The 144,179-nt window shown below is 34.4% G+C and overlaps 7 protein-coding genes across 12 annotated transcripts; 3 read left to right on the top strand and 4 right to left on the bottom strand.

The window, feature by feature from the left end:
- Positions 1-41,772: 41,772 nt before the first annotated feature.
- Positions 41,773-42,495, bottom strand: LOC110803191 (uncharacterized). Its single transcript, XM_022008681.1, has one exon. The coding sequence runs from the start codon at positions 42,493-42,495 to the stop codon at positions 41,773-41,775; it is 723 nt and encodes a 240-aa protein (XP_021864373.1).
- Positions 42,496-47,122: 4,627 nt separating this feature from the next.
- On the top strand, positions 47,123-62,058 carry LOC110803178 (uncharacterized). 3 transcript variants are annotated; one of them, XM_022008662.2, is made up of 8 exons: positions 47,123-47,321; positions 48,185-48,303; positions 50,925-51,007; positions 52,151-52,272; positions 53,396-53,563; positions 53,790-53,883; positions 57,185-57,386; positions 61,936-62,058. In XM_022008662.2, exons 1-7 carry the CDS (start codon positions 47,153-47,155, stop codon positions 57,384-57,386), a joined length of 957 nt encoding a protein of 318 aa, XP_021864354.1. In that variant the 5' UTR covers positions 47,123-47,152; the 3' UTR covers positions 61,936-62,058. The 3 variants fall into 3 exon arrangements, with proteins under 3 accessions (XP_021864354.1, XP_021864353.1, XP_056692399.1); XM_022008661.2 differs by lacking the exon at positions 61,936-62,058 and adding an exon at positions 57,497-57,857; XM_056836421.1 differs by lacking the exon at positions 61,936-62,058 and having other exon boundaries at positions 57,185-57,857.
- Positions 59,881-67,092, top strand: LOC110803177 (rab escort protein 1). The gene is made up of 9 exons (XM_022008659.2): positions 59,881-60,656; positions 61,936-62,058; positions 62,188-62,287; positions 63,088-63,126; positions 63,222-63,468; positions 63,545-63,620; positions 64,222-64,441; positions 66,168-66,248; positions 66,807-67,092. Exons 1-9 carry the CDS (start codon positions 59,947-59,949, stop codon positions 66,891-66,893), a joined length of 1,683 nt encoding a protein of 560 aa, XP_021864351.1. The 5' UTR covers positions 59,881-59,946; the 3' UTR covers positions 66,894-67,092.
- Positions 67,093-67,681: 589 nt separating this feature from the next.
- On the bottom strand, positions 67,682-71,596 carry LOC110803174 (NAC domain-containing protein 17). 2 transcript variants are annotated; one of them, XM_022008656.2, is made up of 4 exons: positions 71,152-71,596; positions 69,446-70,029; positions 68,672-69,065; positions 67,682-68,146 (listed from the first exon to the last, which is right to left on the bottom strand). In XM_022008656.2, the coding sequence occupies exons 1-4, from the start codon at positions 71,336-71,338 to the stop codon at positions 67,782-67,784; spliced, it is 1,530 nt and encodes a 509-aa protein (XP_021864348.1). In that variant the 5' UTR covers positions 71,339-71,596; the 3' UTR covers positions 67,682-67,781. The 2 variants fall into 2 exon arrangements, with proteins under 2 accessions (XP_021864348.1, XP_021864349.1); XM_022008657.2 differs by having other exon boundaries at positions 69,593-70,029; positions 71,152-71,442.
- A 10,624-nt stretch (positions 71,597-82,220) lies between these two features.
- Positions 82,221-86,310, top strand: LOC110803181 (uncharacterized). Its single transcript, XM_022008668.2, has 5 exons — positions 82,221-82,401; positions 83,635-83,706; positions 84,399-84,565; positions 84,989-85,100; positions 85,810-86,310. The coding sequence occupies exons 1-5, from the start codon at positions 82,363-82,365 to the stop codon at positions 86,026-86,028; spliced, it is 609 nt and encodes a 202-aa protein (XP_021864360.1). The 5' UTR covers positions 82,221-82,362; the 3' UTR covers positions 86,029-86,310.
- Positions 86,311-86,932: 622 nt separating this feature from the next.
- LOC110803170 (CRM-domain containing factor CFM3, chloroplastic/mitochondrial) lies at positions 86,933-93,681 on the bottom strand. The gene is made up of 9 exons (XM_022008652.2): positions 92,453-93,681; positions 91,239-91,659; positions 90,306-90,436; positions 89,342-89,689; positions 88,907-89,063; positions 88,165-88,457; positions 88,019-88,078; positions 87,832-87,924; positions 86,933-87,219 (listed from the first exon to the last, which is right to left on the bottom strand). The coding sequence occupies exons 1-9, from the start codon at positions 93,620-93,622 to the stop codon at positions 87,130-87,132; spliced, it is 2,763 nt and encodes a 920-aa protein (XP_021864344.1). The 5' UTR covers positions 93,623-93,681; the 3' UTR covers positions 86,933-87,129.
- Positions 93,682-96,898: 3,217 nt separating this feature from the next.
- On the bottom strand, positions 96,899-132,857 carry LOC110803187 (tubulin-folding cofactor B). Of its 3 annotated transcripts, none has more exons than XM_022008674.2 (10): positions 132,680-132,857; positions 106,774-106,821; positions 105,314-105,445; positions 105,060-105,211; positions 104,687-104,805; positions 103,903-103,964; positions 103,690-103,731; positions 99,581-99,714; positions 99,257-99,326; positions 96,899-97,285 (listed from the first exon to the last, which is right to left on the bottom strand). In XM_022008674.2, the coding sequence occupies exons 3-10, from the start codon at positions 105,413-105,415 to the stop codon at positions 97,238-97,240; spliced, it is 729 nt and encodes a 242-aa protein (XP_021864366.1). In that variant the 5' UTR covers positions 105,416-105,445; positions 106,774-106,821; positions 132,680-132,857; the 3' UTR covers positions 96,899-97,237. The 3 variants fall into 3 exon arrangements, with proteins under 3 accessions (XP_021864366.1, XP_021864367.1, XP_021864368.1); XM_022008675.2 differs by having other exon boundaries at positions 106,774-106,818; XM_022008676.2 differs by lacking the exon at positions 106,774-106,821.
- Positions 132,858-144,179: the final 11,322 nt, after the last annotated feature.

The raw sequence follows: 144,179 nt of genomic DNA, 5'->3' as shown, positions 1-144,179 counted from the left end.
TGTTGTTATGCATTAAAATTCATGAATTAAAATAATTTGAAATTTGTTTAATTTTTATTTTTATTTTCAGGATTCGTGAGAAAAGTATACTTACGTTACGTGTGTGGGAGCGACTTCAAGAAGTATGGTGATATGGGGTTTTCGAGAATGGCGTTCTTCTGAGAATGATTTTTCAGTGCGGTAGGGTTTTTTTCGAGAATGGCGTTCTTCTGGAGAATTTTTCAGGCTTTTTGGTTTACTGGAGAATTTTAAAGAATTTTTTGTGTACTTGTGATTTTGTTTCCTGATTTGTAATAATTTTCAATTGTAATAATGTGTAGTATTTTCCTTAATTTTCTTTTTCTTTCCCGTTTTAACTCCTAATCAACCAAAATTGGGGTAATTGACATATAAAAGATTTTATTTGGGTACAGCAGTGATTGTACATTAAATGGGCCATTAATCACTTTTTGGGCGTTAGTAATTGGAATCAAATTGATCACTTCTGCCATACACTGTTAAACAACGAAGGGTATTTCTGTAAATTGCCTGGGGGACACGAAAAGTTAATTTACTTAAAAGCCCTCAGGAGCTGGCTTATATAATAGAGATTGAAACTCGTGCGATGCACGGGTTTGTCAATTTTCGTACATATTTGTCTCATTATATCATTGTATACAAATAGGTGTTTTATAAATTATACGTATAATAGAAAGTTAAAATAGGTCTCGTTTCAAGTTGGAGTATAAATGTGTTATTTATATTTAAAATGTTTATGCATAAGACCCTCATAGAAAACCGAGTTATGAAATGGTTAGTTCAATAACAGTAAAACTCGAGTTAGTTATTCAAGCCCGTGCGATGCACAAGTTTGTCAATTTTCGTACATATTGGTCTTATTATATCATCGTATACAAATAGGTATTTTATAAATTATACGTATAATAATAGAAAGTTAGAATAGGTCCCTTTTCAAGTTGGAGTTTAAATGTGTTCTTAATATTTGAAATATTTATGCATATCTTATTTTTTTTAAAGGGGATAATTGTATATATGTTTTTCTCATATTATCTTTAACTTAGTACTTATTTATCTTTTTATTCCCAGCAAATTGTATCTCTTATTATCCTTTATCGGGTAAAAATTTGAATAATATTGGTTAAATATTTATAGTAATGAGGATTCATCAGACCCAAAAAAAAATTGACGAAAAGAAAACACTATAGTATAGTTGGGGTGTTAGCATGATTGATTGTTGATTAAAATATTAATTATGCACTCTATTATAATTAGATTTATTATATATAAATTAAGATCGTTCTTAGTTTTTCGATTCCGTATTGAAATAATAGGAATTTCCCATGTATTGTTATCTTATTCAACCCCCACTATAGTGTTCTTTTTAAAAAAAATACTTCGTACTTTAGAAAGATCTGCCTCTCACGTAACTCTTTTTGTTTACAATTCTATCTTATTTTTTATAAAGGGGTTAATTGTATCTTTTTCTCTGATTATCTTTTACGTAGTACTTATTTATCTTTTTTATTCATATCAAAATTTATCCCTTATTATCTTTTATCGGGTAAAAATCTGAATAATATTAGTTAAATATTTATAGTAATAGTTTTGTAGCTTAGTAGAAATTTTGGAAATCTACAACTTTTAATTAAAAATTTCATGTTTAGGGGTTTAAAATTAAAATTACACTTCTATATTTTTTGGGCGGGTATTTACTTCGGACACATTTGCTTATCGGAGCTTTGGCTTAACACTAAATATTACTCGTAGTATATATATATATATATATATATATATATATGGATTTTTTGCCAAAAAGGACCTTTTATAAGCATTTTTTTGCGAGAAAGGACCTTTTATGTCAAAATTGGTGAAATATGACCTAAAATACAATATTTTTTGTTAAGTGGGACCTTTGCCCGGATTCTTGGAGTCAACCCAAGTTTCTGGCGTTGACTTCGACACGTGGCAGCCGGAAACTGCCACGTGTCAATATCCTTATTTTAAAAAAAAAAATTTATTTTTTTTCCCAAAAATCATCGTTTTACTGAAACAGTTTTACCCAAAAAAAAAAATCGATTCTCGATTCTCTTCTCTCTCCTCTGCTCCTTCAACTCGACGCCATTGTTGAAGATTCAAGGTTGAAGGAAAGTGCTTCTTCACTCAAATTGCTTGCCACGAATTGTTACTCAGGCCTCCACGAATCAGGTATGCTATTTCCCCCCCTCAAAATCCTCTTCAATTGTTGTAATTTTGGGTCGAAAAAATTAGGGTTCTTCCCAAATTTGGGGATTTTGTAATTCGTTGTGTATTTGTGTTTTAGATTGATAATGTCCCATCAAAAAGCGAAAATTTGGGGACTAATTCAGTTTTACTTAGTGGTTGGTGTAGAATGAAGAATCTAATGGAAGCTGGTGAAATCTGGAACGAGATGATTGATCAAGGTTTGAACCCAGATGTTATTACTCATAACATAATGTTAGATGGGTTGTTGAAGGTTAATAAGAAATCTGATGCAATCAAGCTTTTCGAGGTGATGAAAGTTAAGGGTCCACCCCCAAATGTTCGGACCTATACTATATTGATTAGGGATTTGTGCAAGCATTCAAAGTTGAATGAAGCTGTTGCTTACTTTGATGGGATGACTTCTTCAGGTTGTAACCCAGATGCTGCTGTATATACTTGTTTGATTACTAGATTTGGGAACCTTAAAAAGATGGATATGGTGTTTGGTTTGTTAAAAGAGCTGAAGGAAAAGGGTTACCCACCTGATGGGCAACTGTATAATGCTTTGATTAAGTTGATGACGAATAGAAGAATGCCGGATGATGCAGTTCGTGTTTAAAAGAAGATGATTCAGAGTGGAATTGAGCCAACAATTCATACATATATTATGATGATGATGAAATCTTACTTTGATTTTTTTTTTTTTTTGTGGGTAAAAATGTTTCAGTAAATGATGTTGGTTTTGGAGGGAATTTTTGGGAATTTTTTTATTTATTTATTTTTTTTTTTTTTTAAATAAGGATATTGACACGTGGCAGTTTCCGGCTGCCACGTGTCGAAGTCAACGCCAGAAACTTGGGTTGACTCCAAGAATCCGGGCAAAGGTCCCACTTAACAAAAAATATTGTATTTTAGGTCCCATTTCACCAATTTTGACATAAAAGGTCCTTTCTAGCAAAAAAATGCTTATAAAAGGTCCTTTTTGGCAAAAAATCCTATATATATATATATATATATATATATATATATATAGGAAAATTTGTAATTATTAATCCAACCTTTGCCCAGTTTTCTTTAACTACCTATGCGATATTTCTAAATAATCCAACCTTTATGACCCAACTACTATTATTAAGCCTAGATGACCGGTTACCTGCTACAAAGTCAACGTTAAAAACGTTGACAACCAAAAGTTGTTTTCCCTCCTAAAATATTGGACACGTCATCATCACTTGTCACCTGAACAAGGATTTCATTTTTTTTTCCAAAAAACCCTTAACCCTTCTCTGTACCGTGTTTCAATTCCTCTATCCTCCATTACTGCTGCTTCAACCACAACTGTACTGGTTCTTGACATCATCAACGATTTTCTTGTGGAAATAGGTGACTTCATCCACGCACATTCAAATTTCGTCTCCAAAATCGTACAATTGAAGGTGAACTTACGAACCTTAGCGTTTTGTTCCTTTTTTGGTAAATTTTGAATTTTGGGCTTCCTTGATGGTCAGTTCGTAAAAACCCGAGTTGTTGCAATAATATAGTTTTTTTTTATGTTGTGGGATGTTGGTTATTGTGGTCTTGTTGAAAATTTAGAAAGAAAAAAAAACCTTGAATTTGAAGAAGATCCAGATCCAACAGGCAATTGCTTTACCCCAGCCATAGCAATTGCTGATTATTTTTGATGAACTTCGAATGGAGAGGTATGAGGATCGACAATGGTGGAGAAGAGGTAGAAGAGATATAATGGAGAGGAGCACAGAGATGAAACAGAAAATCGCAGAGGAGAGAGGAACGAAAATTAAAATAGCAATTAAAGAAAATAAGGGGAAAAAAAATAAAAAAAATATATAATTGTTATATGCCACGTAAGGGTGAATACCGCCTATAGCAGGTTAGTAACTTGTTATGCTTAATAATAGTAATTGGGTCATAAATGTTGGATTATTTAGAAATATCGCATAGGTAGGCTTAATTAAAGAAAATCGGGCGAATGTTGGATTAATAATTACAAATTTTCCATATATATATATATTAGATTATTAAATTGTGATGGCTACATTTTATTGTATCCATGAACCATCCATAAATTTCATTCAAATTTGGCATTATAAATTTATAATGCAAAATCCTTTTCCATCGTATCATATGATGTTTCATATCCTACTCAAATTAGAATCAGCATCGAAATCGGACATGGGCCATATTCGACACCCAAATATTTTCTCTATATAAACCCAAAACCCTCCATCTAAATAGTTGAAATTAATTAAATACAAATTATGAAAATAGATACTAATATTACGCTCGATGAACTCGACATTGTAATTCCATGTATCCATCATCCTACTCTACCATGTTCATCATCATCTAAAAAAGTACTCGAAGTTCGATTAATATTCATCAAATACAAAAACTTAGTTTATTACTATACAAATGGTCGAAGATTAGTGAGCACCCGAAAATCAGAATCGGATCCTATATTGTTCAACCCGTTTTGCGATGACTGCAACGACGACGTTTTTCCCGTGGTACTCATGTGCTATAACGACTCTGCTGAGGAGGCGATCCATGAGTTGAATAATCTAAGGAGCAAGATGCGGGATGAAGCGATCGGCATGTGTTTATCACGTGATAGTAGTCTGAAATTCAAGGTTTATGAGCATGAGGTTGATTTTTTTGATCTTGATGAACTAGTTTGTGATGAGGAGGAGTTTAGGGTGTGGGTTTGTGATGGAAATAGAGTTTTTGTGGAGGATGATGTACCAATTATTCAAGGGTTGGAAAGGGTTAACAATATTGTTGATGATGATGATAATTGTGGTATTTGTCTACAAAATTTGAAAAGTCATGATACTACTAGTGGTGGTGGCGGCGGCGGTGGCGGTGGTGGTGGTGGTGATGGTGGTGTTATACCAAAGCCGTTTTTGGCGATGTTGTCATGTAAACACGTCTTTCACGAGCCTTGTGTGATACGATGGCTTCTTAAAGATCGTATTTGTCCTTTGTGCCGCTATCAGTTGTCGCACCCACTTCCGCTTATGTCAGATGGATAGTTTCAATCGTCCGTTAGAGTTATGGTATATTTAGGGGGAAATTAGAGTTGTGTTATTTTATTTAGGAATCTAATATTGTTAGATGGTTTCATATATAAACCTATGATTTATCTAACTTATTATCAAGGTTGTCAAGTTATTTTATTCAGGGAATATCGTTCCATATTTTGACATATTTTAACTTAATTTTTACCCACATACAATATTTATTGTACAACTATTTTTAAAGGCAAATTTACAAGAAACAACCTTTTATAATCCAAAAATTTGCAAGAAACAACCTTTCATGTTCTTCATTTTGCCTATTAAATCCCAATTTTCCTCCATATTCCCATATATAAGCAAATTAAAACCTAAGATAAATAAATTACGCAAAACGTTTGAACTTCTTTGTTGCGCCATCAATGAACATCTAATGAATAATGTAAGTCATCGATGCATCAACTCGGACCCAAATCAGCCTTCTCACACCCCAACATGTCAAGCTATTCAGCTAGTCTATTATTCTCTTGCTCAATACATGTCAATTTGTTCCTTATAATGGCTGAATCAGCTGACAACCTATGATTTCCTGCTACGAGCACATTAGTAACATTTCTTTGCCAATCAACTATACCTTCATCAACACAATCAAGTTTTTTGCATCCCTTTGACCAATGCCACTTCCCTCGGTTAGTATATCCTAAAATGCTATAATATGCATGTCTTGAATCGGTCAAATCCCCTCACTGCAATGCCCCAACACTGGGATTTGTCTTCTATAATCAGTATTTATCTCCTCTGCAGGTGGTGGATGTAGCTAACACATTGTTAGTGAACCACGTTAAATCTCTGAGTTCATGATCTTAATTGTCTTTTTTGCTTCCGTATGTCATAACATAAATACTTCATAATTCGAAGTTTAAATCTTTGTGAATGTTGTATTAATTATGTGATAGTTTTTATATGTAAGGTTTGACAAAAATGTTATGCAAAGTAACTTGTTACGATCATTGCGGAAGTAAAAGAGTTCATGTTTGTGAACAACCTTACAAACATGTGAGTTGGGACGGAATTCATTTGACGCAAGATGCTTATCAACCAATGGCGGACCCACGTTGGGGTAGGGGGGAACGTGCCACCCCCGGGAAAAAAAAAAAAAAAACTGAAAATGTGCAATAAGAAAAAATGTAAAAAGATATATATAGAACCTGCACTAAGTAAGCAGAGAGTATGATTGTGTTGTAGTGGTCAAGGAGATATATTTTCCTTGATTTATAATGTCCACCAATCAGGGGGTCGAGACCCGATAATGGCAATTTTGGTTTATTTATTAACTTATTTGTTTCTTTTCTTTTTAACTCTTTTTTTTCATCTTTATATTTAATTGGACTACCCTAAAACAATATCATGACCATCAATTGTTCATTTCATATTATTTGTTTCATTCCTTTCTTTCCTAAATAATTCCATTTGTTATCTCTAGCTTTGGTTCTTTTTTTTTTTAACCCCAATTGAATATTGTCTTCTTTTTTTTCCACCTTCATATTTAATTGGACTATACTACTTCCTTCGTTTTGGAAATATCGCATCATGATTGACTTTTACTACTCTAAGCCTTACTTTGACGCTTAATATCTCACATCGTGTGCAAGTAAAAATTATAGAAAAATAATATTTAGAAAATATATATCGATACGAATCTAACATGACCCCACATGACTAAAATTTCTTTACGTACGAATCACAAAAAATCGCCAAAGTCGTAGTATGAATAGTGTAAAAAAATGGTGCGATATTACCGGAATGGAGGAAGTATAATAAAAAAAAATTATCGAGAACAAAATAAATTCAATTCCATCATTTACTGCTATTAATCGCTTAAATTTCATACAAATTTTTTATATTTAGTTATATATATTGATAAAAAAAATTCTCCTCAGCCCCCAAAAAAAAAAACAATTGTGCCACCCCTGACCCAATTTCCTGGGTCCGCCACTATTATCAACTTATGGCGGAATGGTTGATAGAACATACTCAAAGTAACATTTTTTATGACAATATTTCTAATGTTAAACTTTTGAATTATTCTTTTCCTCTTGTTATTTTTATTTCACTAGTTATATTTATATGTTTAGGATGAAAATAGGCATAATTAACTATAATTAAAGACCTTTACGATAAAGCTCTTTTATACATCTCTTTTCTATAAGGGGTGGGAAACCCGAGGGTGACTTCTTTTGGTGTACGTCCCGTGTGAATACATATAATACCCTTATTTATAAATATTATACAAAATATTATTTTAAGGAATAATTAACAGTCCTACGTTTAATACTACTACCTCCGTTCCTAAATGATCTTTACGGTTACTATTTGCACGGTAATTAAGGAATTTTGGTGAACATGTGATGGTGGGGTAACAAATGGAAAATGAGTGGCTATAAATTGTCCAACAATGTGAGTGGGTGAAAACTAATATTAAAGTATTGTGAGTGGGTAAGTTATGGTGGGCCAAATAAGAGTAAAACTGGAATAAAGTAGGAGTGTAAAGAACTTTCAGGAACGGACTAAAACGGAAAGCGTAAAGAACTTTTAGGAACGGAGGTAGTACATGTTTTTTTTTTTTTTTGATAAGAGGCTTAATACTACATGTTGGAATTAAAGCTTGGAACAAAGCTTTGCCCAGTAGTACCGGGTGGAGTGACCCGGCCTGGCACAAATACAAATCAAATTTGAAAGGTTAAACTGCTTGACCCGGCAAATATGCTCGTTATTTCTACTTTTTTTTAGTGTGCCCAACCGAGTAGGATCGCCCGACCATGAGAATATACTCGTTATTTGCTATTTGTTTTAGTGTGCCCGACCGAGTAGGATCGCCCGACCAGGCTAATATACTCGTTATTTGCTTATATTTTTTGTGTGCTCGACCGAGTAAGATTGCCTGGTTTGACGTCAACATGTGGGACATCATATCAAAAGTGGTCTCAAAGTCATGAGTATGAGACGGTGTCATATGAAAGTAACCCAAGTATCCAACTTAGTTTGATCCGAGAACCGTTTAATTAAACGGGACAACACGACACGACACGACAAATTTTATTAAACGAGCCGAATTACAGCTAATGTTTCCAATCCCGTTTATGTTCAACACAAATGCTTACAAATTAACACGTCCCAACACGTAAAAGTTTGTCTAACTCTATCCAAAACTATACAATTCGGGTAGCTAATTAAACCTTTTAGCTTTAGGAGTATCCGAACGAGTGTGTATTATTTTATTCAATAGTTTCCTATTTATTATGGTTTTAGTTTTACTTATTGTATAAGGAAAACATGAGATCAATCTAGTCCCTTTGCAAAATCCTTTTCCCCCGTTTCATATTGGAATCGGACACCCAAATATTTACTCATATATAAACCCAAAACCCTCAATCTAATTAATCCCATTAAAATCGTTAATAATACAACTTAATTAATATATAGTTAAAATTTAATTAAATAGAATATGGAAATAGTAGATATTAATGTTACGGTCGAACTCGATAAACTCGACATTGTAATTCCTTGTAGCCATCATCCTATTCTACCTTCATCATCATCACCTAAGAAAGTGCTCGAAGCTCGATTAATATTCGACGAATACCAAGACTTAGTTTATTATCATACAAACGGTAAACGATTAGTGAGTACCCGAAATTCACAATCGGATCCTCTCATCTTCAACCCGTTTTGCCATGACTGCAACGACGCCGTTTTTAACGCAGTATTGAAGCAGAAGTTGAAACATCTAAGGAACAATATGTGGGATGAAGCGATCGTCAAACATCTACCATCTGATGATGATAGTAAGAAATTCAAGGAAGTTTATGAGTATAAGGTTGTTTGTTTTGTTCTTGATGAACGAGTTTGCGATGAGGAGGAGTTTAGGGCTTGGGTTAGCGACGGAAACAGAGCTTTCAAGGAGGAGGATGCAACATTTATCCAGGGGTTGGAAAGGATTAATAATAATGTTGTTGTTGATGATGATGATGATGATGATGATAGTAATTGTGGTATTTGTCTACAAAATTTGAAAACCCTAGACATCGAGGAGGATCAAGATCCGGATGGCCGTCATGATACTGCCACTATTGGTGGTGGTGTCGGTGTCGATGTTGAAGATAATGTCACTACTGGTGGTGGTGGTGGTGCTGGTGCTGGTGCTGGTGCTGGTGTTAATGTTATTCCGAAGCCCTTTTTGGCGAGGTTGCCATGTAAGCATGTATTTCACGAGCCTTGTGTGATTCGATGGTTTCTTAAAGATCATATTTGTCCTTTATGTCGTTATGAGTTGCCGCGTCCGCACATGTAAGATTGATACTTTCAATCGTCTTGGTTTTACACTCGATCGTACATATCTTTTCGTATAATGGCACGTGTTACTGTCGATGTGGTTGTGAGGGCGTGTTAGAGTTAAGGTGTAGTTTATTTAGGAATCTAATATTATGATCCTATTGATGTTGTTATGTACCGTTATGGCTTCATATATATAAAACCCATGATTTATTCAAGGTTGTCAAGTTATTTTTATTCAGGTAATATCATTCATTAGCATTGTACTCTTTAATTTAAAGTTATACGTTAAGTAGTTTATATAAAAACTTTAACTACTCGGCTTAGCTATTCGACTTATAAGTGAACAAATTTATATTGTACTATCACTAGATTTTAAGGTCCTGTTCTTTTGGACTTTTTTGCAGTTCCATTAAGTTCAGTTCAGTTCAGTTCAGTTCAGTTCAATTCAGTTCAGTTCCATTAAATTCAGTTCAGTTTGGTTCAGCTCCATTAAGTTCAGTTCAGTTCAGTTCAGTTCAGCTTCATTCATTTCAATTCAGTTCAGTTCAAAAGAACGGATTCATCTTTCTTTGTAATTATTTTTATTCTTGATATTGCAATTAAAATTGACATTTATTACTTATACATATAATACTTATTATTATCGTTATTATTACTTAAATATTACTATTATTATATTAATATTATATGTAATTATTGTTATTAATAAATAATTATGATTATTGTAGTTATTATTTATTACTATGAGTATTGTTAAAAATATTAACATTATATTTATTATTAATTATTAATTACTAATAATTAATTATTACAGTAATAGTTAATTATTTTTATTATTTTATTATTTAATTATTTATTATTTGTTATTTGTTATTTGTTATTTGTTATTTGTTATTTAGTATTTATTATTTATTATTCTATTATTCTATTATTCAATTATACTATTATTCTATTATTTATTATTTATTATTTATTATTTATTATTTATTATTTATTATTTATTATTTATTATTTATTATTTATTATTTATTATTTATTATTTATTATTTATTATTTATTATTTATTATTTATTATTTATTATTTATTATTTATTATTTATTATTTATTATTTATTATTTATTATTTATTATTTATTATTCTATTATTTATTATTTATTATTTATTCAGTTCAGCTCCATTCAGTTCAGTTCAGTTCAGTTCAGATCCATTAAATTCAGTTCAGTTCAGTTCAGCTCCATTAAGTTCAGTTCAATTCAGTTCAGCTTCATTGATTTCAATTCAGTTCAGTTCAAAAGAACGGATTCATCTTTCTTTGTAATTATTTTTATTCTTGATATTGCAATTAAAATTGACATTTATTACTTATACATATAATACTTATTATTATCGTTATTATTACTTAAATATTACTATTATTATATTAATATTATATGTAATTATTGTTATTAATAAATAATTATGATTATTGTAGTTATTATTTATTACTATGAGTATTGTTATAAATATAAACATTATATTTATTATTAATTATTAATTACTAATTATTAATTATTACAGTAATTCTTAATTATTTTTATTATTTTATTATTTTATTATTCATTATTTGTTATTTGTTATTTGTTATTTGTTATTTTTTATTTATTATTTATTATATATTATTTATTATTTATTATTTATTATTCTATTATTCTATTATTCAATTATTCAATTATTCAATTATTCTATTATTCTATTATTCTGTTATCTATTATTTATTAATTATTATTTATTATTTATTATTTATTATTTATTATTTTTTATTATTATTTATTATTTATTATTTATTATTTATTATTTATTATTTATTATTTATTATTTATTATTTATTATTTATTATTTATTATTTATTATTTATTATTTATTATTTATTATTTATTATTTATTATTTATTATTTATTATTTATTATTTACAATTTATTATTTATTATTTATTATTTATTATTTATTATTTATTATTTATTACGTAGTATTTATTATTTATTATTTATTATTTATTATTTATTATTTATTATTTATTATTTATTATTTATTATTTATTATTTATTATTTATTATTTATTATTTATTATTTATTATTTATTATTTATTATTTATTATTTATTATTTATTATTTATTCTTTATTATTTATTATTTATTATTCTATTATTTATTATTTATTATTTATTCAGTTCAGCTCCATTCAGTTCAGTTCAGTTCAGTTCAGATCCATTAAATTCAGTTCAGTTCAGCTCCATTAAGTTCAGTTCAGTTCAGTTCAGCTTCATTCATTTCAATTCAATTCAGTTCAAAAGAACAGATTCATCTTTCTTTTTAATTATTTTTATTCTTGATATTGCAATTAAAATTGACATTTATTACTTATACATATAATACTTATTATTATCGTTATTATTACTTAAATATTACTATTTTTATATTAATATTATATGTAATTATTGTTATTAATAAATAATTATGATTATTGTAGTTATTATTTATTACTATGAGTATTGTTATAAATATTAACATTATATTTATTATTAATTATTAATTACTAATTATTAATTATTACAGTAATTGTTAATTATTTTTATTATTTTATTATTTTATTATTTATTATTTGTTATTTGTTATTTGTTATTTGTTATTTGTTATTTATTATTTATTATTTATTATTTATTATTTATTATTTATTATTCTATTATTCAATTATTCAATTATTCAATTATTCAATTATTCTATTATTCTATTATTTATTATTTATTATTTATTATTTATTATTTATTATTTATTATTTATTATTTATTATTTATTATTTATTATTTATTATTTATTATTTATTATTTATTATTTATTATTTATTATTTATTATTTATTATTTATTATTTATTATTTATTATTTATTATTTATTATTTATTATTTATTATTCTATTATTTATTATTTATTATTTATTCAGTTCAGCTCCATTCAGTTCAGTTCAGTTCAGTTCAGATCCATTAAATTCAGTTCAGTTCAGTTCAGCTCCATTAAGTTCAGTTCAATTCAGTTCAGCTTCATTGATTTCAATTCAGTTCAGTTCAAAAGAACGGATTCATCTTTCTTTGTAATTATTTTTATTCTTGATATTGCAATTAAAATTGACATTTATTACTTATACATATAATACTTATTATTATCGTTATTATTACTTAAATATTACTATTATTATATTAATATTATATGTAATTATTGTTATTAATAAATAATTATGATTATTGTAGTTATTATTTATTACTATGAGTATTGTTATAAATATAAACATTATATTTATTATTAATTATTAATTACTAATTATTAATTATTACAGTAATTCTTAATTATTTTTATTATTTTATTATTTTATTATTCATTATTTGTTATTTGTTATTTGTTATTTGTTATTTTTTATTTATTATTTATTATATATTATTTATTATTTATTATTTATTATTCTATTATTCTATTATTCAATTATTCAATTATTCAATTATTCTATTATTCTATTATTCTGTTATCTATTATTTATTAATTATTATTTATTATTTATTATTTATTATTTATTATTTATTATTATTATTTATTATTTATTATTTATTATTTATTATTTATTATTTATTATTTATTATTTATTATTTATTATTTATTATTTATTATTTATTATTTATTATTTATTATTTACAATTTATTATTATTATTATTATTTATTATTATTATTTATTATTTATTACGTAGTATTTATTATTTATTATTTATTATTTATTATTTATTATTTATTATTTATTATTTATTATTTATTATTTATTATTTATTATTTATTATTTATTATTTATTATTTATTATTTATTATTTATTATTTATTATTTATTCTTTATTATTTATTATTTATTATTCTATTATTTATTATTTATTATTTATTCAGTTCAGCTCCATTCAGTTCAGTTCAGTTCAGTTCAGATCCATTAAATTCAGTTCAGTTCAGCTCCATTAAGTTCAGTTCAGTTCAGTTCAGCTTCATTCATTTCAATTCAATTCAGTTCAAAAGAACAGATTCATCTTTCTTTTTAATTATTTTTATTCTTGATATTGCAATTAAAATTGACATTTATTACTTATACATATAATACTTATTATTATCGTTATTATTACTTAAATATTACTATTTTTATATTAATATTATATGTAATTATTGTTATTAATAAATAATTATGATTATTGTAGTTATTATTTATTACTATGAGTATTGTTATAAATATTAACATTATATTTATTATTAATTATTAATTACTAATTATTAATTATTACAGTAATTGTTAATTATTTTTATTATTTTATTATTTTATTATTTATTATTTGTTATTTGTTATTTGTTATTTGTTATTTGTTATTTGTTATTTATTATTTATTATTTATTATTTATTATTTATTATTTATTATTCTATTATTCAATTATTCAATTATTCAATTATTCAATTATTCTATTATTCTATTATTTATTATTTATTATTTATTATTTATTATTTATTATTTATTATTTATTATTTATTATTTATTATTTATTATTTATTATTTATTATTTATTATTTATTATTTATTATTTATTATTTATTATTTATTATTTATTATTTATTATTTATTATTTATTATTTATTATTTATTATTTATTATTTATTATTTATTATTTATTATTTATTATTTATTATTCTATTATTTATTATTTATTATTTGTTCAGTTCAGCTCCATTCAGTTCAGTTCAGTTCAGTTCAGATCCATTAAATTCAGTTCAGTTCAGTTCAGCTCCATTAAGTTCAGTTCAATTCAGTTCAGCTTCATTGATTTCAATTCAGTTCAGTTCAAAAGAACGGATTCATCTTTCTTTGTAATTATTTTTATTCTTGATATTGCAATTAAAATTGACATTTATTACTTATACATATAATACTTATTATTATCGTTATTATTACTTAAATATTACTATTATTATATTAATATTATATGTAATTATTGTTATTAATAAATAATTATGATTATTTTAGTTATTATTTATTACTATGAGTATTGTTATAAATATAAACATTATATTTATTATTAATTATTAATTACTAATTATTAATTATTACAGTAATTCTTAATTATTTTTATTATTTTATTATTTTATTATTCATTAATTGTTATTTGTTATTTGTTATTTGTTATTTTTTATTTATTATTTATTATATATTATTTATTATTTATTATTTATTATTCTATTATTCTATTATTCAATTATTCAATTATTCAATTATTCTATTATTCTATTATTCTGTTATCTATTATTTATTAATTATTATTTATTATTTATTATTTATTATTTATTATTTATTATTTATTATTTATTATTATTATTTATTATTTATTATTTATTATTTATTATTTATTATTTATTATTTATTATTTATTATTTATTATTTATTATTTATTATTTATTATTTACAATTTATTATTTATTATTTATTATTTATTATTTATTATTTATTATTTATTACGTAGTATTTATTATTTATTATTTATTATTTATTATTTATTATTTATTATTTATTATTTATTATTTATTATTTATTATTTATTATTTATTATTTATTATTTATTATTTATTATTTATTATTTATTATTTATTATTTATTATTTATTCTTTATTATTTATTATTTATTATTCTATTATTTATTATTTATTATTTATTCAGTTCAGCTCCATTCAGTTCAGTTCAGTTCAGTTCAGATCCATTAAATTCAGTTCAGTTCAGCTCCATTAAGTTCAGTTCAGTTCAGTTCAGCTTCATTCATTTCAATTCAATTCAGTTCAAAAGAACAGATTCATCTTTCTTTTTAATTATTTTTATTCTTGATATTGCAATTAAAATTGACATTTATTACTTATACATATAATACTTATTATTATCGTTATTATTACTTAAATATTACTATTTTTATATTAATATTATATGTAATTATTGTTATTAATAAATAATTATGATTATTGTAGTTATTATTTATTACTATGAGTATTGTTATAAATATTAACATTATATTTATTATTAATTATTAATTACTAATTATTAATTATTACAGTAATTGTTAATTATTTTTATTATTTTATTATTTTATTATTTATTATTTGTTATTTGTTATTTGTTATTTGTTATTTGTTATTTGTTATTTATTATTTATTATTTATTATTTATTATTCTATTATTCAATTATTCAATTATTCAATTATTCAATTATTCTATTATTCTATTATTTATTATTTATTATTTATTATTTATTATTTATTATTTATTATTTATTATTTATTATTTATTATTTATTATTTATTATTTATTATTTATTATTTATTATTTATTATTTATTATTTATTATTTATTATTTATTATTTATTATTTATTATTTATTATTTATTATTTATTATTTATTATTTATTATTTATTATTTATTATTTATTATTTATTATTTATTATTTATCCATGGGTTGGAAAGGATTAATAATAATGTTGTTGTTGATGATGATGATGATGATGATGATAGTAATTGTGGTATTTGTCTACAAAATTTGAAAACCCTAGACATCGAGGAGGATCAAGATCCGGATGGCCGTCATGATACTGCCACTATTGGTGGTGGTGTCGGTGTCGATGTTGAAGATAATGTCACTACTGGTGGTGGTGGTGGTGGTGCTGGTACTGGTGCTGGTGCTGGTGTTAATGTTATTCCGAAGCCCTTTTTGGCGAGGTTGCCATGTAAGCATGTATTTCACGAGCCTTGTGTGATTCGATGGTTTCTTAAAGATCATATTTGTCCTTTATGTCGTTATGAGTTGCCGCGTCCGCACATGTAAGATTGATACTTTCAATCGTCTTGGTTTTACACTCGATCGTACATATCTTTTCGTATAATGGCACGTGTTACTGTCGATGTGGTTGTGAGGGCGTGTTAGAGTTAAGGTGTAATTTATTTAGGAATCTAATATTATGATCCTATTGATGTTGTTATGTACCGTTATGGCTTCATATATATAAAACCCATGATTTATTCAAGGTTGTCAAGTTATTTTTATTCAGGTAATATCATTCATTAGCATTGTACTCTTTAATTTAAAGTTATACGTTAAGTAGTTTATATAAGAACTTTAACTACTCGGCTTAGCTATTCGACTTATAAGTGAACAAATTTATATTGTACTATCACTAGATTTTAAGGTCCTGTTCTTTTGGACTTTTTTGCAGTTCCATTAAGTTCAGTTCAGTTCAGTTCAGTTCAGTTCAATTCAGTTCAGTTCCATTAAATTCAGTTCAGTTTGGTTCAGCTCCATTAAGTTCAGTTCAGTTCAGTTCAGTTCAGCTTCATTCATTTCAATTCAGTTCAGTTCAAAAGAACGGATTCATCTTTCTTTGTAATTATTTTTATTCTTGATATTGCAATTAAAATTGACATTTATTACTTATACATATAATACTTATTATTATCGTTATTATTACTTAAATATTACTATTATTATATTAATATTATATGTAATTATTGTTATTCATAAATAATTATGATTATTGTAGTTATTATTTATTACTATGAGTATTGTTAAAAATATTAACATTATATTTATTATTAATTATTAATTACTAATAATTAATTATTACAGTAATAGTTAATTATTTTTATTATTTTATTATTTAATTATTTATTATTTGTTATTTGTTATTTGTTATTTGTTATTTGTTATTTGTTATTTAGTATTTATTATTTATTATTCTATTATTCTATTATTCAATTATACTATTATTCTATTATTCTATTATTTATTATTTATTATTTATTATTTATTATTTATTATTTATTATTTATTATTTATTATTTATTATTTATTATTTATTATTTATTATTTATTATTTATTATTTATTATTTATTATTTATTATTTATTATTTATTATTTATTATTTATTATTCTATTATTTATTATTTATTATTTATTCAGTTCAGCTCCATTCAGTTCAGTTCAGTTCAGTTCAGATCCATTAAATTCAGTTCAGTTCAGTTCAGCTCCATTAAGTTCAGTTCAATTCAGTTCAGCTTCATTGATTTCAATTCAGTTCAGTTCAAAAGAACGGATTCATCTTTCTTTGTAATTATTTTTATTCTTGATATTGCAATTAAAATTGACATTTATTACTTATACATATAATACTTATTATTATCGTTATTATTACTTAAATATTACTATTATTATATTAATATTATATGTAATTATTGTTATTAATAAATAATTATGATTATTGTAGTTATTATTTATTACTATGAGTATTGTTATAAATATAAACATTATATTTATTATTAATTATTAATTACTAATTATTAATTATTACAGTAATTCTTAATTATTTTTATTATTTTATTATTTTATTATTCATTATTTGTTATTTGTTATTTGTTATTTGTTATTTTTTATTTATTATTTATTATTTATTATATATTATATATTATTTATTATTTATTATTTATTATTCTATTATTCTATTATTCAATTATTCAATTATTCAATTATTCTATTATTCTATTATTCTGTTATCTATTATTTATTAATTATTATTTATTATTTATTATTTATTATTTATTATTATTATTATTATTATTTATTATTTATTATTTATTATTTATTATTTATTATTTATTATTTATTATTTATTATTTATTATTTATTATTATTTATTATTTATTATTTATTATTATTATTTATTATTTTATTTATTATTTATTATTTATTATTATTATTTATTATTTATTATTTACAATTTATTATTTATTATTTAGTATTTATTATTTATTACGTAGTATTTATTATTTATTATTTATTATTTATTATTTATTATTTATTATTTATTATTATTATTTATTATTTATTATTTATTATTTATTATTTATTATTTATTATTTATTATTTATTATTTATTATTTATTATTTATTATTTATTATTTATTATTTATTATTTATTATTTATTATTTATTATTTATTATTTATTATTTATTATTTATTATTTATTATTTATTATTTATTATTTATTATTTATTCAGTTCAGCTCCATTCAGTTCAGTTCAGTTCAGTTCAGATCCATTAAATTCAGTTCAGTTCAGCTTCATTCATTTCAATTCAATTCAGTTCAAAAGAACAGATTCATCTTTCTTTTTAATTATTTTTATTCTTGATATTGCAATTAAAATTGACATTTATTACTTATACATATAATACTTATTATTATCGTTATTATTACTTAAATATTACTATTTTTATATTAATATTATATGTAATTATTGTTATTAATAAATAATTATGATTATTGTAGTTATTATTTATTACTATGAGTATTGTTATAAATATTAACGTTATATTTATTATTAATTATTAATTACTAATTATTAATTATTACAGTAATTGTTAATTATTTTTATTATTTTATTATTTTATTATTTATTATTTGTTATTTGTTATTTGTTATTTGTTATTTGTTATTTGTTATTTATTATTTATTATTTATTATTTATTATTTATTATTTATTATTCTATTATTCAATTATTCAATTATTCTATTATTCAATTATTCAATTATTCTATTATTCTATTATTTATTATTTATTATTTATTATTTATTATTTATTATTTATTATTTATTATTATTATTATTATTATTATTATTTATTATTATTATTTATTATTATTTATTATTTATTATTTATTATTTATTATTTATTATTATTATTATTATTTATTATTTATTATTTATTATTTATTATTTATTATTTATTATTTATTATTTATTATTTATTATTTATTCAGTTCAGCTCCATTCAGTTCAGTTCAGTTCAGTTCAGCTCCATTAAATTCAGTTCTGTTCAGTTCAGCTCCATTAAGTTCAGTTTAGTTCAGTTCAGTTCAGCTTCATTCATTTCAATTCAGTTCAGTTCAAAAGAACAGATTCATCTTTCTTTGGAATTATTTTTATTCTTGATATTGCAATTAAAATTGACATTTATTACTTATACATATAATACTTATTATTATCGTTATTATTACTTAAATATTACTCCCTCCGTTTTCTTTTTGTTGTATCTGTTTCCTTTTTAGTCGTTTCATAATGTTGTATCCACTTAGAATCTTTTCTATTTTTGGACATACATTTTTTCCTAAAATACTCTCACAGTTCAATCTAATTACCAAAATACCTAAAGATTCTACCCATATTCCCACCTAATTTTCCCCACCCATAATATTTTATTTTATTTAAACCACCCACCTCCCTTATTAAATTAATAAAATCCTAACGTCACTCTCACCCCCTCTCTCCTTATAAACCATCCCTCTCACCCCCTCTCTCCTTATAAACCATCCCTCTCACCCTCTCTCTCCTCATTCTCCTCGGATCCCTTTCTTTTTCTTAACTCTCTCTCCTCCTGTCTCCCTCTCTCTCCTCAAGAAATCTCTCTGTTTCTCTAAAAACCCTAACCTTCTCCGCCCCTGTTCTTCGATTTTGGTAAGATCTCTCAGATCTTTGGGTTTTTCGCTCAAATTTGTTCTCAAACTTTAACCGGAACCACATTCCGGTGAGATCCCCTCTAGTTTTGTCCCCTTTGTCGTCCCAAATCCCGGTTGGTAATCGATTCTCTAGTGAAATTTTTTTGGGGGATAAAATCGGAGTTTTATTAGGGTTTTATTAATTTCTGAATGGGATCCTCTTCCTCCAAATATCTTCCGAGTAATTCGGTGGGTACTTCTGGGCAACGAATTCCTAGCCCAAACTGTGATTGGGGCTCGAAATGCAATTGTCCCAACAACGACCACTCGTATTCTGGCGAGTATCTGAATAATTTGAGGTTGGCCCAGAAGGAGAACACGAGTACTCGAAATTATCTCAAAGCTTGGTTTGAGAAAATGGAAGTGGAGCCTGGTGAAGAGGTGGAGTCCAAATACGACGATCGAGTCCCCAAACCAGCAGATCTGAGATTCTTTGGAGGAGACGAATCTGATGAGGTATATTTACTTATTTTTGGGTTGTTTTCCTGATTTTTCGAGTTAATTAGGGTTTACTCTGTTTTTGGGATTTTTTGTGTTTCTTGGAGAAAATCTGTGATTTTTGGTTGAAACGTAGGGTTTATAATAAAAATAGGGTTACTCTGCATGTTCTGATGTATTGTGATTTTTTGTGAATTTTTTGATTTTTTTTCATTTGTTGATGATTTTTGGTTATTTTTTTAGATTTAACCTTGGTTCATTTGTTTTCGGTTTATTTCAACATGCATGTCCGAAAAATGTTGATCTTATTGTATTGTCATGAAGTAGTTTGATTTCATCATGCATGTCCAAAAAATGTTTGATTTTTTGTGTTAAATGATGAAGTTTTCGAATTGCATGTCAGAGATCCCTTGATATTTTTTGTTAAATGATGAAGTTTTCTAATTGCATGTCAGAGATCCCTTGATTTATTTTGTTAAATGATAATTTTTCGAATTGCATGTCAGAGATACCTTGATTTTTTTGGTTAAATTATGAAGTTTTCGAATTGCATGTCAGAGATCCCTTGATTTTTCTCGAATTTTATGACTTTTTTAAATTGCATGTTCAATACCATGAATGTTGGTCTGCTTTGGTTGATTTGGATGTTCAATTCCATGATTATTTTGATGATGTTGTTCTTTGATCTTGTTAAGTTGATCTAGTTCAGTTGCATGTTGCATGTTCTTTAAATTGCATGTTGAATCCCGTGGTTGTTCTTTGGTGATGTTGTTCTGTTCAGACATGTATGATGGTCTTCGTATGATGATCTTGTGACTTGATCTTTTTATGATGATCTTGTTCAGTTTAAATAATAAATCCCATGAATGTTTGTGATGATCTGAAATATATTAAACATATTTTATGTCCCCTCTTGATTGCAAGGAACCCAATCAGTCTGATTCATTCGACCTATACTATGTGGGTGAGTGTGAGAACACAACTGCTGGTCCAGAGGTTTCTGATGGGCAATGTTCGGTTTCGTCCCCAAACGTGAAGGAAGATGAAATAAAAAAAAGCCACCTAAGGGTGTTGATGATGCTTAGAGATAAGTGTGTCTTCTATAAACCCTCTTTTAATTATATTTGGATTGCTGGTTAGCTGTGGAGACATAAGGTGGAGTAGCCAACAACTGTGATCTGTTGTTGGCAAGGGGTGTTGTTGTTTTGTTGATGATGTTATAGGGTTTAGAGTGTATTCATGTCCTCTATTATTGTCTTGTTGCTTGAAACATGTTGCCTTGTTGATTGATGAATGTTGCCTTGTGTGCTTGCTGGTTTTAAAAATGTTGCATGTTAAAAATTGTTGTGATATTGGTATAAAACCTTATGTACCCACTGATCTGTTTGTTGGTTAACAACTGTGATCTGTTTGTTGATTGTCAACTGTGATATGTTTGCTGGTTGATTAGTGTTGCCTTGAGAGGGGTGAAAGCATATGGGATGGGTTTATGAATAAAATTTTAACATATGATTGGAAAAAAACAGTTTCATTAAAGTCCCCTCTTATTGTTTGCCTTTCCTGAATGTTTGGTCTGTGATGTTAGGGTTTGAATGAGGTCTGTGATGAGTCTTTCAGTGCTGAGAAACTATCCATGTTTCATAAACCACAGTGCGCCATTAGCATCCAACCGTAGGCTGTATGAGGCTTTTGTGTGCTAATGATTTGTGAACATGGTGTGCTTCAATGAAGCTTGGGGACATCTGAGACCAAAATTTACATGATTTGTGATGGCTTTCCGGTCTTTTGCCAGTTTCAATGTCCTAGGAAACAATGAAATTGAATCCTTTACATATAAACTGACATTAGACGGGAGAGGCAATACATGTCTTGTATATTTAGTTTTTAGTTGTCCCCTTAAGTACCTTTGTTATGTTACATCGATGATGAGTCTTTCATATGCTGAGAAACAATTCAAGTTACCTACACTCACTCGTGCTGCCATTAGTATCAGTGATGATGCTTCTCAGGCGCTAAGTGTGTGTAGGTTGAATTTGTTTCAATGATGCTTGGGGACATCTGAGATGAATTTTGATGTCATGCATGTTTCACTTTTGTTAGTTAGGTGGTCCTTCAAAGGGGATTGACTTATTGTTAAATATTTGTTATTTGTTATTTGTTATTTGTTATTTATTATTTATTATTTATTATTTATTATTTATTATTTATTATTTATTATTTATTATTCTATTATTCTATTATTCTATTATTCAATTATTCAATTATTCTATTATTTATTATTTATTATTTATTATTTATTATTTATTATTTATTATTTATTATTTATTATTATTATTTATTATTTATTATTTATTATTTATTATTTATTATTTATTATTTACTATTTATTACTCCCTCCGTCCCGGAATACTTGACCTGTTTTCCTTATCGGGCCGTCCCTTAATACATGACCTGTTTCTAAAAATGGAAATATTCTAACAATATTATATTATTTCTCACTCCACCCCTATTAACCCACCTACCCCCTACTCCATACAAAAAATAATTAAAAATTCAACCCCTACTCTCCCCCAACCCCACCCCTTTACACATTTCCCACTAACTACAATAAAATAATACCCCACTATTAACTACTACCTATTAAATTAAATAAGTCAATTCTGTTAGGTTATGATACATATGATATTACATAAATCATGCGGAAACAACCATTAACCCAGGATTACATATTATTTACACATAATCATATAGCATAATTTAGATGCATACTCTTTGTTGCGTGCCCTCCCTAGCTGCGCCCGAACCGAACAAGAACAAGTCTTTAGGACTCCAAGTGTCGTCCCTCCGTAGATAGTCCACAGCACGTCCGGATCCGCCTTAAGATTGACCAACTAGAATCGCCCTTAAGGTACTAGAATTTTCGGCACTTTTGAGCAAGATGTGTGACTGAATTTTTCTCTCAAAAACTCACTTTGAATACTTTAAAACTCGTTATAAATTGTGAACCCAGGCCACATATTTATAGGGGTATGGAAAGAGAATTGGAATCCTATTAGGATACGAATTAATTAAACTTAGAATCCTACAAGAACTCTAATTAATTAATTTATCAAATAGAATTAGGAATTTAATCATTAACCGAACTCTGCACGTTTTAGGAATCGTGCATGAACACAAACACTTACGCACACACACACGGCAGCCACGATGGGCCGCCCATGCGCGTGCGTGCGAGCAGCAGCCCACGCAGCGAGGCCTACGCGAGCTACAAGCCCACGCAAGCACCTGCGCGCGCTGCGCGCGCTGTGCGCGCTTGCCACGGCCTGCTGGGCCTGGCCTTGCGCTGGGCCTGACGTGGACTTGGCTGTTCGTGTGGCGCGCTTGGCTTGCTGGGCGATGGCCTGGCTTCGTGCTGGGCCCTCGTCCGGCAGGCCTCGTCCGATGCTTATTCGTACGATACGCTTCCGATTAAATTTCCGATACTGACAATATTTCCGTTTCCGGCAATATTTCCGATTCTGGCAATATTTCCATTTCCGATAATATTTTCCGATACGTACCATGTTTCCGTTTCCGGCAACATCTACGACTTGGATAATATTTATATTTCCGATACGATCCATATTTCCGTTTCCGGCAATATCATCGTTTCCGGAGTATTCATTTCTTGCCTATGACGATCTCAGCTCCCACTGAAACCAAGATCCGTCGATTCCGAATATTCATAGATGAAGTATTTAATGCCATTAAATACTTGATCCGTTTACGTACTATTTGTGTGACCCTACGGGTTCAGTCAAGAGTAAGCTGTGGATTAATATCATTAATTCCACTTGAACTGAAGCGGCCTCTAGCTAGGCATTCAGCTCACTTGATCTCACTGAATTATTAACTTGTTAATTAATACTGAACCGCATTTATTAGACTTAACATAGAATGCATACTTGGACCAAGGGCATTATTTCCTTCAAATTCAAGTTCCTTAAACTCTGTGCCGGTCAAACCGGGTCGAGTATTCCTGGACGGAGGGAGTATTTATTATTTATTATTTATTATTTATTATTTATTATTTATTATTTATTATTTATTATTTATTATTTATTATTTATTATTTATTATTTATTATTTATTATTTATTATTTATTATTTATTATTTATTATTTATTATTTATTATTTATTATTTATTATTTATTATTTATTATTTATTATTATTATTATTATTTATTATTTATTATTATTATTATTATTATTATTATATTATTATTATTATTTATTATTTATTATTATTATTATTTATTATTTATTATTTATTATTTATTCAGTTCAGCTCCATTCAGTTCAGTTTAGTTCAGTTCAGCTCCATTAAATTCAGTTCAGTTCAGTTCAGCTCCATTAAGTTCAGTTCAGTTCAGTTCAGTTCAGCTTCATTCATTTCAATTCAGTTCAGTTCAAAAGAACAGATTCATCTTTCTTTGGAATTATTTTTATTCTTGATATTGCAATTAAAATTGACATTTATTACTTATACATATAATACTTATTATTATCGTTATTATTACTTAAATATTACTCCCTCCGTTTCTTTTTGTTGTATCTGTTTCCTTTTTAGTCGTTTCATAATGTTGTATCCACTTAGAATCTTTTCTATTTTTGGACATACATTTTTTCCTAAAATACTCTTACAGTTCAATCTAATTACCAAAATACCTAAAGATTCTACCCATATTCCCACCTAATTTTCCCCACCCATAATATTTTATTTTATTTAACCCACCCACCTCCCTTATTAAATTAATAAAATCCTAACGTCACTCTCACCCCCCCTCTCCTTATAAACCATCCCTCTCACCCTCTCTCTCCTCATTCTCCTCGGATCCCTTTCTTTTTCTTAACTCTCTCTCCTCCTGTCTCCCTCTCTCTCCTCAAGAAATCTCTCTGTTTCTCTAAAAACCCTAACCTTCTCCGCCCCTGTTCTTCGATTTTTTTGGTGAGATCTCTCAGATCTTTGGGTTTTTCGCTCAAATTTGTTCTCAAACTTTAACCGGAACCACATTCCGGTGAGATCCCCTCTAGTTTTGTCCCCTTTGTCGTCCCAAATCCCGGTTGGTAATCGATTTTCTGGTGAAATTTTTTTGGGGGATAAAATCGGAGTTTTATTAGGGTTTTATTAATTTCTGAATGGGATCCTCTTCCTCCAAATATCTTCCGAGTAATTCGGTGGGTACTTCTGGGCAACGAATTCCTGACCCAAACTGTGATTGGGGCTCGAAATGCAATTGTCCCAACAACGACCACTCGTATTCTGGCGAGTATCTGAATAATTTGAGGTTGTCCCAGAAGGAGAACACGAGTACTCGAAATTATCTCAAAGCTTGGTTTGAGAAAATGAAAGTGGAGCCTGGTGAAGAGGTGGAGTCCAAATACGACGATCGAGTCCCCAAACCAGCAGATCTGAGATTCTTTGGAGGAGACGAATCTGATGAGGTATATTTACTTATTTTTGGGTTGTTTTCCTGATTTTTCGAGTTAATTAGGGTTTACTCTGTTTTTGGGATTTTTTGTGTTTCTTGGAGAAAATCTGTGATTTTTGGTTGAAACGTAGGGTTTATAATAAAAATAGGGTTACTCTGCATGTTCTGATGTATTGTGATTTTTTGTGAATTTTTATGATTTTTTTTCATTTGTTGATGATTTTTGGTTATTTTTTTAGATTTAACATTGGTTCATTTGTTTTCGGTTTATTTCAACATGCATGTCCGAAAAATGTTGATCTTATTGTATTGTCATGAAGTAGTTTGATTTCATCATGCATGTCCAAAAAATGTTTGATTTTTTGTGTTAAATGATGAAGTTTTCGAATTGCATGTCAGAGATCCCTTGATATGTTTTGTTAAATGATGAAGTTTTCTAATTGCATGTCAGAGATCCCTTGATTTATTTTGTTAAATGATAATTTTTCGAATTGCATGTCAGAGATCCCTTGATTTTTTTGGTTAAATTATGAAGTTTTCGAATTGCATGTCAGAGATCCCTTGATTTTTCTCGAATTTTATGACTTTTTTAAATTGCATGTTCAATACCATGAATGTTGGTCTGCTTTGGTTGATTTGGATGTTCAATTCCATGATTATTTTGATGATGTTGTTCTTTGATCTTGTTAAGTTGATCTAGTTCAGTTGCATGTTGCATGTTCTTTAAATTTCATGTTGAATCCCGTGGTTGTTCTTTGGTGATGTTGTTCTGTTCAGACATGTATGATGGTCTTCGTATGATGATCTTGTGACTTGATCTTTTTATGATGATCTTGTTCAGTTTAAATAATAAATCCCATGAATGTTTGTGATGATCTGAAATATATTAAACATATTTTATGTCCCCTCTTGATTGCAAGGAACCCAATCAGTCTGATTCATTCGACCTATACTATGTGGGTGAGTGTGAGAACACAACTGCTGGTCCAGAGGTTTCTGATGGGCAATGTTCGGTTTCGTCCCCAAACGTGAAGGAAGATGAAATAAAAAAAAGCCACCTAAGGGTGTTGATGATGCTTAGAGATAAGTGTGTCTTCTATAAACCCTCTTTTAATTATATTTGGATTGCTGGTTAGCTGTGGAGACATAAGGTGGAGTAGCCAACAACTGTGATCTGTTGTTGGCAAGGGGTGTTGTTGTTTTGTTGATGATGTTATAGGGTTTAGAGTGTCATGTCCTCTATTATTGTCTTGTTGCTTGAAACATGTTGCCTTGTTGATTGATGAATGTTGCCTTGTGTGCTTGCTGGTTTTAAAAATGTTGCCTGTTAAAAATTGTTGTGATATTGGTATAAAACCTTATGTACCCACTGATCTGTTTGTTGGTTAACAACTGTGATCTGTTTGTTGATTGTCAACTGTGATATGTTTGCTGGTTGATTAGTGTTGCCTTGAGAGGGGTGAAAGCATATGGGATGGGTTTATGAATAAAATTTTAACATATGATTGGAAAAAAACAGTTTCATTAAAGTCCCCTCTTATTGTTTGCCTTTCCTGAATGTTTGGTCTGTGATGTTAGGGTTTGAATGAGGTCTGTGATGAGTCTTTCAGTGCTGAGAAACTATCCATGTTTCATAAACCACAGTGCGCCATTAGCATCCAACCGTAGGCTGTATGAGGCTTTTGTGTGCTAATGATTTGTGAACATGGTGTGCTTCAATGAAGCTTGGGGACATCTGAGACCAAAATTTACATGATTTGTGATGGCTTTCCGGTCTTTTGCCAGTTTCAATGTCCTAGGAAACAATGAAATTGAATCCTTTACATATAAACTGACATTAGACGGGAGAGGCAATACATGTCTTGTATATTTAGTTTTTAGTTGTCCCCTTAAGTACCTTTGTTATGTTACATCGATGATGAGTCTTTCATATGCTGAGAAACAATTCAAGTTACCTACACTCACTCGTGCTGCCATTAGTATCAGTGATGATGCTTCTCAGGCGCTAAGTGTGTGTAGGTTGAATTTGTTTCAATGATGCTTGGGGACATCTGAGATGAATTTTGATGTCATGCATGTTTCACTTTTGTTAGTTAGGTGGTCCTTCAAAGGGGATTGACTTATTGTTAAATATTTGTTATTTGTTATTTGTTATTTGTTATTTATTATTTATTATTTATTATTTATTATTTATTATTTATTATTTATTATTTATTATTTATTATTTATTATTCTATTATTCTATTATTCTATTATTCTATTATTCAATTATTCAATTATTCTATTATTCTGTTATCTATTATTTATTATTTATTATTTATTATTTATTATTTATTATTTATTATTTATTATTTATTATTTATTATTTATTATTTATCATTTATTATTTATTATTTATCATTTATTATTTATTATTTATTATTTATTATTTATTATTTACTATTTATTACTCCCTCCGTCCCGGAATACTTGACCTGTTTTCCTTATCGGGCCGTCCCTTAATACTTGACCTGTTTCTAAAAATGGAAATATTCTAACAATATTATATTATTTCTCACTCCACCCCTATTAACCCACCTACCCCCTACTCCATACAAAAAATAATTAAAAATTCAACCCCTACTCTCCCCCAACCCCACCCCTTTACACATTTCCCACTAACTACAATAAAATAATACCCCACTATCAACTACTACCTATTAAATTAAATAAGTCAATTCTGTTAGGTTATGATACATATGATATTACATAAATCATGCGGAAACAACCATTAACCCAGGATTACATATTATTTACACATAATCATATAGCATAATTTAGATGCATACTCTTTGTTGCGTGCCCTCCCTAGCTGCGCCCGAACCGAACAAGAACAAGTCTTTAGGACTCCAAGTGTCGTCCCTCCGTAGATAGTCCACAGCACGTCCGGATCCGCCTTAAGATTGACCAACTAGAATCGCCCTTAAGGTACTAGAATTTTCGGCACTTTTGAGCAAGATGTGTGACTGAATTTTTCTCTCAAAAACTCACTTTGAATACTTTAAAACTCGTTATAAATTGTGAACCCAAGCCACATATTTATAGGGGTATGGAAAGAGAATTGGAATCCTATTAGGATACGAATTAATTAAACTTAGAATCCTACAAGAACTCTAATTAATTAATTTATCAAATAGAATTAGGAATTTAATCATTAACCGAACTCTGCACGTTTTAGGAATCGTGCATGAACACAAACACTTACGCACACACACACGGCAGCCACGATGGGCCGCCCATGCGCGTGCGTGCGAGCAGCAGCCCACGCAGCGAGGCCTACGCGAGCTACAAGCCCACGCAAGCACCTGCGCGCGCTGCGCGCGCTGTGCGCGCTTGCCACGGCCTGCTGGGCCTGGCCTTGCGCTGGGCCTGGCGTGGCCTTGGCTGTTCGTGTGGCGCGCTTGGCTTGCTGGGCGATGGCCTGGCTTCGTGCTGGGCCCTCGTCCGGCAGGCCTCGTCCGATGCTTATTCGTACGATACGCTTCCGATTAAATTTCCGATACTGACAATATTTCCGTTTCCGGCAATATTTCCGATTCTGGCAATATTTCCATTTCCGATAATATTTTCCGATACGTACCATGTTTCCGTTTCCGGCAACATCTACGACTTGGATAATATTTATATTTTCGATACGATCCATATTTCCGTTTCCGGCAATATCATCGTTTCCGGAGTATTCATTTCTTGCCTGTGACGATCTCAGCTCCCACTGAAACCAAGATCCGTCGATTCCGAATATTCATAGATGGAGTATTTAATGCCATTAAATACTTGATCCGTTTACGTACTATTTGTGTGACCCTACGGGTTCAGTCAAGAGTAAGCTGTGGATTAATATCATTAATTCCACTTGAACTGAAGCGGCCTCTAGCTAGGCATTTAGCTCACTTGATCTCACTGAATTATTAACTTGTTAATTAATACTGAACCGCATTTATTAGACTTAACATAGAATGCATACTTGGACCAAGGGCATTATTTCCTTCAGTCTCCCACTTGTCCTTAGGGACAAGTGTGCAATCCCTAATTCCTTTGTCGCTCGATGCTTGCTCTTGAACATAAGGTAAGAGTTGTCATCCTTATTATGTCCAGAGGTGTTCCTCGGTTTCAGAGTTCAACTGATCAAATAAACAGATAATCATAGCCTATGATTCATCCGAGCACGGCCATGCATTTCACAGTTTCTAGCTCTCCGAGTGGCCTTGTACAACTTTTAAGCATCTCATCCCGATTTATGGGAGGACAATCCCAATCTTGCGATCTTGAGATTAGACTTCGTTTGATAGGTGATTACCTGAGCGTTGCCTTTATAGCCTCCTTTTACGGTGCGATGGTTGGTCAACGTCAAAGCAACCAGTTCTCAAACAAGTAATCTCAAATCACTCAGGTATTGAGGATTTAGTGTCTAATAATTTAATGAAATTTACTTATGACAGATTTTCATCTCTTACAGTAAAGTTTCATAGGTCTTGTCCGATACTAATCTTCCCAAAGTAAGTATCTATGCAAATGATTATGACAATCCATGTCCACATAGTTCAAGAAACAGAACTACTAGTCATCTTGCATTCTAATCGTCTAACGTTTTCTATGCGTCCAATTTTATAGAAAACTCCGATTAGGGACCTTTTTCAACCTTTGACATTCAAGTTCACTTGATAGACATTTCTTAGTCACAGGACTGGTCCTGACAGTCTATCTTGAATATATCGTCAAGTTGAAGGGACTCATCATTTAATAAACCACAAATTAAATGGAAAAATGAATTCTTTTCATTTATTGTGAATGATTAACCAATAATGTTTTACAAAGATTTAAACTCTAAAACTTTAAAACATTAAATAGAGACATCAAAGCCATTCTCCAATATGCTTGATTCCCATAGCTGCAGTGTGCGAGTTGTGCTTCGCTTGCGGCAGAGGTTTAGTTAATGGATCTGATATGTTGTCATCAGTTCCAATCTTGCTTATCTCGACTTCTTTTCTTTCAACGAACTCTCGTAGAAGGTGAAATCTACGAAGTACATGCTTGACTCTCTGGTGGTATCTAGGCTCTTTTGCCTGTGCAATAGCTCCGTTATTGTCACAATACAGGGCTATTGGTCCTTTAATGGAGGGGACTACACCAAGTTCACCTATGAACTTCCTTAGCCATATAGCTTCCTTTGCTGCTTCATGTGCAGCAATATACTCCGCTTCAGTTGTAGAATCCGCAATGGTGCTTTGCTTAGCACTTTTCCAGCTTACTGCTCCTCCGTTGAGGCAGAAGACAAACCCAGACTGTGATCTGAAATCATCTTTGTCGGTTTGGAAACTTGCGTCCGTATAGCCTTTAACAATTAATTCATCATCTCCACCATAGACCAGGAAGTCATCTTTGTGCCTTTTCAAGTACTTCATAATGTTCTTGGCAGCAGTCCAATGCGCCTCTCCTGGGTCTGACTGGTATCTGCTCGTAGCACCGAGTGCGTACGCAACATCCGGGCGTGTACATATCATAGCATACATTATTGAACCAATCAATGATGCATATGGAATCCCATTTATTCGTCTACGCTCATCAAGTGTTTTTGGGCACTGAGTCTTGCTTAGAGTCATTCCATGAGACATGGGTAGGTAGCCTCGCTTGGAGTCCGCCATCTTGAACCTATCAAGCACCTTATTGATATAAGTGCTTTGACTAAGTCCAATCATCCTTTTAGATCTATCTCTGTAAATCTTGATGCCCAATATGTACTGTGCTTCTCCTAGATCCTTCATCGAAAAACATTTCCCAAGCCAAATCTTGACAGAGTTCAACATAGGAATGTCATTTCCGATAAGTAATATGTCGTCGACATATAATACTAGGAAAGCAATTTTGCTCCCACTGACCTTCTTGTATACACAAGATTCGTCTGCGTTCTTGATGAAACCAAAGTCACTGACTGCTTCATCAAAACGTATATTCCAGCTCCTGGATGCCTGCTTCAATCCGTAGATTGACTTCTTTAGCTTGCATACCTTTTTAGCATTCTTTGGATCCTCAAAACCTTCAGGCTGTGTCATAAACACAGTTTCTATTAAAACGCCGTTTAAGAAAGCAGTTTTGACATCCATCTGCCATATTTCGTAATCGTAATATGCAGCGATTGCTAACATTATCCGAATAGACTTTAGCATTGCAACTGGTGAAAAAGTTTCATCGTAATCCACACCGTGGACTTGCCTGTAACCTTTTGCAACCAATCTAGCTTTGAAAACTTCAAGTTTCCCATCCTTGTCCTTTTTCAGTTTGAAAACCCATTTGCTTCCAATGGCTTGGTAGCCATCTGGCAAATCGACCAAATCCCATACTTGGTTTTCAGACATGGAGTCTAATTCAGATTGCATGGCTTCTTGCCATTGCTTGGAGCTAGGGCTCGTCATAGCTTGTTTGTAAGTCGCAGGTTCATCACTTTCAAGTAATAGAACGTCATAGCTCTCGTTCGTCAAAATACCTAAGTACCTTTCCGGTTGAGATCTATATCTTTGCGATCTACGCGGGGTAACATTTCTAGATTGATCATGATTCTCACCAGATTCTTCTAAAGATCTCTGAGTTTCATCCTGAATGTCATCTTGAGCATTCTCTAGAGTTTGTTGTTCGACTCGAATTTCTTCGAGGTCTACTTTTCTCCCACTTGTCATTTTGGAAATGTGATCTTTCTCCAAAAAGACACCATCTCGAGCAACAAACACTTTGTTCTCAGATGTATTGTAGAAGTAATACCCCTTTGTTTCCTTTGGATAGCCCACAAGGATACATTTGTCAGATTTTGGATGAAGTTTGTCTGAAATTAATCGTTTGACGTATACTTCACATCCCCAAATCTTAAGAAAAGACACATTTGGAGGCTTTCCAAACCATAATTCGTATGGAGTCTTTTCGACAGCTTTAGACGGAGCTCTATTTATAGTGAGTGCAGCTGTATTTAGTGCATGTCCCCAAAATTCTAATGGAAGTTCGGCCTGACCCATCATTGACCTGACCATGTCTAGCAAGGTTCTGTTCCTCCGTTCCGACACACCATTCCATTGTGGTGTTCCAGGAGGAGTCAATTCTGATAGAATTCCACATTCTTTCAGATGGTCATCAAATTCATAGCTCAGATATTCACCACCTCTATCAGACCGCAGTGCCTTAATCTTCTTGCCTAATTGATTCTCTACTTCACTCTGAAATTCCTTGAATTTGTCAAAGGATTCAGACTTATGCTTCATTAGGTAGACATAACCATACCTACTGAAGTCATCAGTGAAAGTGATAAAGTAGCTGAAACCACCTCTAGCATTTGTACTCATTGGTCCACATACATCTGTATGGATTAAACCCAATAGTTCATTTTCTCTTTCTCCAACTTTAGAGAAAGGTTGCTTTGTCATTTTGCCAAGTAAACATGATTCGCATTTACCATAATCCTCTAAGTCAAATGGTTCTAGAATTCCTTCCTTTTGAAGTCTTTCTAAGCGTTTCAAGTTTATATGGCCTAATCGACAATGCCACAGATAGGTGAGATCTGAATCATCCTTTTTGGCCTTTTTGGTATTTATGTTATATACTTGTTTGTCGTGATCTAATAAATAAAGTCCATTGACTAATCTAGCAGATCCATAAAACATCTCTTTAAAATAAAACGAATAACTATTGTCTTTTATTAAAAAGGAAAATCCCTTAGCATCTAAGCAAGAAACTGAAATGATGTTTTTAGTAAGACTTGGAACATGGAAACATTCTTCCAGTTCCAAAACTAGCCCGGAGGGAAACGACAAATAGTAAGTTCCTACAGCTAATGCAGCAATCCGTGCTCCATTTCCCACTCGTAGGTCGACTTCACCCTTGCTTAACTTTCTACTTCTTCTTAGTCCCTGTGGATTGGAACATAAGTGTGAGCCACAACCTGTATCTAATACCCAAGAAGTTGAATTAGCAAGTATACAGTCTATAACGAAAATACCTGAAGATGGAACGACTGTTCCGTTCTTCTGATCTTCCTTTAGCTTTGGACATTCTCTTTTGTAATGGCCTATTCCATCACAATAAAGACAGCTTGATGTGGACTTGTCCTGCTTTGATTTAGCATTGCCCTTGGACTTTCCACCTTTCTTGAACGGTCTCTTTCTAGCCTTGAGTAAATCTTTGGCTTCACAGTCCAGTATTATTTCAGCCTTTCTGACAAGGTGAACAAATTCTGCAACTGTTTCTTCTCTTGGTTCACTTAGGTATAGTTGCTTGAAGCGACCAAACCCACTGTGTAGTGAATTGAGCAAGACAGAGACTGTCATCCTTTCGCTTATTGGTGTTCCTAGTAGACTTAGGCGATCAAAGTATGAACACATAAGATCCACATGGAACCTCAGTGGGACGCCTACCCTCTGTTTAGTGCGAAGGAGCTGAACATGTGTTTCTTGGACCTCCATCCTATAACACCTGTTGGGAGAACTAACCTTTAGACCAGACATTGATTCAATCAACTCATGGACGTTCAGGTCCCTGTCCTCCGTACTTCCACGACAGATATCCCTCAGATTCTTGATGAGCGTAAAAGGTTCATAGGCTACAAACCTTTTAGCCCAATCATCAGGGATATTGTTCAGCATGAGACTCATAACCTTTTTGAGATCCGCATCCCAGGCGTAAAATCTCTCAGGGGTCATGTCTCTGGCATAGTAGCTTGGCATGGGATGTGACAGTACATACTCAAGTCCATTGAGTTTGACTATTTCAACTAGCTTAGCTTCCCATTCAAGAAAATTTGTCAGGTTCAGCTTGACCATAAGCTCAGAACCCATGATGATGTTTTGATTGTTGTTTGCCATATTAAAAACTACAATTGAAAAGAATAAACAAATAAATAACCATTCACAGTTTCTCTTAATAAACTTAAATTCTAGCATACATGCATAATTCAATGTTTATTAAGAATTTTATTCAAGTTATGTGTTCCGGCAGGTGTGAATAAAATGATTCCAAGATCCTAAAATCATTGAAGAACTAAGCACAGTTTGTCGACTTAATCCTAGAACATCTTAGGTAAGCAAAAGCCTTTTGCTAATAGTCTAGAAACTATTCTTGGTTGATAGGTACGTCTAAGAACTTATTGGGTAAACCTATCGATTTTGCCACGACATAAAAGGACTCCTTACTTATATCGTTGAGTTTCACCAAAACTAACATGTACTCACAATTGTTTGTGTACCTTGCCCCTTTAGGACCAATAAGTAATACCTCGCTGAGCGAAAACTATTACTAGATTGATGTAAAGGATATCCAAGCAAGTGTATATTTTGGCATGGCACCTTTTAACTCAATTTTTTTTTTAAGTTTGGAACTTAAGGCTCTTACTATGTTGGTTAGATTTTAAGTGAACTAAAATCCTTAATCATGCAACATAATCAAGCTTTTGATCTCATGCATTTTAAGACATATTTAAAAGCAATAAATAACTTAAAACATGCATAAGATTAAATGTGATCTAGTATGGCCCGACTTCATCTTGAAGCTTTGACTTCAAAGTCCGTCTTGAAAATCTCCGTGGGAGGCACCATTTTCTTCAAATAGGATAAGCTATAACTAATTACAACTATTTGATGGTTCGCAGACCATATTTGAATTGAAAAATAACTTTGGTACTTTAGACCAATTACATTCAAATTAATGGTACGCAGACCATATTTTCTATCCTATTTGGGCCATACTAGTAACTTCATAACCTGCAAAACAGTACATATACAATATACATACCATTCACCCATTCATTATCATGAATGGCCCACATAGCTGGTTAGTAAAACACATTATGCATCACGTAAACATTTGCAGCAATTAATCAAGGGCACCAATAATCTACCAATTATTCAGTCCTTATTAATTCTAATCAAGTTGTTTTAACCTTAAGGATTTGTAGACCTAATCAAGAGTTTATGACTAAAAAGCGCTCCCACTTAAACCAATAAATTCATATACTTTACTAATTTTAAACATAAAAATGTATTTCTAGTCTAACCGGAAACATACAAATTTAATTAAAATTTAAAGCTCATATAAATTTATAATTGAATCCAAAAAGTTTAATTTAATTTCAGTCGTTATTTAAATTAATTCATGATTTTAATTTTAGTAAAATAATTAGAATAAATAACATTTATTATAATTACAATATTCAAAATTAAAGTCCAAGAAAATAATTTAAATTATTAATTTTAAAATTAATTAAAATTACGTGAACTGAAATTTTCAAATTAAACATTCAAAACGATCTAATCGTAATGCAAACACCCTACGCATTGCACGCCCATGGGCCGCACGCACACAGCCATTGCTGGCCATGTGCGCGCAGCCCATGCGCTCGTCGCATAGCTACTGCATCTCCCATCGCAAGCCATCGCACGTTGTGGTGCTCGCTGCGCGCGCGCCAGCGCTCATCGCACGCGAGCCATCGCTCGCAGTGCGCGCTCGCCAGCGCTCGCCGTGCGCGCGAGCCATTGCTCGCTGTGCGCGCGAGCCATCGCTCGCTGTGCGCGCGACATCGCTCGCTGTAACCCATCCCTCTCACCCTCTCTCTCCTCATTCTCCTCGGATCCCTTTCTTTTTCTTAACTCTCTCTCCTCCTGTCTCCCTCTCTCTCCTCAAGAAATCTCTCTGTTTCTCTAAAAACCCTAACCTTCTCCGCCCCTGTTCTTCGATTTTTTTGGTGAGATCTCTCAGATCTTTGGGTTTTTCGCTCAAATTTGTTCTCAAACTTTAACCGGAACCACATTCCGGTGAGATCCCCTCTAGTTTTGTCCCCTTTGTCGTCCCAAATCCCGGTTGGTAATCGATTTTCTGGTGAAATTTTTTTTGGGGATAAAATCGGAGTTTTATTAGGGTTTTATTAATTTCTGAATGGGATCCTCTTCCTCCAAATATCTTCCGAGTAATTCGGTGGGTACTTCTGGGCAACGAATTCCTGACCCAAACTGTGATTGGGGCTCGAAATGCAATTGTCCCAACAACGACCACTCGTATTCTGGCGAGTATCTGAATAATTTGAGGTTGGCCCAGAAGGAGAACACGAGTACTCGAAATTATCTCAAAGCTTGGTTTGAGAAAATGAAAGTGGAGCCTGGTGAAGAGGTGGAGTCCAAATACGACGATCGAGTCCCCAAACCAGCAGATCTGAGATTCTTTGGAGGAGACGAATCTGATGAGGTATATTTACTTATTTTTGGGTTGTTTTCCTGATTTTTCGAGTTAATTAGGGTTTACTCTGTTTTTGGGATTTTTTGTGTTTCTTGGAGAAAATCTGTGATTTTTGGTTGAAACGTAGGGTTTATAATAAAAATAGGGTTACTCTGCATGTTCTGATGTATTGTGATTTTTTGTGAATTTTTATGATTTTTTTTCATTTGTTGATGATTTTTGGTTATTTTTTTAGATTTAACATTGGTTCATTTGTTTTCGGTTTATTTCAACATGCATGTCCGAAAAATGTTGATCTTATTGTATTGTCATGAAGTAGTTTGATTTCATCATGCATGTCCAAAAAATGTTTGATTTTTTGTGTTAAATGATGAAGTTTTCGAATTGCATGTCAGAGATCCCTTGATATTTTTTGTTAAATGATGAAGTTTTCTAATTGCATGTCAGAGATCCCTTGATTTATTTTGTTAAATGATAATTTTTCGAATTGCATGTCAGAGATCCCTTGATTTTTTTGGTTAAATTATGAAGTTTTCGAATTGCATGTCAGAGATCCCTTGATTTTTCTCGAATTTTATGACTTTTTTAAATTGCATGTTCAATACCATGAATGTTGGTCTGCTTTGGTTGATTTGGATGTTCAATTCCATGATTATTTTGATGATGTTGTTCTTTGATCTTGTTAAGTTGATCTAGTTCAGTTGCATGTTGCATGTTCTTTAAATTTCATGTTGAATCCCGTGGTTGTTCTTTGGTGATGTTGTTCTGTTCAGACATGTATGATGGTCTTCGTATGATGATCTTGTGACTTGATCTTTTTATGATGATCTTGTTCAGTTTAAATAATAAATCCCATGAATGTTTGTGATGATCTGAAATATATTAAACATATTTTATGTCCCCTCTTGATTGCAAGGAACCCAATCAGTCTGATTCATTCGACCTATACTATGTGGGTGAGTGTGAGAACACAACTGCTGGTCCAGAGGTTTCTGATGGGCAATGTTCGGTTTCGTCCCCAAACGTGAAGGAAGATGAAATAAAAAAAAAGCCACCTAAGGGTGTTGATGATGCTTAGAGATAAGTGTGTCTTCTATAAACCCTCTTTTAATTATATTTGGATTGCTGGTTAGCTGTGGAGACATAAGGTGGAGTAGCCAACAACTGTGATCTGTTGTTGGCAAGGGGTGTTGTTGTTTTGTTGATGATGTTATAGGGTTTAGAGTGTATTCATGTCCTCTATTATTGTCTTGTTGCTTGAAACATGTTGCCTTGTTGATTGATGAATGTTGCCTTGTGTGCTTGCTGGTTTTAAAAATGTTGCCTGTTAAAAATTGTTGTGATATTGGTATAAAACCTTATGTACCCACTGATCTGTTTGTTGGTTAACAACTGTGATCTGTTTGTTGATTGTCAACTGTGATATGTTTGCTGGTTGATTAGTGTTGCCTTGAGAGGGGTGAAAGCATATGGGATGGGTTTATGAATAAAATTTTAACATATGATTGGAAAAAAACAGTTTCATTAAAGTCCCCTCTTATTGTTTGCCTTTCCTGAATGTTTGGTCTGTGATGTTAGGGTTTGAATGAGGTCTGTGATGAGTCTTTCAGTGCTGAGAAACTATCCATGTTTCATAAACCACAGTGCGCCATTAGCATCCAACCGTAGGCTGTATGAGGCTTTTGTGTGCTAATGATTTGTGAACATGGTGTGCTTCAATGAAGCTTGGGGACATCTGAGACCAAAATTTACATGATTTGTGATGGCTTTCCGGTCTTTTGCCAGTTTCAATGTCCTAGGAAACAATGAAATTGAATCCTTTACATATAAACTGACATTAGACGGGAGAGGCAATACATGTCTTGTATATTTAGTTTTTAGTTGTCCCCTTAAGTACCTTTGTTATGTTACATCGATGATGAGTCTTTCATATGCTGAGAAACAATTCAAGTTACCTACACTCACTCGTGCTGCCATTAGTATCAGTGATGATGCTTCTCAGGCGCTAAGTGTGTGTAGGTTGAATTTGTTTCAATGATGCTTGGGGACATCTGAGATGAATTTTGATGTCATGCATGTTTCACTTTTGTTAGTTAGGTGGTCCTTCAAAGGGGATTGACTTATTGTTAAATATCCAATGCTGATAGTTCACAATTTGTCAATTCCCTTTGGAAGGACCACCATGACACTTAAACAACATGTTTGATTGTGGTGTTAATGATAATCAATGATGTTATAGGTTGATATCCTGAGATTTATGTTTCAATACTTGTCCTTTAACTCCTTTTGTCTAATGGAGTGATTGTCATTTCACATGATCAGTAGTAAATATCAATCATTCCGTTAGGGAAAAGGATGTTAAAGTTGAGAAAATGTTGATACAATAGATCAATGATGCTATTCAACAACTCTGAGATTGAAACCCTAATGTTTGCTAATGTCTCATGTGTGAGTTTGATCATTGTGATCTGTGATGTAATTGTTGATTATCTTAGATTTTGGTTTCTAACATATTCCCTCGTCCCCGTTTACAAAAGGGGATAAATTTCATTTCACAAACGAAGAAGTGATCATGTAATCCCTTTTGTGAAAGGGTGATGAGGTTGTTAAAATTTAGAAACATACTAAATATATGTTGTAAATCAACCTAACTGAGATTGTTGTGCCTTGTCCATTGCTGCCTTGTTATTTGTTTTGAGTCATTTATGATGAGTCTTCATTTGCTGACACTCAAACCCTATATTCCATTAACACACATGCGCCATTAGCATGAATAATGCTTCTCAGGAGCTAAGTGTTGGTGGATGGGGTTTGTGTGAGGGATGCTTGGGGACATTCTGAGATGGTTGTGTGTACTTGCTTCTATGTACTTGATGCCTTGTTCTTGATGCTTTGTTCAATGATGAATTGGTTTAAGCATATCGACATTTACTTTTGTTGACGCATCGGTTTCTAAGTGGGAAGATTTTCCATCTGAAAATGATGTGATATGCATTCTTTCCACTTAGATGCCGATGTGTTTAGAGAAGTGATTTTGCATATGACTTTCTAAGTATGTTGTAAGTAATTACCTTGCCTTTGCTGCCTTGCTCATGCCTTGTATTTTTTGAGTTGTTCAATGATGAAATGGTTTAGTAACTCGAATATTACATCTTTTGACGCATCGGTTTCAAAGTGGGAAGATTTTCCATCTGAAAATGATGTGATATGCATTCTTTCCATTTTGAAGCCGATGTGTTCGAAGTTGTGATTTTGCATGTCCTGAGTTTCCTAAACTTTTAGTATCCTATGTCAAATGGAGTGACTTTCCTTTCCCATTTCTGTTTGTGTTAGTCATTCACTCCATTTGGGAGGAGGATATTAAAGTATAGGATTCAATGATGATGAACAAATACAAACTGAGAACAACATGTCCCCATGCTTTGCCTTGGCTTGAAAATGAATTCATGTGTTGCCTTGAAAACATAAAGATGCCCCCTTCATGGTTTAAGGAATGGCTGACTGATTCAATTGATGTTTTGTGTTTCAATCACAACTAGAAATAATAAACATGATTGTGATTATGATGAACAAAAACTAAACTATGATTGTGATTACCTAGTTATTGTTGCCTTGTGCATTGCTGCCTAGTTATTGTTGCCTTGTTCATGCTGTCTTGTTCATGTTGCCTTGTGCATTGTTGCCTTGTGCATTGCTGCCATGTTCTTGCTTCCATGTACATGTTCCCTTATGATTTTGCATTGCCCTGAGTTCATATGTGATTATGCCATGTACATGAATAAGTACATGAATGTGAGTATGATGAACAAAAACTAAAGATTAACAACAATAAATTGATTCATTCATTCTTCCAGTTGATATGTTGCTTCCAAAATGTTTTAAATACATGTGATGCTTTCATTCAAGATTACAAAAGTGACATTCTGTTTGTTCTTGTAACTTTTAAAACATGTTCCCAAAACACAAAAAGTAATCTCTCGTTCTTGCTCTATACTTCACTGATTTGCTCTCCATTCATCAACAAGTTGTTTGCATTCATTCACAGCCCACCTTGGGGCCTTAACTTGTTCTGGCAGATTCCTCTCATCTTCTAAAATCTTTTTCTTGTTGTGTGGGAGTTGGTAGTTGTTGTCCCCCTTGTGTTTCAAAATTTCATTTCCAACATATTGAAGTGACATCCACACATTAGATAGAGTCTTTGCATGCAGTTCATTATATGCCTCAGCCACAACACCACTTAAATCTTCAACTGTTTTAGGCATCTTTTTGTGCATTAGTGATTGAATTGACCTAAAGAAACCCAAGTCTAATATGTTACAATCTGGACTGTTTGTTGGCTGCTGAGTCAATATCAATGTAAACCCATCTTGCTTGTAATGTTGCTGCCATTCTTGATCATTTTGCAAAATGTGTGCCTTTGCATTGTCTTGAATGATGTATATCACCTTTTCCCCCCTCATGTGGTGGCCATTTCTCTTTAATTGCTGGGATTAGGTAGTTGATTAGCATGACCCTAGTTGCAATCTGATTCACTGACTTGATTGGTTTAGTCTCAATTGTCCCCTTCACTCTGTTTTTGGATGTTCTCTTTGCTGCCACTACATCTGTGAATGGAAATATACCAAGTTTCCCATCCCACTCACACTGCCCATCTTGTCCCCACCTTGGCCTTGCTACTGCTGCCATGAACATGAACTTTGGAATCTTAGTTCTTGATTTTCCCTTCCTGTGTGGAAATGGTTCATTGTTTGCTAAATAAACTCTTTGACTTTTTTGTGTAAGATAGAACCATTTCTCATCGATGTGAATGAAATCATACATGCTGTAATATGTGGGATCATTTGGTATTGAGTAGTCCATTAAGAGACCAAGTACCCACTTCATCCTTGCCATCTTGCATTCTTCTGAAATGCCTGGATTCAAGGGACTTGAATGTGGTTTTATCTGTTTTCTTTTCACCATTCTCCAAACTGTTGTGGGACTCAAATTAAGCATCCTTGCAAGATCAATAATGGTTGTTCTATCCCCCACGCCTATGGAGGCTATAGACTCATATGTTACTTGAATTCTCTTCCTCCCACAGTTGTGATATTTGCTATCATAGAAATACGAATCCATAGCTGCCTTATGTGCCAATGCTCTCTACCATATTAAGTCTAATTGTCATCCTTGTGTAACCAAACTTTATAACAGCCTGCCTATTTGTCCCATGAATGAGTTCATCTGAATGCTTTTCTTTTCTTAAGAGAAGGAACAACAAGATTTCCAACCTTAATTCGTTGTTAATCCTTGGGGTTCTAGGCTTATGATGATTTTTCTCTGTTTCTGTTTGATGAATTGGAGATGGTGGGAACTCTTGTTGTGCTGGCATGTTCAAATCAAACAAAAATGGAACTGAGTGGTTATCTGATATACCTGATGTATGTTGTGGTCCCACTTCACATTCATGTGCATATTCTTGTCCCACTTCATTAAGATCTGACAATTGTTGATTATGCTCAAAGTCCCCAATTTGATGAGCATTTACTTCACTTTCAGCATTTTGGGTTGCCTCATCATCATCATAATCTGAATCAGAGTTCGTGCCGTCTCCTTCATCATCGGAAAAACCGAGGAACTCGTCCTCCTCTTGATCTGAAGTCATTAATGTCCCCTTGCTGATTAATTATAGTGCATTTATTGCCTTTGGTTTTTTGTTGTTGTAACTGATCATAAAACAGTTGGAATTTATGAGGGTTTTTTGGTAGAAATTGACCCCTATTTATAAAGGGTGTGTGGTAAATGTAGAAAGTTTGGAGGGAAAATTTGCAGCCAAAAGTTTGGAGGGAAAACTTTTGGCTGAAAATCTGTTTTTGGAGGGAAGTGTAAAAAGGGAAGTGGACTTTCCCAATTTGGGAAGTCCTCCATCCGTTTTTTATTTTGTTGCTTAACTCTCATTGGATGAAATAAATCCAACTCATGTACTTTGGTCCCCACTTCAATCGGATTTTTTCTGATTTTTGATTAATTAATTGAAAATATCCCCTTTCCCATAATTCTTTAATATTTTCTCTCTCCTTACTTTATTCTTTAAAAAGGAATCTCTTGCACATTCTTACACACAATCATTTCTCTTACACCCAATCATTACACTTATACCCATACAAAACAAGATTCTATTTTTCTTAAAAACCCCCCAAGATTCCAAATGGATACAACATTTAGAAATGAGGGAGTACTATTATTATATTAATATTATATGTAATTATTGTTATTAATAAATAATTATGATTATTGTAGTTATTATTTATTACTATGAGTATTGTTATAAATATTAACATTATATTTATTATTAATTATTAATTACTAATTATTAATTATTACAGTAATTGTTTATTATTTTTATTATTTTATTATTTTATTATTTGTTATTTGTTATTTTTTATTTGTTATTTGTTATTTTTTATTTATTATTTATTATTTATTATTTATTATTTATTATTATTATTTATTATTTATTATTTATTATTTATTATTTATTATTTATTATTTATTATTTATTATTTATTATTTATTATTTATTATTTATTATTTATTATTTATTATTTATTATTTATTATTTATTATTTATTATTTATTATTTATTATTTATTATTTATTATTTATTATTTATTATTTATTATTTATTATTTATTATTTATTATTTATTATTTATTATTTATTATTTATTATTTATTATTTATTATTTATTATTTATTATTTATTATTTATTATTTATTATTTATTATTTATTATTTATTATTTATTATTTATTCAGTTCAGCTCCATTCAGTTCAGTTCAGTTCAGTTCAGCTCCATTAAGTTCAGTTCAATTCAGTTCAGCTCCATTAAGTTCAGTTCAATTCAGCCAAATAAAGCTCAGAAGAACAGGGCCTAAATTAGTTATGCTTCTATAACGTTTAGTTATGTTCCATACTTTAAAAGTAAAAGAAGTTAATATATTATAAAAAGATGACGTCAAGCTCGATCTGATGGTAAGCGCTCATGTAAGATGGTCTTACAAGAAAGTTGTACCCACCTTTAATAAGAGTTTTTGAAATTGTCATCCATTTGAGTTATATATAGGATTTGGAGAGAGTAGTGGGCCAGGTATAGATGGGCTTGAATTAAAAGCATTTGTTGTAGTAGATGGGCTTGAAGAGTCTAGTTGGTCAGTTTCAGACTTGACATGTAGATTTCAGACTTTGGCAAGGGTGTTGGAGGTGGCTTTTATAAAAGCTATGGAGGATCTTTTTTATATATATATATACTCCCTCCGTATTTATTTAAGGGATACACTTGCCTTTTCTTGCTGTATTTATTTAAAAGATATACTTGTCATACTAGTTGTTAGACCGTGCGCTAGCGCGCACGATCCCCCAAGATATATAAACTTGTTTCGTAAAAATGTTACGTAAAATACAAACATTTACAAATTTGTAGTAAATGCAAAAAATTGGGTAACTGGTAGAAAAGTTATGTTGAAATTCAATTTCCATGTAATAAATACAATACGAAACCAATACGTTTACTTGATGTTGAGAGAGATAGAGGAGATAGTAAACACAAACATCATTACACAAAGTTATGAGCGGAGGAGAAATCAGGAGCATGGTTCCAATGGAAGGGGGGTTTGAGGGAGGAAAGTAAAGCGAAAGAAGATACGCTCAAATGAACGGGTGAGAAAAATCTCAAAGCAAAGGAGAAAGTGGCACTGGTAAATAATCCGAGGGTAAGATAGTCCATGCACTATTATTAAGAATAAGACAAATACAAAAACAAAGCACAAAATGGGGGTAGAATCGGTAAATCACTATTGGGTGAATAGTAAACCAAGTTCAAAGCTTTATAAGTGTTAGGATTTAATAATTTATCAACCCCACCATCTAATTAAATAATACATCTAATTTACTCTATGACCCATCATCCTATTAAACAAATAATTTCAGAAACTCACCCCACCTCCCATCCCCCAAAATGACATGGTCCCTACTTGTGTACTTATTAAAATATCTACCCAACCCCACTTGCTTTATTATTTTATTTCATTCAATTTTTCTTCTTAATACCCGTGTCCGACCAAGTGTATCTCTTAAATAAATACGGAGGTAGTAATATTAATAGAAAAATGTAATTTGCATTATTTAAATTCAAAAAATGAGGAATCTTTATCAACATTAATTAATTGTTACATCGCATGCATGATATCAAACGTAATGAATAAAAAGGGTCAGAGGGAGTAGTCTTTACTATTTAAGTTGTTGTAGCTGAGAAAACCATATACTACGTATAAGTGTTCTTTACAATCTACATTGATGGGTTATTAGATGGGTGGGTTAATTAGGGGTAAGTGGCCGGGTACTTCGTATATTAGAGGTTAATTGAGTTAACTAGAAATTGATGACGTCATAATGATATTTTGTATTTTAAGTTTTAAAGCAGAGCTATTTGATGAATGTTCCCGAAATTCAGGGGCATTTCATGAAAAACCGCTGATTTTATAATTTTTGGCACAACCCTAGCTACGTCGTCTCCAATCGTCCATCCCCATTGTAATTATTGGTGTTATTATTATAATAATAATTAATATTATAATAATAACAACTATATTAATTATTAAAAAGTTATGGTCTAGTATGGTGTGGTCTGAATGTTGCTAGTATGATCTGATCTGATTTAATAGGATCTAATCCAATAAGTAACAATGAAAAGGTGAAGAGAACATGGTTAGGGGTGTGTGCAAAAACCAGCCCGGGCCGAAAAAATTACCGGACCGGACTAGGCTGATCTTGGATTGGACCGGATCGGAGATAATCGGTCCGGTCTTCCGGTCGAGAAATATAAATTTTCCGTCTCCGATCTGGTTCGGTCCAAAACCCTTTAAAACCGGGTTTTAGACCGGATTGGTTTTCCCTAAAAAAATATGAAGTATAATACTTCGTATAAGCTATTTAAAAAGTTGGTTTTCTCATTTATGATGTTTTAAATATGGAAAATTTGCCAAATACAACTTAATAAAGTTCTTTATTTGCCAGACCTCAAATTTCTATTTTTGTCAATTACAACCTTAAACTTATACATCCATTTTAAATTACAACTTGAAATTATTTTCCGAAAAAAATCACCGGAAGATGATGTCATAACGTTATTAAAAAATATAGTTACATATTTTCTATAAAAAAACTAAATCGATAAATAAGAATTATAGTTACATATTTTTTTACAGATATTATGTATTTCATAATTTTTTTAATAACGTTATGGCATCATTTTCCGGTGATTTTTTTTCCAGAAAATGATTTCCGGTTGTAATTTAAAATAGATGTACAAGTTTAAGGTTGTAGTTGGAAAAATTAGAAAGTTGAAGCTGTAATTGGCAAATAGAGAACTTTATTAGGTTGTATTTGGAAAATTTGCCTTTAAATATTTACTTTATCATGAGATATTTTATTTTAGCTTCCAAAACATGGCCTTACATAATTAATTTCTTAAACAATTAATTTTTTAAATAGGTGTACAACCGGTCCAAAGTGGCATGGTCATGGTTTTGGACTGATTTTCGGATTCGGTACGAGTCTGGTCCAAGTATAACCGGACCAGTCTTCGGATTTTAAATTATCAAAATTTCGGTATTCGATCCGATCGGAATTGATCCGGTCCGGCCAGATTAATCTCAATTCTCAAACATAAATCTTGACTTTTTTAATCGGTAAACGTATTTAAAGTCAAACCCTTCAAAATAAAGAAAAATTAAAAGATGGCGAGATTATTCCCCAACTTAGACACAGTCCCACTCACCAATCATCCCAAATTTGCGGAAACATCGAATCTTCGAAAAAAACGCAGAGTTCATCATCAAATTCGATTTTCTGCTTCACTGAGTCGTCGTCAATTCAGAACAACTCTAGCAATGTCGCTAAACCCAGGTTGTTTCCTTCACTATTTCTTGCAGTTTTGCTCCATTTCTTAGGATTAATCTTAAACTAATAATATCTTGTTTGTTTAGGGTTGCATTTCTAACAATTTTTTATACGGGAAGTTAATTAAACTTGAGATAATTTGATGCCCACAAAAAAAAAAAAATTGTATTTGCATGAATTTCTGCATAAAGTTATCTCAGGTGTCTAAATTTTGGGTTTGATTTGCTGAAAAAAATAGAAATTGATGTTGGGTTTTCGTTTTTATTCTAATGTTATTTGTTTAGAGTTGCATTTCTGACAAACTTTTTACGGGAAATTAATTAAATTTGAAATAATTTGATGCCCACAAAAAAAATATTTATATTTGCATGAATGTCTGCATAAACTTATCTAAAATTTGGGTTCGATTTACTGAAGAAAATAGAAATTAATGTTGGGTTTTCATTTTTATTTTTGTTAATTATGATTGCTGTCATTTCAATTTTATTTTCAATGTTTGAATTTCATTTCTTCAAATAACAAGAATGTAATGACATTTCTGAGATCAACATTGTGGGTTTGATATGGATTTTTTTTGGTATAAATGTAGTATTTACCTATGTTACTCGGATATGGGTACGTATCCAAGTGTCCTTATTTTGTGAAAAACATTCATGATTTTGGTCCAAAATGAAGTGTCCGTACCCATGTCCGGGTGTCGAGAATCCGACGTGGGTACTTAAGGTAAAATGAAGATTCCAAGTAACATAGTTATTTTATTTACTACCTAGCTGTTGTTGTAGCTGAGAAAATGAGATATGTAACTATGTAAGTGTTCTTTACAGTTTACATTGACTGATTATAACTCGGAGAAAATTATGTTCTTGTAGTGAATGAGCCACAAAAGATAGTTGTACTCAACTATCAAAGCGAAAAGCTGGTTGGGCTGTTACATGATACAGGATCCAAAGATGTTGTGATAGTCTGCCATGGGTTCACAAGCCGTAAGGTTTGTAAAACATGATGTGTAACTTACTTTCTATGATGTTTTGAAATGCAAGACAACACAACTACACAAATACGTAGCATAATGTAGCAACCGATGGGCAGATTTAGGCTCTATTCTCTCTACCTTATTTTCACTTATATGGGGAAACATAAGTAGATTAGTTAAGTTGTAGACCAATTAGTTGAGATAAATTAAGTTTAGAACTAACATCTCAATAAGTTTAGCTGAGTTTAGATAAGCTCGGATAACACTAGATTTAAGAATAGAGAAAAAAGAGGAATTCTCTTCTATGTTTTCTTATGTTATGCCTTGCGGCTGCTGCCAATATATACACAAAACTAGGGTAATGCTAGCTAAGATTAGTTAGGAAACTAAGCTACAAAACCGGAAACTATCCAACTATATATTCCTAAATAAATTGAACAAGATATTATGAATAATATGCCTAATTATATGCCTAATACTCCCCCTCAACTTGGAACATGAATATCTCGAATGCCTAACTTGCGAAGAAGTACCAAAACTTTGATTTTCCAAGAGCCTTTGTAAAGACATCCGCCAATTGATCACTCATTCGTATGTATGACGTAGCAATATTACTAGCCTTAAGCTCATCTCGAACAATATGACAATCCACCTCAATGTGCTTCGTACGTTCATGGAATGCTGGATTTGCTGCAATATGTAAAACCGCTTGACTATGACTATCACAATACAGGCGCATAGGTCGATCATGTCGTACACCAAGAAAAAATAAAATAGACTTCAACCATTTTAACTCGCAAGAAGTCATAGCCATGGGACGATACTTTGCCTCGGCGGAAGAGCGTGAAACTGTGGGTTGTTTCTTTTTCTTCCAAGATAACCGGTTAAAGATCGCCGTGTAATAGGACAATTAGGCATATTATTAGGCATATTATATTAGTCATATTACTAGGCATACTATTCATAAATATCTTGTTCCATTTATTTAGGAATATATAGCTGTATAGTTTTTGGTTTTGTAGTTTAGTTTCCTAACTAATCTTAGCTAGCATTACTCTAGTTTTGTGTATATATTGGCAGCAGCCGCAAGGCATAACATAAGAAAACACATAAGAGAATTTCTCTCATTTCTCCATTCTTAAATCTAGCATGGTATCAGACCAGGTTGATTTAACAATTTTCTTTTCTCCTTTATGATATTCAATTCTCCATCGCAATGGGTGACACTGAAACTAACAAGGGTGTGGATTCTTCGTCTTTTCATATTATTTACACCCTTCCTCGAACATAGATCGAATTATCTCCCCGGTGGTGCTCTATGGGAATAATTACAATGGATGAGCTCGGTCTGTCCGCAATGCTCTCAAAGCGAACAACAAACTTGGGTTTATTGATGGCTCGATTGAGCCACCCAAGTCGACAAAATCGACGATGTATTCTCCATGGGTGCAGGTGAATTCTATGCCCGGGGCATGGGTATATAACACCCTCGATGCATCCATCCGTTCTATTGTCCCTATTACTGAAGATGTTGGGGATATGGGGGAAGATATTAGGCAGCGTTTCTCGATTGGAAACAGACCTCAAATCCATGAATTAACGAGTCAATTGACTCATCTTGAACAAAGTGACGACTCGATGGTCGACTATTATGGAAAAATACAAATGATTTGGGATGAATTAGCTTGCTATTCAACCCCTACGTGTACCTGTAGCTGCAAATGTGGTGCGAATGATGCATTGGTGAAGGAAAGGGAAGATCAGAAGGTTCACCAACTTTTATTTGGTCTTACTCATCCATACATGGTATGGTACGTTTTCAGATTCTGATGCAAGAACCTCTTCCGGCATTGAACACGGCGTTTTCCAAGGCATTGATTGAGGAACGCCATCATTCCATTGTTCGTCAAGGTGACAAGAAAGTTGAGTCTGTGGGTTTCGCGGTGCAAGGCGGTGCTCGTGGGCGTGGAGCAACGCCTACCAAGGAGGGTGACAAGTCTCGCTTCACCGGCACGTGCTCTCATTGTAACAAAGTTGGGCACGACTTCCAGCTTCTGGGATTTCCTGACCGGTAGTATTCTGAAAATAGGGCAGCAGCTAGGGGTGTCGGCAAGTACACCCGCGGTGGCAGGGGCAACGGCCGTGGCCGTGGGAATGTGGCCAATGTTGTTGGTCAACCCTTTGGCAGCACATCATCAGGCCAACGAATTGGCGCACCCGATTGCAATGGGGTGCAACAGTTGAATGCACAATGACAACATTTGTTGGGTATGCTAAAACCCTCTCAACCTAATGATGCTACTCCTATACATGATGGTACATATAAGGCCACTCATTGACACTTGTTGTTCGAACCATATAATCGGAAACGATACAGCTATATATTCCTAAATAAATGGAACAAGATATTTATGAATAATATGCCTAATAATATGCCTAATATAATATGCCTAATATAATATGCCTAATAGATAAGGGGAATTTAGGTGAGAAGAATGCAGCTTTAGTTACTTTATCTAACGGGAAGTCTTTGAACAACAATTTTTTTACGGAATAGCTGATTTAGGTAGAAATTTTCATTGATTCATTTGAGTCATATATAGGTTTGAATTGGCTTTTATTGTACTTGTTTTCAGGAGAACAAAATGATGGTAAACATTTGTGGTGCATTGGAGAAGGAAGGGATAAGTGCCTATCGTTTTGACTTCTCTGGAAATGGGTATGTGGTGATTGGTAATCTCGTAAAGTGCATGCATGTTCATAGAAAGAAGTTTCTTGGTTCATAGATGTGTTGAAGTTTCTAATTCATTGTATCTGCATGTGATATTGGGATAAGGAGCTTTACTTTTGCTGATTTCAATTACATGTTAAGGCGTATGATACTCAAATAATCAATAATATAGATCCGCAACTAGTTACAGCTAGTTGGAAAGGTTACAGTCCATCTTCTGCTCCCATCAGATTCTTTTTCGCTTCAAATTAAATCTCGTTAATGAAGAAGTGAACTATGGCTTCTGATTGGAGGAAGCTGGGAAAGAGTTTTTACAAAAAAGTAAAATACAATTCGAGAATTTAGCATTTGGGGATCTAGGTAGCAGAGAATGCTGAAAAACTTTTGTTAGCTGCCGGTTTAGAGTTGTGAGGTTTCTGTCATGCCTTTTTTGCTGAAACTTGCTTCTGTACTGGATAGGTGGGTAAAGTCTCGTCGTGGGCATATATTTTGTGCTTCTAGGTGAGTTATGGAATTCTAATCTTAGCTAAGAGCTGGTGATATCGAGGAGAGGTTGGTGGAAGAGTTGGTATTAGGGTTGATAGTAGGGAAGAGCTTCTGTAATGCTTCAGATTTCAACTTTAAGTCAGTGTTCTTGTAGTGGAAAATTTGCAAAAGTTGTATACCTTTGGTGGCTTTGAAGTCAGCCCTGTATTCTGGATAATATTTTTGCACTGCCCTTGCTTTTAACACGCCTTAAGCATTTTCCATTTCCAGTAAAGTTTTTTTGTGGTTGTCCGTTGTCAATTGAAGTTATTTTGCTTAATCTTGTGATGACATTTTTTCGGCTCTTTTTACCATTGTTACTGTTGCTGTCATAAACAATTTACGTCTACTTTTTCCGTTATGGTGCTTCTGTCTTGAACATTTTAAAGCGGTTAATTTCTGAGTTTCTAATTGGATGAAAGGTCCTTTTGTGTACTTTTAAGTTCTAAGTCTCTGGTCTCTTATAATTATCCTCTTCTTTTTGTGCCATATACGAAGTAATAGACAGGTGGAAGTTTCCTTTCTGTCTTTTAGATACTCCAATTACATTATACTCCGTATTTTTCTTTAGTGAAATTTTTAATCTTTTTTGCTTGTGTTATGCAGAGAAAGTGATGGTACATTTGCCTACGGAAACTACATGAAAGAGGTGGAAGATTTATGTGCTGTGGTCAAACATTTTAATGGGGAAAACCGAATTGTGAGTGCAATTGTAGGCCATAGTAAAGGTTAGTTCCTACATTTAATAACAGAACTTTCTCCTACGATTCAGTGAAGAACAAATTTAGATTCTTTGATGAATTTATGTAATATTGTTTTGTCATGTCCAGTTATCTATTGCATGCAATCATGAAAATCCTTTAGCTACAACAAGGGTTACAATCAGTTAATAATCATGTATTGTATGGATTCGCAATATATCCTCTTGTTTATTATTGTCTAGTGTTTCTCCCACTCCTTCAGCTTTCAAGTAGTAACCATGCTGTGGGATTTGTCTTTCTGCAAAGACTCCCCTTGAGTGATAGTTTTCACTCCTAGCTTGGACATTAAGTGTACATGCTTGACTATAAGCAGCAACTTTAGTGAGTAAATATCAACAACCTTGATCCTCACAAAATGACAATCAATTTCAATGTGCTTCATTTTCTCATGTTAGACATCATTTGCTGCAATGGGTAATGCAGTTTTGTTGACACATTTTAGGATTCTAGACTACAAATGCTCCAGTCGAGTTGAGCAATCTAAGCAATCTCATATGTTTCCAATGCCATAGGCCATAGCTCTATACTCTATCCCAGACCTCAGTAGTGGACCTTGCCACCATTTACTATTTCTTTGACTTCGATGAGATTGGAGATGACAAACATGTTGTCGATTTTCTGCATATAGCATGTAGGAATCCTTATTAAGTCACGATATATTTTGAGAACAACACAAAATTGGAAGGTAGGAGGATGCCTTGTCCAGAGATGACAAAAGATATTTCAATACCTTTTTTGCCACTTCATATGAGCAATGTGGGTTTGTGCATAAATTGCGTCAGAAAATGAACACCACAAGTGATATCTGATAAAGATTGACCAAATCATTGTCAATCTTATTTAATACCTTGTTGATTCTCCAAAGCTGTCTATAGCTATGTGTATCTAAATATTTTCCTCATAGCTTTGTATATCTTTTGTTACCTAATTATAGTTGTGCATTCCTAGGATTTTAACACCAAGGGGCTGTTTGGTTTGCCTTAGAGAAAGGGAAAGGAATTAAGAAAGGGAAATTCAATATATTGTTTGGTTCAAGGCGGAAACTGAAATATTTACCCAAAATATTTTTCTGAAAGCAATGTTCTTACAGGAGGTGATGTTGTCTTACTATATGCTTCGAAGTATCATGATATTCGCACGGTTGTCAATCTGTCTGGGCGTTATGACTTAAAGAAAGGCATAGCAGAACGTTTGGGTGAAGACTTCATGGAAAGAATCAAGAAGAACGGATACATGGATGTGGAGTGTCAAAAAACAGGTATCAATCCATTAACTAAATCATTAAATCATTGTCCCAGACCCCCGTTATGTGTATTTCTCCACATACCATTTAATATGAAAAGATGTGCTGAGATTTGGGTTTTCTTTGGATACTTAGATAGTCATTTCTGCATGTATTAGTGGTTCCTTCCTTGATACTTGTTTCAATTGTGTACTTGAAGTTCTAGATGAAATTGGCTTGACAATGCTTTGCTATCATTCAGGAAAGGTATTGTATCGTGTGACCGAGGAAAGTTTGACTGAGCGCTTGAATACGGATATGCATGAGTTAGCCCCTAGGATTGACAAAAATTGCAGGTTCGAGATAAAATATTGCTTTCTCAACACAGTAACAAATGCCATTATAATTATTAATTTTGTTTACAAAAAGAGTACTACACATGCTTTACTTTTGCCACACTATAATATTGTTATGACAAGCTTTATCTTCATGTGAATTGTTGATGATTTTTTCTTATTAGAGAGTAAAACACTAGAAACACCCCCCCCCCCCCCACAAAAAAAAGGAAAAAAAATTGTGATTGTCCAACTGATTTTGAGTACTCCCTTCGTATCTTAAAGATTGCCGGCATTGCCTATCACATTCTCACTTTTTAAGAGTTGTATTGAGTGGGTAGGTAGATTTGTATTTTACGCTTTTGGCGCGTAGGGTAGTAAATAAAGTAGAGAGAAGTGGTGGGGAGTTGAGGACCTAACAAAAGAGAAAATGGCGCAATATTTTAGGAACGGTCCAAAAAGTAAAAGGGGGCAAGCTTGTAGGGACGGGGGGAAACTTTCTGCAAATTGTAGTATACCATTTGAGAGACCTTCTGTGAGAAAGTTTCCGACACCCCAATATTTAGGTTGCTTGCATATATTTTACTGGAAACATTTGAAGGGTTGTATTGACAGCTGAAAGGGAGTACAATCACTGAGAGGACAAGCTATCCCTTGAACAGAAAAAGTAGAATTACAGAGTAACACAATTCCTTTGAACCTCCCCAAACCTAGTAACTCTTAAATGTTCATTACTCCTTAACCCATAATTAAGCTAATAAGTGACTCGAGAAACGACCCGAGAGTATCACTCCACACAGTCACACCACATAATTCTAGGAAAGTATTTCTCTATGGAACCTTCTTCTACTTACCACTACCAACACCTAAAAGAAATTTACAGCCAATCCATAGCCTTTAAAGGGAGAACCCAGGACTCCTCATGCAGCACAAACAACCTCCTCCAATGTGACTCACCACTTAAGTTAAGTGTAAGAACACGTGTGACCTGAAGACGAACCCTTACCTCCGGAATGAGGTTTGCTACTGGAAAATCTGGAAGCTAAGGAATCAATTTAAGGAGCTTAAAAAATTATTCACAAACTGGCTTTTCTAATGGAGTGGGGAGTATTAAATTGTTTATCTACATTGCATTTGTTCTCATCCTTTTTTGTAGAAGGATTGGTAGGTTAGTATCACTTTTGAATATGGTGATTTTGTGTAGTTGTAATGTGATACAATCTGCCCATTCTCAACCCATGTGGAAGAATCTCTTGTTTCAACTAGACTTGGTTATTGCACAGGGTAGTCCAATGGATATAGGGTTAGGGTCAAGTTAATAGGGTTTTTATTGGGCCGGGCTTTTATTAGACAGGGTCATTATAGGGTCAAACTTATACCGCAATTATTTTGAAAATTAAAATAGTAATGATACAAAAAATTATGTGTATAGCTTCATATTCACTTGTACTTGCACATGGCTCTTTTGTTTTTCATTTTTCATTGCTCGTTTATTGACCCGCCCACTAACGACCCGCTTTTGACCCGCTAAAAATGACCCTTTCAATACCCGACCCTCTTTTGACCCGCACCGACCCGACCCGACCCGCCCGATAACCAGGTCTAGACGTCTAGTTTCAACTTTGGGTTACAATAAATGTGGATGGACCTAGGCACTAAGCCAAATATCTCACTAAGTGTCCTCCTTTATGATACTAAGTTGTATGCAAGTGAGTTGCCATTTCGGGTCAAGGATTAAAAAGAAACTGTCTTTTTTGCAAACGTGAGATATGGCTGAGAGGTTCTTTGCAATCGTATGGGTAAGGCTGCTTACAGTTGACCATCCTCAGAGTCTTCACTCAGCTAGGTGGGATGTTGTTATAGGTTTCGAAAAAATGTTTGGTATTATATTCTAAGGTATTACGTTAATTCATTTCTATACCGTTTAGAGATTGATTGTTTAAAGGAACTGTAACATATTACAATTTATTGTGGAAAGGGATTTCTGATTGGCTAGCTTCTACTCGTTGAAGTGGAGACTGAAGAGCTGTATAGAAACTTATTCTAATTTGCAAGCCTAACACAGTTAGAGTAATTTGCTTAGCTTTGGATCAATTATGAGGTGAACATCATAGTTTCAGCTCTGTTGAGCAAACCTAAGATATTAGTCTTCTGAAATCAGTTAGCCTAAAGTAGTTAAATCGGTTGTTTAACGGTTTCCTAGTTTTTAAGGAAACAGTTAGTTGTCTGTGAGCTAGGATTAAGAATCTGACTTTCGTAACTTTTGAGTTGTAATAATCATCTTGAAAATCAATTATAATTATGTTTCTCGTCTCTTTTCTGGTTTCTCTCCTTTCTCAATTTCTGATTCTATCTTCTATATTCTCCCTCAAATTCTTCATCCATATTAGGCATATCCCAGCAGTTGAGCTTAGCACCTTAGCACCTGCAACAAACTCTCCTTGTTTTATCTCTCGTGTCGGACTTGTCTCTCCTTTTAGTGGGTGGACGGGCATAGATTGAATATAATTTCTTATTTTATAGGGAACTAGATATTAGTGTGGAAATAAGCTATGTTTGCTTCTCTAATAAGTTCTCAGTTTTAGACAGCTCATTAGGTTTAGCTAGTCTTGAATATATTTCTGCAGGCGAAACATTATACATACAATAAACACTTAAAAGTACACTATAGTTTGCATGTGTTACATACTATCAGTGCATCACCTCTGGAGTATATACAACATTTCTTAGCAATGTTGATCGATTATACCTTGGGGCACGATTGTATAATTGCACGTCATGTATAGATCTGACAATGAACTACTGAGGGATGCGTCTATTTATAAAATTCGAAACATCTGCCTGTCATCTGTAAATGAGTGTATGGGACACTTTTGAGACCTGTAGGTTGATTTTGTATTTGGCAGCACTCTCGTGGCATCATTTGTAAATCTTGATAGAAGCATTTTTTATCCACCTCCGCTATCCAAAACTCAGTCACCTACAGTTTGGCATTAGTACTCACAACTCTCTTAGGCCTTGTTCTCTTCACCTGATCTGATCTGATTTTTCTAATTTCTGGTCTGTAAGTGCTTTTTGCTTCTTCTGGTATGGTCTGATTTGATCTGATTTTTGGTCTGATCCAATAAACAATAAGAATAAGGTGAAGAGAACAAAGCCTTACACACCTAGATTTTCTTCTCAGTTCTTATTATTGGCTACTGCGTAAGTGATTGTGTCTATGAATGGCCTTTATTCAGTAGTAAATTCTAGTTTATTGCAAAAGGGAGCCATTATTTTTAAAATCCCTAGTGATTTTTCTCTCTGGTTACACTTTTTCTAGGGTGTTGACTGTTCATGGATCTACCGATGAAATAATCCCCGTTGAAGATGCATATGAATTCTCTAAGATAATACCGAATCACAAATTGCACATCATTGAAGGAGCAAATCATTGTTTCACTGAACACCAAGATGAGGTAGTCCCAGTCGTCATCGACTTCATCAAGTCGTGCATGCAGCAAAACAAAGAAAGCTCTGACTAGGTATGCTAATGCTTATTGCTATTTCGTAATGGCCACTTTTTTTGGTTTCTTTAACGAAGGTTTGAGCTATGCAATGTTTTGCCTTACTTAGGGTTACACTTCTTTTGAAGGTTTATTCTTACAGATCTAAGGGATTTTCAATTTAAGCAATTTGCTCAAGATCTTTTTGTTCCGAGCAATGATCTAGATCTTTCCAATTCATATTACTTTCTCATTGTTGTGTACATTTAAATTCTTGGTCCCGCCACTGATTGTGTATATTCACCGGAAAGGAAATTTTCCTGGCCGCTCATTGTTGTGTGTATTCACCAGAAAGACTAAATTCTCGACCGTCCATTTTGGTAATGCTTTTGTTGCCAAAATCTAGGATAGCTCTCAAGTTTCCAGACTTTAGCATGAGAGCTTTTGAGGAAATTGTAATATTAATAAGTCGTCCTTGGTAATTTTTAAAGTATTTTTGAAACTCAATAAGTCTTTAGCCTACTCTTTATCCTAACATCGAAGTTGACACGATCATGGAGGAAGAATATGTCTTCTTGCTTGCTGGAGAGAACATGCTTTCATTCATGTGTACAGTCGGGTTAGGGCTAGGCCGGGCCAAGCTTAAATGAGTTGGGTTACACTAAGTTTTTAAATGGGGTGAGGATGGGCTACGAGTGGTTTATACTTTGAGATAAAGGGCTAGGTTGAATTGGGCTAAGACCCACCTCACCCTAGCCCTTTTTCTCAAAGTATAAACCACTCGTAGCCCATCCTTATTAATGTGATTTGTAAGGGCCCATCACTCATAATCCATCCAAGGTTGGGCTAGGCCCTTTTTCTCAAAGTATAAACCACTCGTAGCCATCAATATCATTGGGTTGGGCGCTTAAAGGATTAGATCACGGAGAAATATACATTTCGAATTTGATTTTTTTTTTTTTTAAATAAAAAAATTCAAAAATCGTATAGATCTAACATAAAAGACCTCAATCGCACGGAAGTTTGTCAATTCTGGAGCTCTAGAATTGAAGTTTATAAGTGATGAATTGTGCTCTACTAACACCATTAGAGGATCATTTAATGGAAGTCTTCAGATTTTAATATCAAATTATCCTAATTTTAATATGAATTTAACAAGTCATATAATTACTTCCATAAAATTGATCGCAAAAAAAATTAGAAAAGGGGTAATCCTTTAACAAATTAAAAGGGGCAAAGAAAAACTTCCTTTGAATCTAGATGGTGATAACTGATAAGAATGAAAATGCAATATGAGAGTTTGGAGAAGAGGAATGGAAATTAGAATTGTGGCGGCTAGCATATCTTTTTTCGTTTCCCAAAAAAAAAATATTTAAAACGTCATTTTGTTGTTTCCGCTTCTTGGTTTTGGTTTTGTGAATTACTCCGTATAACTGAACTAAAACAAAACTTGTTTCTAGCAACGGTAATTGGCGAACAGGTTTCGTTTTAACTTTTCCAAAATAAAACGGAAAACCTACTAAAGCACGATAATTCCGAACGTTGCCTTAACTTTTCTATTTCAGATTTATTGTACTCCCTCTAGTTTTTCTTTGGTTTCAGTTACTGTAGATACAAGAATTTAGAAGGGTATGAGAAGGAAGTAAGTTAGCGAGGTTTGTTTAGTATTAATTCCACATCCGTAAAATGAGCAACATGCATGCGTATGATATTTTGTTCATTTTTAAGCATATTTTATACGTAGTACATTTGAATGAGATGTGACTATATTTAATCACACTAATTACTGGAAATATAATAGGCGTTTTAAAATCTCTCAACTTAAACCCAAAAGTTATATGGGCATAAACAACCACTTTGTCAACCCAAATCCGAAAGTGAACGGCCTAAATGGCTAAATGAACATGTTGCATAAAAAATTACTCTTTCCGCTTTTGCAACAGTTTGACTTTTGCAATATCAATACATTATCTTTGACCAAATTTTCTCTTATCATTGTGTACACTTATACTATTGGCTTTTGTAATATCTTTGACTTTTGCAATATTCATACATTATACTGTATATATTCAACCAAATCAAATATTATTGTGGAATATATTATTGAATTAGTCTTAATGTATATAATTTCTTTTAAGTTTCAAAAGGTCTTGTGCGCACTAGGTGTACAATAAATTTATTGTACACCAAGATAACTTTTACCTGTTTACGTTGATAGATAAACATTTTAAAGAGTTAAATGATTAATTTTATACAATAAGTTTTATTAAAATGAAAAAATTTATCACTAAAAAAATGGATAACTTTAACATATATAACCTTAACTTTTAAACATTTTGGGTTAACTTTTACTCTGATGTACAGTATTTATTGTACAGCCCTTGTAAATAAGAATTTGTGTTTAAATTTCAAAAGGTCTTGCGCGCACTAGGTGTACAATAAATTTATACAATTGCGAATAATTAGTTAATTACGGTCAAACGAGTGAACCTTGTTAAAAAAAAAAAAAAGTATAAAAGCTTCTTTGACTAGATGAACGAGCTACGACCTTTCTATTTTTCAACATAACCGTATTCTTCTCACCAACACTGCGCCACCAATGTCGGATCCCTCTCCACCGTCGCCACCGCCAGAATTTCCGCCGGTAGAACCAACTAACTTCGACCTAATAGTAATCGGCACCGGACTTTCACAATCCGTCATCGCCGCCGCCGCTTCCACCGCCGGGAAAACCGTGCTCCACCTTGATCCAAACCCCTTTTACGGCTCTCATTTCTCCTCTCTCTCCCTTCCCGAGCTTTCCTCCTTCCTTCTCTCTGCTCCTTCTCAACCTTCTCATTCCTCCCCAATCTCCGACGAATACGACGTCGTTCCTCTCTCTTCCCGCCCTCTGTACTCCGATGTCGAGATCTCTGCTTTACCGACGGAATTGGAGGATTGTAGTAGGCGATTTTGCTTCGATGTTTCGGGGCCTAGGGTTTTGTTCTGCGCTGATTCAGCGATTGATTTGTTGTTGAAATCTGGTGTGAATCACTACTTGGAGTTCAAGAGTGTTGATGTTAGCTTGATTTATGATGGCGAGAGTGGGAAATTTTCTAGCGTTCCAGGTTCAAGGGCTGCCATTTTTAATGATAAAAGCTTGAGCTTGATCGAGAAGCTTACATTGATGGGGTTCTTCAAGCTTGTTCAGAAGCATTTGGGAGGAGAAGGAGAAGATGTTATTTCTGAGGAGGATTTGGAGAGTCCCTTTGTTGAGTTCTTGAACAAGTTTCGGTTGAATAAGAATCCTCTGAATCAGAAAATTAAATGGTACTTAATACATTTAACTCTTTGTTCCTTAATTGTTGTGATTTTTAATAGTTAATGATCTTTTGCTTAATTATTTTCTTCTAGTAGACATAGATAGTACTCCGTAACTAGAACTCATGTGAAGTAGAATTCGATGTTCTGTAGTCAGCTAGGAAGATGAGAGCGATTCGCTACTCTAGAAAGCGTAATAGGGGATCACTCATGCTTTCTGGTTGTAATGCAAGTGATTCACTTTGTGTGCATTGTATAGAGAATAATGTGATTGTTGCGATTTTTAATAGTTAATGATCTTTTGCTTAATTATTTTCTTCTAGTAGACATAGATAGTACTCCTTACCTAGAATTCCTGTTAAGTAGAATTCGATGTTCCATAGTCAGCTAGGAAGAGGAGAGCGATTCGCTACTCTAGAAAGCGTAATAGGGGGATCACTCATGCTTTCTGGTTGTAATGCAAGTGATTCACTTCGTGTGCATTGTATAGAGAATAATATGATTAGATTAAGCAAAAGTGAATTTGGTTTCGGATAAAATGGAGGGGACTAGGTGTAGATGGTCTAAACACATTATGATGGTGAAGCTTTGTGACCAAAGTTGGAAGGTTTAACAGAAAGTGGATTAGAAATTCCGAGGAAAGATTGAAAGAAGTGGAAGACTGTATAAGAAATTTGTGCTTCTTGGTTGAAATGAAGTTGATTTTCCTTGATGTGCCATTGTATGTATAGAGGATAAAATTAAGAATAGAAGTGATCACATAATGCTAAAGTGAATTTGGTTCAAGGGGAAATGCAGTGCACAAATTTTGAGGCTCTAGTTAGGAGATTTAAGAGAAAGAGGATTATAAATTCTCAGGAAGAACTTCAACTAAATCTCTCCAAGATGATAACTAGTTGAGAGGAGTTTATGGCCCATTTGTCATCTGGATTCACGTGTCTCAGAGTAGTTCAAGGCCTTTTTTTAAGCTCAAGGTGTTCAATCCAGTAGTTAGGACTTCCTCACTTCCTCTGCCCCCTTACCGTTGGTAGTTGGTACCCCGTCTGCAGTGTTGATATGCTGTCATCTAGAGTTTCTTTGTGTAAGCTAAATGTATAAGAATTGATATAAATTGCCTTTACTAGCATCATTTTAGTATTTTATTTCTGTTAGTAAATTTATTGGTTACTTTTACTGTTATTTAAGATGGTGTTCTTGGTCAAAGTTGATATAGTGTTGGACTGTTGGATTTGCTTTGCATTTCTGCCTATATGATGTAATTATTGGCTTTTGATTTTTATCTCTGTAGGATTATCCTGTATGCCATAGCACTTGCAGATTACGACCAAGAAAATTTAGAAGTCTGCAAAGATTTGCTCAAGACAAAGGATGGGATTAATCGTTTGGCTCTATATCACTCGTCAATTGGAAGGTAAACATTTGTAGTATTTACATGATTTATTATTTATCTCCTATTGTATTTTGCTCCCTTTATCCTGTTTTGACTAAAGGCTGAAGTTTTGTTTATCTACCTGTGAACTATCTTCCCATCCTGTTTAAGATTCCCAAATGCACCAGGTGCTATGTTATATCCTATGTATGGCCAAGGAGAGTTGCCACAAGCATTCTGCCGCCGTGCTGCTGTCAAAGGATGCATATATGTAGGTGCCTGAGAGTATAATTTAGAAAGTATCGTCTTGATTTGATCATTGTTTTATACATTCCGTCTACATATGTTTGCTTCGAATACATTTTAGCATAGGACTTCACCTTACTATCAGCTAAAATTCTCTGGTGACTTCCCCATCTTTTCAAGTCAGTTGCCTATAGATTATAATGAAAACATCCTCGATCTTTTGAAACTGTAGGAATAAGGATAAGCATAAGGCAGCATCTTAATTCTATGGGTTAAGGCCAAGACAGCCTCTTTTCCACTATGTGAGTAAGATTGTTTGCCTAATAAATTACACCCCCCCCCCCCCCCCTCCTTCACCTGCCTTACGTGGGAGCCTGTCAGAGGTATTGGGACCATTACTTCTAGCTTTAGTCTATTTATTGTATTGGGGCAACTAGGAGCTGGTTTTCCATTGAAATAGAGGGACGTTCAGGAATCACGTAAAATTGAATCGCTTGAGTGATGGAGTTTGCTACTGTTATTCTTGTGGTTTTACATAATTACCGTCAATCACTTATCAAATTTAATGACATTACAAAGGGGGTTTTATATGGGTGGCTCAGTATTTTTTTCCCCTGCTAAATAAAGGAAGTTCTATTATCAAAAAGGACAGTTAACTGGCTCTTCATTTGAAGTCCTATTTTGTTGAAGCATTGTGAAGCCAAATTATTGATGTCCGTATTAATATTCTCTTTCTGTTTTAGCATGTGAAATTGATGCGTTTCTCATGTGAAGGTGATTATTAAAATTATAGGTCGTTACTAAACTTTTTTTGTAATATCGCAGGTACTACGAATGCCAGTAGCTGCTTTGCTTGCAGATAAGGTGTGAAAATGTAATCATTATTGGTTGTGCAACTAATTGCTCCATGGCATGTAGGAAAACCAGACCATTTGACAAATTTACTTATATTGCTGCAGGGTAGTGGGCTATACAGAGGTGTAAGATTAGCTTCTGGTCAGGATCTCTTCAGCCATCAATTACTCATTGACCCACAGTTTGTAATTCCTCAAGCTTTGGCTTTGTCCAAGTCGGGTAGTTTACAAGTAAATTCTCAAAATTCCATCCCAAAAGATATCAAAATGAAGGTAGCAAGGGGAATATGCATTACTAGAACATCATTGAAGTCAGATGCTTTAAACCTTTTGATAGTGTACCCTCCAAGATGTACGATTGAATATCCCTTCTTCAATTCTATGTGTTAGTTTCATGGGGATCATAAGCTCACTGACTTTTTCTCTAGCTTTATATCCTGAGCAGGTGACATCAGTCCGAGTTCTCCAACTAGGCAGCAACTCAGCAGTGTGCCCCGTGGGCATGTAAGTTCGAAAGCCAAATAATATGTATTTGTTAGAATTTATGTTATGCCTGACTGCAGGGTATTACTTTTGAGATTGCCTATGGTCTTCTATGATAATGTTTAAAGGGACCAACTAGGCAACTACCCCTTCACTGTGATAGATTTTACTTCCATTTAGCCAATAGAGTTTCTGATGAACCGGGAGGTTCTTTCCAAGCACCAACATTAACTAGTCAATTGTTTGCTCCTTTTTCTCTGAATCTTGGAATAGCCACATGTGTAGCATCCTCTCATTCTTTTAAATAAAATGGTAATCCTACTAGACATTTGAGAAGTTGGACAAGCATAAGAAATATTTGTGTGTTATTATGTTTATTTCAATAGTAACTAGTCAATGGTTTGCATTTTCACTTCTTTTTTGGACAGCAACTTGTATAGCACCTCTGACTCTGCAAATAAACTAATAATTTGGCTAGATATTTGAGAATGTTGGTTGTAGGAAATAATTATTTGTGTATAAAGCATATTTATGCGTTTGTTTGATCTAACCTTTCCCTCCTTATCTACGATGCAATGTACAAGAGGAACAGAATGACTCATGTTGTGTACTTTTGAAACAGGTTTGTTTTGCACCTCTCCAGTTTCTGTGATGATGCGAACCAAGGGAAGAAGTTGTTAAAGGCTGCAGTGGATGCTTTATTCAAGCAACCTTCTTCTGTAATCTCTGAAATAAAGTCCTCTGAAACTCCTGAAGACAATTCAGTAGATCAGGGTGCAGTTACAGAAGAGGAAAAACCAGCATTGGTGTGGACTGCCTCATATCTCCAGGAAATTACAGAGGTTTGACTCCTTTTCTTGTTGTACCCCAGTTGAGGTTGAGCGATTCAGTTGTGGAAGAAGTTTTTGATATTTCATTATTGTGTAATGATAATCATGACATACATTTTATACACTAGGCTATTCCCCGTGACAGTGCCCGTATCTTTCTAAATCATTGCCTTATCCGCTCCCTATGGTTCTCTTGCTCATTCATTACTGGATTGATGCACAATTCACATCATTTTGGAATCTTTTGCTCAATTTTATCAACTTGAAGGGATTCACCACGGTCATCCTTTTTTATCATCTCATCAAACACGAATTTCTTTTATTTAAGGGTCAACAAAATTTTGTTTGGATGGTTGTTCAGACTGTTCACCAGTTCCCTCCCGCCATTCCTTTCACCCTCTTTCTTTCCCCATATTATCCCTTCTTTTTTCTCTCCTTTACCATCATTATCTTCACTAAGTATCTCATAACTCTTCCCGTGGTCTATTATCACCCAAACTTGTGGCTTGGTCAAATATTTTCCAGACACGGCATAAACTTAATCTGCTTGTATTTATACTTCGTATCACCTATCTGAAAAAGAATAAAGTGGATCACTGTCAAGCGAAGAAAGATGGGTTGAACTGCTTCATCATGAATAAAGATTACAGCACCTACCGCGAGCGTTAATCCCTCGAAGACTTTGTCAGGGGAGTTCCATCATAATATATGCAGCCATGCTCTTACTAGTCAAAGGTTTTTAAGAGATGTCTCCTAAAGTGTGTATGTAAAGAACAATAGAAAATTCGAGCGAATGGTAACTGGAATAGTCTAGCAATTGATGGGTGTTTCTTATTTCTCCTCCCCATTTTTGTGGAGAACAGGAGAGAATGGTTATTACAGGGGCTTGCAAAGGTGAATAAAGGGTCATCATGATAGAGAGGGAGGGGGAGGATAAAGGAGAGAATTTGGAAAATAAGGTGAATGAAGGGTGGCTCAAATACCTTTGGCATGGTATTGCCGCCTGCCAGCTACAGATGCTGGTGAAGTTCGTGATGGGAGGGATAATTTTGTCATTTGCAAGAGTTATGTTGGACTAGTAACTAGTAAGCTATATGTGGTGGACTCTTTCTTAACATTGGTTTACTAATGGTATCTGGATGAAAAGGGGGCTTAATAGTCGGGTTCGTGAAAATTGTTTGGAGCATGTTATAAAATCGAAATTAGCAGTAGTATCTTCTCTTTTTATGTACCGAAGTATTAAAGAAAAAAAGAGTAAACTTTCTTGTTACATTACTTTGGGTTACATCTCATTAGTTGGGTCAAAACTCAAGCTGCCTTGTTGATTCTTTATTTTCCCTCTATGATATGTCTGAAGTTTATTGGTTAGCAGGATTATGTTTTGGGAAAGTGAGGTAGGTAACAATTGTTTGCTATGAGACTATCTTGAAATATCATGCCTCATGCTTCTGCAGTAAGAGAGATGAATGGTTATTACCTAGAGATTTCGGGAAACTTTTTAGAAGTAGAATAATATTGCTTTCACTTTTATGACAGTTAGGGAGTTGGCATGCTTCATGTCTTGATATTGTTCATTTTTTCTCTTTCTTTTATGAGTTCCTGTGATTGTGAATGATCTCTGGAACCGATATACATGCGACAGTATGCATGAATTTAACAGGGGTAGTTTTTATGAAACATGTTTCATTTCAGGAATCAGTATCATGATGAAACAATTTGTTTACATGTTTCATTTCAGGAATCAGTATCCACTATCAGCAGCAGTCCCTGTCCTGATGGAAATTTGAGCTACAATAATCTCATTGATACCACGAAAAAGGTATGTAAACTCAAATCTGAGCAGTGCAAAATCTGAGCAGCCACTGTTTCTTGCAACTGGACATTGTAATTGCTTTTATTTGATTGCAGCATGTATGTTCATTACTCTCTCCGTTCCTAAATAAGTGTCTATAATTCTAAATCGGGCTTTCCTTAATAAGTGTTCACTTTCTGTTCACTTTCTATTTCTGTACATACACTTTTCCCACTTTTCCATAAATCATGATTGCTTTTTCTTACTCATTCTACACTTTTCCCACTTTTCCATCCCTCCATCCACTTTTATTGTACTTTATCAATAAACAATTATCTACTTTATCCTCTCCCCCCAAAAAACACTCATCATTGTTTTTCTTACACACTTTTCATTTTCCTTAATTATCGTGAATTCCCTCAAATGGATACTTATTTAGGAACAAAGAGAGTACTTAGCTACTGTTCTCTGTGCTTTTGCAATGTTGTGCCAAGATGTGTTTTCTCTTTCCATTTGGAAGGAATTGAATTGAAACCAGAGAAGCCGAATGGTGCTAACTACTGTGATTGGTGATCTGATTTGCAGATGTTTGAACAAATGTTTTCTGGCGAAGAATTTTTCCCAGACGCTCCTGAGGATCCTGACAATGTCGAAGACTCTGCACCCGAGTAGAGGATATGGGATAATGAAACATAATAGGTGTAAAACTTACTGAACTTGACTAGAAACTCTTATTGTTCGATTTACCAGTAAATTTGTTTTGAACCAAGTCCAGATAGTTTTGCCATTTCCTGGTGTATTGTCAATTTGTCATTTTAAATCCAGTAACCTTTTGCAGGTTGATTATATAAAGTAACTTTTTTATGTTTTACAGACTTGTTGAATATATATATGGGTATATCTTTCTTCTCGTTGTGGACATGGAAGGTAGTGTTAATCGTATCTATGTAATAACAATCTATTAGAGCCCTTCAATTTGGCAAATTTGGACATTTTTGGAAACTGAAAACGTCAGAAGGCTCGTACACTTATCGTATTCCACATGTATTCCGGGAGCACATTGGGTGCTTAGAATCATCTCCTTGACTTTTTAAATAGCCTTTTAGGCAACTTTCTTTAAAAAGCGCATCGTTGAATAAAGACCATTATGGGGTTTTAAGGGACCATCAAGTTTTTTTTAACCAAACTACTTGTATGACCAATGACCAATGACCAATGGAGTACATTCCCCCCAAAACATTCTGAACTCATTTTATCTGAAGTGTAACAAAACTTATCTAAACTTAAATCTGAACTTAACTGAACTTATTTAAACTTATATTAACTTAAAGTGAACTTATTTTGTCTCAAATAAGTCAAAATAAGTGAAACAAAACAAAGCTGTAGTTTAAGTGTGAGGCAGCAGACAGAAACCAAAACTTCAGTGATAGTCTAAACACACAAGACTATTCAAGAAAATGTAACAAATGCTGAAAAATGATATACTTCGTATATTTACTCTCACAATTCATCCATGGATTCCCACCTATACACTATAATGTAAACCAAGGGAAAATGAATTTACAACTTCATCCTGCAATGTAATTTCCCAAAAACGCTAGCATTCGAACCAATAAAAACACAAAGTACAGCAAATAACGCGGCCAAAAATGAAAAAAAGAAGTATCCTTTTATCCTACTCGAAGATTTACTAGCTCTACCTGCAACTGCTGCGGGGATGATAATTCTGGAATTCAGTCTTATCCGACTAAAACTAGACATCCTTTGAAATGCCTTGTTCAACAAAACGCTGCTCTCAGCAGCTGATGCAGGGGGTGCATGTATAGAATCCACTAATGACCATAAAGAAGAAGACGACCAAGGTTGTGAACTTTCGGCCTCTTGATTTTGATTCAATCCAGAAATACCATCATCATATACGACACCTGAACATAATACCCAAAAAACCTCTGATATCAGCAAATATAGTCTTTCCATCGAGCCATTTCCATTTCAAATTACAGCAAAAACACCATCTGGGGTTTTCCCACCACTTGAATGGTAGAAGGAAGAGGGTAGAGAATGAAATAATATATGTTCAAGAACATATTAAGTGAATGAATCAAGTATTGTGATTCACAAAAGTTAGTTCAGCTGATCAGAAGTATATAAATTCGGTCTATCTACTCAAAAACCTCTGATATCAGCAAAAATAGTCTTTCCATGTCGAGCCAAGGACAAGCAGGCTTTCCAATTCATATACAGCAAAAACACCATCTGGGGTTTTTCCCACCACTTGAATGGTAGAAGTTAAAAGGGAATAGGATAGAGAATGAATAATAAGTGAATGAATGATTCACAAGGGTTAGTTCGGCCGATCAGAAGTATACAAATTTCGGTCTATCTACTCAAAAATGCATCATGCCAGGTTGAAGTGTTAGCATGGGAGCAGTAAGTCTGTAAGTATGTACCTGAGGATGGTACTGTAGAGTTGACCGGGAAAATGTTGGGATCATAAGTCCACATCTCACTAACTAATTCACTTTCATGTGATTGTGAGCTATGATGATATTGGGAAAGAGACGCTGTCTGGTGGTGGTCATCGCCTGTCAATTGATGTAAAATGGCATCAGCATCATAATACAGATCAAATTGACTCAACCCATCATCTTCTACTCTCAAGTGTGAATTCCCTGAGATTTCTCCACCGATTGGCTGCAAAAGCCCTGTACTTAGACCTTGGAGAGGTTCCGGAGCAAAAAGGTCGTCCATCTCGATAAAGTCATCCTCCCGCAAAAGTGTAGTGACTTGCTCAAATGATGATTGATTTGTTACCACACTCTGATTTCCTTCTTCACCAAAAAACTGCAAAATAGATGACAAACAAATTCAGCATAAAAAGCACCATAAAAAAGTTGCAGAATTTACTAGTTACGGTGGGATGTAAAATTTTAGACCTGATCAAATTGTGGGCCGGGACTTAAAAATTATGCCACTAGCCACTAGGTCGGGCTGGGCCAAACTTTGGGTCGGAAATTTCTATCCAAAACCCGCTAATTCAAGCCAAAAATAGCGGGTTTACGGGTCATGCCTAATTTATAACTAATGTTGCAATTTTGAGTTGTCCAAAACCCACCCAAAAAATTTAAAAATTCAGGCCCGGCTCATGACGATCATGTGTAGAAAATTTTGATCCGAAAAATATTTGCAGAATACACAAAAACAACTCGGAAAACACAACTGACCTGAGATAGCGCTTGCTCAAAGTCATCATCATTTACAGGAAGTGGTGCAGGCTCATCAAGTACACGGTTCAAAAGCTCATCAATGTCATTCACTGAAAGATCTAATTGCTCATTCGGACAATAAACAGTAGGAAGAACATTAACCACCTGTTGAGCTGCACAAATCTGGTTGCAGCTGCTAGTGCTTTGTAATTGCGGGCAATCATCTTCAGCCCAATCTTCCTCTCTAAAAGGGGCACCATACTGCTCACCATTCTTAGGACCTGGACCACTCTTCTTAAATACTTTGTAAATCACATAATAATCATAAACATTTTGGCACCTTTTTAGCTCATCTTCCTCTAATACATACTCATGCATTACCCAGTCTGTGCGCTGACCAGTAGGTGCACGACCTTTGTAGAAAACCAAAGTTTTTTTGATACCAACATTCCTTGAATTACAGTTAATAGGGCGGTCTTTTCCAGTTGCTTTCCAGTAACCTTGTCTTGTTGCTCTGTTAGCTCTTGATCCATTGGGGTACTTCCTATCCCTGGGGCTGAAAAAGAACCACTGTCGGTCCCCATTCTTCAGTACAGATAGCCCTGTATTCAAATTGCAAACAGACAATTAATAACCGGTTGCTCAACGTACATGATATTCATGACTTGAGCAATAGTCTATTAACGATGTGCGCAAAAACAGTGTTATCATCAAGTTAGGTCAAAAATGACAGCAATGGAAAACATTCTATTTACATCAAGGAAACTACATAGAAAAACAGGTTTATTGTGGCTGGTCTTTATGGTACTGCAATAGATGTTACCTTGTTGGTACTAGAAAAAACTATAGTATAAAGAACCATTTACGATCTTTTCAGTAAACGAGATAACATAACATCGAGTAGTAGCTACAAATTCCAGTCAATGAAACTGTCACGAACACCAAACCACACACAAAAGTAAACCAAATCAAGATCAGATCAACATACTATTAATTAGAAAAAACTATAAAGAACCATTTACAATCTTTTCAGTAAACAAGATAACATAACATCGAACATTAGCAAGATAACTACTCCAGTCAATGAAAACCAAACCACACACAAAAGTAAACCAAATCAAGATCAGATGAACATACAATTAATTAGATTACCAAATCGCATAAATTTCACTAAGGGGTCAATCTAAAATTTATCAAAGAAAAGAAACCCTATAGGAGATTTTTATTGATGGCCAAGCTCCTAAGTCGCCCAAATTAAAGGGTAAGTCAAGAAGATAATAGGAAAGGACTTGGCCAAGATTATAAGAAGTCAACATCCTGCAAGAAATCAAGAATCAACAAATAATCATCCACAATGAAAATAACACCAAGACTCAACTATCAAAACGTCAATCATTCAAAACAATAATCTTTTAATTAGAAAAAAATATACCCTGATTTCAAGATCATATAATCATACCCTAATCATCAAAATTGCAGAACTTCAGTAAAACTCAATCCAAATCAATAATATCACACAGTACAAAACCCTAAACAAATTGAAACACCATTAATTTTATCAAAACCCACCATTGAATGAATCAACCAAAATAAATGATCAGATAACGGAGACACGCCAAGATTCAACAATCAATCAAAATCAAGAACAAAATAAATAAATAAACAAAAACCCTAAACCTAATTACAAAAAATAAAAAAAATAGAAGAAACAAATATATACGTACCAGGTAATTCTTCAGGTTCGCACTTATAAACATCAACTTCAGCAATAATATCAAGCTTCAATCTACGACGAGAGATCTTCCGTTTGAGATAATAAAGAATCAATTCTTCATCAGTTGGATGAAATCGGAAACCAGGCGGCCATACATCATCAACGTCGGCAGCTATGATCGAAGTTGAAGCCGCCATTGATGAAATCGATAAGTTTGGAGAGAGAAAATCGAGAACGAGTAACAAAAAAAAAAGGATAAAAAATCACTTTACACAACTACGGAGTACACTGCAATTTTCCTGATTTATGGAAAATGGACTTTTCTAAGGAATGTGATATGACAGTAATAACCTCCTTGTGTGGAGTGATTACAGCTGTGTAATCAGTCAAACATGTCAAAAATCGACCCCATTTGAAACTTGACCCGAAATAATGGGTTTTGAACAAGATTTTTTTTTTTTTTTTGAGGGAATTTTGAACAAGATTTTGTGATTCATAACTTGATTTTATTTGAACAGAAAAAATCTTAAAAATAATGGTTCAAAATCTGATCGAACTCTTTTTTAACCAACCGATTAAAAATCGTTGTATTTTTAATTTAACGCAATAAACATGTTGTTATTATTGTTGGGTGTAATATGATTTTAATTTTGATTTTAATTGTACGTTATTTTATGATTGAACTAGTATTTGGGTACGGGCGATGCTCCGGGTTAATATACGGATTTTAAATAAATTCAATACTCCATAATTATTAAATTGTCATTTGTTATATTTTGTTATGAAAAGATGACATATAATTTGATTTGGATTAGTGGTTAATTGTTTGGTTTACTAATTAGAGGTCACGGGTTCAAGACTTGCACATTGCCTTTTAATATATAGTATAGATTTGATTAAACATAAACTTGTGTATGAAAATTTGTTAACTTGTGCGCATATTTTGTATATTTATTACACAAATTAGTGAAAATATAATACCCCGGACCTGAAAATTCTGGGTCTTAAACAAGTCATTGCAAACCCAAACCTGAAATTAATGGACCCGATTTAATCCAAACCCGAAATAATTTTTCATAACTCAATCTGACCAACCCGTTTAACTGGTCAAGTAACAGGAGAAGTTGAGTTGGAGGTGAAAAGAGGAAAAGGAGAGGAATGGAAATAATATCATTTTAATTAACTACAATTGTTAACCATGATTATGTTGGTCTAATTGACTAATAGTAATGTGTTTTGGTCAAATACTCAAGCTAAAGACACTTTCCTAGAAGGTGCGTGGTTCCTTTTTGGTAAGTTTAATTTGTTTTATCTTTCTCTTTTGGTAAGTTTATATTCGGTGTCATAGAGTTTTTATATTATTTTTTTATAATCAGATTAATCCATTGATAAAAAAGCATACCACATTTAAATGAAGATTTGAGTCTAGTTAAAAATTACATAATAATCGAATCAAATAAAAATTTCTTGCACCATAGATACGATCGTAGTATATCAAACATTTTATAAACCCTCTTTTATATCGCTTGATTTACAGTTTTCTTAGACGAGATCTATAGATCTGTTGTATCCGTGATAAATATGATTTATGTCTGGTTGTATTCGATTTATTAACTTTCTTTTCGATCCTGCACAAATTAAGAAACAACTATATTGATTTAAGTTTTAAACATTTTGACTTAACTTTTACTCATGTGTACAATATTATTGTACACTCCCTTTTTAAAATAATGGATCAATGATATAAAAGTCAAAGTATGGAATAGTAGTTTGTATCTTTTGACGGGGTCAAAGTAGTAGTTAAGACTGAATATTTGTATACGATAGTTGATAGGTCTCAACTTCAAATTCTTCACCCCCTTGTAATATATACTAGGTTATAATCCCGTGCGATGCACGGTTTTATGTTTAATAGTTTTCTTATTATACATTTATAGAAAACGAAGTTATCTATTTGACCATCTATACGTACCCTACTCTAAAAGTCTATTTATACTATTTTTTTTTAAAAAATCAATCTATTTAAAATATTTAATTATTGATAATTTATTATTTCTAAAAATCTACTACGCGCGTATCGTACATAGTACCTGTTTATGACGAACGGTAAATGTGACAAATATGATAAGGTCAAAATATCATGAAAATAAATAATTTATACTCCTTCCGTTTCAAATTAGTCTTTACACTTACTGTGACATAAAGTTTTACTAATTTATTAGAAAAGTAGAGAAATTAGATAGTGGAATATTATTTTAATTAAATAAGTATATAGGTTGCACCTAATTATTTATCTACTTGACACTCGACTTTTTTAGTTCAAAAATAATTTCGAAATCTTATTTTTTATTGGCCGAAAACATAAGATTTCCTACGTGACGCGCTAATATTGGATTAGTGTTTGATTAGATTTGAATTTTATTTTAGATTAATGTTTGATTTAGGATAAATTTTATTTTAGATTTTTTAAAATTATTAGAGTGTTTGATTTTGGATGGAGTTGCATATATTATTAATTGATTAATTAAAATATCTATGTGGCACCTAATTAATTATCTACGTGGCATACAAATTTTTTAATTTAAGAATAAATTAGAAATCTTATTTTTCATTGGCCGAACCAAATAGTAATCCTATGTGGCGCTCTAATAATTCAGCAAATATGTCTCCTTTATATACATACATACATATATATATATATATATATATATATATATATAGGGGAGGGATCCGGTAAGAACACCTCCTTATGTAAGAACACTTCTTACGGTAAGAACACTTTTACACTCTTCATGTTCTAAATTTGTTCAACCATGTTCAAAATTTGTTCAACCATGTTCAAAATTTGTTCAACCATGTTCAAAATTTTCAAGCTCATTTTCTAAATTTATTCAACCATGTTCTAAATTTATTCAACGATGTTCTAAATTTGTTCAACTATGTTCTAAATTTATTCAACCATGTTCTAAATTTATTCAACCATGTTCTAAATTTATCGAACGATGTTCTAAATTTATTCAACGATGTTCTAAATTTGTTCAACCATGTTCTACATTTATTCAAGTATGTTCTAATTTTATTCAACCATGTTCTAAATTTTTAAGCTCATGTTCTAAATTTATTCGACGATGTTCTAAATTTGTTCGACAATGTTCTAAAAATGTTCAACCATGTTCTAAATTTATTCGACGATGTTCTAAATTTGTTCGACAATGTTCTAAAAATGTTCAACCATGTTCTAAATTTATTCGACGATGTTCTAAATTTGTTCAACCATATTCTAAATTTATTCAACCATGTTCTAAATTTATTCAAGCATGTTCTAAATTTAGAACAAGTCAACACATATACATATATAAATGTTCTAAATTTTTAAGCCCGTGTTCTAAATTTATTCAAGCATGTTCTAAATTTGTTCAACCATATTCTAAATTATTCAACCATGTTCTAAATTTATTCAACAATGTTCTAAATTTATTCAACCATGTTCTAATTTTATTCAACTATGTTCTAAATTTTCAAGCTCATGTTCTAAATTAATTCAAGCATTTTCTAAAATTATTCAACCATCTCAATTTTCAAGCTCATGTTATAAATTTATTCAACCATGTTCTAAATTTATCCAACAATGTTCTAAATTTAGAACATGGAACCTACTCAACACATATACATATATACTTGTTCTGAAATTTCAAGCTCATGTTCTAAATTAATTCAAGCATGTTCTAAAATTATTAAAAAATTTATAAATTTATTCAACCATGTTCTAAATCCAATCAAGCATGTTATAAATTTATTCAACCATGTTCTAACTTTATTCAACCATGTTTCAAAATTTAGAATAGAGAACCTAGTCAACACATATACATGTTCTAAATTTCCAAGCTCATGTTCTAAATTGATTCAAGCGTGTTCTAAAATTATTCAAGCATGTTCTAAATTTATTCAAGCATGTTCTAAATTTATTCAACCGTGTTCTACATTTATTTAAACATGTTCTAAATTCATTCATGCATGTTCTAAATTTATTCAAACATTTTCTAAATTTGTTCAACGGTATTCTAACTTTATTCAACAGTGTTCTAATTTTATTCAAGCATGTTCTAAATGTATTCAAGCATGTTCTAAAATTTTTTATAGCATGTTGCCACTTTTCTTTATTGCCAATGTACACTTGATATATGTTTGAAGCATAAATTGCAAAATTAAACTCCGAAATTTGTATTACTCTATCAATTCAATTGTTCCCTAAAGATTCTTACAATTAGCTGATAAGCAGTATGTAGATGTAGTTTGAAGAACAATTAATTCACAATCATAACAAGCAGAACACCTACACAAAATAAGATTAAATTATCGTTGCTTAGCTGAGCCAATAATTATGTAGTACCTAAATCAATAATGAAAAAAAATTAATTTATGAACTACATTCAAGGTTTCCTCTAAGCCAATAATTATGAACTACATTCACAACTACAATGACATACAACTTGTCTTTCATGCCATACAGCCGGACAAAAGCATGTCTCCACGAAGTCAATTGAAAAATCGATTGAGAAACCGATTGAAAATTGCCGATTAAAATTGCTTTTGAATTTGATTTTGAATTGAAAATCCGATTTCGTATTTGAAGAATCGATTGAAATCGATTTGAATTTCGGAATTGAGATATCGATGGAAATTGATTTTTGAAATCGAATTCAATGAAGAATCGAATGAGAATTGCTGAATTGAAATTATGTTACCTGATTCGCGAAACACAGCCACCGCCACCACCATTGTTGGTTCGACTTCAGGTTCAGCGACCAGCGATTTTGTCCGAACACCGGCGAAATTGTTTGAGAAGCAGCGAGCGACGAGAGGCGAGGAGAAAGAAGGAACCACCGCGAGAAGGAGATTTTGTTCGAACACCGGTGAAATTACTGGATTTCTGGTTCAATTAAACGGGATTGAAATTTCGATTGAATTGCTGCCACCGGCGCGGCCAGAGGCGATCAGCGGCGGCGGAGAGATGCGATCAGCGGCGACGGAAAGATGCGATCAGCGGCGGCGAGAGGATGTCGCCGGATGTTGGTGGTGGCTACGAGCAGCAATCGTCGGGCACCGAGAGAGAGAGAAGAGAGAGAAAGTAATGAGGAGGGGAGAGAGAGAATATGCCCTTATTATCCTATCAATTTTGGGCGGTTAGATCTGATTTCATCCTACGGTTAAGAAGGTGTTCTTACCGTAAGAAAGTGTTCTCACCGTAAGAAGTGTTCTTACGGGAGCCTTTCTCTCTCTCTCTCTCTCTCTCTCTCTCTCAATATATATATATATATATATATATATATATATATATATATATATATATATATATATATATATATATATATATATATATATATATATATATATATATATATATATATAGGAAGGTTCATGTGAGAACACCCCCTCTATGTGAGAACACCATCTTATGTGAGAATAAATCTGGGCCTTTGGATATTTTCTAATCTAACATCTCAAAATCAAGGGTTTAGTAATGGTATTTTTGTAAATTTATTGAACAATTAGCCAGCCATTTTCCTCCTTCTTCACGCTCACTGCTTCTCTAAAATCTACAGACCTCTATTTTCTCTCTCTTCATTGTGCCGCCATTAGAGGCTTAGAGCTTCAATTAAGGTTTGAGTACACTTTACTTTTGGCCTAATAGGCGCAATTTCACCCCAGATTCTCAAATATATTCACCACATTTCCAGATTTCGTGAGTTTAAAGGTATTATTTCATTTTTGTTTAATTTTTCAATTTTTATTTTCAGGATTATATGTGATTAATTTTGTGATTTTAGAACGATTTTGTTGAATTTGATTGTATTTTGGAACAATTATGTGTACTTTGATTCAATTTTGTTCATAAATTTTTGTTTTTTTATTTGAATTCGATCATATTTTGCTAAATCGTATTGAATCCGAACACGGATTTGCGAATTCATATAATTGTGCGACATTCGAAATCATGTTGTTCTTTGATTCGATTATGTAAATTGTTTGATTATTGTTGTGTTTTTCATGCCTTTTAATTTCACATTAATCATTATTCTATCTGTTTATGCTACGTAATTAGAAGTTTTCATAATCCACTATCGTTAATCGTTGGATCTGGTGCGTTTTCTGATTAATATGTTAATAGTTTAATGTTCTGGATAATTGTTCATTTTGTTCTGAATAATTGTTTTAAATGTTCTGAATAACTGATGTTTTTTATTTTTGAACTAAAATGAAACTGACAATGTTGATGTTTTGAATAATTGCTTATGATGTTCTGAATAATTGATCTTCTTGTTCTGCACTTTTATTCATATGTTCTATGTTATCATTATATATATGTTATGAACTGCTTTCTCACATTCTTTTGTATCAGTTATGCAAAGGACGCGAGGATCTTGGTTACCATGATATCTGAAATTTTCCGGAAGAAGTAAAGTGAACTTTATAACTTTTTATAACTTGATTTGAATATTTAGATTACCATTTTTATTTCTTCCATGATCTGAATAAATGTACATCATGTTCTGAAAAATATGCATGTTCTAAAAAATATACAACATGTTCTAAACTTTACACAACATGTTCTAGGAAACTTTGCATTGTGTTCTACACAATATGCTTAATGTTCTAAACAATATACATGATGTTCTAAAATATGTACAGAATATTCTAATTTATAGTAATTTTATTATTTTTTGTTTAGTTGTCTTGACACTAAATCCTTTTTATTTTTGTTATTTCAGGACTTCATCGAATATGTTTCTTCAAACAATACTCGATTTCAATATTTGTTGTGCAACTAGAATTGATGATTTTATTTGTTACATCTTTTTTTTTTTTTTTTTACTTTTGAAGAATTATGTAATGATGTACTCTTTGTTATATCATTTTTTATATCTTATTTTTAGTGTTACATCTTAATTACTATTCTGGATTAACACAGTGTTACGATTCAAATTGTTATATAAATTTATATGTTGTATTCTAAAGGTATTTTGTTTTGCTGACCATGTTCTAAAATTAAACACCTTTTGTTCTATATATTGTTGATCATGTTCTAAATTTTTACATATTTTGTTCTACATAGAAAATAGAATATAGTTTTTACTAATCTTTTGAACATAGTTGAGCTAGTAGATTTGCAAAGTATATGACTTCTTCTTTAATCGATTCATTAGCATGTCACATCAAAAGTAAATCGTGAAACTTTCAAACAGTTAAATCTTCAAGCAAATGAATGTATTACAAGTTGATCAAAACCATCCAAGATAGAAATTAATTCAACCATTGATGCTAAAAAATATGATCCCCTCAAATTTGATTCTCTGTTGCGCATTTACTTTGACTTTGAAATAAAATTATGTTCGAATTGTCATATAAATTTATATGTTTTATTCTAAGCGTGTTTTGGTTTTGTTGATCATGTTCTAAAATTAAACAGATTCTTTTCTACGTATTGTTGATCATGTTCTAAAATTTTCATCTTTTGTTCTACATAGAAGAATAGAATATACATTTTTTACAGATCTTTGAACATGGTTTAGCTAGTATAATTGCGAAGTACTTAACTTCTTTTTAATGGATTCATGAGCATATACATTACATGTTTATTCGTCAAATTAAACTTCAAACAAGGTTAAAACTTCAAGAAAATGAATTGAATCTATTACAATTTGATCAAAACCATCCAATATAAAAAATGTCGGTTTACTAATTTTACGAACTCAACATAAAGTATTTACAAGAAATTCAACATTTGATTTTACAAAGACATTATGATCCCGTTAAATTTGATTCTTTGTTGCCCATTTCCTTGACTTGGAAACCATAACACGATGCTCATCATTTTCCTTGTGCGTCAATATCTTACCACAATACTCAACCATCAATCTCTTCATTTTCTCAAACTGCAATGAATAAAATTTTGAATATTAGAAACAATAAAATAGCATATGTTCTACACTTACAAAGTAGATGTTCTGAATTCACAAAGTAGATGTTCTGAATGCACAAAGTGGATGTTCTGAATTCACAAAGTGGATGTGGTGAATTCACAAAGTGGATGTTGTGAATTCACAAAGTGGATGTTCTGAATTCACAAAGTGGATGTTCTGAATTCACAAAGTGCATATGTTCTACATTTACAAAGTAGATGTTCTGAATTCACAAAGTAGATGTTCTGAGTTCACAAAGTAGATGTTCTGAATTCACAAAGTGGATGTTCTGAATTCCCAACCTAAATGGTCTGAATTCTAAAACATATGTTATGAGTTCCCAAACTAAATGTTTTGCATCCCTAAGCTAAATGTTCTGAATTCTCAAACTAAATGTTTTGAATTGACGCAAATACACATGAAAGATCGAGCACACACACATGCAAGTAACATACACAATAAGTGTAAATACAACCAACATAGATTGAAAACATCACAATCTCGTATGGGTACGTGGATAAGTATCATGCTTTGAAACGATTTAGTACAATTTATATTAGAAGAACCATATAAGGTTTATCATTAAATATAAAATAAACTTACGTCGTCCTTTTTCAATCATTAATTAATATTGACATTGCTTTTCATTTCACCATTCATATTGTTTGTTCTGTTGTGCTCTATATTCTAAAAGTTAAAAAAAAAATCTCTAAGCATGTATTGTATTTATGTATATTTTAGGAACGCAACAAGCTATCAGAAAAAGAAATACTCCCAAATCCAAGGGTTATTGGTAAACAAACTATTAACAATAACCAAAACAATGTTGTACATAAGCTAACTAGAATAATTGTTAGACACAAGAAGCCAACAGTACAAGAGTTGATTTGATGTCACAAAGTCACACACAAGTTTTTAAATATGGTAAGTGTAGCCAGATAAGATCTAAAGTCTTCTAATATGTTCCATTTCTCAACACCTGAACCATCACTATCCCTAATTTTTGAGGTTTAAAAAAGTAACTTTCATGTTCTAAATATTACAAAATTTTGTTCTAAACAATGAAACTGTATGTTCTAAATTGTTAAACTTTCATGTTCTAAGGAATTGAGATTATAAAATATTACCCAATATTTTCAAGGATGTCCTTCAAAAGTGATTCTTCGACAATTGGGCTACCAATTCCCTCTGGCTCCGATGTTTTAGCGTGTTTAATCTCATTTCCTTCCTTTGAATATTCCCTATCTAAAAATTCAGAACATATAAGTATAATTTTTAGAACATCATGATTTTTTTCATATAATCAGGAAATATATTTTGAAAAATTCACAAATTAATTCAAAAATTAAAAAAATTAGAAGTTAATCACAGAAAAATTCAGAAAACATGAATAATTAATCACAAAAATTCAGAACAAACTGATTGTGATTTCAGAAAATAATCAGAAAAACTGAGAACAAACTGATTCCAAATTCAGATAAAATAAAACAACAAATACAACATCAAATAATACAATTTGAACATTCAACCAACTCAATTGCTTACGATTTTTTTGTAGTTTTCAATTCAGAAGTAGTGTTTTCATCTTCATTCTTGCGCACTTCATCCTCACTTCGAATATGAACCTTTTTCCTTAAAATTAAAAATACAGAAAATTAACACAAATCAATGATTAAAACTTGTAGTATATTTCGTATTTTTTGTAGAAATTCTTACCTTTTTCTTATTCCATAGGTTCTTCACTTTGATTTGTAGCTAGCTTCTTTTTCTTTTGTCATCTTCAATTTTGAATTTCTAGGTTTTAATTCACGCAGTTTTTTAAGTATAAGAAGAATTATAGATGAAATCGGCAACAATTTGGTTTGAAGCAACAATATGCAGCTGTAATTGGCAAGAAAACGACGAGAAATCGGAGATGTTCAAGCTTCTATGGAGGTTTTGAGGAGAGAGGAATGGCAGTATTGTTGAGAGAGAGAGAGAAAGTGGTAGAAACTAATTTTGGAGAGAGAAAATAGCGTTTCATCATTAAATGGGAAGGTTGAATTACAATGTTTCCATTAGTTGTTTTAATCCTAGCTTTCCGACTGAATCTAATCCGTAGGATTAGATTCATTCTCATATATACTAGTATACTCACATAGGAACCTATTTTCACCGGATCCCTCCCATATATATATGTATATATATATATATATATATATATATATATATATATATATATATATATATATATATATATATATATATATATATATATATATATATATATATGGTGACTCATTTGCATTAAAAAGTTTGCCATTAATTTAAATCTGACAACACAAATTCTGATTTAAGGGTGGTATACAATAAGTATAGTACATCGTAGTAAAAAATAATTTTTAATTTACCCCTTTATAATGTAAAAAAAAAAATAAGGTAAAAGTTAATCAAAACATGTTCAAAGTTAACAAAAATTGGATAAAAGATACTCTAATATATAATAAATTTATCGGCAACTTTTGTGTAAGACCGCCTTACCGAAAATACCGTTTTGATATTGCTTAACTAATTAGTTCAATTGCTTAGCTATTTGGTTCCACTGATTAACTACTTAGTTTCATTGCTTAACTAATTGGTTCTTGTATTTAACTAACTAATTTTAGTGCTTAATTAATTAGTTTCAATGCTTAACTAATTGGTTCCATTGTTTAACTTATTGGTTACATTGTTAACTTATATGATACCAAGATGGTCTTGTGTATAATAGAGCGCCTTATCTAAAAGTTTGTATAAATTTGTTGTACACCTAGAACGTGCAAGAACTGTTGAAAAGTACGGGTTTGAGCAACCTCAAATACGCATTTGTAGACCAAAGCCCCGAACCCGACCTAAAAAGCCCAACATAACCCGTTTCGACCCGAAAAGCCCACATCAATTTATGAGTTTGGACATTAATTTTATACCAAAGCCCAGCCTGTCCCGATCCAAATTTTAATCACCTCTAATTGAACCGATGGAGTACGATTTGGTAAGGGTGCATTGTAAATTCCAAAAATCCAAAATGGACGAACTTGTAAAATTTCCCAAACTTTAGGGACTCTTTATGAAAAACCATAAAAAGCTATTTCTCCCAAATTGGTTCTTTCTCTCTCCTTCAAGGGTTTAACAGTCCCGTCAACTGGCAAAACCTTCCACACTCAAAGCAGCTCGATTTCTCCTCCTTCCTTCAGTTCTTCTTGTATTTCGCTTCAAGATCTGTTCTCAGTTATTCCTTCAAGATGAAGATGGTCACAGGAGCCTTCAATGGCAACATGAAGGTAATCTTTAACACCTCTTTCTTCTTCGTTCTGATTTAATTTTTCACTCTTGGCATTTGCTTCAATTTGTATATTTTATCACTTCGAATTCTGGGTTTTTGTTGGATTCATTGTATGATTTCTGGGTGAAATGTTATTACCCATGTCAGATTTTGGTGTTTTAAACAACCCTTCTATGGAATGCCCGCCAAGTGTTTGTGAAAATGCCCAGAAGAACTATCATTGTTTTCTGTATTTGATGGTTGTTAGGAATACTGCACTGTGGAATAATGGATGATTTTTCAGAAATTTGGTAGCTTTTTTTATTGAATTCGGGAAAATGAGGAGTAATGCCGTGTTTGTGAAAATGCCCAAAATGAGGAGTAATGGATGAATTTCAAAACTTCAATTTTTGGTAAATTTGTTAGCTTTTTGAATTGAATTCGGGAGAATGAGGAGTGAGAAAATGAGGTGCAAGCTATTGGTTGTAAGATCACAATGTTGCTCAATGATGGACGTTTGTGTCAATTGAGGAGTTTATACGTTGCCTTTTTGGTTACGCTTTAGCATCCAAATTATCTGCAGACTCAGGGTTTGCTTACGTAGAGGTATTATGTAATTTACTCAGAAACTATGGTGTGAAGGACCTGAATCTATAAGCCGTGCACTCAAAGCACACAACTTCGCATCACTCATCTCTTTTGTGACTGTAACATGGCTCGTCACAGTCTCTGAAAACCAATCAGGACTAATTACAATATTCTTGAAGTGGGTTCCAATGAATCCGCTGTGAACGTCACAGCGTTCATGATTCCTTTACTTCGGGCGGGGGTCAATCATGGCGTGGGAACTCACCGCAGTAATGAAAATAAAAGGGAGGAATAAGCAATTAGTAGGGAGTTTGGGTTCTCTCTTACATCTAACCTAGGTAAGTATCTTGGGATGATTGTCAGATTGTTGGGCAAAAGTGTAATACTGCTGAGTGTTGGAAGGCACCTGTACACAGAGGAGTGAAATACAAGAAAGTATGACAGCCTATGTTTATATTTGATATTTGATGTTGGTTTGATTATGTCAAAGAATTCATGTTCATTCACCATAGGACTGGTCTGCTCTAATGATTTGGAGTGATGATGTGTTTGTATAGCCTTATGTTGCAATGATTCCCTGATGTATTGGGCTTCATGTGCAGATTCAAGTAGTATAGTAAGTTTTTATGCACCTGTTCACAAACTTTGTTTTTTCTTTGTGCAGAGAGCCCTTGCTGGGTTGAGACGTATTGATTTGGATGGTTTGCGTTGGAGGGTATTTGATGCCAAAGGCCAGGTGAGAACCTTTTTTTTAATACCATTTTATGATTCTATCCCCCCTTCCCGCCTTCCTTCTACTACACTCTGTGCCCTCTGGCATATCTACAGAAATTAGAATTTGCTTCATATGATGATTAAGAAGCTGAGCATTATTTTCAACCAATTCTTGTTGCACGGTAGGCATCTATATTTGTCAGCCACTTAAGAGAGCAATTCCGTTGTTCTTGATTTTATATGAAGAAGTATCGGTGTTTGGATATGTATCCCTATTTTAATTTTTTGATTCCTCTTGAAAATGCACTTTGTCGTGGTTAGCTTTGTCAATCCTATATGTTTAGATGGAAACTGTGTCTTTTGGACTCTTTATTTTTAACCAAACTAGTATCTGTATCGGTCTCTGAAAGAAATATACGAAATAGTCAAACTTCAAACTAGACAAAGAATATGGGGAAATCTATAAACGTACCCAAGTCCAACCCTTCAAAACATCCGATGATACATTACTTGACCTACCCAGTTTTCCACTTCTGTTTTCATCTTTGCTTAACCGTCTTCAGGCTCCTTTCCCCTTCCTCCAATATTGCAGGAAGCTCAAATCTACTGTCTCTTAGTACAGACCTGCTGGCATATGTTTTTGTTTTTCACAAGCCTTCGTGTGGTGTAGATTTGCATTGTTTTCTCTGTAACAATTGCATTGTTTTGGCTTAGGTTCTTGGGAGGTTAGCATCTCAAATATCTACTGTGGTACAAGGGAAAGACAAACCTACATATGCTCCTAATCGTGATGATGGGGATATGTGCGTTGTCCTTAATGCAAAGGACATTTGTGTTACAGGGAGGAAGCTTACAGATAAATATTACCGATGGCACACTGGGTAAGCTCCTAGGATAACTTGGTTATGAATATGATAGACATTATACTGGATGTTGGAAGAATTCTCTCCGAACCTTCTGTCTTCTATCTACTCAAACTTACTGTTATTCACTTAATTTTGAAAGTTCTGTGGATAGCAATGACTTTGTCTGCTGCTTGCCTGTATAAGTTCAAACTATTTGGTTGGGTTTTATGGAGGTTATAGTTTTCAAAGTTCAGACTTCAGACTATATGGGGGGTTCTATGGAGGTTGTATGAAAAGCAGAAAGTAGAAATGAAGATAGGTCTCAGATGTTTGCTATAAACTGGTCTGTAAAGTGGGATTTGAGATCTGGATTTGTCTAATTTCCCTCAAATAACTTGCATATTTTTACTTATGTAACCTTTTTTTTATACTAATATTTGTCTATTTTTGGTTTAATAGGCATGTGGGCCACCTTAAGGAAAGAAGTTTAAAGGATCAGATGGCCAAAGATCCTACTGAAGTTATTCGTAAGGCTGTCCTGCGCATGCTTCCTAGGAACAAATTACGTGATGTGAGTGTTACTTCTTGAGCCTAAAAACTTATTTATGCAATCCGATTGTAGGTCTTATCTTAAAGTTGTTTATTTGCTCATCCTTTATCCCCCCTTTCCTTTCATATTACTTCCTATTTTGCTTATTCAACTAGTTATCTTCTGTGACATGATTCCTAATTTTGGTAGACATGTTTTTAAGAAAAGGGGGATGATGGACTGATGGGAGAATATGCACTTAGGCTACGTTTGGTGGGTGTAAAACGTTTTCATGGAAAACGATTTTCCTTTTTTCAATCATTTTACGTTGTTTGGTTTGGCAAGGGATGGAAAACAATTTTCCATAACTCCCTCAAAGGTGGATAAACATTTTCCATTTGAAAGGAAGGGAAACCGCGTTTCCATCTTTCCTCCTTTCCTCCTTACCTCCATCTTCTTTCTTCCCATCAATCCTCACCCGTCTTCTCGCATTTTCCTTTTTTCTATTTATTTTATTGCAAGGAACCAAACAAAAGAAAACTAGGTTGGAAATTGTGTTTCCTTGAAAAAAGTTTTCCATGTAAAATCAATTTTCACTAAAAACGTTTTACGCCAAACCAAACAAAGCCCTATTCTTGCTATGGCTGTCAGGGCTGTCACTTCTGGCAACAGCTAAAATCACACCATTTTGCTGTTCAGTGAAGGAATCAATCAGAAAAACCTGCTCACTTTTTTACTCTAATGGATGTAGGATAGAGACCGGAAACTTCGGATATTTACCGGTGATGAACACCCATTTGCTGATAAACCCCTTGAGCCATACGTCATGCCTCCTAGACAAGTGCGAGAAATGCGGCCCCGTGCTAAAAGAGCTTTGATTCGTGCACAAAAGAAGACAGAGCAACAACAAGGTGTTCCCACCATGAAAAAGAACAAGAAAGATGAAGAAAAGGCAGAAGTGAGCGCGTGATCGATGGATTCTGAGGCATAATGTTTTTCTAATCAGAAGATCTGATGTATAAACAAGGGTTTCACTCATGAAAAGGAGGGATAATCACAATCAGAGCCAAACTGTGGCTTTGGATGAATTTTGGTTTGGTTTTGTTTTGTTATCATTTGTACTAGTATTGATTACTATGTACTATGTTTTAGAGACTTCTTTTACCTCGACCGTGGTTATATCAGGTCTGTTTATGTTCATTTCAAATAATTTTTTGTTTGAATGAAGTATTCAAACCTTTTGATGTTTCAACTGCATCCTTTTACACTACTAATGTCATGCAAAATGCCTTGGATCCCTGGCATAACATGTAACATGCACTCTTAAGTAGGGGTGTAACCAAGCCGAGCCGAGTACTACCCACTCTAGCTTTCAACTGAGCTCAAAAATTTGTTCAATTTCTGTTCGTTTAAGAGATTTTGTGTTCATGAATGTCTTGTTTATTAATCGAGCGGAGTTCATATACGAGATTTTTCTTAAATGAGCGTTGCTCTTTAGAGTTTAACCATTTGAAATCAAAATTTGAAATGTGTACTAATTTTGCAACTTAAATTCTATTTTAAAAATACTTCTATGCTAATATGATTTCTATGTATAATATGTGTTATATATGGTAAATTTAATTATGAAAATGAATAGACGAGTTTGTTCATGAACATAAATAAACGAATTGTTCATGAACTAAAATGTACGAGCATACATATATTCATGTCCAAGTTCATTTATTAAACGAGCTACAAATTTTGTTCAATCTCTATTCATTTATTAAACAAGCGAACATGAACAAGCTCTAACCAAGCCCGAATTCGAGTAGTTTATTAAAAGTCTCGACCCATTTACACCCCTAAGTTTAAGTCTTAAATCACAATTCATGGAATGATAATTGTCATGCTGATAAAAAAGGAAGTGCCTTTCAGCCGATTCTCCATATCAAATTTTCATTTTTACTGACAAGATGCATCAAGCAATATGCTATACATAAGGTACACATTCAATTTAATACACAGCCTGAAATATGCTATACATAAGAAACTGTATACACTGATAATTTCCATTCATCCCAATTCCAGATCAATTCTCATCTTCAGACTCAGAACCGACGAAAGCACCATTTTCATCTCCACTGTCATATGTTTGCAAGTAGGCCTCTTCATCTTCATCCTAGAAATAAGGGAAGCGAACCGTTAATCAGCAAAATTATACTGACCAAACATAAAACATCCCTTGATAAAACAACATCCATTCCAGCACTAAAAACTCAATTCTAATTTCTGCAGCCCCAAAAATGTGCTTAATTGCCTATTACCTCCTGCGCTAAGGTACCGTTCTCTTCACCTGAATTTCACTTATATTATTACCCCTTATCTTATCTTATATTATCTTATCTGAACTGAACTTATATTATCTTATCTGAACTTATTAATCCTAACTTATATTATCTTATCTTATCTTATCTTATCTTTTGGTGAAGAGAACAAAGCATAACATTGTGTTTAGTTAGCAATTATTGAAGGAAGGGGGAGGAGAGGAAAAGGAGGGCATTTCATTTCCTTCAAAACCTTAACTTTTTTAGGATTTCATGTATCTAAAGGGAAAGAAAATAGATCCCTCCAATTCTCTTTCCTTCCTCATTTTCTATCTAAATAAAGGAAAATGGATAGCTCATTCTCCTTCCCTTCCCTCCAAATTCCCTCATCCAAACGCCGTATTAGTGAACAAACTATCCTACAATGTTTCCAAAAGCCTACAAATTAATAGCCCTATTAGTCTTACCTCTTCCATCTCGTCATCAGAAAGAATAGCAGTATCATCTAATTTCTTATAAAACGTTTTATCATCAATCTCTTTTCCGCTTTTCATATCTTCCTGCAGAAAATTAAAAAAAAAAGGAGGTCGGTCAACCTTGAAGTTTACGTCAAAGTTGCAACAAAACATGTGTAAAACAAACATGGATACATACTATTTCAGACTTCAGCAACTCCATTTGTTCTTGTAAACTTGAGATATGATGCTTCAATCCCTGTATGAGTTGTACAACAAATGTAAGAAGAACGATTTCATTATGTTAAATGATAATAAATAAACATATGTACCACCAGAGCTCACCTCACGTCTTTGCAGTTCGATTGACCGAGCTAATGCTTGCCTTCTTGTTAGTAAATTCCTAGGCCTCAATCGAACAGGTTGCCGATAGTTCTTTCCTCGATAAATGATGATTGCATACCCTTTAGTAGTTTTATCCATTGATACAAGCACACCACCAGTCTCTGCCTCTAAAGAAATCGCTACATGTTTTACTTGTGAAAAGTTTTTACCCTTCACAATTACCTTCACCAACTCCCTGAATTTCCAGTGCAGATGTATGTTCTCTATGGTACCATCAAAAACTTCTCGCCTCCCTGTAAAGAAGCAGCTTTTGTAATTAATTTTCTAGGATGCCAAAATCTATTTACATTATACTAAAACAGGCATCAGGAGCGACACATGTCACTTCCTAGTGCAGAATTTTCTCGCCAATACTTTTTTTCCTAAAAAAATCTCTACTTTATTTATTTTTTCATTTTTATTTACTGTTTTTGTATTAAAAAAAAATATTTGTTTATAGATTATGTAAATAATATATGCCACATACTAATAATTTGCTAAAAATGATTTTTGGTTACATTTTAGTCAAACCGTTCGTATTAGATGATTATAAATGAGTATGTTCACGATTTATTAATTACGGAGTATGCAATATTTTAGGGAGAGAAACATTTCAGTCAATAATTAGTCAAATAATTTTAGAATATCCGTGCATGCACGGGACCTAATATAGTAAGCCTAAAAACTGAGTTGACATGCTTACCCACAAGCAAGAAAGGCTTCATGCTTAGGCCAATTCTACGAAATACTAATCTCTCCTCATCTGTTATTGTTTCTAAATCTGAAGGGAGCTCTTCCGGCTCTAGATATCCCTGTACTTTTTCCAAAGCATTCTCAGCCTTCTTAAGCTTCTCATTTGCCTGCAGGAAATTTAGGAATAAAGAACGCGAGTCAGAAAGCATTTTTTAGGGTGCTTATTATGCATCCGAAACTGGGATGACTTATTTTGACTCATTGCACACAAAATAATTTCAGATAAGTTGAGTTTCTTTCTTTTTCCAGACATTTTCACACACAAATAAATTTATGTCAGAAAAATTAAGTTTCTTTTCCAGATAAATAAGTTCAGTTCAGTTCAGTTAAGATAAGTTCAATAAAGTTTAGATAAGTGCAGATAATAAGTCGAACAATAACTTACAATAGCTAACTTCTTTTTATGATACGCAACCAGTGAAGCACGTCTAGCCAGAGCTGAGTCTTTTATCATTTTCTCAACATCTTCATCGTTTAGCTGCTTTCCCCAACGAGAGGTTGCGGCAACAGTTTCTGCAAGAGTCCCAGCGACCATGGGAACCTTATTGTTTTTGGAGTTTGAATTAACCAAAGCTAATGAATTCCGCCGTTCTTCTTCTTCCTGATACTGATTCATTGTCAGCCTTTCCCGTTCTTTCAGTGATTCTGTTACAATTGGGGGCAAGAAGTCATTTCCTCGATAAAAGACTATGTACTCTTTATTTCTTGAGAGTAATGTCCCCCTAGTCAGTCTCTGCAATTTCAAATTGAAAGCGCTTGTTAGAAAAGATGGCAAATTATAGACCCTTGCATTATTGACAAAAGGAGATTAAACTATTAAAGCGTTAAAGAATGAAGATTTAAAACAATCAAAAGACCCAATAACAAAACCCATTCTTTAAGTTTTATGAAATGAACAACAGCTTTTCAACTTGACAGTTCTTGAGAATTTTAGTTAGAATTCTGAAAACTCAGCAAAGTCCTGTAGCGTTTTCTTCAATAGATAACGCATGTATAACTAACTTATATGTGAGGTAACCAGATATGATCTTGGAATATGTTACCCGGACTCTTCATTTTGTCTCAAATACCCGTGTCCGATCCTCGACACTCGGACATGGGTATGGACACTTCATTTTGGACCAAAAATCATGCAATTTTTTCACAAATAGCCGTGTCGGACACTTGGACACGTACCCGTGTCCAATATGGGTATCCGAGTCCGGGTAACATAGATCTTGGATGTACCAAATTCAATTTACTTGAAAAAAAAGAGTGGTTGCTCTGTTGCTTTTCAAAAGGAAATAATATCAAATTTATTCTCAACTTATCTGGAAATTCACCAAGAAAACAAACAAGGTGAGCCTTACCTTCAGCTCCCAAGCCATTCTCTCATTGGAAGTATTGAAGACACCACGTTTAATGGCAATTTTGGCAATAGCACTTTTCTCCCATAACTTTACCATAGCTGCAGCCAGACCTTGAAGTTCTCTGCTCCTCCCTACCACAATCAATCGAGGAAAAATCTGTGAGTCAGCAAAACTTTATAATCTAAACTGTTGTTACTAAAAGGCAAATTTGTCAAAAACTACCTTATAAAATTGTGCTTTTGTGAAACACTACCTTATAAAAACAAATGTTGCAATTAACTACTCCTTCCGTCCCAAAATTATGGTCCTGTTTTCTAAATCGGGCGTCCCAAAATTATAGTCTTGTTTCTAATGTTGGCTACTAAGGTCCCCACTTTCTCATGTACTATATTAATTAAGAATGTATTGAAAACCCCACCCATGTACTATATTCTACTTTCCTATGTACTATATTATTTTTCACATGCACTTTATTCCACTTTTCCATACAACTCAATCATCATTTGTACTTTATTCTACTTTTTCATGTACTATATTTCATTTTTCTTAAAACCCGTGTTTTTGGTCAAACGGGACTATAATTATGGGACGGAGGAGTACCTTATAAAAAATTTATGTCGAAATATACTACCTTTAGCCGAATTATGAACGTTGACTCAAAATTTTAAGGTTTACTTTACGATGCCTATCTCACGTGTCATTTAATCACCCATTTCCAATGAGATTCCACGTAAGATACACATAGTAAAGTCAAACCCGAAATTTTGATTTTACGTTCATAATCCAACCAAATGTAGGATCCTACGAAATAAATTTTTTATAAGGTAGTTAATTACAATATTTTGTTTTTATAAGGTAGTTTCTCGCAAAAAAAAACGACTTCATAAGGTAGTGTTTGACAAATTTGCCTTACGGAAAATGTTTCTGACATACCCAAAGCAAAATGTGGATGGGTGTTCCTTGAAATCCTACGAAACTCTGTTGTTTCTGCATCTTTTAAACAACGCCGAACACCATAAGGAAGAAGTCTGAATGGAGTTCTATATCCAGGAACCACTGCTGGAAGCAAGTCTGCATCAACAGGCAATGGAAGAGGGCCAGACCAGTCTACATACCGCGGGCCCAACTCATCCAATAGATTGTTGAGCTCACTCATCTCCATCGACTCTTTTTCAGACACTATCTTTTGAGGTCTCACCCCATCAGAAACACGTTTTCCTAAATCATGTGAAGCATCTACATCTACTTTCTTCTCTTCCTTATATGTTTGTACACAATCTAGTTTGTAGGTTAATCCCCTGAATAGCACTACCGAACTACCTGATCTCCATATCACCAAGCCTCCCGTTCTTCTCTAGCAAACGGTATGAAGAACATAGCTTAGATTCATATAATCAAATACAAGAAAAGCCTAAAGCAACTACACTTCGCACATTAAAAAGTGAAGCATGCGTATACAACCTATTCAAAATGAAAACATTAATTTGAAACATACACATATCACCAAGCCTCTAGTATTACTCTAGCAAATGATATGAAAAACATATCTTAGATTCATATACTCAAATACGCGAAATCCTAAAGAAACTAGACTTCACACGTTAAAAAATGAAGCATGAGTATACAACCTATTCCAAAAATGAAAACATCTATTTGAAACATATACATACAAAAAACTACATCCAAAGATTATCATATCAGTCTAGTTTGTAAGTTAATCTCCTGAATAGCACTACCGAACTACCTGATCTCCATATCACCAAGCCTCTCGTTTTACTGTAACAAATGATATGAACAACATAACTTAGATTCATATACTCGAATACACGAAATCCTCAAGCAACTACACTTCACACATTCAAAAAAGAAGCATGATTGTAAACCTATTCAAAATGAAAACATCCATTCGAAACATATACATACAAAAAAGTGAAAAACTACATCCAAAGATTATCATGTATTAGTCAATAAACAAGAAGCATGATTATACAACCTATTCAAAATGAAAACATTCATTTGAAACATATACATTAAAAAAAAAGCTAAAAAACCATAAAACCACATCCAAAGATTATGTTATATATAGTCAACAAACATGAATCAGAACACAGGATTCAAGCAAAATGATACAGGAAGAGCATTCTGACCTCAAGAGCATCATGAATCCTCTTCATATTATACGTGGATGGCCCCTCGAATTTCATCTTCACCACTTCATCAATCTTCCATTTCTCATGAATGGCATCCACCAAGGCTTGTGTAACACCTGCTTCCCCAACTTTTATCCTCTCTTTCATCCTCAATGCTACATTCCTCAATCTCGTAAGCTCATATTCCGGGATTGATTTCTCCGCTACCTCGGTCTTGCTCTTCTTCTGCCTATCTTCACCAACTTCATCCAATTCAGTTTGTGATACCCATGGCAACCTATCTGTATTCTTCCCTTTAGCAAAATTCTCACTAACATCCTCCTTAACCTTCCGAAAATCGCCACCATCAACATCATCAAATTTTCTGCTAGATAATGCCACTCCATTACTCCTGTCTGTATTCTTCCCTTTAACAAAATTCTCACTAACATCCTTAACCTTCCGAAAATCGCCACCATCAATTTTTCTGCTGGATAATGCCACTTCACTACTCCTGTATTTTTGCACTCTAACATCAACCTTTTTCTCAACATTATCCTTATCTAATTTTTTCACCAATTCAGCACTAACTAACTTAGGTTTTGTCAATTTCTTGTTCTCAGCAAATGGAGATGAAATCAAAACATTAGCAAAATCAGAACTAACAGGATTACTAACTGTTTTGCTTAAATTTTGATCCAATTTTCTACCGAAATCAGAAATGGGTTCTTCAATTTTGCTACCATGAATCAAATTAACAGAAAATTTGGGAGTTTCAACCCCAGAAGTTAAATCTACCTCCTTGTGAATTTCCACCATTTTTGATGCTGAAATTGAAGGTGGGTCTTCTTCTTCTTCTTCTTCCTGTTGTTGCTGAAGCTGCCATGGAAATTTCTGGGTTTGAGTAATGGGTTTGACAGACCATTTATCACGAATTTGTTCGTAGAAACTTGGTTTTGGCCTCCTTTTCTTCTTCCGAACCTCAAAATTGGTGTTGGGAAGTTGGGATTTCTGGGTTTCTGTTTGGATAGTGTTGTTCTGTGAACAACAAAGTCTGAATTTGAGAGGTTTCAGAAGAGGGAGGAAATGGGTGTGAAGATTTGGAGAGAGAGAAAAGGAAGAAGAAGAAGAAGAAGTGGGGTTTAAGAGAGGGTGATAAGAATATTGGTGTGACCCTGGAATTGCCATAACCGATTATCACCGGAGCATGGTGTTTCCAGTTTTTTTCAAGAGGATGAGGGCTGTCAAATCGGGTTTTTGGTCGGTACGGGTCGGGTATTAACGGTTTGGATTAGTTGGATAATGTTTTGTGTTAGATTATTCTTTCATGTAGATTGAATGTTTTCAATTTTTTTTTCTAGTTCAATTCGATTTTATCGAATGGGCGATTAGATTGGGTCAGTTTTTGACAGCCCTCATGTTACATGTATCTGGGTGTACGGTGCACCCTCACATACTTTCTCCTTATATGCGAGGAAAAAATAGGGTAGAGACCATTAATGGGCACAAAAATACCCCTCGGGGTGCACGGTGCATCCGGTCCCGGTTTATGATCTGCGCTTCAATGGTTGACCGAAGTTTTTGGTGTACTTAGTACTTTCAGAGTTTCAGCTATGAGTCGCATGGAGCATGATGTTGTTCAGAACATTTCAAGAGAGTCGATCACTGCCAAAACCACGTGTTTTGGTGTCGTGTTATGTTTATGTTTAAGCATAATTTCACTCAATTTAGTGTATTTTTTCGTATCGGGTCATGTTGTGGTTATAAAAAAAAATAATTGAGCATTCCAAGACCCTAGACTTCATGTTGGTGTGCGTAGTACTGTATCGTGTTGGGTCATGTCAGTACAGGTGCGTCGTCATTTCTTACCTATCATAACTCTTCTTTGTCCGTCTCACAACTTCACACTCTCCTTGCAATACAACCTTACTCTTTCTTGTCCCATCAACTATTAAATTATTTCCCTTTCTGCTGGTAAATTGCACTACTCCCTCTGTTTCCGAAAAGATGTATCAGTTTGACTTTAATGTTTGACAACGCACAATTTTAATCAATAATTTATCTACTCCGTATTAACAAAAGTTTAAACAAAGTTGATATCATTAAAATATTAATTGGGAAAATTTCAACAATATACTTCGTATTACATTGTGGATTCTTCTATGAGTCCATCCTCCCAATGAAAACTCTATACATTTCCCCATAATTCTTTGTTTTCCATAAGATTTCTGCCACTTTTGGCTCAAAGAATATGCATACAGCTATGGTGAGCAAAAATTGATCCGGTCCGAAAAAATTGATCGGACCGGACCAAAGGCAATCGATCCGGTCTTCAGGTTGAAAAATATCTAATTTCGGTCATAGGTCCGGTCCGGTACAAGGTCCGGTCCAAAACCCGATTTTGGACCGGACCGATATTTTCTTAATAAAATATAATTAAACTATTCAAAAATTTAATTCTCCCCTATACTATGTTGTAAATATTACCATATTGTGATATATTTTATTTTATCTTACAAAAAAGGCGTAAATAATTTCTTTTTTTATATATTTTTTCTCTTTTACCATAATTTGTAGAAAAAATAAAAAATATATAGAAATAGGCCTACAACCAGTCCAAACTGGTCCGGTCTGGTCCGAGTTTGGACTGATGAACACCCCTACATGCAGCTTTCTTCTTTTAATTCACAACAACCAACTTTGCCCCTTCTTGGTTTTTCTCTTTTACAAATACTTGGTGTTTTGTCCATTTGATGTCCATTTGTTATTCGACGTTCGCATATATTACAAAATACCCTCAATAATTAGGGAAAGTACTATCGCATATATTACAAAATACGGATTTTTCATGAAATACCCCCGAATTTTGGCGAAATTCACCAAATGCCCCTCGACTTTCAGAAATACACCAAATGCCCCTCACAAATGACTTAATACACCAAATACCCATAATGACGTCACATCACCATAAAAACCAATTATGATCTAATTAACCTATTAATCCCCTAATTAACGCACTAATCTATTAATTAACCCACCCATTACCCATACCCTCTAATTGACCCATATTTTTTTTTCTTTTCTCACTCCCTGTTCCTCTATCCCTTTCTTCCATGGAAGGCGCCATCTTGCTGCCTCCAGCACCCCACCCACCACCTTCTCATTCCTCCATTCTTACCCCCAAAATAGTAATCCGACCACCACAAAAATAATTCGACCACCATTACACTCCCCAATTGCATCCCCCAATTTCGGTGATTTCTAGATCCCACCTCAAACCAATGGCGTCACTTCCACCTCCACAACCGACTACGTATGCGCTGATTTCTTCTTCAATCCGTTACCCCCTGAATCCTAACTCAAGAATAATGAATTCTCCAATTGGGCCCAACCCACTTCAGACCTATCTTCAATTCGGGTTCTGTTCCTGAAAATATCTCCGAAGCCTACGATTAGAGCTTTGCTGCTATCCTTGTTCGGCAAAGTCGAAGAAGAAGATGGAAGAAATAATATTAGTGATAACAATCTCACCAAAATGGAATTATGAATTTAATGTTTTTAGCTTGAATTTTAATGGGGTTGGTTCAGATTTGATTGTGCTAGTAATAATAACGGGCACAACTCACACTAAATTGAGGGTGTTGTAAAAAAAGTAGGAGAGAGAATTAGCTAGGGGGCTGGTTTTTTCCCCATGTGATTCTTGATTGCTATGGGTGAGGAGGGAGGAGGTAGAAGGGAGGAAGTGTGGTGTGAGGTAAGCGACGATGCAGTGGTTGGTCGATGACTCGATCGGGGTTTGGTGTAAGAAATTGGAGCGAAAGAGAGAGATTAGTGGTACGGTGCTGGTGCGTTGGTGGTGGCCGGTGGCCGAATTGTGGTTGGAAGAAGTTGGAGGTGGCTTCCATGGAAGCCAGGGAGATAGAAAGAAAAGAGAAGAGTAAATGGGTTAATTAGATAATAATTGGTTGATTATGGTGATGATGACGTCATTATGGGTATTTGGTGTATTTTGTCATTTGTGAGGGGCATTTGGTGTATTTCTGAAAGTCGAAGGGCATTTGGTGAATTTCGCCAAAATTCGGGGGTATTTCATGAAAAATCCGTACAAAATACCCTCAATAATCAGGGAAAGTACTATTTTACCCTTATAACATAAAACCCTTACATCTCACGCATCTTCCCACCATCTTCATCTTCATCCGAGCAGCCAATTACCGACCATCACCATCATCCAGTAGCCATTGTATGGTAGCACCACCATCATCACCCTCACAACCATCCCCCTCGCCTCCTCTCACCCGTTTTGCACAGCTTTTCCGTGGCGACCATGGTGGTACCACGGAGCTTTTCCACAGCAACCATTGTAACAGCAGCAGTGGTATAAGTCTGACAGTTTTTGAAACTTTTGCAGAAGCAAGTTCAAAGCATAATACAGAAATACTAGCACAGAAGAACAATAAGTGCTTTCTACAATCACTTCAAATATGCTTCAGACTAGGGACAAAAGCAAGTACAATTTTGATTAATTGATAGACAGATATGTATGCAAATCATCAAACCAATTGCAGTTTAATTTAGGTGACAAGACATATCATCTTGCAAAGAAAGATACTGGAAATTGGATGAAAACCAACAGCAGCACCAAAACCTCAACCCCGAAAAACAAAGGATAGAAAATTTCCATCTTCATCTATTTTCTTGCAGCAAGGTCAGCAAATCAGCAATGTAGTTCTCTCAATTGATAAAACATCAGCAAAATACTTGATGAAACTACAAAAATTTAGACGACGTTGCGAGGCACTTCTAGATCTCCTCCTCTTCAAATGGATCTCGTTCAGGGAAGTCTCCCACCTGGAAAACGAAGGGCTCGTAATAAGTTCATAACATAGAGTGGCAATTCGACATCCAAGGGGGGTGAAAGTAAAAATCCAAGTATTTTCTTGTACTACCAACCAGAAAGTTCATCGATTAATATAATAGCCTATGTTACCCGGACTCGGATATCCATGCCAGACACAGATACGTGTCCAAGTGTCCGACACGGCAATTAAAACTGCATGATTTTAAAACTGCATGATTTTGGTCCAAAATGATGTGTCCATATCCATGTCCGAGTGTCGAGGATCCAACACGGGTATTTGAGGTAAAATGAAGAGTCGAGGTTAAATAGATAATAACAACCAAAGTGGGACACTCACGAAGGTATTTATTAAGGGAATAGAAGAGAAATGCTCAAACTCTAACTAAATAAGCTCGTTGGTACTCGCGATCGCAGCAAATTCTTATCCACATTAACAAAGGTTTTAACTAATTTAACCAGCACTGCAGACTTTCAAGCAGAACATTCCCACAGAGCTATAAAGGCATCATTTAAGAACAGCTGTTGTGTACTTTTAGGGCATGTTTGGTATAAATTTATGAAAGGAAATGGAGAGGTAGCAAATAAGAAGGGTAAAAAGGATTCACTTGTAACAAATTGGGATTGAAGAGGGTAACACTTTTGTTACCATAGGTTTGGGAGGGGTAACAAATGGTTGTAATGGTTACCCATAGGAAATGCATTGTGTTAAGTTGTTAACACGCCTCTCATACCAAACATTAGCTAATAAAAATAGTTAAGTGATTCCGTTTTGTTGAAGAATGAAGGGCATTGATCACAGATGATCACAATCAGTATACTCATTCCTCCCTAGATATTATTTAGATATTTAAGCAATATGCTAGCTGTTAAAGTTTTGTCTTGTGTGTGACCATTGTAAATGATGTCACTAATCATTATGTGGTAGAATAATAAAATGTATGGATGGGATTGATTGTAGGTTAATAGTACAGAGAAGGTACTATATATTTTGTAAGAGAATAGGCTGTTAATTTTACGTTTTTGGTTGAATGAATCTGACTGCCTCGTTCTCTCATTTTGTGCAAATAATTGCTGCTGTATTTTTGCTCTTCACGTTTCCATCACTTAAAAACTCTATAAAACAATGCTCTTAGTTCATGAAAGAAACATCTTATGTGAAAAAAGACATGACACAACATCTTATACACGAGTTTTCTGCTCCCAATTTCATGGACTCATACTACAAACAAATTTTACTTATTTAAATTGAGTACGTTGACAAGGATGGGAGTCAATCAGTCACAGACTCATGTGACAGCTAACTCATTTATCTCAATCAAACAAGTAATCAACATGAAATGATGACTAAAAGATTCAATAAAAAATTAAGTAAAAATCAGTTTTCATCAACAGAAATCAATAACTATAAAACATACACAACGATCAATAAAAATAAGTTTAAAATGTAAAAAGCAGTTTTAATCAGTAAAAATAAGTCTAAATACGTAAAAATCAGTTTTAATACGGAAGATGAATATTACTCCCTCTGTTTCTTTTTGTTTGTTACGTTTGGACTTTCGCACGTTTATTAACGTATAATAAAGATTCTTTTTCTTTTTTATTAAAAAAATAAACCCAAATAAAACCTCAATCCACTAATCATTACAACAACAAATAAGATTGTTTTATTCATCAAAATGAACCAATAATGGAAAAGCACAACGATTGCTATAACTTGACATACTTGGGAAATTACAAAGATATTTAATGAGTTGAAAAAATTGGACCAATTAAAATTAAAAGATGGCACAAAAAATGATAGTATAGTAAGTTTATAAAAGGAAAGATTATCCCACGTAACAAACATTATGAAACACCCTAAATAGAATACGTAACAAACAAAAAGAAACGGAGGGAGTAGTCTTTTCCAATGAAATGAAAGGAAATATTCCCGACTTAGACAAATGTAATTGTGAACCAACCTGTACTTTGTCCGGTCTAACCATCGCACCATGAAGTGGTGGACAATTGAAGTAGCGTCTTCCTTTTACCCTGCAACATGAAAAACTGGAATGAATAATCTAAACATACTTCAGTTTTTGCTGTATGCAGTCCTAAAACATGTATACTCCATAATAGCTTGTCAACTTCAAATAGTCCAGATAACATCTTAGACCATGCAATGGCAAAGCAACATTAGCATACAGTAAAATTCAAGTGAAGAACAAAAGGACAACAAGTCTTGTGGTTGGTAAGACCATCAGAAAGTTTCCATGTGATTAAATTAAGGGAATCGGTTCACATACAATCCATCATGCTTCCCCAGTGGTTCATCATATTGAACTCCAACCCAGAAACCAGGGCCTAGATTTTCTGCTTGGCCAACATATTTCACAACACCACGTTTGTCTCCTGGTTTAATTTGACATCTATCTCCCACCTGAAACAAAATAAGAAGTTATAGGTCGACAGAATCTGTGTATATACAATACTAAAGTGGAAATCACTAAATCAGATCCCCTCCCCCTATATTTCCTCCTAAACATAATAAAAGCTAGACTAGTTAAATGGCTGCCTTGAAATTGTATGCATGAAACGTGTTGAACAACTAATTAATTACCAAAACTGTATTTTCCAATGCAAAGAATTTATTGATTAATATCTTGAAAATTACTTTAATATAGACATGCTTGTTTTTCCCCCATATATATATATAAGGAGGTGTTCTCACCATAAGAAGTGTTCTCACCATAAGAATTTATTGATTAATATTTTGAAAATTACTTCAAAAGTGTTCTCACCATAAGAAGTGTTCTTACATAAGGAGGTGTTCTCACCGGATTATATATATATATATATATATATAGGGGAGGGATCCGGTGAGAACACCTCCTTATGTAAGAACACTTCTTATGGTGAGAACACTTTTACACTCTCTATGTTCTATATTTATTCAACAATGTTCTAAATTTTCGAATTCATGTTCTAAATTTATTCAACGATGTTCTAGATTAATTCAAGCATGTTCTAAAATTATTCAACCATGTTCTAAATTTTTAACCTCATGTTCTAGATTAATTCAAGCATGTTCTAAAATTATTCAACCATGTTCTAAATTTGTAAGCTCATGTTCTAAATTTATTTAAGCATGTTCTAAATTTATTCAAGCATGTTCTAAATTTATTCAAACATGTTCTAAATTTATTCAACGATGTTCTAAGTTTTCAAACTCATGTTCTAAATTTATTCAACCATATTCTGAACTTATTCAACCATGTTCTAAACTTATTTAACCATGTTCTAAATTTATTCAACCATGTTCTAAATTTTCAAACTCATGTTCTAAATTTTTAACCTCATGTTCCAGATTAATTCAAGCATGTTCTAAAAGTATTCAACCATGTTCTAAATTTGTAAGCTCATGTTCTAAATTTATTCAAGCATGTTCTAAATTTTTTTTAACGATGTTCTAAATTTGTTCAACCATGTTCTAAATTTGTTCAACCATGTTCTAAATTTGTAAGCTCATGTTCTAAATTTATTCAAGCATGTTCTAAATTTATTCAAGCATGTTCAAAATTTATTTAACGATGTTCTAAATTTGTTCAACCATGTTCTAAATTTGTTCAACCATGTTCTAAATTTGTAAGCTCATGTTCTAAAATTATTCAATCATGTTCTAAAATTGTAAGCTCATGTTCTAAATTTATTCAAGCATGTTCTAAATTTATTCAAGCATGTTCTAAATATATCCAAGCATGTTCGAATATTTGCATTTTTCAAGATCCAAATACATTTTCCGGAAATGTCTCTTAACCGCAAACAACCAGCAAACCTAGTCCTTCCATTTAGCCACGAAAACTGAATCTCGTAACCTCAGATCAGTTCAGCCACGAAATCACAAAAAATTCGAACAATCAATTGAGAATGCCGATTGAAAAATCGATTTCGAACAATCGATTAAAATTTCCACCGCGAGCAGCGATTCGATTTAATATTTTCGATTGCAATTGATTTCGAATTGAGAAGTGCTGATTGAAATTGATTTCGAATTGGAGGAGAAAGGAGGAGGATTGAACAAACTTACCGAAATTGCTCATGGAAATCGATTTCGATTTCGAACACCAGCGATTGAAACGATTCATGATTCACGAACCATGACCATAACCACCGGCGATTTAAATTACTGCAGCGGCGGAAGGCGAGCAGCGGCTGTTGGTGGTGGTGTTCTGGTTCGATTTCGCGGCCACCAGAAACACCGCTGCCACCGGCGATTATATTTGCAGCAAGCAGCTAGTGGCGGCGAGCGGAGATCGGAGAGCCGGATGTTGATGGTTGCTACGAGCGGTGGCCGGATGTGGTGGTGTTCGAAAAGAGAAGAGAGAGAGAGGAATAGAAGAGAGAGAACAACCGCCGCCACAACCGCGAGATACGAGCGGCGACAGGCGAGCGGCGATCGGCGTCCGGCGAACGACGAGCAGTGACCGGCGAGCAGCGGACTGAGCAGTGAGAGAAGCGTTCGAAAGGAGAGAGAGAAAGGGGAATCGAAGAGAGAGAAATAGGGCTGGAAATAATGAAAAAAAATGGTTAAAAAATAATTATATTGGGATATTTGTTCATAATAATTACGAAAATGCCATTATTAAAAAGTGTTCTCACCGTAAAGAAGTGTTCTCACCGTAAATAAGTGTTCTAACGAGAGCTTTCCTCTATATATATATATATATATATATATATATATATATATATATATATATATATATATATATAATATTAATTTAAAAAATATTACCTTTACGTGGTACTCTAGAAGCATAGTCTAACACACTGGACATAAATACTAATTAAATAAATAAACGACGAAACAGAGATATAAAGCTTTAAACCAGCTAGTCTTAATTGCAAATTAGTTAGTATCTTAAGTTTTCAAGCATGACACAATACGACAGAAGCATACTGCTAAAAGCCCTTTGTATAATGATAAAGTCTTAAGTGCAAATTAGCTAGTACTCCGTATCTTAAGTTTTCAAGCATGACATAATACCACAGAGGCATACTGCTAAAAGCCCTTTGTATAATGATAAAATGAAGAAGCAACAGGTCATGGATGACATGATCATAAAGGAAAAGCGCCCAAAGTTTTCTAGTCAAGTATAAAACTTTGGTTTTCTGAATTTTGATTAAGTAGCTAGAATGGGATACATAGCAAAGCAACAATACTCAACCATAACCATATCAAAGTTTAATTTATAAACTCAATGCGCCTTAGAACTTCCATCCAGCAGTTTATAAATATTCCTTTAAAAGCCACTTAAAAAATCCTCTCTAGGAAACACTCTCTGCAAAAATAGCGCAAGAAATATACCTTCTCAAGAATCTCAACAAATATGCAATATGAACTAAAATTTCTTCATGAAAATAGAAAACAGAAAAAGTTTAGAAAAGTTGATCGAGATTTCCAGTTCATATAAGGAACAAATAGGTGGATTGAACAAAAGGTTAGGACTGAAGTTCATGTGAATTGACTGGATGGCCATACTACAAAGCCATTTCTTTTTGTTTGTTTCTTTTATTTTTTATTATTCCTATACCCTGGAAATTTTCTTGATATATACATGATTTTTTGAACAAGATTCCAAGGAAAACATGAAAAGTTAGGATATTAGATGACAATGATCTAGATAAAAAGGAAGGTAAGACAATGTTAATTAGCATCCTACATAAGGTATTGGAGTATTTTCCTGCAGTCAGGACTTGGGAAAGAAAGTAGCTGGGATGGTACATCCGTACACAGAAAGGACTAACATATGTAACTATGACTACGCATATCACCACTACGGATTATCTTGAATCCATTTGATTCTAATAAGAACTAGAACTGAGGGAACCATATATCCTCCAAACAGAGAACCGGCAAAGAACGAAATATTGCAACATAAAGCAATGCAGTTAAGCACCAAATTATGATCAAGAGCGAACATCAGGAAATGAACAAAGCATATATCATCATAATTCCAAATACCTAGTGAGCAAACAGTGAGAAATTGAACACCCTTACATTATTTTGATGATGCAATACAATTAAGGGATATGTAAACCACAGAAAAGCTTAAGGGAATTTCAGATTTTCTATCGGGAAGCTAAATTCTCCTTTCATTATATTTTTACTGAGGTTGACAAAGAAAAACTATCTAACCATTCCACTGTCTAACCCGCAGGCTCATGGACCACCCTCTGCTTTAACCCTTAAACAGTTGTTTATAAGCCAAACAACAAACATGAACAAGAACAAGCTATTACATATTTACATGATATGATAGCACCCAGGTATGAAGGGTTGCAACAGCCCGTACACATCCGACAGGCTGGAGAAGTGTGCTATGAAGTATGAACAGTAAAGAAGAATATAACTAACCTTGATGTTAGCACAAAGATCTTCCATGTAATTGTCAGGCAACTGCATAGCAGAAAAAGCCATGAATTTCAATGACCAAAGTATTGTAATCACAATTTGTCAAGTATCTGTACAATTTTCGAATTCATGGTAAGATATAGGTTCCACAAACACAGAAGAACAGGTTGTAGTGCACGATGACACATAGCAATTAGCAAAATTTTCAAGGTTTACCTTATTACTAGCACCTGGAGGATTTTGAACAGCTAACTTTTCCTTAAATTTTCTGAAAGTACCTAAAATAACATCAAATCAATAAAATTAAGTATTCTTTTGATATCTCAGCTAAATTTGCACTCTTGTTGCAGGGAAACAGGGGGGGCGGGTGGGGGGGGGGGGGGGGGCGTAAAGGGGATACTGGTACTTGTTTGGGCTGCAAATTTGTAAAGAAAAATGCATAGTGTCTGATGGTTCTCTTGTCACCCCACATCCAAACATTATGGGGAATTTTCTTCCTTGACGATGGTTTACTCCAGTCACCCCAAAGTATATTTTGGTCAAATTAGAAACATCATCCCTTAATTATGTGATGCTTTCATTTTCGGGATAGTAAGAAACAAATACCCACTGTTCAACTACCCTTTTCCTGTGCCCAAATGAGAGAAAATGTTTTATGCACCTTATCCGACGAATCAATATACAAAATTTAAGGTTTTTCTAATGCCTTCAGAAGTATCTTGAATATCAGATAGAAAGAAAACTGAAAACTGAAAATAAAAATTTATATCATAAAAGATAAGAAATCTACCCTATTGAAGATAATGAAAGATAAAATATAGTTCTTCAAGGTTCCTTAATGAAAAGACAACAAACTGAAGATAATTTGGCCAAACTTCTAGCATCATGATAATACAGGAAACAGGTGAAGATAAATATCACTCCTTGAGAGGAAAATGAGAAACACTAAAAACACACAAGATTTTACATAAGCTTAGATTATAGTTTTGGGGATACTTGCCATCACGTTTTTTAAAAGCTTCATCGGAAATTTCATATTTCTCCACCAAAGATGTGTCTTCCAGCCAGCCACCAGAAGTTACTGATGCTGGGTCAAGATCTACAACATGCAGCCGACATCTTTTGTGACCCATCGGGCCAGAAAAAAAAAATAAACCGAACACAATATCAGTTAAAATGATTGCATAGAGAGATAGCCCCGGGTTAAAAATGACTTTTAAGGAATAAATTCTATATATATTACAAATAATTAGAAAAGAATAACCAAACAACTTAAAAACGGAATCAATATAATAGAGCAACTCTTTTTGACAATTGAAAGAAGAAATTCAACAACAAATGCACACGAGAAGAAACACGAGGAGTTATCTCACCCATTCATTGGAGAATAGAACCCAAAGGGTCTTGCATTATCACTCAGATCAGCAATTTTAGCACCTGTGTCATCATAAAGCTCAAGGGACATTGAATCTACAGAAGTACCACATTTTTTCCAGAGCTTCTCTTTCATGGCTTCCACAGTTAGCTGACCATATACATCACATAATATTAATTTGAAGAAAGAATTATCACTATAAATTATATTATTATAATAGAAAGAGTAATTGGAAGATAACAGCTCACGCACCTGAAGTGAAAATCGAACATCAGCATTGAAGCTCTTGAGATTAGAATGTGTAACATGACAGAGGACTGACTCATCCCCTTGAATTTGCAAACGAGATGCCATCAAATCAGAAGATTATTTCAATGTTGTTTCCTAGAAACCAAAAAATCAAAATGTTAAAGTATATATAATTACAAATTGACCTAGAGATGCAAAGACTATTTCGCACAAAAAAGTTGTAATAGTATTAGTTAACAAGAAAGAAACTCAACATCAAAATTATACAGAGTAGTAAATAAAACTATTCACATGATTAAGTGGTCATTTATATTAAAGCAAATAAGAATAGAGGGAGATAAAAAGAAAGGGGAGAGAGAGGAAAATATGCTCCACCATATAAGTGTCGCTTCTCCGTTAGTTACATGCCTACATTTATTCTTTATGGTTATGGGTTTGGAGTCCTTATTCAGCCACAATACCATAAGTCACCCCTTATTCAGCCACAATAGGTTCCAATACCACCATAGCCACCATGACCACCACCACACATTTTGATATCACCACATACATAATACATAATCACGAGTACCACCCCCCAAAACGGTCATCACCACCCATGATTGCCACCAGTGGCAGAACTTTATGGTTATGGGTTTGGAGTCTTTCATAGTTCAGACACATATAATGAATTGGAGGTTTGTTTTAAGGTGGTTCAAGTAGTCTTGAATTTGGGGAAGAACACACTAATGATTTTTGTGGCTTTGACAAGCGGTCTTTCAAAAAATACTCCAAAACCTTCATCTCCAAACTGTAAAATATAACAATAACCCAAATATATACTACGTACATATTAACAATCACAAATTCAAAATTCATACATCACAGTAATTATGAACTAATTTGAATCGAATATCACATGTCAAATTGTCAACCTATTCAAATCAATGATTTCAATTTCAAATAACAATATTTCTACACTATATTCAAACCTAACTCCTTAAATGGTAAAACAACAAATAGAGTTTAATTCTACACTAAAATCTGAACTTTGATCTAACATTCAATGAAAACTATAAATCTGACTTTAATCTAAAACTCCATTGATCAACCAACTTTAATTCAAATTGAATATATTTGCAATTAGTAATTAGACAAATAAGATAATTACCTTAAAAAATATTCGAGATCTAGATGAAAAACAAGGCCACAGGGGAGTGAGGGGAAAAGAGGGTTTAGCTGAATAGCAATCCTAACCCAGTATGTTCTTAGTTATTTCTATTATTTAATAAAGAGGGCCTGGATCAAAACAAACAATTAGAGTACTGATCTGCTTCTAATCTTTTCGGCGAGAAGCTGCAGGAACTATCTAAAAAACAGATCTGCCACAAGCTTAGAGGTGGTTTGTTTTAGTGGATAGAATAGGAAGATCAAATAATATCAAAGGAAAGAAGAAAGATATTGTTGAGCAAAGAATGTCTAACCTCACCACCACCAATGCAGCCACCAAGTGTCGACGTGCTGCTGACCTGCTGAGAAGAGATGACAGACTGTTGAGTGCTGGCAGAAGAAGAAAGATTTCACATTATCAGAAGGTTTGGCATTATTAGCGAAGAGAATAAAAAATAGGCCGCTGGATATATTATGAAAGGAAACACGTTCACCTGTTAATAACTAGCTTTTGTTTTAATTTACGTTGCAGATTTGTTTTTCCAGATAAGGTGTGGGTCCAGTGAACCCATACTAAATCTAAATCCACCATTGATTGCCACAAAATTCACTCTTCCCTCACTAATTACAGCCTCTTATGGTGTAGAGAGGAGGTTGAAAACCACTGAAACCATCACCACCTTGTTCATGTGACTGAGGAAAGAAAGCATTGAGGAGAGACCAAGAGAGAGAAACAGGAGAACAGAGAATAGGTGTAAGGAACTAATGGAGTCTTAAAAAAAATCAAATATTAGTTCCAATGTTAAACACTACCAAAATTTACATAACTACATGGTATCTCTATGATTATTCTAGTGTTAAGAGTATTTTAAACACCTTTTCTCATAATGTTCAACTTTCTACGAGTATTCCATTGTTAATACTCAGCCTAGGGAGCCTGCTATTGAATGGTAGTACTAGTGGCTGCAATGAACTCACCCAACCTACCCTTGATCCGTACATATGCCAGGAAAAGAAGACGGAAGCAACATGAGGACAAAACGGAGGCAGCAGCTTTTGCACAGCAGTAGCACCAACAGCACCAACAGAAGTGGTGGCAACGGTTCTGAGTCATTAAGGGATTTTGTCCTACTGCAACTGTACTTGCTACCTATGTGCTTTTGATTAAATACTTTTGTCTTTTGTAGTAGAATTGTAATTAAACCGGAGGGAGGAAATCAGTAGAAGACATCTTGAGAAATATTGAGTGGAAACTAGGGAGAGAAAGGACCCTCGCGAATGTTCTCAACATTTTGTGTTACAAGCTTTATGCTCTATCCATGGAATTAAAACTCGGCCGTTCCGTTACGTAACGGCCGTTCTGTAACCTATTTTGGATTTGCCGTTACGCGAAAACCCGTTACGTTACGGTTTGACAAAAATCACGTCTTTCTCCCCGCGACGTCCGTTACGTAACGGTGACTCGCCGCGTTAGACGTTTTTTTCTCCGTTACACCGTTCTTTTACATAAATTGACCAAAAATATTTTTGTAATTAGTTATGTAGTTTATGAAACATGATATTTCTAGTGCTTATTTGTTCACAGAATATAATAGTCACTCATATTAGGATAGATTTGGTTATATTGTCTTGATATAATACTTTTTAGACTAAAAATGTAATAATAAGGCTTAGACATGCTAACGTGGTTTTTTTCAAAAAATTCACACCGCGTTAGCCGCGATCCGTTCTATTCTTCCGTTACAAGCGATTTCCGCGACAACGCGACCGTTACCGCGAACACGACCGCATCCGCGTATTTTTTCTATGGCTCTATCAAGCAAACAATTAATATTCCTTCTATTTGTGCGTGAATATTGATGTATTATGTCAGCAGGATCTGAGTTCATCCCACTTGGTATCAGAGCAGGCACGATGCTAGCCTCACACACACAAAGGTTAGATAATATAGAACAGGGCCTGGGAGGAGTGAAAGAACAGTTGGATGGGCTTGCGAGTTCCATCGGACAGTTGGTCACCGAGGTCGCAAGCACGAGTCTGGAACAACTGAGAAACACTATTGCAGAGGAGAATCACATAGCCTTTGAAGTGGAGAGTCAGGAGAAGGGTGACAAGGTGACTTCAGCCTTTACCTTGTTGGATGGAAGGTTAAACCGTTTCCGGGAAGACCAAGACTTTCAACTAGCCCTGCTGAAAACCCAACAAGACAAGCCATGGAAGTAGCCGCCAGAATAGAAGAAAGAAACGGGGTAAATGGGCCAAGAAAATTCGAATCCACGAACCCGGGTCAAACCAAGCCACTCCCCATTTACAGTTGCAGGTCGGGCTCTTATGTCGGTGGATCAGGATATGAAACGCGTCCGAGTAGGAATTTGGGAGGCCAAACATCGTCTGTGGGAAGCCAAGCCGGCCCAACGAGTGCTTCAAAAAATGGGCCACGAGGTTCTAGTTACTCCCAGATATCCACGGCTTACCACCGATCTTCAAATCAAAACAACCGACCTTCCGGCGATTTCAAAAGGTTGACGGAAAAGCAGCTCCAAGAGAAGAAAGAGAAGGGTCTACGTTTCCGATGCGACGAGAACTGGGGGATAGGGCATGTTTGTCGGAGGAGGAAGGTGAGGAAGGTGAGGAGGACGAACACGACGACGAAGGAGACATAAATTTGCTAGTTGAACCGGTGGAGATCTCTTTGAATTCGGTTGTTGGGCTCTCGAATCAGAAAACCATGAAGTTGATAGGGGTAATAGCGCACAAAGAAGTGGTTGTAATGATCGAGCCAGGAGCAACACACAATTTCGTTTCATTGAGAGCGGTGGAAGATTTGGCGACCACCTCCGGCGGATTTGGGGTCTCCTTGGGAATTGGCCACGCAGAGGAGGGTTTTGGGCTTTACAAAGGGGTCACTCTCACGCTAGCAGGAGGTGTACAAGTAAGAGAAGATTTCCTGCACTTAATTTTGGGAAATTCAGATTTAATATTAGGTATACAATGGTTGGAGAAGTTAGGACCAGTGACTACGAATTGGAAGTCGCGGTTGATGAAGTTTCAACTAGATGGGCTGACAGTCACATTACAAGGTGACCCCTCATTGTCTCGTTCCAGAATTTCCTAAAAAGCCATGATTCGAAAAATGCGGAAGCAGTGCGGTGGAATGTTGCTCGGGTTAAATGCATTAGAAGGGAAGAACGGAGCAAAACAGGTGGATGTGGTGCACCATGAGTTTTTGCAAGGTGATCTTGAGCAGTATGATGCGTTGTTTCATATGCCGAATGGGTTGCCGCCGGTACCATTCTTTATAGATTAGATCTACAACGCTCATTTCAAGGGGGTGCAACACTTTTAAGTTTGGGCCTCTTCAAGCTTTTGAGCTTAAGCGAAGCTTTTCGATGCGGATGTCAAGACCTATGAAGCACATGTACGGCTCCTAGGTACCGTTTCCCGTACTGGGTACGGATAAGGTACAATACGGGTACGCCCAGGATACGTACCCATGGCGAATCCAAACCGGCGGGTACGCGGGTAGCTTATGGGTACGGTTTAGGTAAACTCGGGTACGGCATGGGTACGTATTTGAATAGGATTGCACATACCCATTTGAGGCCAAATTCACATTTTAGGGTTTTCAAGATCTCTCACCTCGCCGCTGTCAAGATCTCGCACCTCGCCGCTGTCAAGATCTCGCCGGCCATTGAAACCCCTCGCCACTGGTTGATTAAGGAAGAAGATGACTTTTTATTTTAACAATGGCGATGGAAGAGAAACTGGCGTGAAGAATGAAGAAGACGAAGAAGACGAAGAAGAAGAAAAAGAAGACTAGCGTGATAAAGGAATTCAAGGCCCATTCCCTTTACTATTTTATTTTTCTTTTATTTACTGTGCCTAGTTTTGTCCTTATCAAAGGGGAAAGATTCCTTTATTTATGGACAGCTGTTATCTTTTTTGGGGTTGCATTACATTTCTTTATTTATTTTTCTTTATTTATATTTTTATTCATGTATTTATTTTTCTTTATTTAAATTTTTTTGTTTATTCATGCATTTATTTTATTTATTTTATACATTGCACACAGTAGGTGAATCCGTGAATATTTTTCCTTTCAAAAAAAAAAAGGAGAATATTTTATATATTTAAAGTTAATTTTTTTTTAATGTTTTAATTTTTTTGCCGAATCCATGCCGTACCCGTTTTTTGCAATTTTGAGTTTGCCGTTTTCCGTCCCCGTACCCGTCCCAGTACCCGTCCCCGTACCCGTTTCCGTGCAACCTAGGTCAAGACACGAAGAGTCGAAGAAAAAAAAGCGCATTATTTTAAGAAATCCTTCTAGAGTACGAGTATTGCTGCTCCTTGGGCCATAACAAGGTATAAAGCCGAAGACCTCTTTGAGGTGAAGGTGTCAATTACTCAATTACACGGCAGATGGCACCTCTGGACCCAGAGGGGGATTGGGACCATCGGGGCGCTCAAGCCCTAGACCTGAACTACCACAGGGGAGAAACCGTTGGAAAGGCGCGGAGTCAAAGCCGAAGCCTTTCCAGGAAAGGTACGAAGTTGGACTAATTTGGAAACATTGGGTGGTTTAGGTTCAATCCAAGACCGGGAAAGCGGAGCACGCTATTGTGCTAAGGGAAGGGAGCAATCAAGTCAAGTCAGACCTTATAGATCTCCCCAGTTTCATAGGATGAAATAGAGAAATTAATCAGGGAAATGTTGGAAGCAAGTATTATTCGGCTTTCTACGAGCCCGTTTTCAAGCCCGGTTCTTTTGGTTAAAAAGAAAGATGGGTCCTGGCGGTTCTGCGTTGATTATCGGGCCTTAAGATACTACCAAATCAGACTAAGGGCGGAGGATACCTACTAAACAGAATTCTACACCCATGAAGGCCACTATTAATTCTTGGTCATGTCGTTCGGCTTGACAAACACACCATCGACTTTTCAATCTCTCATGAATGAGGTATTTAAGCCTTATCTTCGAAGTTTGTTTTAGTACTTTTGATGATATTGGTATATAGTCATAACCAGGAAGATCATGTTAGCCATCAAGAGTTGGTACTGAGAATGCGAGTTTGAGAAGGGAGAAGGAGAAAGTTGCGTACTTGGGCCATGTGGTATCCAGGGAAGGAGTTTCGGTGGATTTAGAGAAGGTCCAAGCCATGATCGAGAGTGGTCCACACCCAAGAATTTGAGGGAACTCCGTGGTTTTCTGGGTTTAACAGGATATTACAGAAAATTTATATCCCGTTATGCCCAAATCGTGCACCCTTTGACTGATCAATTACAAAGTGATGCTTTTTTGGGTGGTCGGAAAAAGCTACCGAAGCGTTTGAAGAGCCGAAACGCGCAATGTGTGTCGCCCCAGTGCTAGCCATGTCTGATTTGGGAAGCTATTTGTACAAGAAACCGATGTGTCGGGGATCGTGTCAGGTTTTGTAGTGATGCAGGAGGGACGACTGATTGCTTTTTACAGCAGGTTGTTGGGGCCACGAGCTCAGTGCAAGTCGATTTATGAGAAGGAACTAATGGCGGTTTGTCTCTCCATGATAAAGTGGAAGCACTACCTGCTGGGGAGGCGATTTGTGGTACGAACCGACCAACAAAGCCTTAGGTCTATCACACAACAGACTGAGATAGGGACAGATTATCAGAAGTGGGTATTGGGTAAGCAAACTTATGGTTTTCGACTTTGAGGTGCACTACAAACCGAGTTCCTCTAATCGCGTGGCGGATGGGCTCTCCACGAAAACACACGACAAGGTGGAGGTGGGTACTGTGGTGACCACGCAAAACGTGATATGGGAGACCTCAAAGCAAGAGATAGAAAATGATCCTTTAATTAAGGGGATCAAAGAAAGTTTGTTGGCATTGGCAGGAGAAAGCAAGGTGGGATTTGAGTAAAGTGAGGGCATGTTACTCTACAAGGGGAGGAAAGTAATACCCAAATCTGCTACAGCTATTCCCAACTGTTCGAGTACCTAGACAGCACGTTGGGTGGGAATGCAGTCAAGGTGAAGACCTTTCTACGCCTGGCTCAAGTTTGGTTTTGGCCCGGAATGTGCAAGTACGAGTACGTAGAACGATGTGAAGTATGCCAAGGAAATAAAGCATCACAACAAAATCCGGCAGGGCTACTTCACCCGCTCCCTAATCTCACCCAAGTATGGGACGACATCTCTATAGTGAAGGACGTGACTGCGTACGTAAGACAATGTGAAGTATGCTAAGAAAATAAATCATCACAACAGAATCCGGCGGGGCTACTTCAGCCGCTCCCTAATCTCACCTAAGTATGGGTCGACATCTCTATGGTTTTCACTGAGGGGATGCCCATGTCCAAAGGGGGTGATACTATTTTTGTGGTGGTTTATCGACTCTCGAAATATGCACATTTCATTGGGCTGCGCCACCCTTTATTGCCCTAACAGTGGCGGAAGCATTTAAAAGAGAGGTTGTACGTCTACATGGATTTTCATCATCTATTGTATCTAGGGGTGCAAATGGGCTGAGACTCTCAATAAACTACTCGGGTTCCGGCTCGATTAAAGCTCTTTCATGTTCGTTTATTTAATAAATGAGTCGTGTTTGAACAACTTTTGAAGCTCGTTTAATAAACGAGCTTGAACATGAACATACATATGCTTGCTCATTTATGTTCATGAACAAGTCCTTTATTTATGTTCATGAACAAGCTCGTCTATTTGTGTTCATAATCAAAATTTCCATACATTATTGTATGATCATAGATAAAAATCGTATTCTGACTTTAATTTTAACAACCAAAAAAATATATAATAGAATAAAAATATTTAAAATTTAAATGGCTAAACCAGTGCACATTCAAAATTATGTTTTCAAATGTTAAACTTTAAAATGCAAAGCTCGTTTACGAACTCGGCTCGGTTAATAAACGAGAAATTTATGAACCGCTCACGAACACAAAATCTCTTAAACGAACCGAGGTTGAACAGATTTTTGAGCTCGACTGAAAGCTCAAACTCGGGATCAGGCTCGGGCTCGGGCTCGGGCTCGAGCTCACCTAAATTAAATGAACATAAACATGAACAGGGTAGTACTCACCTCGGCTTGTTTGCACCCCTAATTGTATCCGACCATGATCGCGTGCTCTCAAGTGTGTTTTGGAAGGAGTTGTTTCGTTTACAAGGCAATGCACTAAATAGGAGTACAACTTACCATCCCCAAACCGATGGGAAAACAGAGGTAGTGAACAAAAGACTTGAGACGTACTTGAGGTGTTTTGCTTCGGGGCACCAAAAGGCTTGGGCAAGGTGGCTCTCTTGGACTGAGTTATCTTGTAATCGAAGGAATTATGTCCTTAGAAATTTCCGGCAATTACTAAATATAAATAGGAATTAATTATGAAGATAATAAGTTAATTATGTTATTAATCATACTTGCTTGCTTGAGAATAAATGTGATTACTAGGACAATATTGATTGGGCCTACAACTAAAATATATTAATCCTATGAGGTCACACTGTAATGAACTCAGTCACTCACTCAAGTTAGGATAAAGGAAGGTTGTTATATTAAAGGATAAAGCTTCAAGCTTGCAATTTTACAAGTATTCTGAGAACTTTCGAGAGGCCCTCTACTCTCCCTATTCAGCCAAATACATTCAACATACCCTGCTCATTTCCTCCCCTCCCTATTTAATTGATAACTACTATAATAAGACAAAACTCATTAACAAAAAGTATCAGGACAGAGACTGCAATTGGGGTGCCTCCACTAAGTGGGGTGGTGCCTTCCTTCTGACGTGGTAGCTGCAGTGTCTGCTCCAACCTTGTCCTGTAGCGCTGACTGTTTCTTCTTCCTCCTTGTATACACTTGGAATGTAGGAGCGTCCCCCTGGTGCATTGCAATACTCCCTCCCAAATTATGCACCTTGTCCTCAAGGTGGAAGTCAGGAAATCGCTGTGTGATCATGATTGCCTCTTCCCAGGTGGCCTCAAATGTAGGCAGTCCCTTCCACTTCACTAAGACTTCTGTTCCTCCGGTACTTCCCTTTCGAATTTCCAGCAACTCTTCTGGCACGGTGAGTAGCTCTAACTCTGAATTGAGTTGCTCTGGAATGTTTGGGGCCACGGTGGTAGTGCCAACAGCCCGCTTGAGCTGCGATATGTGAAACACTGGGTGCAGCTTGCATGTGGCAGGTAACAGGAGTTTATAGGCCACCTTGCCCATCCTTTGAGTGACTTGGAACGGACCATAGTACCTTGCAGCAAGCTTCTCGAAGGGTCTCTTGGCTAAGGACTTTTGTCGGTACGGCTGCAGTTTCAGATAGACCATGTCCCCCACCTCGAACTCATCCTCTCTTCTTTTGCGATCTGCATACTCCTTCATTCTCTGTTGGGCTCTGATCAAATTCAACTGGAGCTCATCCAACATAAAATCTCGTTCTTGCAACCTCTCCTCCAGGCTCCCCACGACAGTGTGCTGCTGGCTTAACTTCATAAGTCTGGGGGGTTCTCTCCCGTACACCACCTTGAATGGACATACTTTAGTTGAGCTGTGCGGGGTGGTGTTGTACGAAAACTCTGCCCATGGAAGCCATTTAGCCCAAGCTCTCGGCTGGCTGGAAGCAAAACAACGAAGGTAGGTCTCCAACTTCTTGTTAACTACCTCAGTTTGGCCGTCCGTTTGAGGGTGGTAAGCCGTGCTTCGCTTGAGTGATGTGCCCTGTAGGCGAAAAAGTTCCCTCCAAAATATACTTAAGAAAATCCGATCACGATCAGAGAGGATGGAGGATGGGAACCCATGTAGCCTGACTATCTCTTTGACAAACGCATCAGCTACGGTTACCGCTGTAAAAGGATGGCGTAGGCCAATGAAATGGCCGTATTTCGACAGGCGATCAACCACTACTAAGATGGTGTCCACCCCTTTAGACAGTGGGAGACCCTCAATGAAGTCCATGGATACTTCATCCCAAATGAGTGACGGTGCCGGCAGTGGTTGGAGCAATCCGGCTGGGCTCAACTGAGACAGCTTGTTTCTCTGACAAATCTCACATTTCCTCACATACTCAGTCACGTCCCTTCGCATGCCAGCCCAAAACCATTCTTGTGCTATTCTCAAGTAAGTCTTCACCTCCCCTGTATGTCCTCCCACTGCTGAATCATGATACTCTTTTAACAACTTGGGAATGAAAGTGGATGTCTTAGGAATCACATACCTCTGCTTATAGACGAGTTTCCCATCTATCAATTCGAAACCCGCTCTCCCTACCCCTGATAATACCTCCTGTTTCACCCCTTGGAGTGTTACATCTCGTTCCACCTCTCTCTCTAGGGCTGTCCAGTCCACCCCTTTATGCGACTCAAGTGTACTCAAGGCAAACTCCCCTTCTGTTTTGCGTGACAGTGCATCGGCCACTCGATTAGAGGAGCCCGGTTTGTACTGAATTTCAAAATCAAACCCCATCAGCTTACTCACCCATTTCTGATAATCGGCGCCGACCTCCCTTTGTTGTGTGATGAATCTCAAGCTCTGTTGATCACTACGCACTATGAAACGCCGACCCAAAAGGTAATGCTTCCATTTCAATACGGACAAGCACACAGCCATAAGTTCCTTCTCGTAGACCGACTTGGTCTGTGCTCTTGGTCCCAACAGGCGGCTAAAGAATGCCACTGGTCGCCCTCCCTGCATCAGTACGGCCCCAAGGCCATAACCCGAGGCGTCCGTCTCTACCACAAACTCTTTTCTGAAATCCGGCATTGTGAGCACAGGAGCAGCACTCATGGCCTTCTTGAGAGCCTCAAAAGCTTCGGTGGCTCTGGTGGACCACCCAAATGCGTCTTTTTTCAGTTGCTCGGTTAAGGGTTGCGCGAGTTGTGCGTAACGAGCAATGAACTTCCGGTAGTAACCCGTTAATCCCAAGAACCCTCGAAGTTCCTTCAGATTTTTGGGTTGAGGCCAGTCGAGCATGGCCCTAACCTTTTCCATATCGACCTCCACCCCTTGATCGGATACAACATGTCCCAAATAGGCCACTCTATCCCTGCCGAATTCGCATTTCTTATAGTTGGCATATAGCTGATGGGTTTTGAGTACGCCCAAGACCAAGCGCAAATGCTCCACATGCTCCTCCCAACTTGCACTGTAAATTAAAATATCATCAAAAAACACCAAAACAAACTTGCGTAGATATGGTTTAAAGACTTCATTCATGAGGGATTGAAAAGTTGCCGGAGCGTTAGTCAATCCGAAAGGCATCACCAAAAATTCATAATGCCCTTCGTGTGTCCGGAATGCCGTTTTCGGGGTGTCTTCGGGTCTGACCCGGATCTGATGGTAACCTGCCTTGAGATCAAGCTTAGAGAATATTGTTGCGCCATGTAATTCATCCAAAAGCTCATCGATAATTGGGATGGGGTACTTGTCTGGAATGGTTTCTCGGTTCAAAGCTCGGTAATCAACACAAAAACGCCACGAGCCGTCTTTTTTCTTCACGAGAAGTACTGGGCTCGAAAAAGGGCTAGTTGAGGGCTTGATGATACCGGCAGTCAGCATTTCTTTGATCAAGCGCTCGATTTCATCCTTTTGAAACTGGGGGTACCTATACGGTCTGACCCCGACCGGATTGCTTCCCTCCTTCAAAACAATCGAGTGTTCATGGCTACGTGGTGGTGGTAACCCTTCCGGCATCTCGAACACCCCACGAAACTCTGTTAGAAGCTCCTGCAGAAACAGTGGCACATCAACTTTCAGGTCCCCCCCATTCTCTCTTTCCAACCGGTTCAACTCCACCAACACTCCAGCTCCCTCTTTCATAAGTGTCCGCATCATTGATCGGAGCGATATTTTTGCTCGAACCAGCGACGGATCCCCTCTCAAGGTCACCGTTTGCCCCTCCACCTGGTACCTCATAACATGAGTTTTCCAGTCAGTGTTTACCACTCCCAACTTCTCGAGCCATTGCACCCCTAAGATCAGGTCTGAATGCCCCAAATTCAACGGTAAGAAATCCTCCCTTATCACTATTCCTCCTTCCAACTTTAATTCCACCCCAGGGCACAATCCCGTTCCCCGCACTGACTCTCCGTTGCCAAGAGACACGCCAAACCCCCCTGAATCTGTAACCGGTACCTTGAGAGCTTTTACGGCGGCCACGGAGATAAAATTATGGGTGGCTCCCGGATCAATCATCACTACCACCTCCTGGCCCGCAAGCCGTCCCCGTAGCTTCATCGTCTTCGGGTCAGTCAGCCCGACCACGGAGTTCAAGGATATGTGGGTGGGGGATTCCTCCGGTGAGTCTGGTGATAACTCTTCCTCTTCCTCCGCCGCCCATTCATCTTCATCCACCAAAATCACACTCAGCTCCTTCCTCTTGCATACATGCCCAATTCCCCATTTGTCATCACACCTAAAACAGAGGCCTCTCGCCTTCTTTTCCGCCAACTCCCTCTCTGTGAGTCGCTTCACCTCGCCGGCACCGCGAAGAGGTTTTGTCGTCGGCCGGCTATAGTTGGTGGAAGCTTGTGAGCCGACGAACGAACTCGCCCCTCCTTGAAATTTCGAAGCTTGGTTGGTATGACTCCCTACAGAAGAGTTTTGCCCCCCTTGAGGTTTAATTAACCCATTTTCAACATTCGACCCGTTTCCCCCTTGTAAACTTGAGTTGCGGTTATAGATAGAAAAAGACCCGGTGCGGGCCTGACTCACTGGTGGCCCACTCTTCTTGGGTCCATTCACCCGAACCCGTTCTTCAATCCGGGTTGCTACATCCATGGCCTGGTCCAAGTCATATGGGTTGAGCAGCCTTAATTCTACCTTGATCTCCTCCTTGAGCCCATTAATGAACTGGCCCATTAATAAGCTTTCTGGAACGTCTGTTAAGGGTGACGCCGTCTCAATGAACTTCTTTCGGTACTCAGCGACGGTGGAGGTCTGAGTAGTGGCTAACCACTGCTCGTGGAGAGATCCGGTGTGCATTGGTCGAAAGTGCTGTAGAAGCTTCCTCTTCAAGTCCTCCCACTTCCTTAATGGTCGGCGGCCATTCTCCCACCTAAACCACAACAGTGCATCTCCCTCCATATAAACCACCGCAGCTTCCACCCTCTCTTCGTCGTTCAGACGATAGATGTCGAAATACTTCTCACTCCTTAGAATCCACCCATCGGGGTCACTTCCATCAAAGTACGGCATCTCCAGCTTACGATACTTCCACTTCCGACCACCCTCAAAACCGCCATCTCCTCCGATTCCCGAGTCTGCCGCCTCCTCGTCTCCTCCTGGTGGTTTCTTCCCCTTCATCCACTCCCTCATTTCCTCCTGGAATTTTACTTGTTGGCTTTTGATCTCCGCTACCTGTTCTACTTGCGTATCACGAAAACGGTTCAGCCGGCCTTCCCACAAGGAGATTGTTTCGGCCAGCTTGTCATTGTTCCTCTGCGCCTCTGCCTCTGCTTCCCCTGCTCGTTGGGTTTGTTCGTGGATGGTGTCCTTCAGCCCACTCATCTGTTGAGCTACTGCTTCAGCCACTATGCGACCAATGGTCTCCGCGAACCCATCTAGCCGGCCTTCTAAGGAACCGAGTCGTTCCCTTACTTCTCCGATAGCTTGCTCTGTCACATCCAAACGTTGGGTGTTCGAGGCCGGCATCATTAACCGGCTCTGATACCAAGTTTGTAATGAACTCAGTCACTCACTCAAGTTAGGATAAAGGAAGGTTGTTATATTAAAGGATAAAGCTTCAAGCTTGCAATTTTACAAGTATTCTGAGAACTTTCGAGAGGCCCTCTACTCTCCCTATTCAGCCAAATACATTCAACATACCCTGCTCATTTCCTCCCCTCCCTATTTAATTGATAACTACTATAATAAGACAAAACTCATTAACAAAAAGTATCAGGACAGAGACTGCAATTGGGGTGCCTCCACTAAGTGGGGTGGTGCCTTCCTTCTGACGTGGTAGCTGCAGTGTCTGCTCCAACCTTGTCCTGTAGCGCTGACTGTTTCTTCTTCCTCCTTGTATACACTTGGAATGTAGGAGCGTCCCCCTGGTGCATTGCACACACATATAAGCACTAATGGGAATGGGGACCCAAAAGGCCCTATGGCAACCGGCCTACTAAGAGAAATAAGGTTGGGCTCTGTTTTCCTGTTAATCTAAAACTCTCACATTATAAGAGTTATAATGTCAGGAATTTAGTATAAACGTTCATTCAATATCTGACACAAAAACCCTAACTCATTCTCTGAAACGCCGTTCTTCCCAAACAAAGCAAGAGATTAATTGTGATCGTTCTCTTCCGTACTAGCATACGTTGGATTCAATTGTTGCTTGTGGACTAAGTAGAGGAGAAACGAGTGGGGCTCTCAGATCTTCGAAGCTTGCTTACGAACGGGAGAACACACTACAGAAGTGATTCTTCTTTCATCATAATCAGATTCATATTATTGTTATGCATGTTATCCTGTGATAGATGTTAGGAAATTGTTTCCCGAAATTCCGTTTTATGCATTTATATTATCCTACAGTGGTATCAGTTTTAGCCTCATGCATAATATTTTATGATCATGATTGTATGCAATGTTATTATTTTGATTCAATCACGGGAAGATGTATTTATGGCTTGAATTTGCATAATTGATATATGATATTAATTAATTGGAAATAATAAATCGTGGTTTATTTAATTTATGCTCAAAATAAATTTATTCCAAATTTTTAATATGGGGCCGAAATTAACAGTTAATTTCACACAAAAATTTTCGGATTTTTTATTATTAAATTCGTTAGATTTTAAATTATTTATTGGTTAATAAGATTAATCATGAAAATAATTTGTTAACAATTAAAGATTTGATTTTTAATTTGTTAAATAAATCTACTGATCATCCCATAATTATTATACAATAGCCGGATTTTTTTTGTAATTTTTCCACTATTTTTCGAAATTTTTGTATATAAATTATTGAATTTGGTTAATTTTTATGTTTAATTCGATTAATCATAAAATTTAAGGATAACAATTAAAATTTTTGATTTATTTGTTAAGAAAATTCAATAGATCAGCCTAATAATTAAATTCTACTTTTTTGGAAAATAATTGTTACTATTCTGAATTTTTGAAATAAAATAAGAAATTATGCCCTAAATTTTGAATTCTTGTTAATTTAATTTTAATAAAGATTTAAAATTGAAATCTAACTCTTAACAAACCTAAAATTCAGTTTAAGGTTTGTTGATTTATTCAAAATTTCTAGCATAATTTTTGGACTATTAAACCCTAATTAAAAAATTTAATCTTTAAACAAAGGGAGCGATTTCCTTCAATATTGTTTAAAGAACGTCAAATTCCCAAAATGCGCCACTTTTTAACTTAATTCCCACCATACCGTCCACGTCAGCATTAAAACCGGTCTCTTTTTTTTTTAACGAAGCGACACTAAACCGCTATCTCAGATAGCGGTTGACTTAAGTAAACCGCTATCTGAGATAGCGGTTTATAATCACGTACTATTTATAAATGGTAAAAAAAAAACTGCATCACCTAGGGGTCGAACCCACGACCTTTTGCTTAGGAAACAAACACTCTATCCACTGAGCTACAGACACTAATGTTGATAAGTTAAATTTGGAAATGTTTATAATTAATATTAATAAATGGTTAAAAAGAAATAAACACATCAGGTAGGATTCGAACCCACGACCTCCTGCGTAGAAACAACACACTCTATCCACTGAGCTACAGACACAATTGATGTCACAAGAGGTTACTTCTAAATTATATTTCTATTTAAACTGTAATTCATGTTAAAAATAATTTACAATTAAGTAAACCGCCATCTGAGATAGCGGTTTTGTTTTAATACAAACCGCTATCTGAGATAGCGGTTTATAACATTGAACCGCCATCTGAGATGGCGGTTTGCTTTAAAACGAAACCGCTATCTCATATAGCGGTTCAATGCTGAACCGGAAAAAAAAATTACTTCTCTTTCTCCCTTGCTTACGTGGACGGTATGGTGGGAAATAACTTAAAAAGTAACGTATTTAGGGAATTGTTGGATCTTTATGCAATATTGAAGGAAATCGCTCAACAAAGGTTGGATAAAGATTAATTTAAATTGGCAATTATTGCACAATTTAAATGAAATTGCCCACCATGGCTGGGTGGCACCACCTGCGACGGTGGAGCCACGTTGGAGGGCGGCTTAGGGCGGTAGGCAAGACCAAGGGACGGTGGCTCACCGGCGGCATAGCAGCGGCGAACAGCGCATGTTTGACGTGCGTTGCTCGCGTCGCTGTCAGCCTGGCCGCGTTGGTGGCTCTTGCTGTCGGCATGGTCTAGTTACTGGAGTCAACCGGCGAGGTCACGTTTTCTCGGCCGCAGATGCTGGCCGGCGGCCCTGATGGTGCTGGTTGGCGAGTGCGTCGAAGTTTTAAGGTGTTGAGGTTACTGCGATTTTGCTGCTGCAGTTACATTAAAAAAAAGGGAAATTGAAAATCAGTTTGACATTGCATTAAAAGGAAAATCTGATTTTCCTAAACAAGATCCGAATATTGAAAAAAAAAATTTGAAAAGATGGAAATTATTTTAATTTGGCTTTTCTAAATTTAAAATAGTCTTATTTTTTAGTAATTTGAAAAGAAAAAAAATTGGAAAATCATATTTTCTATGTTTTGAGCATAAATCAATAAATTTCCTTTAAATGTAAATTTGTGATTAATAAAATTATTCTAGCCATATTTAAATAGTAATTGGATTAAAATATAAAGTTTCCTAAATAATATTAAACTTAACAGTTAATAAGTAATTGGTTTTTAATATATTATGATATTATATGCGTGTATGAATATATATGATATTTTGTTACAGGCAAGTGACTAGTATGGCCCAAAATAGGATAGAAAATACGATCTGCGTATCGTTTTGTATTCTTGTAAATTTTGAAATACGATCTGCGCATCGTTTTGTATTGTTGTAATTATAAAGTTTTATTTTAAGCACAATGGAGTAAGAAGGTTCAATCAGAAAATCAAGGATGAAGATCCAAGAAAGATGACAGGAACCGAAGAAGATTTGAGCTTACATATTATGGGCCATACTAGGATCACATTTAATTTTATGCATTTTATATCGCCTTAAAATGCTTAAGTTTATGTACTACGTATGTGGTTATTTAAGTTATGTGTTCACTTTTAATTAACCAACATAGTAAACTTAGGTCCCGAATAATATTGAGTTTAAGTGTTTTTCCATACAACACCTATAAAGCCTTAGATCATAAGTAATAGGTTCTGCCAAAGCAGGGTGTTAGCTTATAATTCCGGGGATAGTAGGGTAGGTTTTTGAAACTTACATGTTAATGTTAGATTGTTAGGTTTAACTCAACAAAACTATCAAAAGACAAAGTTTTGGGTTTTGAAGCTAAGAGATAGGAAAATACAAAGAGTTGTTAACCTATCTACCAAGAGTTATAATTAGTTATAATTATTAAAATGTTTACTTACCTCAACTACTATAAATTAAAGTAGTAGGGTCAAAGTCCGTTGGATTGTAGTGGGAGGGGATCTTGGTTATTTCTTTATTCAATGGGGACTTCTAATTTTTAATAAAGGGTAGTAGTTAATTAAATTTGTTTAATTGGTACTTTTGATAAACATTATATTGAATCTTGCTTTACCATTTTATTGTAGTTATCATGTCTGGTGCAAACAACAACTCTACTTTTAACTTGCGCCCTCTGATTGAAAAAGACAAACTAAATGCTACCAACTTCCTACAATGGCAAATGGTTGTGAGAATTGTTCTCAGAGCGGAAGCAAAAGAAAGTGTTCTTGACAATCCTCTCCCTGAAATGCTGCTGCGGCTCAAAAGCAAGCTAGACAAACTCTAGAGGATAACTCCCTGAAAGTAACATGTTTGATGCTAGCTTACATGGAACCAGATTATCAAAAACGTTTTGATGGTCTGGATGCCTGTTTCAGAAAAATGATAGATTGGAGAGATTTGAAGCAAACTGTAAACTTCTGGATTCCAAGTTGGAAGAGGGGAATCTCGTTGGTCCGCACGTGTTCGATTTGATTGGACATTTTCAGACCATGGAGAAATTGGGCTTCCCTTATCCTAAAGACCTGGCAACTGACATAGTCATCAGATCCTTGCCTGAAGTTTTTCATACCTTTAAGTTGAACTTCTATATGCAAGGAGGGGAGGCTACCCTGCAAGACTTGCATGGTTCGCTGATTCAGGCCGAGGAAACTTACTAAGTAAACCTGAACATAAGGATATTCTAATGGTTAGAAAAGGTAAACAGTTCAAGAAGAAGGGGGCTCCCATAAAACAAGGGCAAGGTGGTTGTCAATGACAACTCTTCAACCAAGCCAAAGGCCACTCCTAAGGCTAAGGTAGCTGCTCATCATGAGTGCTACCACTGCCACAAGACTGGTCATTGGAAGAGAAACTGCCCCAAGTATCTGGAGGATAAGAAGATTGGTGTTCAACTTCAGGTATCTATGTCATATAAGTTAATTTAGCTACAACTGCTTCTTGGATATTTGATACCGCTTGTAGATCTCACATTATTGGTAATATGCAGGGACTAAAAAGAAGTAGGAGCTTGAGCAAAGGCGAAGTGGATCTCCGAGTAGGCAATGGAGCAAGAGTGGTTGCTTTAGCTGTAGGAGATTATAGTTTATGCTTACCTTCTGGTTTAATATTAGAACTATATAATTGTTATTACGTTCCAGTTATAACCAAGAACATAATTTCGGTTCCGAATTTGGATTCGGAAGGTTTTTCATTTCAAATTATGAATAATTGTTGTTCTGCATATTTGAATGGTATGTTCTATGTCTCTGCTAAATTAGCAAATGGTCTATATGTACTAGACTTAAAAAAACTATATTTATCACATAGAAAACAAGAAACACAAACCAAATGATTTGAACCCTACTTACCTATGACATTGTCAATTAGGCCACATAAGCTCAAAGCGAATAGAGAAACTTCATAAGGATGGAATTCTCAAATCATTTGATTTCGAATCATTTGAAGTATGTGAGTTTTGCTTAATGGGAAAAACGACAAAGTCTCCTTTCACAGGCTCAAGTGAAAGGGCCAATGATCTTTTAGCCCTCATACATACTGATGTGTGCAGACCTATGAGTACTTTGGCTAGGGGAGGGTACGGGTATTTCATTACTTTTACCGATGATGTGAGCAGATTTGGATATGTTTACCTCATGCGGCATAAGTCGGAATCCTTTGTAAAGTTCAAGAAATTCCAAAATGAAGTATAAAACCAACTTGGAAAGAACATTAAAGTATTGCGATCCGATTGTGGTGGTGAATATTTATCTCAAGAGTTTGGTGATCATTTGAAAAATTGTGGCATACTTTCACTATTGACTCCACCAGGACACCACAGTTGAATGGAGTTTCCGAAAGAAGGAATCGAACTCCATTAGATATGGTTCGGTCCATGATGAGTCTTGTTGACCTTCCTGTCTCAATCTGGGGATTTGCGCTTGAAACAGCGGCATTCACACTCAATAGAGCACCGTCCAAAGCAGTAGAGAAGACGTCATATGAGATGTGGACTGGAAAAGTTCCAAAATTGTCTTTTCTAAGGACATGAGGTTGTGAAGTTTATGTAAAACGTTTACTTTCTGATAAGCTTTCACCCAAGTCCGATAAATGTCTTTTTGTGGGTTACCCAAAACAGACTAGGGGATACTACTTCTACAACCAAAGCGAAAACAAAGTGTTTGTTGCTCGCGATGGTATCTTTCTGGAAAATGATTTCATTTCCAGAAAAACAAGCGGGAGTAATGTATATTTCGAAGAAATTCGAGATGAGCAACAAATGGATGAGGTTCGCACCTCGTCAGAGGCGATCCAACATGAAAATGCTCAAGAGGCGGTGCATTCCATTCACGCGCCTTCTACCGTCCCACTTGGAGATAATCCATGCGAAGTCCCTCAGCCTAATGAGGTAGAAACTTCTCTTGTTGTTCCCCAAAGTAGGTCTAGTAGGACCGTCATCCCGTCAATATATTGATTTCCTTTTGACTGAAAGTTTTGAAATAGAGATTTTAGAACACGAGGAACCTACTAGCTACACAAATGCTTTGACGAGTCAAGACTCCTAGAAATGGCTCGAAGCCATGAGATACGAAATGGATTTGATGTTTGAAAATCAAGTATGGGACTTGGTTGTTTTGCCTGATGGGGTTAAACCCACTGGTTGCAAATGGATTTTCAAACTGAAAAAAGACAAATATTGAAACATTGATGTCTTTTAGGCAAGACTAGTGGCAAAAGGTTTTAGAAAAATTCATGGTATTGACTATGATGAAACCTTCTCACCAGTAGCCATGCTAAAATCCATTAGGATAATCCTTGCGATTGTTGCCTTTCATGACTATGAGAATTGGCAGATGGACGTCAAAACAGCTTTCTTGAATGGGTTCTTGAAAGAGGATGTGTACATGACACAACCACAAGGTTTTGAAGATCCTAACAGTCCAAGGAAGGTTTGCAAGCATCCCGGATGGGCAAAAGCAAGCATCCCGGAGTTGGAACCTCATATTTAATGAGGCAGTCAAAAAATTTAGCTTTCTTAGAAATGAAGAGGAATCTTGTATATGCAAGAAGTTGAGTGGGAGTAGTATTGCTTTCCTGGTCTTGTATGTGGATGACATATTTCTCATAGGAAACAACAAGACCATGCTTGAGTCAGTCAAGGAATGACTTAAAATTTGTTTCTCCATGAATGACCTAGGAGAAGCTGAGTACATCTTAGGAATAAGGATCCATAGAGATAGATCCAAAAGGCTGATTGGACTTAGCCAAGAGACTTATGTTGATAAGGTTCTTGCAAGGTTCAAGCTGGAAAACTCCAAAAGAGGTTTCATTCCCATGCAACATGGCATATCACTTGGCAAGACTCAGTATCCTTCGACACCTGATGAAGTCAAGCGTATGAGTAATGTTCCTTATGCCTCTGCAGTAGGATCCATTATGTATGTCATGATATGTACTCGACCGGATGTTGCATATGCTTTGAGTATGTGCAGCAGATAACAGTCAAACCAAGGAGAGGCGCACTGGATGGCAGCAAAGAATATCCTAAAGTACTTGCGAAGGACTAAGTATAATTTCTTAGTTTATGGTGGAGATAACGAGTTGGTTATCACTGGATACACCGATGCAAGCTTCCAAAGTGACAAAGACGACTTCCGAGGTTTCGTTTTTTGTCTCAATGGAGGAGTTGTGAGCTGGAAGAGTTCTAAGCAGAGTACCATCGCAGATTCTACAACAGAGGCCGAGTATATTGCAGCAAGTGATGCAGCAAAAGAAGTTGTTTGGATCAAAAAGTTCATTAGTGAACTTGGTGTAGTTCCTAGCATTGAAAATGGCATTGAGTTGTACTGTGACAACAATGGTGCCATTTCTCAGTCCAAGGAGCCCAGGTCACACCAAAAATCCAAACATGTGCTCAGGAGATTCCATCTTATTCGAGAGATCGTTGAAAGAGGGGATGTGAAAGTAAGCAAGGTTCATACTGAGGATAACGTGATCCTCTGACTAAACCACTTTCTCAACCTAAGCATGAGAGTTATACTAGGTCTATCGAGCTTAGGCATATGGAAGAATGGCTTTAGGTTGTTTACTTCATGTTTACAATTGTAAAAACATTTATTATGCTTTGAATGTTTATCAATAAAAGTTCATTCTTATTTAATTGCTTGGTTTAGTATTAAATAAAATGTCCAAATAACTTGTGTTTTTAAATAGGATTATCGAAAACGTTTTGGTAATGGAACCCTATAAAGTGAACTGAAATCACAACTTATTAAAGTCCCTAGTCTAAATCACTAAATTGGACATAAGTGATTTATGTGAAGACTAGCATGTAATTAATTGATAGCAGCGCAGTTCCAGGGGCTATGGAGACATAGAGATGTCTAATTGAGTATATGGATGTATACTTGATGCATTGAGATATGGCCTAACTAGATTCTAAAAGTAAAACCAAAACTTCTATATTTAGTGGATTCCTTAGACATGAGTATGTCTTAATAAGCATGAGACAATTAGTTTAACCTTGACGCTGTTAAACGTTGTGCCGTAAAAGGAGGTTATAAAGGCAGTGATCAGGTGGGCTAAGAATTGAGTGGGAGTTATGGTCATACAAGAGTGAATAAGTCCTCCTATTTGATAGGAATGGTGTCTTGGCCTCTAGATGAGCGAGAACTGAAAAAATTGCATGGTCATGCACAATAGGATTAAAATGTTAATCTTTATTTGAACAGTTCGATCTCAGCAATCAAGAAACAAGAATTTGAGAATAACATTGCGTTATCAAATTTTGACATTAAGAGACTTAAGGAATTTAGCATTGGGTTCTTGTCTTCGGACAAGTGGGAGATTGAATAAATTATGTCCTTAGACATTTCCGGCAATTACTAAAAATAAATAGGAATTAATTATGAAGATAATAAGTTAATTATTTTAGTAATCATATTTGCTTGCTAGAGAATAAATGTGATTACTAGGACAATAATGATTGGGCCTACAACTAAAATACATTAATCCTATGAGGTCACACATATAAGCACTAATTGGAATTGGCCCAAAAGGCCCTATGGCAACCGGCCTACTAAGAGAAATAAGGTCGGGCTTTGTTTTCCTGTTAATCTAAACTCCACATTATAAGAGTTATAATGTCAGGGATTTAGTATACACGTTCATTCAATATCTGACACAAAAGGAAAACACAAAAACCCTAACTCATTCTCTAAAACGCCGTTCTTCCCAAACAAAGCAAGAGATTGATTGTGATCATTCTCTTTCGTACTAGCATACGTGGGATTCAATTGGTGCTTGTGGACTAAGTAGAGGAGCAAGGAGTGGGCTCTTAGATCTTCGAAGCTTGCATACGAACGGGAGAACACGCTACAAAGGTGATTATTCTTTCATCATAATCTGATTCATATTATTGTTATGCATGTGATCCTGTGATAGATGTTAGGAAATTGTTTCCTGAAATTCTGTTTTATGCATCTATATTATCCTACAATAATACCTTAGTTTTAAAAAGCGCGAAGCGCACCGAAGCGCACAAGGGCCCTGGAGCTAAAGCGCAAAGCGCAAAGCGAAAGCGCGGGCTTTTCGTAGGTGAAGCGCACCTTAAGTGCCAAAAACCTTTAAAATCATTTCTAGAACATATTTTGTACTTAAAACAATATGTTTTTTATATTATAAATGCATAAATTAACAAAAGGAAGCATAATTCATTACTAGACATCAAACCGGCATACGTCTAAGAGTCTAAAGTACTAACAAAAGACTTAGAGTAAGTCACAAGCTCACAAAAGTCACAACCAACATAAGCAAGTAAGTAGAAAGACACTTGGTCACATTTCTAAAACCTCCTACCAAATGTTGCTTCATTCGTAGAGCCCCTCCTTTTGTTACTTTACCACTAAAGCTACAATGCCAATTGGTCTTATTAGTAGGTTCCGGTTTACCATACTTTCTTGCCGGATCCACGGTGTCTAAAGAAAGAGTGCTTGAACCCACCTCATTGGTAGCCATCCTAATATTAAAAGGCATGAATTAAAACCAATTGAAAAGAAACCACATAGCAGAAAACGTTGCTACTGCCTACTGCCATTACTTAAAAAAAACAGAATAAACATGAATTAAAAATGAATTAAAAAAACAGAATTAAAATGAATTAAAAAAACAAAATAAAAAATTGAATTAATAAAAAGGATAAAAAATGGAATTAATAAAAAAAACAGAATAAAATAACTTGAGTAAAAATAGTTTAAAAAAACGAATAAAAACCTAAATAAAAAATACAAAACCAGAAACCCCACAACTCCATTACCCCACAAATACATAAGTACGTAACCCGATAAAAGAACAGAGAAAATCAAAAAAAAAAATGGAGAAACAAAGAACAGAGAAGCGAAGAACAGAGAAGATTTTGCAAAAAAAAAAAAGAGAAATTGAACATACATGGAAATTCGAAAACTTCCGGCGAGATGGTGGCTGGTGGCTGGAGCAAATCCGGCAGCAACAAGTAAGTGAATTGCTCCAATATTGCAGCTAGGGTTTGGAGAAAAACCCCCAAATATTGAACTGATTTTCTCTCTCTTAGTTTCTGCCCGTTATTCACAGAATCACAGCAAACACCCATTTTAAAATGGGTCACGTGAGAATCACGTGATCATTTATTGAAGTCAGACTTTTCTTTTTCCTTTACCTGCGCCACAGACACAAGAAGCGTTCGCTTCCGCAAAAGCGCGCTTCACGCTAAAGCGCAGAAGGCGCGCGCCCCTTGTAGGTCGCCACGCTTAGCTTACCTGGCGCGATCTCAGCCGCGCTTATGCTCGCCCTGCGCTTTAGCGCGCTTTTTAAAACTAAGAATAATACCACGCCAAACAGCTCGACAAAGATGACACCATTTGGGGTGGTTTACGGGAGGGATCCACCTGTTGTGGGATATTTTGTGTAGATGACGTGTCACGCGTTCCTTGGAGGTATCAAGTATGTGCTGGCACGATTTTCCTGCAACCTGCAAAATAAGAATATTCCCGTAGGAATATTCCCTCCGATGCCTAAGTAAGTATAGGCTAGAGAGAGAAGTAACTTTTAGAGAGAAGGCAGAGCAAAGATAGTTTTTGGTAGGTGGGAATGAATTGAATGCCCCTTTTACCTTGGGATCTGAACTATTTATAGGACTAGGGTTTCTTGGGAATTGATCCCAAAACCCTAGCTGCATGATTGGATGACCTCTGTGATTGAGACATGTGTCCTTTAGAGGAGGTTTATAGGGCTTAGCGTGCCTTCCTATGTTGGGCCTGCTTTTGGGCTGCTACTTTATTCCCTAAAATGGGAGACTTCTTAAGTATCCATTTCATCATACGAAGGACACGTGTCACTCTTAAGGAGACTTTTAGTTTAGGCCACATCACCACCCACGATCATCAAGGTAAGCCATGGCCAAACCATGGTGGGCAGCTTAGAAGAATCATTGATGGAGAGGGACCTGATGTTGAATGAGTTGCGTTTGAACTTGATACAAGCCCAACAACATATGAAAGATATGGCATACCGAAGGAGAAGAGACGAAGAATTCAAGGAGGGGAAGATGGTTTACTTGAAATTGCAACCATACCGGCAAAAGTCACTAGCCAAACGCCCCCTTGAGAAGTGGGTTGCGCAGTTCTATGGCCCTTTTGAAGTGACTAAACGTATTGGCAAGGTTGCATATCAGCTTAAGCTACCTCCAGAGAGTAAGGTACAGTCAGTTTTCCATGTGTCTCAACTTAAACGAGCCATAAGGAATAACATGATACTATTCAACTTGCCAACACAACTTACCCATGACTTGGAGATGTCTCTGAACCTAGAGGAGCTAAAGGATGTGCGTACAACACTTCGCAGTGGTGAGAAGGTAATAGAAGTGTTGATTAAGTGGGTTGGTCTGTCAGATTTTGAAGCTACTTGGGAGGAAGCTTACTTGGGAGGAGGCTACCTTGTTTCAGGCGTGTTTTCCAGATTTTCACCTTGAGGACAAGGTGAGTTTTTGGAGGCGGGTATTGCAATGAAACACCCAACCCACCCTTGATCCATACATATGCCGAGAAGAGAAGACAAAAGCAACATGAGGACAAAAGGGAGGCAGCAACTTTTGCACAGCAGTAGCACCAACTGCACCAACATAAGTGGTGGCAACGGTTCTGAGCCATTAAGAGATTTTGTCCTGCTGCCGCTGTACTTGGCTACTTGCTATCAATGTGTTTTTTATTAATTACTTTTGTCTTTTGTAGTAGAATTGTAATTAAATAGGAGAGAGGAAATCAGTAGAAGACATCTTGAGAAATATTGAGTGGAAACTAGGGAGAGAAGGGAACCTCTTGAATGTTCTCAACATTTTGTGTTACAAGCCTTATGCTCTATCAGTCAAACAATTAATCTTCCTTCTATTTGTGCGTGAATATTGTTGTATTGTGTAAGCAGGATCTGAGTTCATCCCAATGCCCCTACCCCTACCATATTGGTTCATCACAGTTTTGTACAAGGAGGAAATCAGGGAGTGGCCTGGTGGCATCTATTTCAATGAGCATTTGAGAAAATGATATTCTAGTTTTTGTCGTGGTAAATTCATCAGCAAAAACAGGATTCCCAAGTGATGCCTTTCCTACTCAAGTAATTAGAACCTTAACAACTCCTAGAAAAATTAGGCAATTGGACCGTAAAACATGAAATTTAAACTATTTTCCAGCGCTTATGATGGTTTGATGTCTATGATATGGAGAAGCCAAAATTAACTTTCAGAACATGTGCTAGTTCGTACTTGTTGAAAATCCTAATACTTTCGTGGGATTGGGAAGCTATCCATGAGATAATGTACATCAAGTGTTCCCTTCCCTAAATTATGGCATATGGTTGAAAAAACACCGAATTGAAGTTGTACACACAAGGTTCAAACTTGCTACTCTCCACCCTTCACACAATGAACTTGAGGTCGTTTCAATCAATTCTCTTCCCCAAATTACGGCATATGATTAAAAAAAACTAAATTGAAGTTGTACACACGAGGTTCACAACTTGCTACTCTCCACCCTTCACAGTTCGCACACTGAACTTGAGGTCGTTTCGATCAACTGTGATTTGCTACATTTGAACTTTATATTATCCAATTGTTATATGTTCTGAATATTCCATCAACCTACATTTCAAATGTAAGCAACAAACCTACAATCAAGCATTCAAGCCCCACGAAATTCTAATTTTGGCAAAAAGATAGATTTATAAACTCAACACAAATATGGTTCATAATAGCAGCAAATGTATTATGTTTGAATACGAAAAATCAATCAATTTAGTCAAGTCTATCAATTCCACCGACAACAACAACAAGAACAACCAGAAAATTGACAGCAACAACAACAATGGCAACGAAAAACAACAACAATGACTACAACATTCAACACTGAAATCAATAAATAGCAGCAAATGGAATATGTTTGGATTCGAAAAAAAACAATAAATTTACTCTAATAGTCTATCAATTCCATCGACAACAACAGCAACCAGAAAATTGACAAAAACAATGGCAACCAAAAAAAACAACAACAATGACAGCAACATTCAACACTGAAACCAAAAAATGCAATTCCAATATAGTCAAGGAAGAGAGGGAGAGAGTGGAAGCTCACGACGGGCGAACTCGACAGCGGCGAATAAGGACGTCGGAAAGGGGAAGGCGGCGGAGGCGACGCGGCTTGGCGACGGTGGTTGATCAGGATTTGTTCCGGCGATATTTGAGTAGTGGGAGCAGAGAGGGGAGATTTTGCGCAAATTGGTGGAGCACTGGAGCCCGACCAAAACGACGTGGTTTTTATCATTTTAAGTCATTTATATATATTTTTTTATTTTTTTTATGAAAATAGCGGTTTATGATATAAGGCTCCGTTTGGTAAGGCGTAAAACATTTTCATTGTAAAACGATTTTCCATGGAAAATAGTTTTCAAGGGAAAACACAATTCCAAACTAGTTTTCCTTTGTTTGGTAACTTAAAGGAAAATGGGAGAAAATGGTGAAGATTGAGGGGAAGAAAGGAGAGGGAGGTAAGGAGGAAAGAAGGAAAAGTGGTTTCCCTCCCTTTCAAATGGAAAAGAGTTTTCATCTTTGAGAGAGTAATGGAAAATTGTTTTACATCCCTTACCCAACCAAACAACGTAAAATGATTAAAAAGGGGGAAATCGTTTTCCATGAAAACATTTTACGCCCTACCAAACGGAGCCTAAATGTAAAAACGGACAAATGGAGTATTACATAACTGCGAAGTTTGTATGCAAGCGAATAAGCGATACGATATGTGCTTGTAATTAAAAACGCACATACCATAATACTCATTTGGTTACATTTTTTTTATTGATAATTTTTTCTTAGTATCTTTTGAAGTATTCGTATTTGGTGATTTTAGTAAATATCTTTTAAATTGATTCTTTTTTATATTATAATATAAAATGTGTTTGTGTTTAAATTATTTTCATTTTTCTAATTTTGGTAAAGTGTAAAATAGACAATCAAAATTTACGTCGTCAGACGTTCCCTTCTATAATATAGATAACATTAATTTTGAATTTTATACATTATTAAGAAAATGTAAGTGTAAAAGTCATATTGTTGCGAGTATATTTTACTTGAAGATTCAAACTTTTGAGCAAATTAGTGAGGTTCTTCATTGAACCGACTATATGAGCTACCTTTTTCTTTTTATGAGAGTCAATTGAAATGCTTTTGTTGGAAAACCGTCTCCTTTTTCCTTCGAATGGATCATGAAACGAAATTCAGAAATCGAGAAGATGATAGGAGATGAGAAAGATATGGAAGAAATGTTTTTAAAAATCTTTTATTTACAAAAACTACTTTTACAAGGTTTATGAGCTTCGTGGGAAGTTGGGAACCAACTGGCTAGCCTACATGCATGAATGATAATTTTTAAATTTTTTAATGCTTGAACCTATGATTAGAATGTATGCATTATGACCAATGAAGGTTCATATCCCTTGGAAATCAGATCGCTTTAGTTCGAGAATATTACGCAATTGATGTTAATATGCATTAATGCAAATGAAATGAAGACTCGATGACTCTTGTGAATGCAAGTAGAAAATGAATGGATTAATGAATGATAGATGGGTGGATGCCTTTGAACCTTGAAACCAAATGCAATTATTGGACTTACAGACGTGATGAATGCATGGACTCTAACTTTTACAATGCATGAACTCTTATGAACTTAATGGTGCAATGTGGGCTTAAAGGACCTAGATGAGACATGAGACACGAGACTTACATGGACTCGATCAAGTGCATGTATTTGAATAGCTAGATGAATGCAAATGGACCTCCTATCATGATCATCGCCCTAAATGGACTTGGACTCAAGTAATACGATGGGATTGGACTTAAACTTAAACTCAAGTAATGCAACTGAAATGAACTTAAACTTAAACACGAGTAATATAATGGACATGGAATTGGACTTAATGCAACATGCAATTTTACTTTGTGCAATCATTTCTCACATATACAATATAATCGACACTAAATGAAACATAATTATCCGAGGGTATTATAACATATAAATACACCAATAATATACGGATCAGTACTTATATTAATAAACAAAATAAACACACAGGAGACTACAAGACTTTATTTTGTTCATCTTATTCTTATTGCTTATTATAACATATCAAAAAAATCAAACTACACCAAACTAGACAAAAAAATGCAAAAAAATACTCACAAAAAATAATCAGACTAAAACAGATCAAACCAAAAACCACACGTCCGCACTCAAGATTGTAGGCGGGTATAATGGAAAAGTTACCGCAATGCTAGACCTAAAATCTTTACTATTAGATCCAATTATTCTCCTTTTCACTTTTCACATTTCACATTTCACATTTCACATTTCACATCATGCTTTATAAATTTTAACTCTCATCATTACAATTTACAATTACATGCACGATCGGTGAAATAAATTTCAACAAAACTTTCCCCACCACAATCATATGCAAGCTCCACTTTCACACTTGCACGTGTGAGCATAAAATCATAAGTACATGAAAAGAGTTTTAAACAAATTTAGCCATCGAAAACTATTTATTTTGACAGAAAACACTTTTGATGGAAATTGAAACATAATTTTTCATTACAAATAATTCAAAAGTTCTTGCACGTATAATTTGTATAATAAATATATTGTAGATTGGAATAACTTTTACCCAATTTTTTAAAACTTTTAATATGTTTTGATTAACTTTAATATTAAGAAACACTACAAGATATTGTACCATTAACGACGGGAAATCCCGTCGTTAAAGGCCAGTAATCGTTGATTAATGACGGGATTTCCTGTCACGAACCTGTCATAAAAGGGGGCCATCGTTAATGCGAAATCCCGTCGTTAATCCGTCGTAAAAGACATTTGCGACGGTTGTTCCCGTCTTTGTTTGGTTGTTAGCCCCGTCGCAAAAGTCTTTTTGCGACGGGATTTTGACCCGTCGTAATTAGCTTGTCATTAAAGGTACAAATTCTTGTAGTGAAAAAAATGTTGACGGATAAACATTTTAAAGGGTTAAATGATAATCTTATACATTATTAGTGATTTAGAAGGAATAATTTTTATTAAATTGAAAATGTTATCGCTAAAAAATAGATAATTTTTACGTTATATCGGGGTAACTTTTACTCCGATGTACAATATTTATTGTATACTATCTTTAAATAAGAATTTGTGGAAATAATTTTCAAAGGAAGACACAAGTGTAAAATAGTTTTATTTTGTTTGTTTCCTCACAAGAAAAGTAATTGAGAAAAAAAAAATTAAAGCGAGAAAGAGAGGATGGATGGGGCGAGGAAAGGATAAAAAAGTGACATTCTTTCTTTGCAAACGAAAATATATATTTTCCGTCCCTTCAGAAAAACAAACAGAGAAAATTAGGAAAATCATTTTTCCGATAAAATGTTTTTTGTCAAAATAACCCTTAATGAAAGCACAAATCTTTATTTAAAGGTGGTGTACATTAAATACTGCACAACCGAGTAAAAGATAAGTCAAAATGTTTTAAAGTTACCTCGATATAATGTACTACCTCCGTTCAAAATAATTTTTACACTTTTCATTTTAGTCTGTTTCACAATGTTCTTTACACTTTGCTTAATTATATTTTTGGACATGAAAATTTACTACATTATCTTTCTTACCCCATAATCTTTATAAATTTTCACTCTCTTTCTTTTACTTTATTCATTTTTTGCTTACACGCACCCTCCTTTTTACACATTTATTTTACTTTATCCATATTTTATTATATTTAACCAACTTTTTAATTTTTTCTTAATATTTGTGCAAATAATAACCGTAAAAATCTTTATGAATCAAATGTAGTAAAAGTTATATATTTTTGAGTGATAAAATTTCCGGTCAAAAATTAATAAATTATTCTTTCAAAATCACTAATAATGTACTTCGTATAATAGTAACCCTTTAAAATGTTTATCCATCAAAAGATAATTATACTCCGAAATTGGATAAAAGTTACCCCAATATACTATTTACCGCCCCACATTGCTCAAAACCGCCCTAATATTTTACTTGTATAACCCTCTTTATTTACCCCTTTATTTTTAACATTTACCATTACCATTTCTTTTTTTACCGTTTTCCCCACCGTCGGAGCACCACCGCCGGACCACCGCAGCCGGAGCGCCGCCGCCGGAGCACCACCGCTGCCGCCGGAGCACCACCACCGCCGCCGGAGCACCACCGCCACCGCCGGAACCCACTTCCAACACCACGCCGACCACCACAATGCGAAACAACTTTTACATGGCCGAGACTACCGGAGGAACTTCAAATTCACAAGAGGTATTTTTTTTTTTCCGGAAAAAAATTTAATGGACTTATGCAATTCTAGCTCCGACCATGGTACAGACTTACAGACTTATGCAATTCTAGCTCCAACTATGGTACAGACTTATGCAATTCTAGCTCCAACCATGGACGGAGCTAAAACTTCATAAGTCTATACCATGGTTGGAACTAGAAATTCATAAGTCCGTTAAATTTTAAGTTTTTTATTTGTTGTTTAATTTGGTTAAATTTTTCCGAAAAAAACATTACTGACTTATGCATTTTAAGTTTGTACCATGGTACAGACTTATGAATTTTAAGCTCGTACCATGGCAGGGGCTTACAATGCATAAGTCTACACCATGGTGTGGGCTTACGATACATAAGTCTGTTAATTCACAAGATTTTTTTTTAAAAATTTTGTGTACTTAAAACAATTCATAAACTTATGCAATTCTAGCTCCGACCATGGTACAGACTTATGCATTTTAAGTTTGTACCATGGGACAGACTTATGTGTTTTAAGCTCATACCATGACAGGAGCTTAAACTGCATAAGTCTACACCATGGTGTGAGCTTAAAATGCATAAGTCCTTACCATGGTATGAGCTTAAACTGCATAAGTTTGTGTCATAAAAATAAAATTAGTATTTTTCTTATATATTGAATATAAAAATTACTTTGTTTAAAGAATTTATTTTTTAAAATGGGCAGGTTCTGTTGCTAGATTTTGGAAGCGAGCTGGTGATGGAACGAAGAGGGGTGGGGGAACGAAGTGGGTGCCGGTGAAAAGGGGACAACGCGGACGAGGGGAACGAAGTGGGTGCCGGTGAAAGCGCCGGTGAAAGGGGTGCCGGTGAAAGGGGACGGTGAAGGGTGTGGTGGTGGTCCGTTTTTTACACTGCCGATGAAGGGAGTTTCTCTCTCTTAAGAGAGAGGGAGGGTTGAAAAATGAAAAGTTACTTTAAATTAAATAAGGGTATTGATGTAAAAGAATAGGGCGGTTTTGAGTATATTGGGGCGGCTTTTAGCGCTCCACTAAATTTATTATACAAGCAAGTGCGTGTAAGACTTTTTGTAATTAAATATCGTTTAAAGTTCTCATTATAATTAATTTGTACACTATATGTGATCATTTATAGTGCAACTAGTAATTAGGGGAAGCTTTATTTTGGTCTATAAAGGAGAATAAATGCATGCATTTTGTTTATTAACTTTTGAGACGTTTGAAAATTTTGTTAACATTCGATCTCAATTACACACACGCTCAATTGGGTTGCTAGTACTACATTATAAAGCTATGTTCCCTCTTCTTAGGCTTCCATCATTGTGTTTTGTTGCTGGTGGTTAGGGTGTTACCTGCGCCTCTTTTGCCTTTTGCTTGCCTCCTGATTTTAGTGGCGAATCTTGGACACTTTTATGAGGAGATCCCTAGAAGAATTAAACAATATTATATGCAATTCATACAATTATGTACAAAATTTAGGGGGCTTAACGAGAAAGTCTTATATTTTGCATTTTTATTTAGTACCAAACCACATAGTTTGGTACAAGAAAAGTAGTTGTATTTTCTCATGTGATAACAAACAACATAGTTTGGTAACATGGTTTCATTTTTATTTGGTTCCAAATTGGTAATGACAAGTCAAAGATAAATGTTATTTTTCGTGGGCCGGATTCAATTTATTACATGAACTTACCATTTAACCTTTTATATACCAACTGAAGTTACTATTTTGCCATTAGTATACAATTTTAATGGTATACCCAGTATAAATTCAGAAAATCTCAAGGGGTAACTACTATGAAGTTTTTCACCCTGGGGTCGGGCCCACACGAGCCATTAGAACATCCGCCACTCCCTTCTTCTATATTTTCCGACTCTAAATTACTTTTTCTCCCCTCTCATCGTTAATGAAGCATATTACTCCCTCGGTTTTTTAGACAAACAAATACCCCCTCCGTATTTTATTAGGAGACACCCTTACCATTTCCGGCTGTATTTCATTAGGAGTCATACTTCCGTTTTTAGTAACTTTTTCTACCCCACCTTCTAATTATTTTAATATTACTAATTTCCCGTAGGAACCACCACTAAATAAACAACCTATCTACTTTGATTAAAATACTTTCCCATCATCTTTTTTTCTACTTGTTTATTACTCCCTCCCCCTACTTGCTTTATTATTTTTTATTAGTAGATTCAACTCTCCTTCCTTAATACGTATGCATGTTAACATGTGACTCCTAATAAAATACGGAGGGAGTATTGCGATGCATTTGTTTTATCAGACGCGTCATAAAAAATCATACTATGTTTGCTAAGTTTGCCTATGAGTAAAAAGTAACACACCGTCCAACAACGCTCTAACTCATTATTATTATTAGGCAAATTTGCAAAAAATGACCTTTTATAACTCAAATTTTGCGAGACTCCTAATAAAATACGGAGGGAGTATTGCGATGCATTTGTTTTATCAGACGCGTCATAAAAAATCATACTATGTTTGCTAAGTTTGCCTATGAGTAAAAAGTAACACACCGTCCAACAACGCTCTAACTCATTATTATTATTAGGCAAATTTGCAAAAAATGACCTTTTATAACTCAAATTTTGCGAGAAAGGATCTTATATAATTTTTTTTTTTGTGAAATCACACCTTAATGAAATTTTTTTGCGAGAAAGGACCTAAGGGAAGTTTCCGGCATTGACTGAGCTTTTCCAGCCATTGACTTGCGCGTGAGAAGCACTTGTGGCTTAACTTGGCTAAAGACACTGATTTTCCCGAGTCTAGAAATTTCAAACTTGATTTTATTTCGATTTTTTTCAACTTTAGGTTTTAAGGCTTAGAATTTTGGAGGAAAATTGGGTTTTTGGTTAGCAAAATAAATCCACACGTGCTTCTCACGTGCAAGTCAATGATCGGAAAAACCCAGTCAATGCCGAAAACTTACTTTTGGTTGTCTTTCGCAAAATAAAATTACATTAAGGTGTGATTTCACAAAAAAATAATTATATAAGGTTATTTCTTGCAAAAAAAAAAATGTACATTAAGGTGTTATTTCACAAAAAAAATTCACAAATTCTTATTTACAATGGGTGTACAATAAATATTGTACACCGGAATAAAAGTTAACTCAAAACGCTTAAAAGTTAAGCATATATATGTAAAAGTTATCTATTTTTAAATGATAAATTTTTTCATTTTAATAAAACTTATTTCTTCAAAATCACTAATAATGTATAAAATTAATAATTTAACCCTTTAAAATATTTATCTATCAATTTTTTTTATTAATATAAAAGTTAATCAAAACTAAGTTAAAGTTACAAAAAAAAATGGTTAAAGTTATCTTGGTGTACAATAAATTTATTGTACACCTTGTGCGCACAAGACCTTTTGAAAAAAATTTATAAGATCTCTTCTTACAAAATTTGGGTTATAAAAGGTTTTTTTTAGCAAATTTACCTTATTATTATTATTACTAGTATTGATGGTCAAAGTTATGCGTTGACAAACGTAAAAATTAAAACGATACAACTATTGAAACGGATGGAGTATTCCTTACCTATTATTGTCACTACAATTTTGATATAAGGTCATGGACAATACATCAATCACCCAAAATATTCCCAAAGGGCTAAGCTAATCTAAGCTAAGCTAGGGATAGAAATCAGAAAATGGCGCAATTAGGTTGAACATCAAAATCACGAGGGGATTATAGGTAGCTGGCAGAAACCGTAGGTTGCTTCTTAAAGAAGCAGATCATTGCTGAAATATTTCCGTTTCTGAATAGATGCATCATTATATTTACTTTTTACGTTATTTATTTACTGGAGTAACTTGATTATATTTATCTATAAAGACAAAAATTTGTATTTTCGAATGTTATTCGGTTAATCTCAATACGGAATACATATTTCCAACATATCTAATTTTAATTTTATTTTCTTTATATGCAATGAAAGATATTGATGCCCTTTGTCGTCTTCACGAAGTTGGCAAATGTTGAATATACAAAACAATCTCTTTGTTCCTCTGTAATTTGACTTTTGCGTTATCCATACATTAACTTTGAGCATCAAATATTATTGTGTAACATATTATACGGTTAGATCAATATATTCAAAAAACAACTTTTTTATATATAGTTTTACTAATATATAATTATTAATTGCATATAATCACGATTAAGCTAGTGTCTTGACAGATGCGCCAGTCAAACTGTTACAAGTATGTATGAACGAAGGAAATAATAATATACTCCGTGACTATGGAGTACATAGGTTTGCTATACTCCGTGACTATGGAGTATATAGGTTTGCTTGTCTTGCAGAAAAATAATTTAAGAGTACTTTTTTTTTTTTTTTTTTGACATTGGTAATTTAAGAGTACTTGTAATAGAAATATAATGCCATCATATATGAAAATTTATGGCAAAAACACTCATACTGAGAGTCTGAGAGTTGTAATTGTATTTCAAAGACATAATGCCATCATTTTTAATAATTAATATTTTCCAACCTAAAATAATACGCAACTTCATTATTATCGTAATTCATGTAAATACAAATAAATTTAGATAAGTTGAGGTTTTATTTTGTGGTACGTGCTAGACTAAGTTTCCGTTTTGTTCAACTTATTTTGTTTGCAAAAGGTCTTGCGCGCACAAGGTGTACAATAAATTTATTGTACACCAAGATAGCTTTAAACCTTTTTTTTGTAACTTTAACCTAGTTTTGATTAACTTTTATATTAGTAAAAAAAAATTTAATAGATAAATATTTTAAAGGGTTAAATGATTAATTTTATACATTATTAGTTATTTCAAATAAATAAGTTTTACTAAAATGAAAAAATTTATCACTGAAAAATAGATAACTTTTACATATATATGCTTAACTTTTAAGCATTTTGAGTTAACTTTTACTCCGGTGTACAATATTTATTGTACACCCATTGTAAATACAATTCCACTTGCATGGACCCGGTCCACCATAAGATTACCATGGACCAGGGTAATTAGGTAATTTTAACAGTGAGTAAATTATAGAAACTGTAGGTTTTGTAAAGTAACTATATCTCCAGAATAATAACTATGAACATAATAATGATAAGAATAACTATTCTATCCAAAGAGTAACTATATCATATAGAAAAGTAATTTTAACTGTAAAACAATTACTACTATATATTCATTCTTGCAGACAAAAAGAGTAAATTATAGAAACTATAGGTTATGTAAAGTAACTATATTTTCAGAATAGTAACTATGAAATAAATAATAATAATATAGTAATTTCGATGAGAACAATTATTCTATCCAAAGATTAACTATATTATATAGAAAAATAACTTTAGCTGTAAAAGAATTACTATATTATAAAAATAAACAATATGATATAGATGGTTTAGAGGTCATATAGTAATTTTTTCTATTATATATCACATAATTAATTAAATATAAAAGAGTAACTATATCAAAAGTAACAGTAATTATAACTCTTGAACAATAATAAAGAAAACATTAACTACTTGGTTAGTTGTTTTAGCTACGACATTCTAATTCTTTGCATCTATTAAATAAACCATGTTAAACTCAAATGTTTTTTGAACTAAAAAATACTAATCGACACGTCCACGTGGACCACGTCTCTTTTTTTCCACCAACACATCATGTCCTTCCTCTACCACGTTATTGGTTTCCATTGTTGTCAGGATTTTCTTCTTCTCCTCATGCTTTTGTTTTCCTTGCAGAATTTATTCTTTGCACGATTTCAATTCTGGGTGCATCATCTTTGTATTTCTGAATCAATAATATTTAAGCTAAGTTAATAATTTAACATTTAAATATGAAAAATAACATAGTAACTATGTAAAACGTGTAGTTTCTATTATGCATCATATAGTAACTCTTACAATTAACGATGGTAAAATACTTGCAGAATTGCATATATAGTTATTGTTATTGTTATAGTCATATAGTTACTGTCAAAATAATATAGTCACTTTTATTAATAATAACATAGAGTACAAAGAAAGATCATAAAAAGAACATAATGATAAGATAATAACTATTAAAAATATATAGTTACTATTATACATGATATAGTAACTCTTAATATTAATGATAGTCATATACGAGCAAGGTTGTAGATATAGTTATTGTTATGATCATATAGTTGTTGTGATCATAACATAGTAACTCTTATTATTAATAACATAGAAGACAACAAAGAACATGAAAAGAACATTATAATATACATAAAAAACTATACCAAACATATAGTTACTATAATACAAGATATAATACCTATAAATATTATTGATGGTCATTTAGTCACAGAGTTGCAGACATAGTTGATGTGATAATAATATAGTAACTCTAACCATAATACAGTAACTATATCATTAAAAATATAGAATAACATAAAAACATGCACATAACATAATAAACTAACATAGTTCTATTTCAAAAAATATAGTAACAGTAACTATATAAAACGTACAATAACTATTAAAGAAAATAAACATATGGTAACAAGTCATGATAAAATAAACATAATATATATTTCAAACATATAGTAACTATATAAATAATATAGTAAATATATAAATAATATAGTAACTATTGAAAAAAATAAACATATGGTAACACATCATGATAAAATAAACATAGTACCTATTTCAAACATATAGTAACTAATATAATAATATAGTAACTATTGTACACATATAGTAACTATTATAATCACACAGCAACTAGCTTAACATATAGTGACTATTATTATAATATAATAAATACTGTACAAATATAGTAACCATTATAATCATATAGTCACTATCTAAGAAGCAGACAAAAATATACTCGAAATAACATATTACATAATGTAATCGTATAATAACTATTATTTATCAAAAAGTCACTATAAACTGTTCTTAACATAGTAACTATCTTAAACACATAGTTATTGTTTTAAATTTATAATAACTTTCTAAAAAATATAGTAACTATTTTAAACACATAGTTACTGTTTTAAAGTTATAGTAACTTTTTAAAAAATATAGTTATTCTAAAAACTACTACTAACATAAGCACAATGAATATTCCAATTACTATTAAAAACATTATTTCGCAACATAAATTATAGGTAACTATATCATTTATATACTAACTATATGAAACACTAACCCTAATTTCACCCAAACAACAAACACTATTTCTACCTCTTGTGCTTTGCTGCATCAATTCTTAAAGTTCACAGCCTTTGTCTCTTTT

This window comes from Spinacia oleracea, chromosome 2 (genome assembly GCF_020520425.1).
Source record: "Spinacia oleracea cultivar Varoflay chromosome 2, BTI_SOV_V1, whole genome shotgun sequence".
Lineage (NCBI taxonomy): Eukaryota > Viridiplantae > Streptophyta > Magnoliopsida > Caryophyllales > Amaranthaceae > Spinacia > Spinacia oleracea.
This window is presented reverse-complemented; position numbering and strand designations above follow the sequence as displayed.

Excerpts from the sequence above, each read along its gene's own strand:
- LOC110803187 (XM_022008674.2), bottom strand. The coding sequence starts at position 105,415 with ATGGCATCTCGTTTGCAAATTCAAGGGGATGAGTCAGTCCTCTGTCAT. Across the intron at positions 103,965-104,686 it reads AGCTTTTAAAAAACGTGATG|GTACTTTCAGAAAATTTAAG; the intron begins GCAAGTATCCCC and ends ATGTTATTTTAG. Across the intron at positions 99,715-103,689 it reads ATCTTTGTGCTAACATCAAG|GTGGGAGATAGATGTCAAAT; the intron begins GTTAGTTATATT and ends ATTTTGTTTCAG.
- LOC110803177 (XM_022008659.2), top strand. The coding sequence starts at position 59,947 with ATGTCGGATCCCTCTCCACCGTCGCCACCGCCAGAATTTCCGCCGGTA. Across the intron at positions 63,469-63,544 it reads GATAGTGTACCCTCCAAGAT|CTTTATATCCTGAGCAGGTG; the intron begins GTACGATTGAAT and ends CTTTTTCTCTAG. Across the intron at positions 64,442-66,167 it reads ATCTCCAGGAAATTACAGAG|GAATCAGTATCCACTATCAG; the intron begins GTTTGACTCCTT and ends GTTTCATTTCAG.
- LOC110803178 (XM_022008662.2), top strand. The coding sequence starts at position 47,153 with ATGGCGAGATTATTCCCCAACTTAGACACAGTCCCACTCACCAATCAT. Across the intron at positions 47,322-48,184 it reads AGCAATGTCGCTAAACCCAG|TGAATGAGCCACAAAAGATA; the intron begins GTTGTTTCCTTC and ends ATGTTCTTGTAG. Across the intron at positions 53,884-57,184 it reads AGGATTGACAAAAATTGCAG|GGTGTTGACTGTTCATGGAT; the intron begins GTTCGAGATAAA and ends CACTTTTTCTAG.
- LOC110803191 (XM_022008681.1), bottom strand. The coding sequence starts at position 42,495 with ATGGATTCGTATTTCTATGATAGCAAATATCACAACTGTGGGAGGAAG.
- LOC110803170 (XM_022008652.2), bottom strand. The coding sequence starts at position 93,622 with ATGGCAATTCCAGGGTCACACCAATATTCTTATCACCCTCTCTTAAAC. Across the intron at positions 90,437-91,238 it reads CCATCCACATTTTGCTTTGG|GGAGGAGCAGAGAACTTCAA; the intron begins GTATGTCAGAAA and ends TGATTGTGGTAG. Across the intron at positions 87,220-87,831 it reads CTGATGACGAGATGGAAGAG|GATGAAGATGAAGAGGCCTA; the intron begins GTAAGACTAATA and ends CCTTATTTCTAG.
- LOC110803181 (XM_022008668.2), top strand. The coding sequence starts at position 82,363 with ATGAAGATGGTCACAGGAGCCTTCAATGGCAACATGAAG. Across the intron at positions 83,707-84,398 it reads TATTTGATGCCAAAGGCCAG|GTTCTTGGGAGGTTAGCATC; the intron begins GTGAGAACCTTT and ends GTTTTGGCTTAG. Across the intron at positions 84,566-84,988 it reads TATTACCGATGGCACACTGG|GCATGTGGGCCACCTTAAGG; the intron begins GTAAGCTCCTAG and ends TTGGTTTAATAG.
- LOC110803174 (XM_022008656.2), bottom strand. The coding sequence starts at position 71,338 with ATGGCGGCTTCAACTTCGATCATAGCTGCCGACGTTGATGATGTATGG. Across the intron at positions 69,066-69,445 it reads TTGAGCAAGCGCTATCTCAG|TTTTTTGGTGAAGAAGGAAA; the intron begins GTCAGTTGTGTT and ends TCTATTTTGCAG. Across the intron at positions 68,147-68,671 it reads CTCTACAGTACCATCCTCAG|GTGTCGTATATGATGATGGT; the intron begins GTACATACTTAC and ends TATTATGTTCAG.